The 140,681-nt window shown below is 36.2% G+C and overlaps 14 protein-coding genes, 1 long non-coding RNA gene and 1 pseudogene across 26 annotated transcripts in view; 8 read left to right on the top strand and 8 right to left on the bottom strand.

Moving 5' to 3' along the window:
• The window catches only part of LOC133858644 (ethylene-responsive transcription factor WRI1-like), a 2,256-nt gene extending 652 nt beyond the window's left edge, over positions 1 to 1,604 (top strand). Inside the window, exons 3-8 of the mRNA XM_062294116.1 lie at positions 45 to 53; positions 148 to 236; positions 339 to 412; positions 506 to 556; positions 648 to 724; positions 1,213 to 1,604. Of these exons, the coding sequence (XP_062150100.1) occupies positions 45 to 53; positions 148 to 236; positions 339 to 412; positions 506 to 556; positions 648 to 724; positions 1,213 to 1,604 (692 nt within the window). The remainder of the gene's footprint in view (positions 1 to 44; positions 54 to 147; positions 237 to 338; positions 413 to 505; positions 557 to 647; positions 725 to 1,212) is intronic.
• Positions 1,605 to 4,212: 2,608 nt separating this feature from the next.
• Positions 4,213 to 10,608, bottom strand: LOC133868095 (uncharacterized). The gene is made up of 13 exons (XM_062304921.1): positions 10,377 to 10,608; positions 10,222 to 10,283; positions 9,818 to 9,886; positions 9,620 to 9,701; positions 9,260 to 9,330; positions 8,992 to 9,093; positions 8,190 to 8,279; positions 7,848 to 7,922; positions 7,476 to 7,508; positions 6,528 to 6,605; positions 6,044 to 6,109; positions 5,379 to 5,491; positions 4,213 to 4,412 (listed from the first exon to the last, which is right to left on the bottom strand). Exons 1-13 carry the CDS (start codon positions 10,429 to 10,431, stop codon positions 4,391 to 4,393), a joined length of 918 nt encoding a protein of 305 aa, XP_062160905.1. The 5' UTR covers positions 10,432 to 10,608; the 3' UTR covers positions 4,213 to 4,390.
• Positions 10,609 to 12,310: 1,702 nt separating this feature from the next.
• Positions 12,311 to 17,833, bottom strand: LOC133868105 (uncharacterized). The gene is made up of 8 exons (XM_062304929.1): positions 17,467 to 17,833; positions 17,252 to 17,307; positions 16,743 to 16,905; positions 15,132 to 15,220; positions 14,062 to 14,194; positions 13,311 to 13,403; positions 12,982 to 13,084; positions 12,311 to 12,840 (listed from the first exon to the last, which is right to left on the bottom strand). The coding sequence occupies exons 1-8, from the start codon at positions 17,629 to 17,631 to the stop codon at positions 12,434 to 12,436; spliced, it is 1,209 nt and encodes a 402-aa protein (XP_062160913.1). The 5' UTR covers positions 17,632 to 17,833; the 3' UTR covers positions 12,311 to 12,433.
• Positions 17,834 to 19,304: 1,471 nt separating this feature from the next.
• On the top strand, positions 19,305 to 24,346 carry LOC133868114 (single-stranded DNA-binding protein WHY1, chloroplastic-like). The gene is made up of 7 exons (XM_062304939.1): positions 19,305 to 19,634; positions 19,997 to 20,097; positions 20,215 to 20,307; positions 22,070 to 22,164; positions 22,594 to 22,667; positions 23,322 to 23,410; positions 24,002 to 24,346. Exons 1-7 carry the CDS (start codon positions 19,391 to 19,393, stop codon positions 24,119 to 24,121), a joined length of 816 nt encoding a protein of 271 aa, XP_062160923.1. The 5' UTR covers positions 19,305 to 19,390; the 3' UTR covers positions 24,122 to 24,346.
• A 10,619-nt stretch (positions 24,347 to 34,965) lies between these two features.
• On the top strand, positions 34,966 to 39,432 carry LOC133868124 (WRKY transcription factor 72B-like). 3 transcript variants are annotated; one of them, XM_062304947.1, is made up of 5 exons: positions 34,966 to 35,227; positions 36,364 to 36,423; positions 36,559 to 37,104; positions 37,254 to 37,367; positions 38,290 to 39,432. In XM_062304947.1, exons 1-5 carry the CDS (start codon positions 35,183 to 35,185, stop codon positions 39,235 to 39,237), a joined length of 1,713 nt encoding a protein of 570 aa, XP_062160931.1. In that variant the 5' UTR covers positions 34,966 to 35,182; the 3' UTR covers positions 39,238 to 39,432. The 3 variants fall into 3 exon arrangements, with proteins under 3 accessions (XP_062160931.1, XP_062160941.1, XP_062160938.1); XM_062304954.1 differs by having other exon boundaries at positions 34,967 to 35,227; positions 36,367 to 36,423; XM_062304957.1 differs by lacking the exon at positions 36,364 to 36,423.
• A 2,208-nt stretch (positions 39,433 to 41,640) lies between these two features.
• Positions 41,641 to 45,274, top strand: LOC133868151 (SNF1-related protein kinase regulatory subunit gamma-1-like). 3 transcript variants are annotated; one of them, XM_062304982.1, is made up of 6 exons: positions 41,641 to 41,718; positions 42,325 to 42,501; positions 42,584 to 43,026; positions 43,435 to 43,701; positions 43,785 to 43,957; positions 44,877 to 45,274. In XM_062304982.1, the coding sequence occupies exons 2-6, from the start codon at positions 42,333 to 42,335 to the stop codon at positions 45,145 to 45,147; spliced, it is 1,323 nt and encodes a 440-aa protein (XP_062160966.1). In that variant the 5' UTR covers positions 41,641 to 41,718; positions 42,325 to 42,332; the 3' UTR covers positions 45,148 to 45,274. The 3 variants fall into 3 exon arrangements, with proteins under 3 accessions (XP_062160966.1, XP_062160972.1, XP_062160959.1); XM_062304988.1 differs by having other exon boundaries at positions 41,652 to 41,718; positions 42,331 to 42,501; XM_062304975.1 differs by lacking the exon at positions 41,641 to 41,718 and having other exon boundaries at positions 42,307 to 42,501.
• On the bottom strand, positions 45,261 to 47,162 carry LOC133868143 (pentatricopeptide repeat-containing protein At2g02750). Its single transcript, XM_062304965.1, has one exon. The coding sequence runs from the start codon at positions 47,112 to 47,114 to the stop codon at positions 45,261 to 45,263; it is 1,854 nt and encodes a 617-aa protein (XP_062160949.1). The 5' UTR covers positions 47,115 to 47,162.
• Positions 47,163 to 51,516: 4,354 nt separating this feature from the next.
• LOC133867146 (uncharacterized) lies at positions 51,517 to 52,635 on the top strand. The gene is made up of 5 exons (XR_009899999.1): positions 51,517 to 51,610; positions 51,698 to 51,766; positions 51,856 to 51,981; positions 52,063 to 52,361; positions 52,451 to 52,635. It is a non-coding gene; the product is annotated as an uncharacterized LOC133867146 (long non-coding RNA).
• A 956-nt stretch (positions 52,636 to 53,591) lies between these two features.
• LOC133858648 (uncharacterized protein At4g04775-like) lies at positions 53,592 to 54,123 on the bottom strand. Its single transcript, XM_062294121.1, has 2 exons — positions 53,995 to 54,123; positions 53,592 to 53,921 (listed from the first exon to the last, which is right to left on the bottom strand). Exons 1-2 carry the CDS (start codon positions 54,118 to 54,120, stop codon positions 53,592 to 53,594), a joined length of 456 nt encoding a protein of 151 aa, XP_062150105.1. The 5' UTR covers positions 54,121 to 54,123.
• A 9,552-nt stretch (positions 54,124 to 63,675) lies between these two features.
• On the top strand, positions 63,676 to 67,620 carry LOC133868233 (ubiquitin-conjugating enzyme E2 2). Its single transcript, XM_062305054.1, has 6 exons — positions 63,676 to 63,945; positions 64,541 to 64,674; positions 64,824 to 64,849; positions 65,731 to 65,820; positions 66,408 to 66,496; positions 67,360 to 67,620. Exons 2-6 carry the CDS (start codon positions 64,550 to 64,552, stop codon positions 67,486 to 67,488), a joined length of 459 nt encoding a protein of 152 aa, XP_062161038.1. The 5' UTR covers positions 63,676 to 63,945; positions 64,541 to 64,549; the 3' UTR covers positions 67,489 to 67,620.
• Positions 67,621 to 67,785: 165 nt separating this feature from the next.
• LOC133868171 (probable LRR receptor-like serine/threonine-protein kinase At1g14390) lies at positions 67,786 to 71,298 on the bottom strand. 2 transcript variants are annotated; one of them, XM_062305003.1, is made up of 7 exons: positions 69,695 to 71,298; positions 69,321 to 69,454; positions 68,960 to 69,203; positions 68,667 to 68,860; positions 68,543 to 68,589; positions 68,343 to 68,451; positions 67,786 to 68,240 (listed from the first exon to the last, which is right to left on the bottom strand). In XM_062305003.1, the coding sequence occupies exons 1-7, from the start codon at positions 71,010 to 71,012 to the stop codon at positions 68,007 to 68,009; spliced, it is 2,280 nt and encodes a 759-aa protein (XP_062160987.1). In that variant the 5' UTR covers positions 71,013 to 71,298; the 3' UTR covers positions 67,786 to 68,006. The 2 variants fall into 2 exon arrangements, with proteins under 2 accessions (XP_062160987.1, XP_062160981.1); XM_062304997.1 differs by having other exon boundaries at positions 68,343 to 68,454.
• A 2,654-nt stretch (positions 71,299 to 73,952) lies between these two features.
• On the bottom strand, positions 73,953 to 78,482 carry LOC133868188 (methyl-CpG-binding domain-containing protein 5-like). 7 transcript variants are annotated; one of them, XM_062305034.1, is made up of 5 exons: positions 77,941 to 78,481; positions 75,128 to 75,283; positions 74,738 to 75,031; positions 74,509 to 74,566; positions 73,953 to 74,426 (listed from the first exon to the last, which is right to left on the bottom strand). In XM_062305034.1, the coding sequence occupies exons 1-3, from the start codon at positions 78,319 to 78,321 to the stop codon at positions 74,801 to 74,803; spliced, it is 768 nt and encodes a 255-aa protein (XP_062161018.1). In that variant the 5' UTR covers positions 78,322 to 78,481; the 3' UTR covers positions 73,953 to 74,426; positions 74,509 to 74,566; positions 74,738 to 74,800. The 7 variants fall into 7 exon arrangements, with proteins under 7 accessions (XP_062161018.1, XP_062161004.1, XP_062161012.1 ...); XM_062305020.1 differs by lacking the exon at positions 74,509 to 74,566 and having other exon boundaries at positions 74,764 to 75,031; positions 77,941 to 78,482; XM_062305028.1 differs by lacking the exon at positions 74,509 to 74,566 and having other exon boundaries at positions 73,953 to 74,429; positions 74,764 to 75,031; positions 77,941 to 78,482.
• A 4,332-nt stretch (positions 78,483 to 82,814) lies between these two features.
• LOC133868243 (CAX-interacting protein 4-like) lies at positions 82,815 to 86,091 on the top strand (annotated as a pseudogene).
• Positions 86,092 to 89,064: 2,973 nt separating this feature from the next.
• On the top strand, positions 89,065 to 91,394 carry LOC133858423 (outer envelope pore protein 16, chloroplastic). The gene is made up of 6 exons (XM_062293893.1): positions 89,065 to 89,306; positions 89,437 to 89,488; positions 89,767 to 89,798; positions 90,077 to 90,110; positions 90,235 to 90,302; positions 91,052 to 91,394. Exons 1-6 carry the CDS (start codon positions 89,193 to 89,195, stop codon positions 91,190 to 91,192), a joined length of 441 nt encoding a protein of 146 aa, XP_062149877.1. The 5' UTR covers positions 89,065 to 89,192; the 3' UTR covers positions 91,193 to 91,394.
• A 577-nt stretch (positions 91,395 to 91,971) lies between these two features.
• LOC133858477 (pentatricopeptide repeat-containing protein At1g07590, mitochondrial) lies at positions 91,972 to 96,567 on the bottom strand. Its single transcript, XM_062293949.1, has 3 exons — positions 96,124 to 96,567; positions 94,250 to 95,580; positions 91,972 to 92,076 (listed from the first exon to the last, which is right to left on the bottom strand). Exons 1-2 carry the CDS (start codon positions 96,565 to 96,567, stop codon positions 94,330 to 94,332), a joined length of 1,695 nt encoding a protein of 564 aa, XP_062149933.1. The 3' UTR covers positions 91,972 to 92,076; positions 94,250 to 94,329.
• A 640-nt stretch (positions 96,568 to 97,207) lies between these two features.
• LOC133863228 (uncharacterized) lies at positions 97,208 to 100,037 on the bottom strand. Its single transcript, XM_062299193.1, has 4 exons — positions 99,932 to 100,037; positions 99,363 to 99,805; positions 98,041 to 98,644; positions 97,208 to 97,666 (listed from the first exon to the last, which is right to left on the bottom strand). The coding sequence occupies exons 1-4, from the start codon at positions 100,028 to 100,030 to the stop codon at positions 97,208 to 97,210; spliced, it is 1,605 nt and encodes a 534-aa protein (XP_062155177.1). The 5' UTR covers positions 100,031 to 100,037.
• Positions 100,038 to 140,681: the final 40,644 nt, after the last annotated feature.

The raw sequence follows: 140,681 nt of genomic DNA on the forward strand, positions 1-140,681 counted from the left end.
CTTTGCTCTGCTCTTTGCACATTGGAATTGCTGGCATGGAGCAGTGTACTTAGGTGAGTTCTTTTATTGCTAATTCAAAACGTACATCTTTGCTTTCTAGAGGGACTCGATTTAGAGGGCACTGACCTTCATGATATTGGTAATCAGGGGCTTATGATGAAGAAGAATCTGCTGCAAGAGCATATGATTTGGCTGCCCTCAAGTATTGGGGAACATCAACTTTTACAAATTTCCCGGTAACAATTATCATACATCAATTTGGATATCTCTCTTTCATTATGTCTTTCTTTTGTTTAGTCTTTTCTCAACACTGGTAGTCTGGTATGATGTTCTTGCAGGTGTCCGAGTATGAGAAAGAAATTGAGATAATGAAGACTGTAACAAGAGAAGAATACTTAGCCTCTTTAAGAAGGTACCCCATCCCCCTAAGAAGTAGTTTCTAAACAAGCTTTCCAATAATATATCATGAATGCAATAAGCAATTGGCTTTTTTGTTCGGTTTCAGGAGGAGCAGTGGTTTTTCAAGAGGTGTATCCAAGTATAGAGGAGTTGCTAGGTAAAATAACTTTCGACAATGATATATAATTATAGTATTTGCCAACAGGGAACTAATTCATACTTGGGTTGAACTTTTTGACCAACTGCAGGCACCATCACAATGGAAGATGGGAAGCAAGAATAGGGACGGTGTTTGGAAACAAATATCTCTACCTTGGAACTTACAGTAAGTTTCACCCCTCTCAAATCTTTTTTTTTTTTTTTTTTTTGGTAGTTAATTATAGGGTTGTGTTTGTGTTTCCCAAATCTCTAACCACATGTCTTGGACAACACACGATTAGACTAATTAGACTTAATGATTCTACAAACGTCAAATTAATTAATTGAAATGATATACAATAATTACCTGTCTGAATTGTTAGCAATTGAACAGATAATGTGAGAGGCCTCATATGGAACTCACATGTCCGGTCACCTACCTAGACATGTGGGTATTTTATGGGCATTACCTGCGCAATCCCAAATTAATGGCATCATAATTGTAGGACTTCGCAGTCTCATAGTGGTAGGGTGATTCTGTTTAAATGGCTACCAATTTGGACAGTAATTGTGAGAAAGCCTATATATGTGAGACTCAGCTGTCCAAATAGGCGGTTGTAGAGATTTCAATCCATTTTAACAATGAAGTGCGTTGCTCATTTGATGTGTTTGCAGGTACCCAAGAGGAGGCTGCTCATGCTTATGATATAGCAGCAATAGAGAATAGAGGCATTAATGCAGTAACCAACTTCAACTTGAGCACATACATTAGATGGCTAAGACCAGGTGCCAATTCTCTTGCTTCCCAAGAACAAAAACCAATTATAGAGTCTCAGCCTCCGGCAATGTCCTCTAACCCCATTTCAAGTACCGAGCAGTCCATCTTTCACTCCAATACCTTGACAGTGGACAGTACAACCCTTCGAAAACAGCAAGTTTTCCAAAGCGAGACCAGGTCACCATCACCATCATCATCCCCAACTGCACTTGGCCTTCTCCTAAGATCTTCGCTGTTTAGAGAGCTGACAGAGAGGGCTTTGAATGCCACTGACAAGCTAGGAGGCTGAAGAGAATGACACCAAATTCCTTGTGTGTACAGGCATTTTATCACTTCCTCTGGAGACTGGAATCGTACCTTAAGCGTCCCTCACTAGTCACTAACAACCGCAACATTTCTGTAAAAGCTTTTGCTAAATTTAAGCCCAAGTAACATGTCGTTTCTCTTTCAATTAGCATAAGAAAAAACCAAGGCAGAAAAGTGCCTTGTAGTTTTCGGTTGTCTACCGTAGATTGCACGCCTATGAAATAAAGCGTGTATATATTACCACATGAAATAAAGTGTAAATATTCTAGTGAAATAGAAAAGAGCCATTTTATGGTTCGATGAAATTGCACTAATTTATAATAATGTATATATATATATATTACAACTTATGCTCCGTTTGTTTTGGCGTAAAATGATTTCTGAAAAATGATTTCGGTATTTTTCGGTGTTTGGTAGGGGCGAAAATAATGGTCAACCAGAAAATAATTTCCGTTTGACCAAAAATGCTTAATAAATTTCGAAAAATTATTTACACTTTTAAAAAGCGTAAATTATTTTCCGTAGATGGTAGATGTAGTCGACTCTTTTTTAAACAACGCAGTCGACCTTTACATTCAAGCATTTGATACCGTGCCAGATTTCGGCCAGACTAGCCGGAATCTAGCCAGAGCGGCCGGGTCTCTGGCAATCTGGCCGGGATCCTGGACGGATCTGGCCAGAACGGCCGGACCCTTGACATCTGGTCGGATTTGGCCAGTCCGGCCGGGATCCTTCCAGAACGGCGGGATCCCGGCCAGGATGGCCGGTTTCCAGTCAACTTGCCGAGATCCGGCCATTTTCTGCCAGATTCCGATAACTTTGCCAGAATTTGTATCTGTCAAATATTAAAAAAATATTTTTATATTAATATTTTTTATTTTGTGAATAAAATTTATTTTTTTTAATTAATATGATTAAATTAAAATATAAAAAATATATGTAATTTTTCGTACGCCCCAAACACCGAAAAATGATTTCGACGGAAAATATTTTTCTGAAAAATGACTTCCCTAAAACTATTTTACGACGGAAACCATTTTACACCGAAACAAACGAAGCATTAGATGTAATTTAAACAAAATCTTGAATTATATTCTTTATACAAAAGATCAACCACCATGCACTATGCAGCATTAAGGGGTCAGTTGTAGCCCGATTAATCTAGAAACCCCACCCGGACCCGGCCGGTTCAGATAGTTTTACCAAATTTCAATTACTATAGTTTGTCTTTTTTTCATCGAGAATTGGGAAGGTTTTTCAATTTCCATCCACAAACCCCCTACTCTACGACTCCTTCGACTCACAAATTGTTCTATATTCAGTATATTGCCATGAATGCCATTCGCACAACCCTATTCATTTGAGCATCACAAGATGGCCAAAAAAAAAAAATCCGAACCATGATAAAAATATGTTAAAAACGAAAATACACATACCAGGGGTGGAGCCAGCATTTAAACTTTGGGGGATTAAATTGAAAAAAAAAAAAAAAAGATTTTGGGGGGCTAAAATGGAAGGGAAAACCTTTGACTTGGGGGGCAAGGGGTAGCTCCGCCCCTGCGGATGCCCCTCAAATTAATGTACAATTTGTAATGTCTCTCAAACTAAATATTGCATCAGTATACCCTCAAACTATTACCAAAAATTTGCAATGTTCCTTAAATGACAAAAATACACTTAATGAACAATAAAAAAATAAATACAATTTTTTGATTGACATTTTTTCAAAATTTTAAGCATATTTTTGTCTTATTGAAATTTTTAAAATGGATACATTTCAAATTTTTGATAGTTTGAGTGAGATATTGTCGTGAAAGAGAGATCTAGACATTGAAAATTGAGTGGTATTATATCGAGAAAAAAAAATAATAATAAACGCCAAATATCATGTAGATTTGTTGAAATTGAGTTGGCAATTTTATATAGAAACAAGCTTCACAACACTTACTAGCCTTACATAAGTATGGGCAGAATGTAACTGAAAATATTCAGAAAAGCTCTAGTATCGAAGATGATTTTCTTCACCTCTTCAGAAAATTAATAGAGAAAATAAATTAGGAAGAGTTGACGCTAGAATGATTTGACCCCAAATAAATACAGTAGTATATGGAGGTGATTTTATCCACCCATCCCAATTAGTAAGACACGCTAGAGAATCAATAGGAGGAGTTTCACAAAGTCAAGGGTCTAATATGTAGCACAAAGTTGTTTGTAGCTGACCCAACCGTAGCTAAGGCGTGGGTAACATGAAAAAGGCTGAAAAATTTTGTAAAGACCAAAAGCTTCACCGTGTTATGATCGAAAGAAATGCATTTGGAGATGACATTCTATGCGGAGGTAATGACCCTGCTAGAGCAGGTATGGGCAACCGATAGATGATGAAAAAAAACATGTTCAACAGTTTTCAGTCATTGTACGTTAAGCATGCAAATAGAGAGGCTAACAAAGCGGCTCACTGCTTACATAAGCAACAATTCGAAAAATATCCCATATTTATTTGAAATGTCGTACTTGCCAAGCAAGCCGTATCTTCTTGATTTTAATGAAAGTCCTACAATTTTTTTATCCCAAAAGAAAAAAAAGAATCGATCTGCCTGGTATTCGAAACTTATATATATGCATATAGAAATTAACAAAGAACATCCCATCAGTAACCACTGATGTTGTGTACATCAAACTTTGAACAATCAAACCAAATTAACTATGAGCTGAGTACATGGAGAAGAGCCATATAATGGATAGGTTACCATCTCGTTTAGAATATTGTACTCAACACTTGGTAGACAGCGCCCTGCAAAGTTCAAGTGGTATAAGCACAATTGAATAAAACCATATAGAGCAAATCTGTCAAATTTCTCCAAGGGGGAAAAGATAAGTAAAGAACAAGAATTGTAAGAGTACATGCATATTGGCAGATTTTATCGCATTCTCTCTAACACAAACAGAATAGCTAAACCTTATCTACCCCATTATACCATTGCCTTCCGGCCCAAAAAAAGTCACTAAAACCGAACCTAACCCTACCGACAGAATGCCTACTATATTCAGTAAGAAATTGGTCTTTGAAACTGGATCTATGGTTAAATAACCTTATCCCTCATTAAAATGGGAATGAGTTAGTTCACAAACCAGGCAGGCTGGAACCATAAAGCTCTGTGTACCTTTGGTCTCAGTGATGAATCCGTGTTTCAGGCATAAATCTAGTATGAATGGCAACCACCTTAGCTCAAGAAACAGCAACATACATATAAAATTTCATGTTTCACACATAAGATGCACTAAAACAGGAACCTCAAAAAATAAATGCGGAGACAGGTGTTGCTAATGAAGCACAAGACACGGCTTCAGACTTGCCATAACTAAATCAGAATATGTGCACTTAGTCAATTGGCACCACCTACTTACAATAAACTCTTCTCGAAAAGTGAAGAATTTTGTGGTGACCCATTGTAGGGAGGGAGTTGAAGTGAGACTGAAGCAAGAGCATGAAATCACTGCTCACTTGTTTTTGAAAAAAAAAAAAAAAAACTTATCTTCAAAGTAATCTGAGCAAAAGGAGTATCGATTTATTTATTTCAGTTTATAACAAGCTATACAGTGATTAGGATTCCTAAAACCCACTCATACAAGCAGGATACTAATAAATGTGGTTCTAAAATTAATAGAATTTGTATCAATCGCCTAGCACACAAGCACACATTCAAAAGCACATGTTCTGGTCCAGAAAATGCACTCTGATGAAACGATAAATTCAAACCTCAGCAGGGGTCTCGGCTGTTCTTCCAACCTATCAACACCATCTTGCACAATAGCATCTGATGCTGACCTATCCATACCTCCGGCCAAAGTGTCTGCAATGTCCTTAAGACCCTACAGGCAGATAAAATGGCATGAAGTTCAAAGAAAGAGGACACATCTTACCAAAAGATACAAATAATCAATTACTCAAGAGTAAGAATTCCATAGCTGATGTCAAAAAGCAGTAGGGTGGGAGGGAAGGAGGGAATTGACAGGCCTGCCCCCATTATAATGTAGGAACAGGATAAATCCTCTGGGAAAAAAAAATCCATATAAACTAAAAAGTGTCACCATATTAGAAGTGTCTTCACTTAAGAAACTTATAGATAGGAGGGAGGGAGGGAGGGACTTGACAGGCCTGCCCCCCATTATAATGTAGGAACAGGATAAATCCTCTGGGAAAAAAAAAATCCACATAAACTAAAAAGTGTCACCATATGAGAAGTGTCTTCACTTAAGAAACTTATAGATAGGCAGGTAATGTTATCAGTGAGGATTTGCAGACTAATACATGATAATCAATTGGATTAGGGGATTTGAATCACTGAATCCCTATCCCATGTTTCACATATTTCTATGTTGTTAATTCAGCAACCAGAAGAAAAAGGGTACATAGGAAAGAACCTTCAGACTTGGAGTTTCTGGATATGTGAGTAAACTACGAGATTTCCCAGTAATTTTAAGTTGCTCCTGCAAGATGTTAACCAAATAGTTAAATTAGCGATCAGCTCTGTAAGAAAGCCCACAGAGATGAGATTACAATTATGTAATAAGGAAATGTTAAAGACAGCATTATATACTCTTTATCACCATCAACATTAGTGATTGTTCCACGTAAATAACTAAAGAATAATCCATAACCACCAAGCAGATTATACGTTCTTTAAAACAATAGGGAGATATCATCGGATGCCATTACTGCCACCTTAAAGAGTGGCATGCAATGAACATGAGTGATAGGAACATTGTTACCTTTGGTTACAACATCATTTATTATCAAGTAGGATGGGTACATTTGAAAAGGTCAGCCATTTGGAGAGCTCAAAAAAAGAAGATACCGGCTCAAAAGTTAACTCCAAATTATATTTAAACAACTACGGAAGCCAACCTTCAGAACTTCAGGCATTATCCCCTTCTTTCCATCAACAAAGTTGCACAGGTACAGAACACCAAGATTAGCAATATCCTGTCACCACAAAATAATGTCAGCATCTCCTCAAGCTGATACATAAGCAAATACAACTGTAAGATTAACAGCCGCACCAGTGCAAGTCACATATCTGTGGTGATTTATCCTCACATTACTAAGTTCAAAATACCAGCCACCATACAAGTATCTCAAGCAAAAATGAAATACACCTCTCACTGAAACTTGTAAACCAAGACATCACTCAACTTACCTTTAAGTAACATAAATTTGCTTTGTTATATATGTGTGTGTGTGTGTGTGTGTGTTCATGTAGAATAGAACACATCTAGCTCATCCATGGGATATCATAATTTGTCAGTACTCAAATAAACCAAAACGCATCATCGCAACTTCCCTCTTTTTTTAAAAAAAAAAATGGTTATAATAAAAAATTTCTATTGCCACAACTGGGTTACCTGGTTTCTTCCCCACAAATACTACCCCCCCACCCCCTTTTTTTTTCCTCTCTCTCTTCTTACTAACCATGAATTTCAACTTTACGCAACAAATACTAACATTTTTACAAACAAAATTCGTCAGCCAACCAGATTGCCACTATAGGCATATCTTTCTTCCAACCAGAAATATACATCTCACTTTTACATACAGATTATAATTGCTTGTTATCCCTTTTTTCCTCTTACTGGTTAGGGATTTTAATTTTCCACGCTAGGAGAAGAATTGTAAACAGAAAATCTCAGCAACTGTTATAGTGTACAATAGAAATTCTTTATTTATTTGTAAAGATATGGCTTCTCATATAAAATGAGGATATGTATATGTAATAATGTGTGTGTGTGTATCTATATATATATATAGACACACACACACACACACACACACATATTATTAGATACAAAGTCTTACCTGTTTTCCTTCCAGCGTACCTATCTTCCCATCCTGAAACAAAAGAAAATTTACATTACAATCAATACATTTTTTTTTAAAATAACAATAATAAAAGCACATATATGAAATTATTACTACGATGTCCCCCCTCTTCTGGAGAGCATGAAAAAGGAAATTTATGAGAAAACCTTTTCTTTTTTTGTTCTTGGAAACATATGGCAAATGAAGAAATGTTGAATGGAAAATTTTGATTCCTTCACAAGAGAGAGAGAGAGAGAGCTTCGGGGCAAAGGGCGGGAAATAGAGATGACACACTACAAAAAGATCACTAGTGCAAATACCGCCACACAACTGACACCACCAAAACAAATTTCATGAAAAATAACTCACCAAACCTTCCACCAGCCTCTGTAAGTCATTCAAGTCATAGCCAATGTCACAAAGAGATTTTTGAACTTCAGCAACCTGTTGCACAGGTTTTAACCATATTAAAATGACAATGCAAATAAAAACATATTCGTGAACATATCATCAGAATCATGTTCAAATGAATAAAAGACAAAATATAACGATACTAGAAAGTACACATAACTAATCTCCATTCTCCGTGAACATATCATCAGAATCAGCTCTAGAGTCTAGACGAACCATAATTTTGGAAAACATTGTACTTTGCTGATTTTACTCTAGAAACTAAGGATAACAAACTCATAAAAACCTCAAAGCACTTACATCATTCTTAATTAACTTGGACATCTCATTCTGCTTTTCCATTTTATCATCCAAGTTTGCTATTCGCTGCGTCAAGTGCCTCTTTGTTGCCTGGCCAATAGAAGAATTGTTAAAAACAATGACAATTTATGGGAAACCATTAAAAATATAAAATAACATCACAAATTAAATTCATCTAAAAGAATATTGCCTCATTGAACTTAAATTATACAATAATAACTAGCTGATTTTTTATGTATGGCTGCCAAGATTGAAGGTAAAAGTTTTTTCCTCAAATTTTCATTCTTTTGAGGTTCCCAAAGTTGACACACATAAAAACACAAATGCACATGTGCACAGACACCCTGATATTTACTTTACAATACCTAAGAATGAACACTCATCAAAAGGAAAACAAGCAGCTAGACCAGACAATGAAAAAAATGCACCCACAGTATAAATGGTCAGAACAAATATCTTTTACACTATTGGTCACAGCTATGGATACGCTTGTCGCTCCAACAAGAATCTGAAATGGTAATAATAGAACAGTAAAAGAGGTTTATTAATAAACAAAATATAAAGCATGCTTTCAAAGCCTACGAAATGTCACAAACCACTGAAAAACTGTTCATCAAGAGCTCAAGACTTCGTACCTATCAAATTAATACCATTGAAACAAAACATGCACAATGGTGTCTTATCCACGCTTATTTTTTAAAATTACATATGTAACCAGGTCCCTTTCAAAAGGGAATTTATAATCATAAATTTGTGTTCAGATTATAGTAGTCTAAGAAAAATGCGTTAAACAGAAACTTACAGCAAGAGCCTCTGACACATTCTCCAGATGCTTTGTCAAGTTTGAAACAGCATTAGCCATATTACGCTTTGTCACATACATAAGATCTGAGAATGAAAAGCCCTAATCATAAAAGAAAAGGGGAGAAGAAAAAGAAAATCAAGAACCGAGAATCAATCCATCAAAACTGTACACTCACAAAATGTGAATACATGAAAATTTGGTCAAAATGCAAATATGTTTATCAGACATAAACTAAACGAAATAACTTATGAGCACATCTAGATACCTTCCACCACATGTAGCCATAGCCCAATGCCCCCAAGGTAGCAGCTGGAACTACAAGAGATGTTAAGTTACCTGGAAAAAGGCACAAAGAGGGGGTAAAATTAAACAACAAAGAACCAGCTAGAATACACTTCATATGCATCAGAAAATGCATAATTCAGTAATAATTAGCAGTTTTCCTGACTTATAACAAAAAGAAAAGGCATAATGCATCGAGAATCACTTTGTTATATCCAAAAAAAATTGGTTAATAACTGTATTCATCAGGGAAAAAAAGAAAAGGAAAAAAGAAGAAGAAGGGGAAATAGCCATAGACTGTAGACCATAAAATAGAATTGTTTATGTATATGATAGAGGATACCAATTTGGCCACTATTCCCATTCAGAACAGTAATATGCCGTGCAGAGGCCAATTGTCGAACCTCCATTGCCAATCGTCGCACCTACAAAATAGTCAAGTAGGATTCCAGCACACTGCATATCCCAGTTCTACATGCCCTTTAGCAAGTAAAAAAAAATGTTCACTCACTGTTTTATAAAATTCTCATCTTCACATTACCTGGGCCGCGATGGCATCAGAATCGCCATCTGGTTGATCCCCAGATTTTTCCACTCCCTTCACCAATGACTGCCAATGCAATAGTGTAATCCACGTTATATTTTTTAAAAAAAAAATTAAATATCATATACAACACGAAGGTTTTTCAATTGTGGAAAATTTTCCGCACATAAACAATGTACTTTTCATTAATTTCGCAAGAAAATCAAACAGACAACGTGATTCACTAAAATCTTTTCAATTTTACAGCTCAAAATTGAAATAGAAACAATAATAATGGAAACTGACAAAAAAAAAACACAAAATAAAACACCAGTTAATACCTAATAGACAAAAAAAACAAATATTCCGAGTACGAGTAGAAGCGAAGCTAGATTTGACGGAGCAGTAAAATCAGCACATACCTGAAGTTCGCCAAGCAAGTCCGAGAATTTACCGTTCTTGATCAGGATCGTGCTAGTGTATCCTATATAAATAAAAACAAACTCAGAGATCAAAATAGCTCATAACTGATAGAGAGATTTTTTATGTATGACCGGACTGGAAAAACAGACAGCACCTGCTCCGACTAAGATCAGGATCCGAGATAAACCCATGCCGGTTTGCAAAGCCATGGCTGAGCTTGGTGACTCCGAACCCTAAGAAGAGAGAGAAAGAGAGAGAGAGAGAGAGAGAGAGGATTTGGAGGACAACGCCGAGTGAGGTCAGGGTTTCCGGGAGATTGCGTACGCTGGTTGCCTGGTTGGTAGCAATGACTCTTACTAAGTTTGAAGTTTCTATAACTGATTCATAAAACGACGGCGTTTGTGCATAACCGACTTTGTTCTTTTTTTCTATTTATAGGAGACGTACAGGGTACAGCTGGCTTTGTTTTCTTTTATTAGATTTTTTATTTAATTAATATATTGTTGAGGGCTGATCCACATCCGATGAAAGAGTCCAACTAATATTGGGCTATGATTTGGGCCAGTTTCTTTTATTGAATAAGAGCTCTCGCAAGATTTTTAGAAACAGTCTTAGATTTGGTGACGGAGATAGTACGCAACAGAGTAATTGGCTAAACGTCAGCTTAATTTTGACTAGTCATAATGGCTCAAGTTCTTTTTGCCATTGATGCACCTCGGAGGGTCTAAATCAATTCAGTAAAATTAGATCTAAGTTTTAACCCAATAATAAGAGGGAGTGTCAAAATAACACTATTCTATAATTATTGAAGGTTTTAACAGTTTTATCGGCCTTAATGAGTTTGCTCTTCTAACCAATCAAAAGTCTTAACGTTGTCAGAGGTAGGAATATAAACGAGTTGAGCTACTTGTTAGCTTACTCGAGATTGACTCGAATAAATCTGACTCGTGCTCGAATTGATTATAAAATGAGCTACTCGCGAACACGGAATCAAACTCGATTATTAAACGATGCAAACTCGTATAAACTCGGCTCGACTCAATTAAAACTCGTGAACCCGCTCGTATAAGGAACGACTCGTATACATTTATATATATTAATGTGTTAAAATATAACTTATTTTTATAATATAGTATATTAATAAACAATATACTATATGTAAGCATAAATTAAATAACAAATAAAAATGGTTAGTAAATATTAATGGGTTATACTTGATTGGTTATATATATATATAAAATAATAAAAGTGAATAATCTCAATACTTAATTGTCAATCACTTAATCATATGATACAATGACAATTCAGATACTTAATCATATAATTCATATTATATTATTCATGTAATATAATAGGACTATATGATCATATAATAATATAACATTGTGGTATATGATATGTAATCACTGATTCACTATATTTAATATTATAATTTATAAGTATTATCATTCGATACTTATGAATCATTACATCACTGCTATCACGTGATCGAAGATTTAAAATCATATGAATTGTTAGACAGTATGAATCATATGATCATACATTCATACGATAATACTTATATCATATTATCTAAGTGTGGTTTAATTATTTTTTATTGCTAAAATAAATAATTTGAATTGTATGATACGGGCCGAGCTCAAGCCGAGTACTCGAGCTCGGTCAATAAATTTTCTTAAGCAACCCGAGCTTGCACACGAATTTTAGGCTTGTGTCGAGCTCGAGCTTCACTATTACATAAACGAGCAAAGCCCGAACAGTCAATACTCACTCAGGATTAGCTCGTTTACACTCCTAGTCAGAGGCTTAATTGAAATCTATAATAAGAGAATTAGAGGATATGAGACCTTCAAAACTCTAAAATTGCTAAACCGCTATGTAATAGCAACCAATTTTATTATTTTTTTTTTTTGCAAAACTTTTTTTTTATAAAAAAAAAAAAAAAAAAAAAAAAAAAAAAAAAAAAAATTGCACTAATGACTATCAATGATACTACCCAGGTAGAAAACTTACTAGCTTGGAGAATATAGTCTATTTATGATAATTAATTTCTTGAGGAGGCCGGCTTCAATCGATGCCACTTATAACTAGAACATGATAAAATAAGGCATGATTATTGATATGATCATAGATCACAAGCAGATACAGTATAAAATAGACTGCACAAAATTTAAGAATTTGATTGAAGCTGCACTGATTCAAAAAAACTGGTCACTCCTTTATTTCTTCAGATTGAGGATTAATCAACGACGGATTTATAATTCTTCGAGGGCATGTCCGAATATTGTGCCCTCTTTCTCGGCACAACTGGCAAGTGCATGTTCTGCTTCCAGTAGGAGAGCCTCTTGTGGCATGAGTGCCACTCAACTTTACCCCAATCACTTGAGGGCAAGTCCTGCGGTTGTGGCCGCTTTGATGACATAGTCTGCAACGATGATTCCTCTTAACTGTGTCTCCCTGATTGCTTGACCTTGACTTTCGGCAGGTTCTTCTGTTGTGACCCTCTTCTCCACATAACCGACACTTGAACCGTCTATCTATCAAACTATCCTTAAGTTCTAGACAATAGTGTCTCCTGTGTCCCTCACGTCCACAGTTTCTACAGTAAAATTTTACTCCTGCATCAGAACCAGGAAATTGGTCTGTGTCAATAAGTAGTAAAAATAATAATAATGAAACAGGTTACTCATCCGAAGCCTAGCTGTAATGAAAGGTATAGTTGAGCTGTCAGCAGTTAACTACGTTGTATAAAAACAGACCTTTCATGGCAATGCTCCTCTTGCGACGATTTTCTGGATCACTAAAGAAAGCTTTTAAAGCTTCGGAAGCACGCCTTCGTGCTGCAGTTGTTCCTTTGGCTTTCTATACAAATATAAAATTTGACATAATTCATAGCAGAGATTTTTCAATTTCAACTATGTTGGAAATTAAAGGTTCAATAAACTTCCCTTCCAGCTTACCAAAACAATATATTAGAAATATTTTAATTCAGAACAAAGCACTGCAACATTCATGCAAAACTATTATCTTATACATTTAATGAAACTCTGAAAATCCATAACAGTTATGAATCAAAACATTTGCATACCTTAATTGCAGCCACTCTTTGTGCATGAAGTTTAGGATCACTATGTATGATCTTCATTCTCTTGCTAAAAAGGCCTGTTTTGGCATTGAGACTCTGCAATCATCCAACTAAACCAAGTAGATTAAATTCTTGATCTTATCAAAATCTATAAATTTGTGGAATTTAATGAAACAATGCATGATGAGGAACATATGCAAACAATATTTGAATGTAGGACCTAGCATCATCACAAGAAATGGTAGCAAGCCTAGTTTATAGTAATCATGTTAGGTGTTACATCATCCGAAACTTCAATTGCAGAGCCTGTTAGAGTCTGATCCAGTCAGGAAGGGAGGCATTGTTCAATTTCTCTACAACTCTCACAAGTCTCAAACTTACAAAGAATTGTAAAGTCAAAGATCCTTCACTTGTCCCACAAATATTAATCACCCATTTAAATTGTTCAAAATTCCAGATTGGAGCTACAGCTTAAGCATACAGGACGTATTCAAAATCCCCAACCATATAAGAATGATAAGAAACAAAATGGACCACGGTGAAATTGTGATTTCAGTCGTACTTGGTCAAAGCATTTCAACATGGTTAAGGTACCAATGATTCTGCGTACTCACCCTTAGTGTCAGATATCATATCAATATGCAATATAAAACAAATACATGCCATGTTTATGTATATGGGTGTGTCAGATAACAATATGAATATGAAATATAAAACATATGCCCGTCAGGTAAGGTTGAAGCAGGCTACTAACTTTCAGTGAGCGGCTAATTTTTAATCCTACTTCAGGAGGCTGTGATTGGTAAACACGCTTTGATTTCTTCTTCATGCCCAGCTTTATATCTAAGTTGTCAACTTCATCATCTTCCTTTACTTTGAGTGGAGACCTGGGTGAAAAGCAAATGTTGAAAGAGTCAATATTTAAAACCTTTCTGTATTCATTAAAAAAACAGAAACATTTGACATATACAAGCGAAGACAAGACCGCTTCAAAACTACTTCGTATCATAAAAAAGGAGCTCATTGTGCAGTATATACCACGGTTAATAAGCAACTGTTCAACATTACTATTTCATAAAGTATAACACTTGTTTCTGAGGGATAATAGTAATACTTTAGTAGTAATCAAGAAAGCTTTTTATCAATACTATAACTAAGTAGCCATGATGTAAACTCTATGACACCAGAGCTGGATCAATCTCCTTTTCAAGGGCATAAATATGCTAGAACTCCTGAAACAAGTGACTTGTAGGAATACAACAGGCTTTGCTTTCAATGTGGCATTGGTTTATTATAGCGTGGAATGCACCATATGGTCCATTGTTTATAGTAGGAACTCAAGATAGCCAAGTAAGAAGCACTTCGACCTTGTCATTCAGTATTACAAGCCTTGCCTTTTTAGTGTAAATAGAACTTGTTCAATTCAATTATTAAAATGCAGACAACGTAAAAAGTTCTTCTTTCCCAAACGTCAAAGGTATCAGACTAGATTATAGTCCATTATTAGACCTACTAAATAAGAGCATAAAGCATGGGAGAAATGAAAGTGGCAATTAAAAAGCAAGAGTCTAGTGTCTATATATGTTTATTTTAGATTATTTGTATTTGTGCATACGTTACAAATAAGTATAGAAAATATTTGTAATGAGGAAAATCAAAACATATACAAGTATTTAGTTCTTCATTAACAACGGGTGACCAAATTAGAAAGATAACGGTGATAGATTAGAATATGCGCACTGCCAAGTGACAGCAAGACATAGGGATAATATGAATTTGATAAAACAAAGAGTGCGCAATAAAAAGAGGATATGAAAAAGTTACTTAGAGCGAGCTTTCTCCCATGGTCGTTCATCAATCGACTCTTCCCATATGACGCAATCACCCAAACATTGTCGGCAAGCCATTATGCCCTGTTGTTGATTGGACCAAAGAAATCAGTGGAAGGATAAAGAAGTATGTTGTTTTCCACAAAGACCAATTTCTCACTACTTCATAACCATAACAAATAATTGGCATAATCCCAACAAGAAGTGCATTGGCTAGTTTCTTGAGAATAACATACATAAATAAAACTTTTATTATTATTATTATTGGCAAGTTACGCACCCCGTGGTCTTGAATCCACAACCTCAACGTCCATCCTATACTTACAAGGGAAGAAGGTGCCATTTGAGCTAGATTTCTTTGGCCAAACTAAAAGTAATATAACAAGCACTGATTCATTGACCCCCTATAAGTTTCCTAATAAAGGTAAGGCAATGTTAGACATAACAATTTGGGTTGTCTCATGATACTCCATTAATAAAATTATTTTGATACCCCAATAAATAAGTTGAATTAACTTTATCAAGGTTAATTTAAGGTTCTTTGCTATTTGTTGCAGCTTTCTCCACCTATATTACTGCTTTGGAAGTATGATTGTCTCGGCAACTTAGTGTTCTGAAAAACACATTTATTGAGATCAATAAAGGACAAGGAAAGAAAATGAGAGAGTGTTCTGTACTGAGTGTATTGGTATTGAGATAGTAGAATACTTTCTGTACTTAGACAAAGAATTCAAAACCTAAAACAAGTTGAAAATACCCATGTAGGCTACTTCAAGGGTGTTCACACCTTAGAAGCTTTGTGCAGTGAAACAATCACTCAATGTCAAATTGCTTTGGGCCACGAGCCTCATTATGTCCAGGACATTGTGCAAAAGTTGCTGTGACTTTCGTAAGTTATGGATGCAACTTAAATCTCTCTGCCCATACATGTCGATTCACTTCAGGCCCTCCTAAGAGTATAGTGAACTCATGCATCCCCTTCTAAACACAATGTGTAGCAAAAAAACCTACAATGTCTTCAAAAGACCAACCAGCAGTCAGCCAGGCTGATTTTGTGGAAAATTGATATTGGTTTCTAAGTTTCGCTAAGTTTTGGTGAGAGCTGCAGCTAGTAAGACAGGTCTTTCGTAGGGTGAGCGAATTAGTATGGGGGGAAGATGCATTGATGTGTGCTTTTATGCTGCAACTTATACTTTCCAGGTTCAATTATTGAGTGCGACAACTTTCATGCATAGATGTTTAAGGTTAGAAACCACATCCAAATCTTCACTCCCAGGACCCTGCTTCAGCAAAACCAATACTAGGTATTGGCCTTTTAAAACCACTTTAGTTAAACTACTACATAGCTTCTTGTATAATAAACTCCTTAAAGAAATATCAAAGGCAAGAAATACTCAAATAGAAGGATTCACTTAATCTTGAATTAACAAACTCCCTATAAAATTGTACATGGAATGTGTACTAACATATTTCACTCCTAGAACAGAGTTAAAATCTCAAAAAGAGCCCTCTTTGCATGAGTATTAATAATGAGTTAGTGCAAGCCACTTCCCCATGTAAATATCCATCTGCAATTAACTAAAAATATGGCTCCAAGAGCATATACCTTCCCATTACATTGTGAACAGTCTAATCTGGTCCTCTCTATTCCACACTCTGTACAAGGAGTATAACCTCTACCCCGGCAACTTGGGCAGGGTAGCTCTCTGATGTACTGCCCGTTTGGACCAAACCAGGAACGTGGTGTGGGTGCACCAGAACTATCATTCCTGAAATTAAATTTAAAAATTACATAGATATAAGACTGAAACAAAAGGAAACACCATGGCTGATTGGACCAACTTCATATAAAACCGTTTTCAACCAAAAGAAACACCATCAATTAAACCTTTTCAGTTTAATGATACTGAGCCGAAATGCCTAAGATCCATATTTGCTCTTTTTTTTTTTTTTCTTTTTTTTTTTTTTTATTAGGTAACAAAAAACGTGAAAAAGTTTTGAGTCTCGGCCCCAAAGGGATTCCATAGCAATCTCCACTTCGTAAAATGAAATTGTCTATCAATGGAATATGATAAATGATAATTGTAAAAAGTATATAATGAAAGCGTTCTAAACCTCGGTTTCGGAGCGACATCGACCCCGAATAGCTCTTCCGAGGGATCATAACGCAACTGTGCCACAATCATGAAAAAAAAATTGGAAACTTGTGCCAAAACAGAAATAATAAAAAAATAATAATAATAATTCCAAATTAAGCTTTACAGGATAAACAGCTAAAGAAGTGCTGTGTGTGTGTGTGAGAGAGAGAGAGAGAGAGAGAGAGAGAGTACCTGGCTTTGTTTGGGAGTTGGAACAGAATCGTCGCTCGTGGAGGAGGAAGTGACGCTTGGGACGAAGCTAGTCTTTCTCTTGGAACGGAGGAAAATAAAGAAGCGCACGTTTTTGTGCCTCCATTGAGGTGCCAGAATTCGAAATGAGGAACAGAATGAAGACATTTCATACGTACAATTCAAAGAATATAACGAAAGGAAAGAAGAAAGGGAATCTGAAGCGAAGATTTCTTGCACAAGCTCAAGAGCATCATCAACGAAATGCAAACGGCTTCAGCGTGAAAGAGTCTTCTGAATCAGCAAGATCCAATATTTGAATGGAGGTACTTCGGCGTTTATAGTGCGTGTGGCTATAATAGAATCAGTAGAGGCCGCGCTTGCTCTTCGTTTCTGTCCACGCGTGTGCGTGCATGTTTGTGGCTTAGGATAACGCCACAACTCAACATCAGTGGTTTGGGCGACATCTATTGCAAGAAACTGAACGTAAAAAGTCATTTACAGAGATACTAATGCTTGTAATCATCTTTTTTATTCTTTGAAATTGCTTTTCTTAAATCAGTGATTTATTTTACCCAAACGTGTCAAAATTAGGTGAGTCTCACGGTGCGATTTGTATCCACAACAAAGATTAATGTTACGCATCTTTATTTTATCATTTTTAAAAACTAAATTAAAATAATTTTTCTCTTATGCTCCGTTTGTTTCGACGTAAAATGGTTTCCGTCGTAAAATATTTTCAACGAAATCAATTTCAAAAAAAAATATTTTTCAGCGTTTGGTTCGCACGAAAAAATTACGAAAAGTGAAAATGCAATTGTCGCCGGAATCCGGCAACGACCGGTCGCCGTCGCTGGAATCCGGCGAACATGTTGGGCCGGATCCGGCGGGACATCCGGGCCCGGTCAGATCCGGCCGGATCCGGTCATTTTGGCCGGATCTCGGCAGGATCAGTGGCCGGATCCGGTCAGATCAGGCTGGATTCCGGCCATTTTGGTCGGATCTGGCCGGATCAGTAGTCGGATCCGGTCATATCCGGTCGGATTCCGGCCATTTTGGCCAGATCCGGTCAGGTCAGTGTCCGGATTCGGTCAGATCTGGCCGGATCTCAGCCATTTTGGCCGGATCCGGTCAGATCAGGCCAGATTCCGACCAGATTCCGCCACCATTCGGCGCAGTTGCCGGATGTCGCCGGATTCCGGCGGCCGGCGGTATTCTGGCAGCCGGATTCCGGCAGCCAGCAGTATTCTGGTGGTCGGATTCTGACGCCGACATTATTCTAGTGACTTGATGATGCCGGATTTCAGTGCTGCCTATTTTCAAACGACCGACTATTGTCGAATTCGGACAGCCAGATATCAAACGTGCGTGTAAGGACGAAGAATATAATTTTGGAAAACGATTTACGGTTTTAAAATCCGTAAATCGTTTTCCAAAAATTAAAGAAGGTTTTACGGTCAATACGAAAATGATTTTCGTTGACCGTTATTTTCGTTCCTATCAAACACCGTAAAATACCGAAATCATTTTTCAGAAATCATTTTACGCCGAAACAAACGGAGCATAAATCAGTTCGGAATAAAATTATATCCCAATTACCTATCCTTTAGATATGCATTGGGTGTCCATAAGTTAAAATGAAATTGGTGTCTCTCTCTCTCTCAATTTTATACCTTAGGCTTCCTTTATTTAAAAAAAAAAAAAACTGCATGTATCGCCCATCAATTAAACGAATGTCGTCGTTTGACACATTCATGTCGTTTCCACCTTGCAGTACCTAGTGCAATTTGCAATTTGCACCGTCCGATTATACGTTTATAATCCCCAAGGGCCACGGATTTCCATTTCCAAACCCAGACCGACGCACCACACCATTTAAGCCAAAATCGAAAAAAGCAAGCAGAGCCGGGAAGAGAGAAGAAGAAGTATGCAGGGCTTACAGTCACTATCTTCCCCCCTCACTACCACCCAAAACCCCAGACTTCAGCTTGCCCCCTCGCTCTCCTTTCAATCTTCAACTAAACGCACCGCTTTCAACCCCAACATCTGGAGCAAGAAGCTCTCCGTGAAGTGCCAGCAGTACTTCCAACAACAGAGGCTCGCCATCGGGACCGCTCCGAGCAACTCCTTTTCTTCGCAACCTCCCGGAGGAGGTTCTACCACTGTTCCTGGTTCGTTTTTTCGTTTTATTTTTTGGTTTTTCACTCCCGGTTGAGGAGAAAAAGTAGAAAACAAAGAGAACGAGCTGGAACGCCGTTTGGTTGCCGAGAAAGAATGTAGGAAAAGCATAAATTTCTCAACATAGGGTCAGTTTAAAGTCTTGTTGATTATCTCAGCGACCCAATGGAGGGTTTATAGGGTTTATATGATTTCATAACTTAGTTGAGTTTAACTTGATATTTCGATTGTTTCCTTAAATTTGTTTCAGTTGTCAACCACCAATAGAGAATAGAATAAAGACGGACCAAAGAGAGGATTAAGTTAAAAACTTCTCTGTTTATAGTGGAATTATATTGGTTTGGTTTGTGTGTAGGTGGAACAATGCCGCCTAGGTTTTTTGTGGGTCACTCAATATACAAAGGAAAAGCAGCTCTTACGGTAGAGCCCAGAGCTCCGGAGTTCACGTCTTTGGACGTATGTTTCTTCGTTTTTTTTTTTTTTTTTTCCTTTTCTTTTTAGAGTCATTTGCGATAATTGGAATATTTAGGGGGTCTGGGTGCCTGTTTTTGTGATGGTTTGTGTTGCATTCAGTCAGGGGCATTCAAACTATCGAAGGAAGGTTTTGTGCTGCTTCAGTTCGCCCCTGCAGCGGGTGTTCGACAATATGATTGGAACAGAAAGCAGGTAATCTACATTTTGTTATTGCAGGTAATATAATGTGGAACTTATGTGTCGTTAGGTTTAAATTTTGAGTGTTGTGGATTTACTAGCCGGAACTCTGAAAGTGCTTTAAGGCAATGATTTAGAGGACAATAATGGTGGGAACCTCTTGAGTAAATGTTAGGGTGGCCGATGATAGGTTGCTTTAACTCAATTTTCGCCTGTTGAATGTTTAGGGTAGAGTGGGTTATGCCTAGATGGGTAGTGGATCTTTTGGCATGTTGGAATAGAAGGGTCGGCCAGAATGATATCATTCTAGCTTGGAATGCAATTCCTTCCTTTTTAATGTGGTGCATTTGGAGAGAAAGGAATGCTCAAAGATTTGATGATCAATAGAAAACGAGCTCGAATCTACGTACTTGTTTTCTGAAAGCCTTATTTGAGTGGATCCGTGCTACCACCTTTCGCCATATCTCTAGCTATGCAGATTTTTGTTCTCTTTTTTCTCGTTCTTTATATCTGCTAGGTGTTTTTCTTGTATACTTCTTAAGTATTTGAGTTTTGCCCCTTGCACTTTTAATGAATTTCCTTTACATATAAAAGAAAATGATTGATTCAAAGATTGGCTATATAATTCTGCATCAATGTTTTAATACTCTTTTTTCTTATAAAGTATCGATATTTTAATCTTCAGATTGTATGGTTTTATTGTTTAATACTTCATTGATTTCAATTAGACTCCCATTTGACAAAATCAAGTGGGTAAGTTCCAAATGCCTTCAGTCTGGACTAGATGGCGGCCCATGGGTGGTTGAACCATTGGATTCTCTATATGGTCTTTTTTTTTTGTTGGAAGTTTTTAGATCCCTAATAATATTGACAGTATGAGCCTATTAAATTTAAAAGAAAACAAAATTCGTGACTTGGTCAATACAAGAATTTTGTTACTTCTTTGAAGTAGTTTACTTTTTGGATTCTTTTTTAATTGGACAGGGGCTCTTAATATTTCTTCGATTTCTAACTTCTCTCTTTTTGTGGAGTTTTGTTATTCTTTTCACCTTTAGTGGGGCCTTCTCTTTGTATACATCCTATGTACTAGGGTCACGTCCCTCTGCGCTTTTCAATGAAATGAATTATTTATCAAAAAAAGTTTACTTTAATTCTTCTTCTTCTTCTTCTTTTTTTTAAAAAAAATTAAATTAAATTAAATTTTAAATTTTTATGACGAGAAACCTCCTAGGTAGAGCCATTTCGTGTACCCACCCATGTCAAGTAAATCTCGGACCTGTGTAAAGTGTCCCCTCCACACGGATTGAGTAATATTCTGGTTTCGCCGATGGGCTGGCCCCAAGGAATTGTTTGTACCCAAGGGGTTGAATACTTTCTTACACGTACACACTTATAATGTATGTATATCAAGGAAAACTCAATAGGCTGAATGCCCAAATTATTCAGCCTGTTACATGATTTCTGATTTCTCTGCTTGTTTGTCTCCTGTTGGTATGAGTCAATGAATTTTCAAGCATTTTCTTTTCAGAGGATCTACAAATTGACAATTCATTAAAAAGAAGAGGGCCTCCCTCCCTCCCTCCTATTTCTTTTATTACCTATCAAAAAAAAGTTATACGATGGTTGCCGGCGTAACTAAACTCTTTCAGTTGATGCTAGTTACAATATTTTAATGTTGTGTCTGCTATTAGTGAATAGAAGTGATAAAATGTAAGTTGTTTTGAGATGTTTTAAAGTTTCAAATGCAAGATGATGCTTTGATTTGTTTTGAATGTAGGTATTCTCTCTATCAGTGACCGAAATTGGAACTCTAGTTAGCCTTGAGAAAAAGGATTCATGTGAATTTTTTCATGATCCTTTTAAGGGAAAAAGGTACAGTATACTCTATACCTCCTCAAAGTCAACATGGTAAACATGGAGTCAGAGATATAGCTTTCGAGTGCAAACTGTTCCCATGTGTTATCCATTTCATTGATTTTTACGATTACATGTACTATTGATTTTGATCGTGTTACTTGTCTATATATTTCCAATGTTTACCTTACTTTACATGCATCTTCATCTTCTGTAATGATACAGATTTATGACAGCATTAAGCTTAGTATTCTTGTGTAACTTTTCCCCTAATGAATTCCTGTATTTTTGCAATTTGAGACACGAGGACTGGCCAAGTTATTTTCATGTTCATTGATACATGTTGCATTGCTTCTTGTCAGTAACAATGGGAAGAGTTTGTACTCATAAGCTTTATTTGTTATATTTATCATAATGAAATGTATTGAAAGTTGTTCTGTTTTGCAGTGAGGAGGGAAAGGTCAGGAAGGTGTTGAAGGTGGAGCCTCTTCCTGACGGTTCTGGCCGCTTCTTTAACCTCAGTAATCCTCTTTTTTCATCAAGTCTTGGTGGTGAAATTTTTGGGATATTGTTTGCTTTATGATGTTATAACATGTGAACGTGATGCAGTAATTGTCAACTTTTACTCACTTGAAGTTGTCGAATGCAATATTCTCAAGTCCAATAGCATACCATGGATACACCCTTGCCTGTTTCAAACTTTTTTCGCCTTTATTATCATAATGGAGATATAAATATCTAAGTTATAACTTAATGCAAGTATGTCGCGTCATCAAATGATGTGTATGTGATATATTGCTAGAAATCAGAGGTGCAATAATTTTGAAGGCAAGTTAGTTTGTCAGTGGATACTCACAATTCCCCAGTGTTGATCTTTTCCTCCACACTACTCTCTATACATCCATCCATATTTACTTTCTGATTGGAGCCAGAAGGTGATGCATTCACATGTGGTAATGGTATTTTACTTGGATAACAAGCTCAGATCAAATTTGTCATTTGTGACCCATTAAGAATAGGAATAAAGTTCTTTGTATACATTCTGTGTACTAGGGTTGTGCCCCTTTGCGCTTTTCAATGAAATAAATTATTTATAAAAAAAAACTATGAATAACGTTTATTTTATTTGTCTATAACTTGCTCCATATCTGATCTTGTTATGTCATTTTCTGAAGGTGTTCAGAACAAGCTTATAAATGTGGACGAAAGTATTTATATTCCTGTCACCAGAGCAGAGTACACTGTCCTCGTCTCAGCTTTCAATGTATGATATGCCTCTCTCTCTCTCTCTCTCTTTCTCTAGGTGTGGGTGCACGCATATGCATCAATGCATGAGCCTGTCTGTCTTTTTGTTGGGCGGGTTTTGGGTTTGCATGCATGTGTATTGGTTGTATGTATGAGTAATTGCAAGGAAGGATATGGTATGGCTTCATGCCTTTGATATCAAAACGCATCAGAAAATTGACGGATCTTAAAGGACACATTAGTGAGACTTTATAGGGTGATTGTAATAAGAAAAGAAGTATGGGTCTATGCAACCCACAGTTAAATTTTTCAAGAACACAGAAATTTTACTCCTACATGGCTAAGGCAAGGCTATGACAGGCTAGGTTAGTGCAATGTTTCGACCCAAACGTCCCTTACACTGTATTATTAGTAAGGATTGTGGTAGCATTCGAAGATGGAGTTACGGTTGGCATAAGTCAGTTCTTATTGGCCATGTAAATCTACTGTGCTTTAGCTTGTTTTAGGGCATTCACTTGTTTCTCCTCTTACAATGTGAATTGTCTCTCTATGCCTACTTGCTTCAAATTTGTTGCCGTTTGTGATACTTTTTTGACGTGTTCCTATGCAGTTTATCCTGCCGTACATTTTAGGTTGGCACGCTTTTGCAAATTCCATAAAGCCAGAGGATACCGTCCGTGTAAATAATGCTAATTCTAGGTACGGGGGAGACTTTGAATGGAGCAGATAGTGAACATTGCAGAGTCTCATAAGACATGGTGCAGAACTGTCTTTTAATGTCTGAACTGGCTTGTTTTGTTTTGTTTTTTGTTTTTTGTTGTAATCACTAATCATCCTCTAGGTAGTGAATCACTTTGTTCCATTGTTGGAAGGAGGATTGAAATGACTATGAATTAACATTTTAAATACAACTATATCATGCAAAATCAATAGGCACAAATTTTTGTATCATAAAGAGGTCACTAAATTCCACAAATTTTTGGGAATTGAGAATGAATTAAATTAAAAGGAAAAATTGTACCATTAGTCCTTGTGGTTGGCTCTAAATTATAAATTACTCTCTATGTTATAAAAAATAATTGTAAGAACCTTGTGGTAGGTAAAAATTACAATTTACTCGCTGAAGTTGTTTTTCATCTACAAATTCAATAAAACAATATTTTAATATATTAAAAAATTATTATTATTATTATTATTATTATTATTATTTTTAAAAAAAAACAAAAAACAAAAAACAAAAAAAAAGAGGATTTGGGGTGTCTTCCCATAGCCACCAACTTTGGAGAGGGGGTGGATTGAGGGTGGCCGAGCGCCACCTCTAGCCCCATCTGAAGTGGCTCGCAGGCTATCTCAAAGCAAACTAGATAAGAGGTGATCAAGGGATTTCCTCTTCATTACCATATAAAATGCACGTTACATTCAAAGAAAATTCATGATTGCAAAGGAAAACCTTCATGAGGAGGCAGCCTTAAGCTACAAACTAGAGGATAAAGGCTTGGCGAGTGATGGCCTTCCTATGCCAAACTTAGCAATGTCAAAACACCAAGAGACCCATAAGGGGAAAGATAGTCCTACGTTGATTTGATAGGCAAAACGCTAAAAAGAGTACTATTCATTGCCCATGTAAATCTATAAGGGGCCTAGCTAGGATTAAGGGTTGGAGTTACGAGGCACTTCCGCTTTGATCATAGTTAACCATTCAGGAGAATAGCAAAGTAGGCCACTCCCACTTTCATCTTGTAATAGTCTCTACCGGTACATATCGAGTGAAAATGAATGATGGATAGAATGCGTGCAACCATACTGAAAGATGTTAGAGAATGTATGAGCTATTCCTTAAGTGGGCTTTGTTGAGTGTATACTCTTGGTCAAATAAGTTAAAGAAGCCGGGATTAATCAGTAGGGTTTCACTCAAAGTAACTCTATGCCGGCCCTAGTGAAGTCAATGAGGTTCTTCAGAACTTATCAACCCTAGATCATTCGGAGGTAATATTACGAGAATGGCCAAAGAGGAAAGTTAGAAGAATAATTTTTAAAAGATGTTCAAAGTTTTTACCATACAAATGGAGAAAGACTATTTTTATGACACTTATGGCAAGATAATGTTATTATTATTTTTTTAAGAAAAAAAAAAAGGAAAAATATTTAGAGTTAAAAGAGGACTCAGTTCGCATACTACTTTTGAATTGATGTTTAATTACTTATTAAGCCGTGCAATCAACCTTCTACCTTTAAAGGCAAATTTTTAGAGAACCTAGTAATTACTACGTTTTTTTTTTTTTTTTTTGGATGAATTAGTACCTTTTATAACCAAACAAAACAAAAGAATACACTTCAGCAGAGCTGGATCCCTTTAGCTATATACAATAGCTACAAAAACAACAAATGAACAACAAACAGAATTACACAGAAAGTAATTGTTGTAAGTTCCATTTCTTGACTAACATCCGGCTATGAACAATCCTCTTAGCCAAGCATCTAGCAATCAATCTAGATCTAACCTCCCATTTTACTTGCTGAACAAGTAATTACTATGTTATAACTGACGAGATATATATTCCACTCTTTCAGGCAATTCAATGAAAATTGAAAGTTGTTCTTATCATGTTCTCCAATAGGCCTGATAAAGTCTCTCTCTCTCTCTCTCTCTCTCTCTCTCTCTCTCTCTCTATATATATATATATATATATGTGTGTGTGTGTGTGTGTATGTGTGTGTGTGTGTGTGTGTGAAAAAAAAAAAAAAAAAGAGGAAAGGCAGGAAAATAGGTATTCACCTTGCATGTCTCAAGCCCTCGGAGTTTCTTACAAATATCTTATTTAAATATTAATTTATTGCAAAAAATGGTAGATAAGGAATTATTCATAGAAAAACAGGTTGTGAAGGAATTGACTTTAGCTTCAAATTAAGATTCTAATCTGAGTAAAAAATAATAATAAATTAAGATTTAATCAATGCCTAATCATTTACTTCATTGGCTGTATTCCTAAGCACGATCTAATTATTCATTGACTTGTCATATTTTTCAAGTTTTATTCGTATATAATTAAGATTACTTAGGTGGAAAATTAAACCTATACGTTGATTAATATTCCTATTAATTACTTTAACATGGTATTATACGAAATACTGATTTAGTATCCCTAATTAAAAAGATAGAGTTATCATGACGATGTAAATTTTAGTCCACCCATGAAAGAAAAAAAAAAATACTAGGGAACTTTTTTTTAGATGCAATCACATTATTTTAGCATTCTTAGAATCAAGTGGGGGCGTAGATTAACATGTACAAATGATGCAATAATAATTGATTGCTTCAATCATGCCCAATCTGTGAAAATAAATCATTGAAATATATATAAAACAATGGTTTATGTAAGTGTTTATATGTTTAACATGTTTCTCATCATATAATAAGGACATGCGTAATACTACATATATATTACATACTAAACCAATATTATCTTATTGGATTGATGTGACAGTTTCCATCAACCTTTATTAAAAAAAAATATATAATTTAATAGCTGCAAAGAACTGTTATATCAACCCCTTGAGATTGGCATGAGGTGAGATGAGAGTGTAGTATTTAGCATTAGTATAAGAACAAAGTTTATATATGACAGTTTTTGTTCAAACTAAGTTGAAAAAATTTCTTCTAATTAACCTAGAATCATATGCATTTTGAACATACATGTCAATTTAATAGAAGTTTGGAGAAAAAAATTGTCCATATAAGTATGCAGCACATTGATATTTTCTGATAATCCCTCCCCCCTCGCATAATATATATGTTTTTATTTTGAACAAATGAGCACATAGATCTAGAGTGTAGACTCATTATAAAAATGAAACAATTTTTTTTTTCTCTAATTAAAAGGCGGGAATGAGTGACCAGTGTAATTACCCCCTTGGGCGTGACCATCAGAGTTCCCACTCGCTGTGGAATGTTCAATTTGAGCTAGCTATTGCCTTAGAAGGCGAGTCCATCACCACAGTCCCACTAAAGTGCAAGTTAGTAAAACCCTTTCTTAGTTGCATCTGGTTCACGGACTAGAACCCATGACCACTAGGAAAAAATGAGGGGGAGAGAAAATGAAACAATTTAATCATATTAAGGCCTCGTTTGGTTTGCGGAATATACCCCCTGAATGTGGAATAATCATTCTTATGTTTGGTAGGAATCTATTTATTGGAATACATATTCCCTTACGAAGAGGAATATCTATTTCTCTAAAAAATGAGAGGAATAGCTATTCCAATGAGGATATATTAGATTTCTAGAAAAAACTACTATTATTTTTCATTCTCTTTAAAAAAAAAAAAAATTTCAAAAAAAATAAAAAGAAAAAACGAATCCCCAACCCCCCCTCCTCCCTTAATAGTGGCTGGCTGACCACCCCAATGGGTGTTCGGCCAGCCACATATGGCTCTGGAGGTGGGTGCAACAACCACGGTGTGATTTGGGGGTGGTACAGGCCACCCCCGGCCCGATGGGCTTTAGGGGTGATTGTGGCCACCCCTGGCTATTTTGTTGGTGGTTGACCACCCATTGTGGTGGTCGGCTACCCTATAGTTTTCAATTTTTTTTTTTTTAATATATATATATATAATATGGGGTCTTTTTAGTAATTTTGATTGTATTCCAATTAATGTATATGTGTTGTTACCAAACTAAAGATTAAGAATAACTATTTCATTCCACCACCTTCTATTCCTAGGAATAGCTATTCATTTTCCTAATGGAATAGTCATTCCGCAAACTAATTAAATAAGGCCTTATAATTGGTAGAAAGCTAAAAGCTTATGTATTACTTGAGCCTTGAAGGGGAATATTGAATTACATGAAAATAGATGGGACTGGTTAATTTCATGATACTTTTTCTTTTTTTTAGCATAAAGTAGCTAGACTTATGGAAGGTTGCTATATATATATGTATACATGTATAAAGATTTAGCTAATTAAACCTTGCTAGTTAAGCGGGTGTACGTGGATGATAATGAAATATATCATCAACAATCCAATTATCACCTTCAGGCGCAAGTTGCATGCGTTAATTAAAATAGTAATTAATAATCGATGAGGTCAATTAAAAGAGCACGCAAGAATATATATTACAATTCCAATACTTAATCTTAATCGACATCCATTGACTGAAACTTGTATAATAACTACCACTTGGTTTTGTTTACTAACAATCGTAGAAGTTTTAAAGGGTTTGAGGTTATTGAATGAATGCCTTCCTAATCAACTGCAAGCTAGAGGACCATCATGCCTTCATTGCCTTGAGCTGTCGACAGCATATATATATATATATATATATATATATATATATATCCTAATATCCCACAGATTAAATAAAATACTACCAGTTGATGCCCTTGGATTTTTGAAAGCTGAAAATGTTATTTTGAATATTAAATTAAATAGGATTAATTAAGATATAGTAATTAAAATATATACGCATCATATCATTGACCTAATGGGGATGTTGAACCTAAATTAAGGATCTCTCCCTTTGTTTATATATCTCTTGGAACGCAAAATGATTGAATATTAATTAATTAAGTAGACGTCAACTTGTTTTTAATGCTTAATTTGTTTATTTTAGTTGAGGCCAGGCCGGGATCATGTGCATGCCAAGTCTAAAAGAAGTGATGAGATCCCTCACATCAACAGAAGAGTTATATATATATATATATATATACAAATAAAATTCTTAATTGTATGTGGCAATATTTAACAAGCAAACAAAACTGCTGAGAACCTTTCATCAATTTGCTCTTGATTCGCACTTTGTCCTTAACTGTGAAAGCTGCATGCAGTCATTTAATATTTATTAATTAGGGAAGAATAATAAATAAATAAATAAAAACATAATTTTCAAACCTGAGTGACAGTACTAAACCTACGGCCTTACCAAATATCAACAACATTAACCTAATATTTAATTTACGTAATGACAATACACTTCGGCCACTAAATTAATAACGTACACCGACCTCTCGATCAGCTCTTCAAAACCGCATTTGTTCTTGCAGTGGTACTACTGTTGGATTGCCGGCCACATTTTAATAAACCCCTTACACCAGAATTCGACTTCGATCTTTTGATGATCATCAACTGAATTGTACGTTTTTAAATATTTAATTCCTTTAATTTGCTGCGAAACACCATGATTTTTTATTTTTTATTTTTATGTTGGGCGGGGAGAAGATACTGAAATTAATGTGAATATGGGACGGATTGATCGAGGGAAGACTAAAAAATAAAAAATAAAAAAATAGACAGGTCAAGGTTGTTCTTTGTCTATTAATTACCGCTAGTACTATGCAATGATATATTACCGCGCGTTGTTACAATATTAATTAGTATATTACCATGCATGTTTGTACCGAAATATTTTCTTAATAATATGCTAATTATTCTTTATTCAGTATATATATATATATATATCATATTAATTGTAATTTGCATATATATGCAGGTGAAAGCTAGGGAGAGTACTTCTTTTGTCAGCTTCCATTACAATTTTACAAACATGCAATATCTAATTAAGCTTAAGTACGGAAAATGGCATGAGAAACTAAAAATATATATAGAAGACAAGACATCCAATAGATTAATATATGGAAAACAAATTCTTAAGTTGAACTTTGACGCACTGTTTGGGCTGGCATGCATGGCATCGTATCCGCGTAAGTGACAGAGAAGAGATTACTTAAAAGCTGAAATCTGCTTCTGATGCATGTTTCAAGAGTCAATAAATTAAACTCTCAGCTCTTAGTGCTTCTGATTATTGTCATTTATTTTCTATCGCTTTCTCTTTCACTAGTACCACACATATATAGAGAAAATGGGAAAAAGAAATGTCAAATTCTTTCCTTATATAATTTGTTAATTTTAGAATGTAATTTTTTTTAGACTTAATCGCTTTGATATAAGCCAATTAACTCTGGCTAGCTATATTATAATTAATCAAATAGCTAGTAATTAATTTATCTAAAACATGCAGACATGTAATATATATATATATATATAGCTAGGGTTAATTAGTGCAAGTTGAAGGTACTATAAAGACGTGGGTGCATCAATTGCAAATTTGCAAATATGGCTCTTTAAAGGTTGGAATCGCTGTTGTTGAAACAGGAATATTTAGGGTTCGTTTGAGTTTGCGATTTAAAAGTAGCGATTTTAAAATGTGCGATTTAAAAAAAGTGATTTTTAAAAACGCAGTTAAGTGTTTGGCAAAATCACAGTTTGGCATTTAAAATTGCAAGTTAACCTTTTAAAATACTGCGTTTTCAGAAAAGTACCTCATTGCCTGAGATTTGAATAAGTACTTTTCTGCGTTTTTTTTCAAAACGAAGTTTCCAAACGGTTCATTTTCTGTGATTTGATTTAAAATCGTACTATTTCTCTATGAAATCGCAATCCCAAACGCACCTTAAGGCTAATTAGGATGAGCTGCTTGACTAATAAATGGGATTAAATTTTAAGGTTTAAGACGACGTAGCATTTATTTATTTAATTATTTATTCTAATTTCAAACGGTGCCTCTAGAATATGACTTCTGTTGGATTTTGGTCTTTTAACAACAAAGAAGGAAACAACTAATCAAAAAAAAGAAAAAAGAAGAAGGAAACAAACCCTGGTGGCCATCAAAGTATTTATGGATAATTCAGCCCCTAGGGCAACGAATTGCCAATATATATATAAGTCAAAAATGGATTCCCATTTGATAGGAGAAGAATAGACTTGTCTGGAATAAGTTTCAAAGCTTATCAATTGAAATATCTTTTACCGGTTCTAAGATCATAAGATGAAATAAATAATTATAAAAAACAAAACAGAATACCAATATTTGATGCAAGTGCATGCCCTCTATTTGAACTATTTGGGAATCACTTGTTCAGGATACTATATACAGAGTATAAATTCAATGATTAACTTGATCTAATTAATTAATTACATATATGCCTAATTAGAGAGCCTTGATTTGGTTTCAGAACATTATTTTGGAACAAATTTCAAAGTGGGGCTCTTACATATTACAAACATCAAAGTGGACCTTGTAGATTAATCCAGCCATGCGATGTGGATTGGATCTATTTGACTAATCAATTCCTCTGTTTCTTTATTACTTATTTTTGGATTAATTGCAAAATAAACGATTTTCTTTTTCTCCTATATATATATATATATATATATATATATGGTTTCTGATGATGACCAAAGGCAGCAGGATTAGTCAAGTTGGCCAAAGCAGAATTTAACTTGAAGGGGCTGGATTGGTATTGTCTTTTACCAAATTTAAAGGCTAATTTTTTTATTTTTTATTTTTTATGTCTTTTGCCTTCTTTTTTTTCTTTTTTTCTTTTTTCCTGGACTTTGGGGAATATTTACAATTTTTTTGTAGTTTGGAAGAACATTATCTCAATTGAAAGTTTTGAGGATATTTGTCAATTGAGTAATATTTCTAAATGTCATTCTTGTATCCCTCTTATGTTACATCCCTTAAAAAATGATGTGGCTTTTAAAAAATCATCACTGAATCAAAATTTAAATTCAATGATAATTTTAAAAGTCACATTATTTTTTGAGACACAAAAATGACATGCAATATTACTCTTTCTCTCTCTCTCTCTATATATATATTTTATTTTATTTTTCTCTCCCCCTCTCTCTCTCTATAACGACTTTTGGTAACCCCTTCAAAACCAACCATGATTGACCAAATTAAGATGGCATCCAAACATCAAAGCCACTTCGTCATGACTATTACTAATACCGAATCTCCATGATCATCGATCAGCAAAAGATTATGTATGGAGGGGGGTCAACCTCAGCTTGACTAATTAGATATAGTATCCTATGGCATTTTTTACCTACCTTAATTATTTAAAAAATGAAAAAATAATGTACATATAAATTGGCTACGATCATTTTGTTGTTAGGTATACATGTTGTAACCATCAACTCCTAATGATATAATATTGTTCGTTTTTTACTCTTTCGAATCAAACTTTCCAAAAGGTCACCCATTTCGGTACTACTCTCGCAGAAGCACGCTTAACTGTAGAGTTCTGATAGGTTCATGGTCATCACGACTTTAAAACCTGTTATGTCAAGAATTGTACGAATATACATATAAGCATATCTCCATTCCCAGGCAATGTGAGACCTCACACAGGTTTATCGAAAATTGGGGTAGAATGATCACCTAATTAAGACAAGATGATACTGTTTGGTATCCTTTTGGTGAACAACAAGACGCTAAAAAACTTGATCTTTAATTTCTCCTAGAACACTAACAACAGCAGCTTCTTCCCTTCTTCTTCTTCTTTTTTTTTTTTTTTTTGCTTTTTCCATTTCTTAAATATAAGAAGAAAAAAAATATCCCAAAAAGTCATATGCAACAACTTCTTTAAACATTAAGAATGCTACAGTGCTATCCAATGTATTTGGTAGCACTTTAACTTCCCTATATATTATTTTAGAAAAATGCTAGAGCTTCTTCTAGCGTCATTTTGGATTACGTGGATTTAATTTTTTTGATTAAAAAATTGCATTTCGTAGGTCACATTTTGAGATAATTTTTTTTAATTAAATTCATGTCATCCAGAAAGACACCAAAAAAATCATATCATATTCGTTTAGAAGAAAAACAAAAATTGTGTTCTCATTATGGTCTTACATAACGACAATTACTAAAATATGTTCATATTGCCCCAAAAGCACAAGGGTCAATATATAGATCCATGACATAGTTAATAAACATAACCTAACTTTATATAATTAGAGTTTTCAAAGTAAAAAATGTAACTCAATTATACAAGTTATGCATATAATTCGTTGCGGGTTGATATGAATTTGATGACTGTTTTATATTAATTGTGTCTAACTGGAATATTGGCCTATACCCAAACTCTATTATATTAAATCTCTAGTTTGCGGTCGTATCAAACTGCTCTTAGTAGTGACCCCCCCTTATTTTTCTTCTTTTGGTTTTTTTATCCCTTTGGTTTGAAAAGATCATAAAGCTTTGACCAATGACAAACTGGCCCGCCATCAATATCCACAGAGCGTTTGGTCTAGCGGTGACAACAAAAACAACAATACTTTGATTAGAAAGCCGGTGGAGAACCGCGCGCGCGCGTGTATTAAGGAACATTTGGTCAAGTCATGATTAGATTAATACTGGGGAGTAGTTTACTTATAATTTTTTATTATTTGTCATTTTTATAAAAAGATATTTAAATTTTAAAAAGTGTTAATTTAGAATATTTATCTTTTAAATATTTTTTTTTTTCATTAAATTCTGAATAACACCTAAATCCTTATAAAAAAAAAAAAATTTCCCCTAAAAAGAAATGGGCATTTTGAAAATTTTAATAGGATTTAACATAAAATCCTAACAGATGATTAAGATTGAAACTTTCTGAAAAATAGATACACTAGATTGACACTTTTTAAAGTTTGAGTACTTTTTTTTGCAAAAATAATGAAAGATCAAGAATTATAAGTGAAGTTTTTCCTTAGTATTATTTAATATACTACTATTTATTACTGTTATACAATTATTAAGGGTTAATTTTCACTGTCATATTATTAAGTTGTATAGCAATCGTATAGGCATAACAATCTACTAAATATCAATACTCTTATAAGAAAGCGAATTTTTATTGTTTGTTTTAGTTTTTATGGGCTATACAAGAGAAAATGAAAGGTATCGCCGATACGTGGTCTTTCTCGCTCTTGATTCTAAAAAAGAAAATGAAGGGAAGTAGGAATGATTTCATAACAATGATAAAAAATGGCTCATTTGGCAATTATGTGTGCCTGAAGATTAATACTCTTAGAAACTTTGGTTACAGACCAAAAAAAGAAAGAGATAAAAAGAGAGATGATATATATATATATATATATATATATATATATATATGCAATAGCAGTCGCAAAAGACCCTTCAAGGTGGTTAAAAGCGGGGAATGCTATAGGTCGAAACTAAAGTACATTTGATTAATTGGTAGAGGACACTCGCATGGCCATTAATTCATTTACTAGTTGAAAGATCAATCATAGTAGCAGAGTCGTAATCTAAACGTGTATACGAGATAAAAGTGTATACGTAAGAAGAAAATAGTATTTCAATATTTTATATATATATATATATAATCCGATCCCCCGTCGCATGACGGAATAACGAGATAAAAAAGAGAGATGGAGTACTCGAGAATATATAATCTAAACGCCCACCATGTGACAATAGTCACCGGGGATATCAACGTTGATTACCGTGGCCGGCTGAACTTTGACCAGAATCCATTCCCATTCCCGTGTGGATCATATTTCACACGTACGAATCTTCAACCCGACTGCAGGTAGGCTAATTAGGTCTTTTAAGATTTAGAAGCCATTAATTTTTTTTTTTTTATAAGACGTTGAATTTGAATATTATTATTTTTTTTTTCTCTATTAAATATTAAATTTTGCTGAGAAGCCAACTAGTAAAATAAAAATAAACTTGTGTTGCTTGTTGGAGTGTATTTACACACTGTTTGACATTTCTTCCCGGGTAACATGCGAGGATGAGGATTGGGGTTTGAATTTCTTTATAAGAGAAAGTCAAATTTCTTCAGGTCTACCGTCTCCGTACCTCCTTATATATATGAGAAGCTCAACTCAGGATCCTAAGGATGAACTGGCAAAAGGCTAGAATTATTTCAAGAGCAGCGGAGAACAATCTTCGGAATTGTCGGAATACAGTTGCAGCTAGAAGACAGAAAAATGGAATCTAATGGAAACGAAGGGAGTGCTGTGGAGATCGACAAGGTGAATTTCTTTCACACGTACGATGGTTTTCAACATGAAATTAAACATGATTTTGTTTCTTTTCTCTGAGAATTTCTTAATTAGTACCATGCAATTCGAATTTCGATCTCTATGCTATATAGAACTTTTTTTCTTTTAAAAAAAAAAATATTTATGAACGAGTTTGGCCGATCAATAAATGATGTTAATTAATAATCGATCTCTACAACTGGATTGCTGAAATTTGATAATTTCTTACTTTCCACGCTTTGAACGTTGCCAAATCCATCCATGATATGCACAAATTAAGATGTTTGGAAGGACCAGTTATATACAAATTCTTGAAAGTTTTTCGAATTTTTATATATAGATGACTCAGATGATCAGTCTTCGGATGTTTGCCTGTTTGGCTCTTGCTGAATGATATTAATATTTATTCATTTGGGGTACCATATATATCAAGTTAAATTAATTGGCTTAAACTATATCCACCCAACATGCAGATCGATCGAGCTAGAGAGATGAAGTATTATGCTAAATTTTACATTATCGATGATAATTAAGAAGGGCACCTTTGCAAATTAAAGCAAGTATTAATTTACTGGGTCAGACCCATATATGAAAATGTCTCAACAGCTAGCTAGCTTGTTATACATGTGCGTATACTATTTGGTTTGTTCAACCGAAATCATGATTTTTCCTAACTTTATGGACCTTACTTTTGAAAATTATGCCTTCCAAAAGCTATATTGCCGCGACCAATGGTACTGTATCCATATGATTTAATCTCTATCACGTGGTAGATCTGACTTAGCGCAACCTATTAATTACCTAAGACCATGAATCTTGCAGACCGGCACTCCACAAAGTCAAGATAGACTCATTGTCAACTGCATGCATGTAATAATTGAATCTTTTCTATCATTTTTTGTCATCAATTATTTGGTTCCAATGATTTAATCTTCCTTCTAGCTTGTCCTTCTTCTTCCCTCTTTCCTCCTGCATCCCTTCGTTCATTGAACTTTAGAACCCAAAAATCTACTTTCTTTGTATCCTCAAAGCCTACATATGCTCTAAAATCTACTTTAATTTCTTCGTATTGAACTCTAGAACCCAAAAGCCCTAGTTTTATATATAATAAGTTTCTCCAACATTAGCAGGTGCCTTCAGCAATGGAAAAAAATACGATAGACTTGCTTTCCACGCGACAGAATCAGGTAATTATAAGACCTTCGATTTTCATCCATTGTTATGCATGCATAACGTACGTATACTTTTTTCTATAATAATTATGTCATGAGATTGTTCCGGCCTGATCGATTGGGCCACGCATGTGCATTTTCTTGCCACAGGAGGATCAGTTAAAATTAGCTGAAGCTGAAATGGATGAGGTTAAAGAAGAAAATGAAAGGTTAAAGATGTTATTAGCACGAATTGGAAAGGATTACCAGTCCCTCCAAATGCAATTCTATGACATTCTTCAACAAGAAGAAGCCAAAAGTAATACAGATACGACTTTCAACTATCAGGCAAAAGAAGAACCTGAACTTGTCTCCCTTAGCCTTGGGATGAAGTCAACTGATCAGGCTAAAAAGCATGAAAACAAGAATAGCAATATTTTTAGTAATGGCGGGCAAGATCAGGACGAAGAATTGAATGGACAACTTTCATTGCGGTTGGACTGCAGATTTGAGCCAAGCTCGAACGAAGATAGCAGGAATATTAATGCAAGCTCCAATAATAGCTTTGAAGAACTGAAGGAAGAGGAGCCCACTGAGATTTGGCCACCAAGTAAAATTTTAAAGACGGCGAGAAGTACTGGAGATGATGAAGTTTTACTACAGAATCCTTTAAAGAAAGCTAGGGTTTCTGTCAGAGCCAGATGCGATACCCCAACGGTTAGTATCAATTAAAAAACTTCAATTCAGCCAGATACATATCTGAGAATTGAACCATTTGATAACTTCGTTATAACTTCGTAATTAAGGTTATATATATATATATATATATAGTTTACATTTACTGAGAATTTTTCATGATTTTTTAGATGAACGATGGATGTCAATGGAGAAAATATGGACAGAAAATAGCAAAAGGAAATCCATGCCCTCGGGGGTACTACCGTTGCACAGTCTCATCATCTTGTCCTGTGAGGAAACAGGTAGATCTTTCTGCCTGCCTTGGTTGAAATATTGTATAGTTATATATATAGCCTAATTAATTCCTTGGAGCTCATGATCATAGAACTATGAACGTAATACTTGTCAAAAAATTTCAACTTGTGCGTGCCATCATCATCGAAAATGGCAGCTTAATTATCTTATTACAATATAAATTAAATAATTAAATTAATTACCATTTCTTATTAGCTTAAGATTTTGAAATAAATATAAATGACAATTCGTGTTCGCGTATTGAGTTCAGATTGCTTCGAAGCATGCATATGGGTACGTATAAGACTATATATGCGTAATGCTAGCTAGGTACCATTTTTCGGATGGAAATGTGGTACATATATAGCATTAGTCCAAGAATATACAGGTCAACCCTAACTCGACCCATATAATTAAACAAAACAAACTCGTAAACCATAACCCACAAATTTCGTATTAGCTAGGTTCATGTCGGGTTTGTCGTATCAAAAATTGACTATCCTTATGTCGTATGCATGTCAAGTTCGAATTGTGTTGAAGCATGGAAATAAAGACTATATTGATCAACTCTAACTAACCTATTGAATTAAAAGAGTCAAACCCCTTAACCTTAATTCGTTAATTCCGTGTTTGATTCATAGGTCATGTCAAAAATTGTCAACTCTAATGATAAGTGATAATTTAATTAAAATGGTACCAAAATAAGAGGTCATAAGTTTAAACCCTGACTCTACAATTTACCAAATTAATTTTAGTTAAATATTTTACGTGTTTGACTCTGCTTATTTATAATTGTGGTGCAATTTGAGTCCAATCTTTTAAGAACAAGTGCTTGTAGAGCCATATAAATCACTGTATATATAGTGTTCCGTTGTAGCGAAAATGAAGACTCATGATCAATATTTAATTAGTTTATTTCTCAAATTTCAGGTGCAAAGATGTGTTGATGACATGTCCATCTTAATCACCACCTATGAAGGAGCACACAACCACCCGCTTCCAATTTCAGCCACAGCCATGGCTTCCACCACCTCAGCTGCTGCTTCCATGCTTCAATGCCGCTCATCATCGAGCTCACAGGGAGGTCTCGGGACGTCAGCTACTGCCCCCATCTCCAGCTCCACCGCCACTAACCTCCACGGATTCAACTTCAGTGCCTCTCAAAATTCAAGACCACAACAATTCTATTTTCCTAATTCTTCATTCTCAACTTCAAATTCACACCCAACAGTTACTCTTGACCTCACCACCGCTCCATCCACCTCCTCTTCTTTTGGAAGGTTTTCTTCCTTCTCATCTACACCAAGATATTCCTCAACGCGTCTCAATTTTTCCTCTTCTTTAGAGCCTAACAGCCTCCAAAGTCATTGGAATGGCGATTATCCTGTCTACAACAATTATGAGAAACCGGCCTACAATAACACCCATATCGAGTATTCCAACAGTACTGGAAAGCAGCCATTTCAAGAACATTTGTACCAAGCTTACATGAACAACCAGAACGCTTTTCATCAGCAACCTGTCGAAGAAAACATAGTGGCTGCAACCAAGGCGATCACATCAAACCCAAAATTTCGATCAGTTTTAGCCGCAGCGCTCACATCATATGTTGGTGATGCCAGAGAAAATATTCAGGGTGCCGGTGATCAAAGCTCAAGCCTGAAGTTGAAGTGGGGTGACTCTCGTACGGTGAATCATATCTACCCGTCTAGCCTACAGAATGTAATAGGGTGCGGGTCAAGCTACTTGAACAAATCGCCGTCTTTAAACTCTCCACAACAAGGTGGCTTGGCATTGTTCCCACCTTCATTGCAACTTTCTGCATCTAAAGGTGCTTCTACGGCTCCCGCTGACAATAGGGACCATTTCCAGTTGTGAGGGTTTAAGGTTAGACTGGTTAATTAGTGGTTTAGCTTGTGAGAGACCAGCTAGGATCGATTGTATAATTTGTTAAGGTTTAATTTCTGTCTAAATGAAATCAGTGTACGGATTGTAACATTTTATATTTTGACTCATTTGTCAGTTTGTAACTACTTTTGTGATCCTCTTAATTGATTGTTGACATCATGATCTCGTCTGAGAGAATATTATATTATTCGGTTCAAAGCTTTATTCATATCAATTTTAACAGTTCCCCTTCATTTTTATTTTTTTTTTCTTCTAATGAATTCAAACGGTTCATAATTGGCCAAATTATAACGACTACTGTTGTTAGAATATTTGAGAGGTACTGATCACCTTATGGAGCTAATCTCAAAATCCTATTCTAACCGACCCCACTCTACTGTAAATAAGTCTGATCTCTGTGTAGTTATATATATATATAGTTGATCACTTTATTCATACATTTCTTTCTTTACTAGAGAAACCACGTACACTCATGACCATCAGATCTTATACCTTACTTGCAATATAATGTCATTCAAACTTTTAAAAGTTTCAATTAACTCTCTAAACTATTAATCCCTTTCACTTAGTCCCTCGTTGTTAGGATTTTTAGTTAAATCAAACGGATAGAAAATAGGTTACATGCATAGTGATACAAGATTTCTTTCAAACTAGGTTGGAAGAAGTTCCTTCAACCCAGTCTATAAAATAGTCATATGTCCCTTAAGCGCGTGAAAATATATGCTTTTTAATAGCATTAAAAGAGTTCAGAAATATTTTTATTTAAAAAGTATTTGCTTCTCCTATACGAAAGGAACATATGACAATTTTATAGCTGATGTCGAAAGAACCTCCAATCCAATTCGGAAGAAAACTATATCAAATGACAATAGTATCATTTGTGTTAAATTTGAAAAAAAAAAAAAAAAAGAACCCTCATCCATTGCCAAGAGACCCACGGCTGTGAGTTGATTACTACAGAGATTTTTTTTTTTAAGAAAATAAAAAATAAATAAATTTAAGAGCGTATTGATATTTTCACACATTTCACAGAGGTATATGGACATTTTATACGTTTGCCGTCCAAGTTAATTAAAAACAAATTTAAACGGTGAGGGGCTGAGGGCTATGTGGAAAAGGCTAATAATTTGAAGAGTAAATTGCAACTTTTTAAAATTTGGGAAACGTTACAATTGAGTTGTAAGTTCAAGAGGTAATTGCGGTTTGACTGGCTTCCCCTTCTTAATTTCTTTCTACAATTGTCAAAGATAATCTTGTCATGAACTAGAAAATGTTATTTGCACGTATTATAGTTGGTATTCAGTTAAAGTTAATTAATACTTAACCATATAGATAAAAAGTCTACATAGAAGATGTATAAACAATACTATCCCCATGTTCAAAACACAATTTAAAAGGGAGAAAATAAAGATGTCCTCCATAACCAGCTTGAGCAGAGTTTCAGGACATACTACTTTTTGAATTAGAGCAGGGGAGGCCTCATTCAATTTCTTTAACATATAATTAGCCAGAATTTAGGAAGAGAGGAATATATCCCAACACTAACAGTGCAGGCCGAGTGCCACTGCTACTTGGACTTAGTGCTTTAAGAGGAGGCCCAGCCACATTTGTGAAATTGATCCACATAATTCACAAGGACTTATTTTAGGACACAGTTTTTTTCAAACTGGATGGAAAGAATTTCTAACTCTGTTTATAAAAATGTTATGTATCTTTTTGTAAAATTATATTTTAACTTTGTCCTTATAATTAAAAAAACATGATTTTTATAGACCGAATTGAAAAGAGTTTTTTTTTTTTTTTTTTTTGATGAATTAGAAACCATTTTACAACAACAAAAACTATACCTCTTTACAATTTCTGCAGAAACAGCAGAAATATGACCAAGAAACAAGCTTCAAAGACCCTCAACATACTAATCTAAAACAAACAAAACCTTTAAACCTATACCAGTATCTTGCGATCAATATATACCCCAATTACAGCAAATTTTTTCATTAGAAAATCTCTTACAAATTGACGTAAGAATTCGAATAATAAACAACTGGCTTGTGAACCATACATTTTTAATTATATTATTAATTATGAATTATGAACCTACAGTAATTATCTGCCTGAGTCAAAAATGAGAACAAATTTGTTTCCAAAAAAAAAATAAAAATGAAAACAAATTTAAGAAGAGAACTCATCAACTTGTAATTCGTGCCAGCCTGCCAGGAATCAGGATAGGATTGTCGTAGGAAAAGCTTCCGCCGAGTCCTTTACCAACAACCAGGTGGTCCCATACTGATCTGCCACGTCTCCAACCCGTCCGTGCACTTGGCAAAGCTAGAGCCCATGCATATTATATTATATTATATAGAGCCAACAAAACTGGTTTTCAGGAAATGAACGGAGAGCTTTCCCTTTGCAGAACTCAGTCTAATCTCTGAACACAAACCCTTTTAACAGGTATATATATATGCATGCTGAATCAATCCTTTAACATTTTCATTATAGGTCTCAATTTGATGTTAAATTAGTTATTTTCTTTTTGAATTACGAGTTTATTTCCTCAAAAACAAAGTTCATGCAACGCCACTTCATGATATGATAGATAATGATGATTTTAAACCATGTATAGTGCCCCGCTGTGCTCTCCAATTAAAGGAAATATTTATGTGCATTAACTTTTGAAAATAATAGAGCATCCTAATTGGGTTTTACCCAGTGTTGTTCCTTCAAATGGGTGAACTATACTGTTAGTGTTTTTTGTTTTTGTTTGAAAAATGTGTTTCTTCAAATGGGTGATTATATTGTTAATGTGTTCTTTGTTTTTGTTTGAAAAAAGTGTTTTAATGCGACTGAAAACTGTTTTCTGTGCTTTCAAGACTTGTATTTGAGTTGTTTGTTAATGTTTTTGTTTTGAGAATGGAAAATAAAAGACAAAAATTAATTAATTGCATATTGGACGATGAAAATGATTAAATATTTTTCATTAAGCTAAATCATATAATGTTGTTACTAAAAGGAAGACATGGGAATATTGGCAAACTCTAGTCAGTGTCTTTGCTGTAGCTGTAGGTATGGCGGAAGAACAATTTGTCAAAGAAAGTTCTCAACTCTCAACCTATGATGCTTATTTTGAGAAGATCCAGTCAAGAAAGAAATTACCTCAATCGTTGCAAGAGACTTTAACGACTGCATTTGCAAACATTCCGGTTTCATCGTTCCCACGAGTTCCCGGCGGCAAAGGTGATATTGCTTCCATAGTTTTGGCTGTACCTACTTCGCGAAGCATATCTGTAAACTAAAGATGCAACATCACTTCTTGCAGTGATTGAAATTTTAGCAGACAGTTCCATTGCTGATGCTGTAAAGATTTTATCTGAATGCAACATTTTGTCCGCTCCGGTGAGAAACCCAGATGCAGGAAATAGTTCAGATTGGAGAGATCGGTACCTTGGAATTATAGATTACTCAGCTATTGTTCTGTGGGTGCTGGAGAGTGCAGAACTTGCTGCGGTTGCTCTATCAGCTAGTACAGCAACAGCCGCCGGAGTTGGGGCAGGAGCAGTTGGCGCTCTTGGAGCACTGGCACTGGGTGCGACAGGTCCTGCTGCAGTGGCAGGCCTAACAGCTGCGGCCGTTGGTGCTGCTGTGGCTGGTGGTGTGGCTGCAGAGAAAGGGATGGGAAAAGATGCTCCCACAGCTGCTGATGAACTAGGCGAGGATTTTTACAAAGTTATACTGCAAGAAGAACCCTTCAAGTCAACCACAGTAAGCTATACTCTGCCAAGAGGATTATTTGTAGAGGCCAAGTTGCCTTTGGTACCTTATATATGGGAGGGAGTAGTTCTAGAAGTCTCTAAATGGTTTTTAAAATCAGCATTTGATCAAAATTTACTAGTAATTAATCACAAACCCAATAGTAATTTTAAAAGCCACATCATTATTAAAATGATACAAGAGGATCTTCTAGTATTACTCTATATACAGTTATGCCTTGTCATCTTTAATCTTGGTTCTCCTTTTTCTCAACAAATTGATAAAGCATATTTCTGTGTATTTAATAGCGGAGTGCTCGGGAAACAAGTGAGATGTATAATGGAAATCAATGTTAGTCCTTGTCCATTTCCTAGCATCTGAAAATTAGAAACGATGTTTCATATCAATTTTTTGTTTCAGGTAAGGTCAATACTCAAGTCCTCCCGCTGGGCTCCTTTCCTTCCAGTTTCAATAGATAGTACTATGTTGAGTGTGATGCTGCTACTCTCAAAATATAGGCTGCGGAGTGTACCTGTAATTGAACCAGGCAGGCCCGACATTAAGAACTTCATTACTCAATCTGCAGTTGTTCAGGGTCTTGAAGGTTGTAGAGGAAGGGACTGGTTTGACTGTATTGCCTCCCAGCCTATTTCTGATTTGGGACTTCCTTTCATGACCTCTGCTGAGGTAAGGTTTGTGTTATTACTTGAATATTCTTCTAGCTGACTGCTGAATTTGGAACTACAAAATGTTCTTGTCTTCTTGGTCAGGTTGTCAGCATCCAGGGCAATGAGTTGATTCTAGAGGCTTTCAAGCGAATGAGAGAGAACCAAATCGGCGGTCTTCCAGTTGTAGGGGGCCCATCGAAGAAGATAGTCGGGAACGTAAGCATAAGAGACATCAGATACTTGCTCCTGGAACCTGAGCTTTTCTCCAATTTTAGGTAGGGAAAAAAGCAAAACTTTGACTCTGCTAGTGCACCAGGTCTCCTCTGCACTTTGATATTGAACAAATTTATTGTTTTGACTTGAGAAGTTCTAGAAGCATAATTAAATACGGCAATGGTCACCAAAGAACAATGCTCAAATTGATCACCCACCAGAGGCCACCTCCCTCTATATTCAGTGGCAGTGCCAATAAAAGAGAGGGGGGGTGCGTTGAACAGTAGTGATGGTGTTCAAGGATGAAAATAATTTGGTTAGATTGTTACCGTTCAAACATAAACAATGAAATTTCAATGTTATTGCCAAAAAATCTTTAAAATGGAACACAAATACGTACGAGGTACAAAATAATGGTGAAACCTACATGAGTTGACGCTTCTAACAATTTAGTTAGATTTGAAGAGAAAAAAAAAAAAAAAAAAAACCCTGCAAGTTTGCAGCAAAGTTTATACAAATAACTAAGTTGTAATAAGCTTTATACAGCAGTTTGGGCCATATTTTAGCTTAAGTTATCCTTGGTTTTAATTTTTTTTTTTTTTTTTAAATAAGCTAGTTTTTACTTTTGGCTACATTGGTTACTTCCTATCTTTAATTACATAAAGTTTTCAACCTTAAATATCCAAACTGTTATTTCCAAATGAAGTTTCTTAAAATATTATATGAAATGGTAAGAGGGTAATGATGTGAATAAACTGAATTGGAAACTATGAGATAATGGTTAAGATTTTATAACTTTAGGAAGAGTGCAAGGGTTGTGATGTGGATAAATTGCCCCGACAACTTATGAGTTGGACTTACCATCTTTATGAAGTTGGCAAATTCGCCCTTGTTCTTCATGTGCCTCCAGCACTGTCTATGTTAACACGTTTCTTGTTAGTCTTGATTGTCAACTTACTTCTATTTATTTACCTTTCTCAGGAAGCTGACTGTGATGGATTTCTTGCACACCATTGCCACCCAAGAAATCGGAAAGGCCATCCCACCAATTATATGCAACCTCGATTCAACTCTTGGTAGTGTGATCCAGAGTCTTTCTTCCAAGTCAGTTCACAGGATTTATGCGGTGGCTGGAGATGATGAAGTTGTTGGCGTCATTACACTCAGAGATGTGATTTCTTGCTTCATTTATGAACCCCCTAGTCATTTTGATAACCACCTTGGGTTTTCAGTGAAGGAAATGTTGAAATAGTGATGCTTGGTGTAGAAATCCTTTTTAAGTGTATGAAGTAGAGAAATTTAACAGAATCTGGTTTGGAACAAAGAACAATTTACAGTTGTTCTGTCGGTACTATATCGTATTTTTCATTTTACTCCTATTAAGCTAAAGCCAGGGAGCTTTCTCAACCCTTTATCATTCATTATCCCCCTAATCCTTTCCACATCCCTCCACTTTCCAAATGCAGCATATATATTCGACAGGATCACAAAAGGAGTTGGATTTTCAGGCTCTAATTCTGAGAGCTTCATAGCCATTTCTTCCCCCACTTCATAATCTAAATGATGCCTACAAGCACCAAGCAAAGAAGCAAAAACAGATGCAGAAGGCTGTGGTAAATCTTGTATTAATTCTCGAGCTCCATCCAACCGACCAGATCGACCCAAGAGGTCAACCATGCAGCCAATGTGCTCTGGTTTTGGTTTCAAGCCATAATCTCTATTCATCATTCTAAAAAGTTGCCATCCTTTGTCGACCTGACCGGTATGACCGCAAACAGATAACACACTAATAAATGTTGCAGTATTTGGTTGTACCCTCTCTTCTCGCATCTGGTCAAATATCTTAAGCGCGGATTCGTATTCTCCATTTCTTCCGCAACCAGATATCATCGCATTCCAAAATGCAGGGTCATCAGGTTTCCGATCAAACTGATCAAAAATTCTTCGTGCCAACAGATAATGCCCACATTTCATGTACATGTCAACAAGTGCAGTGGCGATGAACTCGTCGGCACTGATATTGGCTCTCATTGCATGCCCATGGATTTCTTTTCCATACTGCAGGGCAGACAAATCTGAACAAGCTGGTAGAAGACTTGTGATAGATTTTAAACTTGGGACTATGCCAGCAGATATCATTCTCTTGAAGTACTTAATTGCTTCAATCGCCTTCCCTAGTTGTGAAAACCCACTTATCATTGAATTCCACGTTGCTGAATCAGGTGCCAGTCCTTCAGATTCTAACTGTTCAAATAGCTCAACAGCATTCTCACTCTGAGCATTTAACATCATGCCGGCAATCATGGAATTCCATGTTATCAAGTTTCTGCTTCCATCAAGCTCTTTGAAAGCATCAAATGCAACCTGCCAACAGCCACACTTGGAATACAAGTCTACCAATGCAGTTGCCAGCATAGCATCAAATTCTATGTTAGTTTTCATTATGAGTCCATGAACCTGCCTACCAAATCGGAGATACAGAAGACTAGCACACGCAGAGAGGACCAAAACAAACGTAACCGAATTCGGTTCTTCAACTGAACATTCCCTCATGTCCTTAAACACGTCCAAAACCGTCCGTGTAACCCCATTCTGCATAAGCCCCGACAAAAAAGCATTATAGCTTACTACACTCTTATTAGGTGTCCCGTAAAACACCTTTGAAGCTGAAACGAAGTCTTCATAATTTGAATACGTAGTGACAGTCGAAGTTGCAACATAAACATCTGTCTCAACACCCAACTTTATCGCCCAGCAATGCAGTTCCATGCCGTGTTCTATGCTTTCACATGCCGACAACAAACTAGCTATAGTCCCCGAATTCGGCCTGAACGTTCCAAACCCCACCTGTTTGAAAACCCAGAATGCTTCTCTACGACACCCATTTTTTGAAAACCCCGACACTACGGTATTCAATGAAGCCAAATTTTTTTCAGGCATTTCATCGAACACCTTGAGTGCATCGTGCAAGAGATGCAGCTTCATGTACATACCGGTGAGAGAAGTGGCAGAGTAAACGTCCGAGCTAAAACCGGTTTTGATGAGATGGGCATGGATCATTTGCCCTTGTGGAACCGATTTTTGCTTGGCACAGGCTTTGAGGAGAGGAGGGAAGGTGAACATGTGAGGAGGGAGTGAGACTGAGTGGTGTTGAGAATACAAAGAAAGGGCTTCTTTGTAGAACCCATCCGAGACCAGCCTTGCAATTTCGCGTTTCATGGGACGGTTCTGAAAACGGGTGGCAATACCACTCGCTGGTTAAACTAATATGTTCCGGCGCTTGGTTTGGGCTTAAGTCGGGTTGAGCATTGTCCAAACATTGGGCCTAAATCTCGGCCCAATTGCAGATGGTCCATATGCACATAGAATCAAAAAGCTTGCTAAAGGTTAAAGAAAGGAGAAATGATCTATACACAAAGGTTTCACAACTCTCGCACAACATGCTGACATGGCATGAATATTTTATTGTTTTTTTCTTTTTTGGTTCATGCGGCTAGAAGAAAACATGCGAGAGAGGAAAAATCAAAATTTCGTTCAACAGAGCCACTGCCCAGTCCCTCTCTCTCTCAAATTTCTCTCCGTACAGATCGCCCGTCGCCGGCTTCTCTCTTGGCGGTCGCCCGTCGTCCGTCGTTCGGCGCTTCCCGCTCCGGCAGATCCTCTCCAGCTCTCTCTCTCCGGCATTTTTCCTCTGTCCGGCGCCCGCTCCCCCAGATTCGGTCTTCCGTCGTCCGGCATTCCCGCTCCGGCAGATCCTCTCCAGCTCTCTCTCTCTCCGGCGCCCGCTCCCCCATATTCGGTCTTCCGTCGTCCGGCGTTCCTGCTCCGGCAAATCCAACTCTCTCTCTCTCCGGCGCCCGCTCCCCCAGATTCGGTCTTCCGTCGTCCGGCGTTCCCGCTCCGGCAGATCCTCTCCAGTTCTCTCTCTCTCCGGCGCTTCCCGCTCCGCCAGATTCGGTCGTCCGTCGTCCGGCGCTTCCCGCTCCGGCAGATTCTCTCCAGCTCTCTCTCTCCGGCGGTTTTCCTCTCTCCGGCGCTTCCCACTTCGCTAGATTCGGTCGCCCTTCTCTTCGCCGTTCTCTCTCGGCGGCCGGCCTCCTCTGTCGTCCGGCAGATCTCGTCTCACTCCAGCTCTGTCTCCGGCAGATCTTCTCTCCGGCAGGTACTTTCTTTTTTTTTTTTCTTTTTTTTTTTTTTTGTAAGTGCTTTCTTTGTTTTTGAATTACATGTGATGTTTGAAATTTTGAATGTCTCTAATTTATCTCAACTGGTGAAGTGAGATAGGATGTGAACTTGATTTGGGGTTTTTTTGTTTTGGCTGCTACATTCTGTTTCAGATCAGTGAACTATGGTTTTGCAGTTTGATTTATGAGTTTGAATTTTGGAGCTGGTATATGTGTAACTTGATAAACAAAAACAAATATATTCTAGGGTGTGTAACTTGATAAACAAAAACAAACAGAATTAGGATAATCTTCCATTTCAATTGATTTTTCAACAGAAATTATCTGCCTATCACAACTCAAAAAGTAAACAAAAATTTTAACTACTTTCATGATATGATATTTACAAAAGTTTTTTTTTTCTAAAAAAAAATAAATAAATAACATTTATAAATTATTGTATGTGATTTTGACACACATTTATAAATTATTGTATTAATTACATTTCAGATTATAATATAATGGAAAACTGAAATCCAAAATGTTCAAAATTGTAGTTATTAATTAGCAAGTACTTAAAGTAGTAAAAAACCAATTAGTGGTGCATGACCTAACTATTGGTTGGGAATGCAAATAAGAACTTATGCTAAATATATATTTGGTTGTCTTTCCTACAATTTCTCATTTCGAAATCAGGTTCTTTATGTTGAATTGAGAGTGTGTTGGGTGTTCATGAGTTTTTTATTTTACTTGGTTGGTTGTTTTGCATTTTGCTTTATCCAGACATTTCACTCTTTTTCCATTGCACACAAGGTGCTTGATAAAATGCTCCACTAACCATTTTTTACTTCTCTTGGCAAGTTTTGTCCAGACTTGAATTGGTTTTACTCTCTACTTGTCTTGGACCATTTTGTTGAGTCCGTATCCAATCTATTCATGCTTGTTTTCATTTAGGTCTCATTCGACTTGTCTTTTGACATTCTCTAATGTGTAATAGAATTTTATTATTATTAACAAATTCTTACATTTTTCCATTCAATTAATTTGTAGTGCTTTTTAATATAGCATTTTTCAAAATGGACTCTTCAAGTTCACAATTGGATAACGAGGGTGAAAAAGTTGAAGAACCGAAGAATTTAACGACGTTTATTTCAGATGAAGAGTTGAGTGATAAGGAAGAAAATGTGTTAAAGGATGGTGAGAAAGTTGAAGAACCAAATGATTTAATGACTTTTAGTTCAGATGAAGAGTTGAGTGATAAGGAAGAAAATGTGGTCCTACCTGTGGTGTTAAAGGATGATGAGAAAATTGAAGAACCGAAGTCATCAATGACTTTTAGTTCAATAGAAGAAGTTTGCTCTTATTATAGGAGGTATGCTAAGCAAGCTGGGTTTGGTATAGCGCATAGAAGTTCGAGAAAAACGAAGGGTATAAAAAGTTACGTACTGCTTATATGTACTCGTGGAGGTGACGAGCGAGCTACAACAAGTGGTGTTGCGAAGCCAATTCCAACAACTAATAGAACAGGGTGTGGTGCCAGGATTTGTGCGAGATTATGTGGTGATGGAACGTGGTTTTTGAGTAAAGTTGAGCTGACGCATAATCATTCGTTAAGCCCGGGTAAAGCGAGATTTTTTAGAAGCAACAGGAAAATTAATGATGCTGCAAAAAGAAGACTTGAGCTAAATGATAGAGCAGGAATACGTCTGAGTAAGAATTTCAATTCATTAGTTGTTGAAAGTGGGGGGTTTGAGAGTCTTGCTTTTGGAGAGAGAGATTGTCGGAATTTATTAACAAGGCAAAAGAACTCCGTCTTGGTAAAGGGGGTGCCCAAGCACTTTGTGATTACTTCAGAAGAATGCAAAAGCAAAATAGTGGTTTCTACTTTATGATAGATATGGATGATGATTGTAGGTTACGAAATGTTTTTTGGGCGGATGCACGGAGTAGGGCAGCGTATGATTTCTTTGGAGATGTTATTACGTTTGACACAACGTATTTGACCAATAGCTATGACATGCCATTTGCTCCTTTTGTAGGAGTGAATCATCATGGTCAATCTATACTTTTGGGGGCAGGACTAATTTCAAGCGAGGATACAGACACATTTGTGTGGTTGTTTAAATGTTGGTTGGAGTGCATGAATGGCCAAGCCCCTAAAGCAATTATAACAGACTAGGATAGAGCTATGAAAAATGCAATTGCTATTGTTTTTCCTGAAAGTCGACATAGATATTGTATGTGGCGCATTATGAAAAAATTTCCTGAAAAGTTTGGATCACATGCTAATTTTGATGGCATTAAGAGTGCCATAAATAAATGTTTGTATGACTCTCAAACATGTGAAGAATATGAGGAAAATTGGAAAGATCTACTGGAGAAGTATAACCTTCATGATAATGCATGGTTGAATGGGTTATATAGGGATAAGACATTTTGGGTGCCGGCATACATGAAAGATACGTTTTGGGCGGGAATGAACACTACACAACGAAGTGAAAGTATGAACGCATTTTTTGATGGTTACGTGCACTCACGAACCACATTGAAAGAATTTGTTGATGAATATGATAATGCTTTAAGGAGAATGGTCGAGAGTGAGACACGTGCTGATTTTGATTCTTTCAATTGTACAATCCCATGTATAAGCGCCTTGCAGTTAGAGAAACAGTTTCAAGTTGTCTACACAAATGCGAAGTTCAAAGAAGTACATGATCAATTTGTGAAAATGATGTCCTGTAATAACTCTCATCTCAAAAGTGAAGATGCAATTTCCACGTTTGAAGTTATTGAATATGTTGCCGTTGGAGACCACTTAATAGAAAAGACATTTCTTGTTTACTTCAATGAAGATGAGTTGGAAGTGAAGTGCACATGTGCATTGTTTGAAGTAAGAGGCATCTTATGTAGGCATTCACTTTCGGTGTTACGGACAAAGAAAGTGACAACTTTGCCACAAAGATATGTTCTTGACAGATGGAGGAAGGATATTAAGCGAGAGTACTCGAAGGTTAAGAGTAGTTATGATGCCATTGGTGATAATCCACATGCCCAAATATATGACAAGGTGAGAAACAATTTTGAGGAATTACTGTCGCTCGCATCAGAAAATACGGAGGAACGTTGTATGGAACTAATGAAAAGAATTGATCAAATAAAGGAGTTGTGGCATTGCGAAAATCAAGCTTCTGGCATTCCAGTTACTAGTTGTCAAAAGGTGCTTAGTCCTCATAAGGTTACTTGTAAAGGGAGGCCACGAACAAAGAGAAAGGTGGCTGTTATAGAAACAGTGGTAAAGAAATCCAATGTATCAAGCAAGCCACCAAGAGACAACAATGCTAAAACGAAGAGACAAAAAAATCAAGTTAGTGATTTCTTTATTTTTTTTATTATTTATGTCCACATTTTACTTGCTTAAAAACATGTTTGCTTTCCCACATTGCATAAACCATTCTTTAATTGTAGGCCTCGAAATCAACGGAAAATCAAGGCAACACTAGTCAATCTCCGTTGCCTTCTGTACCTTCTGCAACTCACGATCATAGTACTCAGGTGATTAGCCAATATCTCTTTATTTATTGGTTGATTTTTGATAATTATTTGATATTTCACGAGGATATTTAATGTTTGTTTTTGCAGGATTCCGTCGCTTCGTCATCGACAGTTGCTCACACCTTCAGTGGTCACCATCATTCTATTCTTTCTCAGGTATAATTTGTGTTTTTTAAAGTCATTGTTTCTCGATTGGAATTTATATGCGTACAATAAGAGAAACGAATCATGCGTGCATTCATTAGGTGAATTTGTCGATTGACCCCATAAATCCGTTGTCCACAATGATAAGCCAACACAAATACCAAGAGGCTTTCACTACAGCCTTACAAATGCGTGATGTGTCAATTGTGAATTGGATTTGCTCCCAGGTAAATCACTTGATAGTATTGTGTTATTAAAATGCATCCATTTTAGATTTTAGATGTCTGAATATTAAAGCTGATTTTCAGGTCTTGACTATGGATCCTCTCCCTTTGAGTCAAGAAGTATTGCTTCAATTGTTGTGGTTTTTACCATATTGTATCAATACCAACCCAGCCGTAATAATTGCTTGGATGACACACGTTTTTAATTCCATAATCCCAACTGATCCGGCAATTGAAATGCATGTGCGGCCCATTTTCAATCAAGTTTATGCCGCACTCAACCATATAAGTGTCCTGCCCACAATTACTGATGCTGTGCGGTCAACTATACGTCTTCTGATGAATGGTTTACTTCCACCTTGAGACCAAAATGATAGTTAATGGTATTTGATTTATTATTTTGGTTATCGTTATGTTTTCTTCAGAACAATATAATGGTCTTGTTTTATAATATGTATGTGTTTTCTTGCAGAGCTGAAATGAATATTTTGTGTGGGAGTTGTAATGGAGCTAGCTTTCAGATGGACTCCTGGATGTAATGGAGTTGTAATGAAGATTGACTCCATTATTTTATTTTATTTTACTTTTTTTTGTTGTTCTTATATGATGTTCATATATGTTGTGTACTAGCTTAAAGAGGTTGAAGTGAATTTTGGATGGTGTATGTTATTCTATAAATATATGTATATGTAGTTTTATGTATATTATATGTTCATAGATGAATCGGATTTAATAATTAGTCAGTTATTAATTGATTGATTTTGTGGATTTGGGTATTTGATAATGGTAGTTGCTGATGTGCTGATTTGGAAGAATTGGTATGGAGTGTTTGGAGCTTGTCTTGTAAGGTGGCTTGATGACATTCAAGGTTCTGTTTGAGTGCAGCTAAGGAATGGTGACCCATTTGAAGCCACTGATCAATCAAGTGGCGAAGAGTGTGATTAGGAACAATGGATGGATCATGGAGCTTCAGCATTGTGACAGGACATGTGAGATTGCCTGCCGCCAGCCATGTTTGGAGCTTGATCTGTCATACGTTTGGCCTGTGCACAAAGTGACCGGATCTTTGAACAAGTCTAGACTAATTGGGCATCTGAACAGATGGGGAATGGCCATGTGATCAGCTTCTTTCATGGAAGAATATATATAACACTACTGATGATCCAAGAACAAAAACGATATCTATATATAATATATGCTGAAAGGTGTGGGATAAATTTAGAGGAAGAACCTTCGAAAGCACTTGTGACTAAAAAATGAGGGAGTTATGGTGGTGAAAGTGGGTTGTTGTTTCATTTCGATAGAAGAAATGGAAGGAGAGAAATTAAGGGGAGGAGTACTTACAGTCCACAGTCAAATGTTATTGCAACTAGCATGACAAATTAATTATAGCTAGAAGTTGGAACCGTACAAGCAAGACTTGAAATCTCAATAAATTCAAGACAAGGAAGAATAGAAAGGAGAAATTACAAGACTTTTTCTTCTAACTAATCAAGTACTAATTTTACAGATCAACTTCCATCATAACTAAAATTCAGAATTTCTATTGTTCAACTGGATAGAACGTAAAATATTTGACAAGGATCATTTTCAACCTTCTTGTTTCCAACAATTCATTCTAACATCAAGTAGCTAACTTTAGAACCACTATAACCACTGAGATAAATTACAAGGCCCAAAATGATTACGACTACTGCTACCCAAAACATCTTTCTATTACTTTGACGCAGACCCAACTCCAGTCGAAGTCTAGCATATTGTTCATTGTGTTTTGTTTCAATCAGCTTCTCAAGTCTGTCAATATTGGTCATTGTCATCTTCTCAACTTTTTCAATATCGGCCCGTCTCCCTTCCTCCATGTCTCTCATATGTTCCTCCAATCTCTTCTCATAAGAAGTCATGTGGTTATCAGCCCACTTAAAAAAATCACAATCCCCAGCTTCCTGTGTGAAAACGAATAAATGTCATAAACCACTAACAAAAAAATAAGTCACAATTAATTAATTTTAAAATCACCTTATACTTTATACAGCCATACCACTTTCTTCCGGGGTTGTCACTAGTCCATGAGTACCTTAAACGTGCACGCACTCCACAATAACATAACGGAGGGGGTCTTGACGCATCACTATTTACCGACATTTTTTCGGGCCTACCCCAAAAAAGAAAAAAAAAATTATATACATATAAATATGTTAAATAGATCAAACCATTCAATTTGGACATGAGAATTTTATGTATGGTGAATGTAAGCCTCTAAGGCATGTTCAAGTTCATGTTCAATACTCTGCACCAACCATTTTAAAGAGGCAACATATACAAGAAATATAATAATTCCCCTACAACAAACTATAGATCCAAAAAAAACCCATCAACCAATTCAGGCATGCATTAAATCCAAATATCCAGTACACCTCATCCTACGCGGTTTTATTTTTTCATTTTTTTTTGGGTAACATTTTTTTACATCACATTAGCGTATATCAACTCTATATCAAAACACATAGGGTGTGAGTAGGAGTGAGCAAATCCCCGCGAAACCCGCCCCGCCCCGCAGAAACCGCCCCAACCCTCCCCGCAGAGCCCAAAACCCGCACCCATGGTGCGGGTTTTGGGGTGTTTTTGGCCCCCCCCGCGCGGGGCGGGGCGGGTTGCGGGGGGACCCTTTAATTTTTCTCGGGTCCCCGCCCTGCAGATTAAAAAAAAAAAAAAAAGAAAAAAAAAGGAAGAAAGTGGCAGAAAAAGGAAGAAAGCGGCAGAAAAAACAAAACCTAACCCTAACTTCTAACCTCTCTTCTCTTCTCTAACTCTCACTTGCGCCGCAGCCCCCCCAAGCCCCAGACTGCCCACTGCCCAGTAAGCCCACTGCCCACATCACGCCCTCACCTCCCCGCACAGCCGCACCAGTCACCCGCCCTCACCTCCCCGCACAGCCGCACGCACGGTCCGGCACAGACACACCCGCAGCCGCAGGCCACAGCAGAGGAAGGGGAAATCGGGACTGAGAAAGTAACAACTTCCATCTTTTTGTTCAGGTAAACAAGAACAATCTTTTTGTTTAATGATGCAAATTAATTTTTGTTTATTATGATTTTTTTGTTTAATGATGCAAATGATTTTTAAAATGAAATTTGCTTCATTCTCTCCACCAATGTCCCCATCAAAACCTACGTTGAGGCCTTAAAATCTCTGTATATGACTTTCTTTTCTGAAGTGTGCAAGAAAGCCAGATTAATCTCGTCTGTATAAGATATAATAAGTTACAGGTGAAACGGTCCAGACTGAGTATTGAACCAGAGTCTTCCTGAGGTCAAACTAAGGAAACTTGGTAGAGCAAACTGTGAAGTCTCAGATTATTATAGAATGTAATTGGTAATGAGTTTTCGATAAATGCCATGAGTGTCTCTAGCTTTTTTTATTCACATAGTTTGTGCCTAGAACTGACTGATTGGTAGAATTCATTTGAGTTCAGAGATGGGCAATAGTGGTTTCTTTTTGACGTATGTGAGATTGTTGAGGTTGGGAACATAGTTGTTAGAAATCCTAATGCCCTGAATTCCTGGCCATAAGGTTTACTAAATGCTTTTTCCTAAACTGCGGTAGTCCTGCCTGAAAAGCAATGCAATGGCATCACACTGGAGTTCATTAAGAAATACGTGATTGGAAGATTGCAAACATTTGATATATGAAATTGTCTTCAGGACATTTACTGTCTTGTCTCTGTGAAAGAGTGATTAATGTTGACCTAATTTTTTTTTAAGATTCCTCCTTGATTTATATATACTAGTAACCAGAAAATATCTTGCTATAGATGTCTTCTGAGCCCACTACTCAGTCCTTTAATTTTTTTCCTCTAAAAAATTGATAATTTTGCTTACTAAATTTTTTGTTTGTCCATGGTATTTGCAGCCTTCAATACTTCCAATCCAGATCCTCAGAATAGGACAGTTGGTCATTCTCAGTGTTCCTGGAGGTAGTAGATTGCCTTGTTTATTCTTCCATTCTTTTATTGCAAGGTTAATTATACCAGCATTAAGAGATTCATGTTTCATTTTCTTAACCAATTCTTAAACTTGATTAGAATGAGAAACTGATAATTATGCTTTCACTTCCCATAAAGAAAATTATGAAGCACCAGATTTATGTTTTCCTTGGCAATCAATTCTTACGGTTGCTTCTAGACACTACACATTGTTTTAATCTGTTTTTCTAACATCTTACTAATACATACAGGTTTATTTGGTTGTTGTATATAAACCTGAAGTAATTTATATTTTGTGTTAGCATGTTGATTAGGCCTAAGAAATAGTCAAATCTGAGTTTGGATTAAAAAAAAAAAATGATGCTTCCTAAGATATATATATATATTTTAGTCTGTCTGGTTAATTTGTTGCAGTATCTGATTCTTGATAATTTATTTAGTAGAAGAAGACGTACGACGACCCTATTCGCATTTATTTTAAGATTATGCTGATCTACCGCATCATTTTCTCATGCATTCTTCTATATGACACAATGATTTAATAAGAGATTTAATTTTTATGTTTTTTTTTTTCCACTTAAATTGTAGAATCAAGTCATGGACGATTCAACTAGTGCTACTGTTGGACCTATTGGTTCTAGTTCTGCTTCATCTAGGCCAAGTCTTTTGGATACCAATATGGGTTCTAGTTCTTCAACTATGGGCCCTCAAAATCCTAGTGCAGCTCTCCCACCAAAACCTAAAAAAAATGAGCAAACATCATCGGTTTGGGAACATTTTACCAAGTTAGAGTCGACTGACCCCGATGATCATAAATCACAGTGCATTTATTGTAAGAGAGAGTTTAATTGTCACCCTAGAACCCATGGTACTTCATCTATGCTACAACATATAAGGAAAAGCTGTAAAAAATTTCCTGATAGGTTTGATAAGACACAATCGAAGTTGAGCTTTGAGGCTAAGAGGGAAGGACATGCGGCAATGGGTGAAGGATCTAGTGGTAACCTTGTGCTTGCTAAGTTTAATGCTTCAAAAATAAGGGCAGCACTTTCTAGGATGATCATAGTGGATGAGTTGCCATTTAGATTTGTGGAAGGTGAAGGGTTTAAGGACTTTATGAGAACAGTTGAACCTAGGTTTTCAATTCCTTCCCGTTTTACTATGATGAGGGATTGTTTTAAGTTCTTTATGTCTGAGAAAGAAAAGTTGAGGGGAATGTTCTTGACATCTGGTGTTCGGGTTTGTCTTACCACTGATTGTTGGACTTCAATACAGAACCTTAATTACATGTGTATTACTGGTCATTTTATTGATAATGAATGGAACTTACACAAAAGAATTTTAAACTTTTGTTTAATTCCTAATCACAAAGGTGAGACCATTGGGGGAAAGATTGAGTCGTGTATGCATGAATGGGGCATTGGTAGCATTTTCACTATCACGGTTGATAATGCTTCTTCCAATGATGCTGCTTTGGAGTACTTGAGAAAGAGAAGTGCTCATAAGCCTAGTGCCGTATTAGAAAATCGGTTTATGCATGTGAGATGTTGTGCACACATCTTAAATCTTATTGTGACTGAGGGGTTGAAAGAGGTTGATGAATCCATTATGAGGGTTAGAAGTGCGGTTAAATATGTGAAGTCTTCTCCTGCAAGATTTGAGAGTTTTAAGATTTGTTTGGAAAGAGAAAACATTAATTTCAAGGGGTTGTTGTGTTTGGATGTTCCAACTAGATGGAACTCTACATTTAAGATGTTGGAAGGTGCAGAAAAATGTCAAAGTGCTTTTGAACTTATGGAAGAGTTGGATGGATATTATTGTCCTACGTTGTTGGATAGCAAAAACGGTTTAGGACCTCCTAATTGTGATGATTGGGCTCGTATTAGGGTTTTTCTCAAGTTCCTTGAAATTTTTTATGAAGCCACAATGCGACTTTCGGGGTCTTTGTATGTGACATGTAATATGTACATTGAAGAAGTTTCTGCCATTCAACTGCATTTACAAGAATATTGTGACAGTGATGATTATATATTGAGTTCTATGGCGGAGAAAATGATGTTGAAGTATAAAAAGTATTGGGGGGATCTTGATAAAGTTAATGTGTTGTTGTTTGTTGCTATTATTCTCGATCCACGGACCAAGTTGGGATCATTACAATGTTGGTTCAATGATATTCTTGGTGCTGAGCAAGGCAATGATATGATATTAAAATTGAAGAACTACCTTAAGAAATTGTTTGATCACTTCAACACTGGAGAAAACTCTCAAGGTGAACATAGTGGTGCACTTCCTCAAGGTTCCTCGGGAGAAACTAGGAAACGTGCCTATACATTGATGAATAGGTACAAAAACCTCATGACTCCTAATAGTGATGTTCAATATAAATCGGAGTTAGATCGGTATTTAATGGAGGAGAATGAAAAACCGAATGAGAACTTCGATATTTTAATTTGGTGGAAGGTGAATTCAACCAAATTCCCAGTACTATCCCACATAGCACGTATTGTGTTGGCCATTCCTATTACTACAGTTGCTTCAGAGTCGGCATTTAGCACTGGAGGGCGTGTATTGGATCCTTTTCGAAGTTCATTGGCCCCAATAACGGTTGAAGCATTGGTGTGTACACAAAACTGGTTGAGAGCAAAACCCATCAATGGTTATGACACAGAGATGGTTGAAGATCCTGAAAGTTATAAGCTCGAGTCAGGTAATCTTTCAGGCCTTTAGCTTTCTATTATTCACTTCTTAATTTATTTTGCTATTTAAATATTCTAAATTTCTAATTATCGGTTCCAATCTTTGTAGAAATCAATTTGAAGAACATCAATATTTTGCTTGAGGAGGTTTAGTGAAGTGAAGAATGAAGATTCAATCCGATTGGAAGATGCTTGATGCTTTGGAACATTTAATATTTGGAACATTGAATTTCTATTCGTAATTAGCAGTTATGTGTAATATTTGTAATATTATGTTTTTGCTTTGTAACATTTAATATTTTGCTTGATGCTTGATGCTTGATGCTTTTTTCATTTTGTCTTTTTTTTTTTTTTTTTTTTTTTTTTTTTTTTTTTTTTTTTTTTGCACTAAAAACTGATGACTCTTTCTTTTTATAATGGTCAAAATCATCTTCTTTTTTTTTTTTTTTTGCTTTGTAATGTTGGTTGATTGTTTTGTGCAGGATAAACATAATTTATAGTGTTATCTCAACAGTATAGACTGTATAGTGCCTGGTGTAAGTAATAAAAACCCCTATTCAAAAAAAATAATAATAATAATAAAAACCCGCGGGGATCCCCGCCCCGCACCCCCGCCCCAAACACACCCGCCCCATGCGGGTGCAATGTATTTTCTGCGGGGTGCGGGTTCACTTTGGGGAACCCGCACCTCTGCGGGGCGGGGTCAAAAAATCCCCATCCCCGCCCCCCCCCCCCGCCCCATGCTCAGCCCTAGGTGTGAGACCCATACATGTGAGACCGACATGCATAGAAGAGGTGTAGACTTGGTGTAAACCAAAGTGATGTAGAAATAACACATTCAATTTTTTTTAATCAACCAACTTTAGTGACAGATTAAAATGACATAATGACGCCATGTAGGATGATGTGGGAGAGAGGTGTATGAAAAATGTAGGAGAATCATTGCTCTAGAAATTTTTTTTTTCTTTCTTTTGGGAGTGGTTATGCTAGTGCTTAGCCAACTGAATATCTTATCTCTAGTCCATTAGAGATATTATTCTATAATTATTAGGCCTAAATAAATGGTGCTGCTGATATTTTATGTATCTGCGAGTGCTCATATATATATATGTACTTATATAACCACTTGGTTATGAAATATGAGCACTTGATTTGGGAACTTTTTAATTATGAATTTCTAGAAACTTCTCTTTTCCATAATTGGACATGAAAGGATTTCTTTGTATCTTCCGGCTTCTTTACTCTTTAACAGGTAGTTTAAACTTTTTATTGTTTTAATTTGTCCAAGTTGCTTAGAAAAAAAAAGTACAAGTTAATCTAAGTACTGATCAAGTCTTTTGTTGTTGTCCTGAAGACTTGGGATTAAATCTCGTTCACACCAAAGATGCATGATAGATTTAAGAGAAGAGAAAACTAAATCCATTGTGTAAAAAGACAAAAGAAAAAAGGTAGTGCAATTTTTTTTTTTCTAGAAATGGGTATCTTTTAATTTTATGCTTAATAATTTTATTCCTAATAGTAGGCATGCATAAAATTTTTGTTTACTTTTTGAGTTGTGATAGGCAGATAATTTCTGTTGAAAAATCAATTGAAATGAAAGATTATCCTAATTATGTTTGTTTTTGTTTATCAAGTTACACACCCTAGAATATATTTGTTTTTGTTTATCAAGTTACACATATACCAGCTCCAAAATTCAAACTCATAAATCAAACTGCAAAACCATAGTTCACTGATCTGAAACAGAATGTAGCAGCCAAAACAAAAAAACCCCAAATCAAGTTCACATCCTATCTCACTTCACCAGTTGAGATAAATTAGAGACATTCAAAATTTCAAACATCACATGTAATTCAAAAACAAAGAAAGCACTTACAAAAAAAAAAAAGAAAAAAAAAAAGAAAAAAAGAAAGTACCTGCCGGAGAGAAGATCTGCCGGAGACAGAGGTGGAGTGAGACGAGATCTGCCGGACGACAGAGGAGGCCGGCCGTCGAGAGAGAACAGCGAAGAGAAGGGCGACCGAATCTGGCGAAGTGGGAAGCGCCGGAGAGAGGAAAACCGCCGGAGAGAGAGAGCTGGAGAGAATCTGTCGGAGCAGGAAGCACCGGACGACGGACGACCGAATCTGGCTGAGCGGGAAGCGCCGGAGAGAGAGAGAGCTGGAGAGGATCTGCCGGAGCGGGAACGCCGGACGACGGAAGACCGAATCTGGGGGAGCGGGCGCCGGAGAGAGAGAGAGCTGGAGAGGATCTGCCGGAGCGGGAACGCCGGACGACGGAAGACCGAATCTGGGGGAGCGGGCGCCGGAGAGAGAGAGAGCTGGAGAGGATCTGCCGGAGCGGGAACGCCGGATGACGGAAGACCGAATCTGGGGGAGCGGGCGCCGGAGAGAGGAAAAATGCCGGAGAGAGAGAGCTGGAGAGGATCTGCCGGAGCGGGAAGCGCCGGACGACGGGCGACCGCCAAGAGAGAAGCCGGCGACGGGCGATCTGTACGGAGAGAAATTTGAGAGAGAGAGGGACTGGGCAGTGGCTCTGTTGAACGAAATTTTGATTTTCCCTCTCTCGCATGTTTTCTTCTAGCCGCATGAACCAAAAAAGAAAAAAACAATAAAATATTCATGCCATGTCAGCATGTTGTGCGAGAGTTGTGAAACCTTTGTGTATAGATCATTTCTCTAAAGAAAGAACTGAAAGGGACCCCAGATGGCAGATTCTCATTATCAACGGCATACCCACTTTCTCTAGTCACCTTATCATGAAGATATATTTATATAAGGTAATGATATGCTTAACTCAATTCTTGGTTGCGTGCACTCATCATGACTAATAATTTACAGCCACAATTATAGTGTAATCTTGAGATTAGTTGTCTGTAAAAAGTTTTGACTTATTATATATATATATATATATATATATATATATATATATATATAGAATGCTAAATACTATATTTTTCTCTTATAATTAACTAATAATATTGATGTGGCAATAATAACTTTTAAATTAATCTCTAATGGACATGTGAACATTAATAGGTGACTAGAGAATATCTAATTGACCTACATGTCCAAATATTTAATGGACACGTGGGTTCATTATGAGCTTTCTTACAATTGTTACCTATCAATTTAGATAGCAAATTGTTGAAGATCTCAAATCAAATTTCATAGAATACTAAACCAAAAGCGTGCAACTTTTGGAATTAGGAGTCAAACCCTACAAGACATTGTAGTTTTAATTAGATTTTTATAAGAAAATATGTAAAAGGCATATAATAGGTGAAGAAGGTCAGAAAATATCACCCAATTTTTTTTTTTTAAAAAAATAAATATATATTTTACTTTCAGGCAGTAACAATGGAAAGCCCTTTCTAGTGCAGTAAGTTAGTAGTAGATTCAAATTGTGGCCATCCTGTTCTCTTAAGAATGTGATATTTGTGCCTAGAATCTTTTTCCATTCACAAAGTGATCCACTATTTTCTTTTCTTCACATGCATCCTTTATGCTTAAAGCATTTTTGTTTGCTACCAATAAGATTGGCCAAAAGGCACATAAGTCCTGCGAGGAATTTATATTAAAAATATTTTAAAATGATCTCTAATGAGGATAAATTGAGCATGCTTATGAGATTGAATAAAACTGTAATATCTCTTCCAAAATCAACAAATATATTGGTCTATTGGTGTATAGGTTAATCTTGTTTTAAAATTTTCAACCAGAAAATATGGTCCCATGGCGCATGATCTCCCTAGAATAAGAACAAACAGAAAGGTGATTGCGGAATCATTTTGGGTCAGAATTTCACACATATCTCAGAAGTTTCCTATATATTCATTTCCCATGCAGTTTTCAAATCAAAGAAGGAATCATTTTTTGAAATTTCTAGAAAACTCGATCACCGATTTGGTTCTCTTTTTAATCAACTTCTTTTGTTTTAAAATTCACGAAAAACATAAAACAATAAAAGATTGCCTAGTAAACAGTTTTTCAAACTTATTTTTTCAGAAGATTATGGATGAAATAATCTCCTTATAAAGAGCATCAAAGTGATATTTATTGGAACAGTATAAAATAACATTTTTTTTTCTCCCTTTCTATCTCTGAACTGTTTATGAAAACAATCGGAGAATAAAAATATTTTGATGTGACATAAATGTAAGGAGAATCTTCACTTACACTTTCGAAATATAAGTAATTTTGCAATTATAAACTCGAAGTTTAAAAATTTATAATATTGATATCACATGTTTCAGCTCCTTTTAATTTTATAAATTATTTTAAATGCACCCCCCTTTTTTTTTTAAAAAAAAAAAAAGTGAAAATTTTGGAAACCCACATTCAGTCTTTGCTTCTGGAGTGACCCACAGCCTGGAATAAGATTCTCTATATTTCAAATGAAATTGATATTATTCATTTTTTATGGTCAAGATTTAAAGTCTATGCATTTAATAGTATACATGATTTTACATTATTTAAAATTTTAAAATATGTGTCAACATTAACTTCATATATAACGTTAGATGCATCAACTTTAAATTTTGACATTTTCATGTGAAATGAAGATGATCATATTCCCCCACAACCACCCCTTGGGTCACCATGATTTTTAATTTTTAATTTTTTTTAAAAAAAGGAGCATTTTAACAAAAATATTTGTGAAATTAAAAAGGACTAAAACATGGTATACCAATATTGCAAATTTTTAAATTTTGAGATTATGATTATAAAACGGATTATATTTCATAGGGTTTAGTGAGTTTTTCCAAAATGTAAAAACTATTTTTATGTTTTAAGAAATATTTTTGTGGTTTGAGTTATTTATTAATGTATTTCCATTGAAAACAGAAAATAAAATACAAAAAGAAATTTGATCTTCTTGTGTCACGACAGAAAAACTTTACATAAAAGATAAATTAAAAAAAAAAAAAAAAAAAACGAAAATGACAATAAATAAATAAAACAAGTAAATAAAGACAACACATACAGTGCATGAAGTAGCTAGCCAGTAGCAACTTCGCAAGAAGGCACAAACCCGAAGAAGTTCCAGTAGCAACACGGAGAGAGAGAGAGAGAGAGAGAGAGAGGGGGACCCCTGTTTGACCCCAGCCCCTGCTAATAGCATCTTTCTCTCTCTATATATAAGAGCGACAACAATCTTAACCTAAAACCTATCAGCCCCGCTGATCAGGCGGATTCCATCATCTCTATCTGTTTGTTTTCCGAGAAAGCTTCGGAGGACGCAAGATTCTTCTGAAGGACCTCAGCTGCTCGCCGCCTTTACTAACAAGTGAGCAATCTCTTACAAGTTACAACTACGTGTCTACTTGTTTGATTTCCTTTGATTAGAAATGACCCTTGTTTTCATTGCTTAATTGCTTTCGAACTTGAAGCTGCTTGGAGAATCTGCCTGTTAAATTGAGCAACAATTCCGTTTATCGATCTAGGGTTTTATGTGCCTCTGCGTGTGTGTGATGAGAATTGGCGTTTTGAGCTGGGTTAACTAATTATGGGCTTTGTGTTTGATGTTGGTGGTATTGTCAAATTGCTGGATAATTATTCGTTTGTCCCTCAATTTTTCGTGATTTGGGGTTTGTTTTGCCGGTTGAACATAATTGACATGTTCTTAGCTAAGTTTCAGAAGCAAATCTTCACACGAGGTTTGAAGAAATTAATTTTCCAAGATGGGATTAATATGTTGGATGTTATCAACCTGTTGCTTTGTTGAAGCATTACTTTATTGTAACATGCCTGATAAATACTCCAACGCACTGTTATTGTTACAATTTTGTTAAATGGTTGCTCTTTCACTCTAGCTGCGTGTCTTTGTGTACTGAGATGGTTATGACGATTACTGAGTAGTATTCTGGGGTTGAATCTTATAGGCGGCAAGGATGTCAACTCCTTCAAGGAAGAGGCTGATGAGGGATTTTAAGAGGTTGCAGCAAGATCCTCCTGCAGGCATCAGCGGTGCTCCTCAAGACAACAACATTATGCTTTGGAATGCCGTTATCTTTGGGTATGTTGCAAATGAAAACATAATTGTGTTTGCCTTGTTTCACCATATTTTCTTTTGCTTGGTGAAGTATGTACTTTTTGTTTTGAACGTTCTGGATAGGTATGGATCTGATACAGTTGTACTTATGCCCTCCTTTTGTTGAATTGCAGGCCTGATGATACCCCATGGGATGGAGGTAAAGTTAATTTGATTTTAATAGGACTTTATATCATGCTTTGACAGGGATAGGAAAAACCCTCTCTCTTTTTTTCTATAACTCTTCAGCTACATGGAGTGTGTTCAATGATTCTATTGTTTGTTTTTAGTGAACCATCATATTTTGAGATCCTTGTCTAGTTGTTTGGTTGGATGAGATTTTCTTCCTTTGCATGTAATTTGATTTCCCATCGTTTTCAGGATTGATTTTGATAGTCCACTAGGTTCTGGTTTTAGCTATTTTTGTGACGATTTTTATTGTAATTTTATGATTAAAGAATGTCGATGATTGGTCTCTTGTAGATGATATGATGATACATGTTAGTTATGTTTGGCTTACTACACTACTTTATGTTAATAGTTCTGTGGAAAGTGGTAAACCACATCAAGCTTAAGTCATGCCAGAGTGAATTTTTTACTCTCTACCTCTTATTGTATTAATTCTATCCATCACCTTTCACATTCTACTTTGTGGTGGGCTTTGGGAGGTAATGAATGCTCATTTACAGTAGTATAATTATATCTCAACAAACCCTCTGATTCTAAGTTGAAATTTCAATTAATCCTGATAGATGAATGTCCTTTGGTGTTTCTCATGCAACACATAGCTCTGTGTGTGTGTGTGTTTCTTAAATAGTGTCGTAGATATTTGTTTTTGACCTTTTCAATACTACAAATATGAACATTAACAACAATAAACGGCAAAAATGGTATTTGTATTATGCTTATTGTTTTTAGGCGTTGGAAAATTTTATCATTCATATGACTGCAGTTACCAATATAAAAGGTTGCTTTGGTTGCTTTATTTCTAGAATTCTTTACACTACTCTATGTTCATAATGATATCTTTAAGTCCTTCAGGTACGTTTAAATTGACGCTTCAGTTTACAGAGGATTATCCAAACAAGCCACCAACAGTACGCTTTGTCTCTCGAATGTTCCATCCAAATAGTGAGTTGACTGACTGGTTAAAATCAACAATTTCATATTCCTGATATTACTGTTGTACACTCTGAATGTATAAAATCCATAAAATGTTTCCAATGATTACAATTTTCTCATTATATCTCCAGGGCTTGGCTTATTCTTTCTATTGTGTCAGTTTTTTGGTCCATGGATAGATATAGATGGGTTCTATGGGTTCATATTCAACAATTCCTGTGTGGTGATGTGCTTTCATTAAAAATTGAATATATTTTTGCTTCAGCTTTCTGTAAGGCTCTGTGATGCAAATAGCTATTGAGACTGAGTGGGAAACAAGGTCTTTGTTGGTTATGAAGCATATTTTCTTATCTTACTTTCGATTGTTAATTTATTGGATAGTCAAGCTCCTAAATTTATGTGAACTTAGTACCATTCTCATTCACTTGTCCAGTGTTGCATTCAGCCCTTTGCTTTCTTCACTTTTGGTTTGCTTGATCACTCTTATATTCTCTTTCATGCATAACTTTGAAATGTTCACTGAGAGTTTTTGTTTGTGCACATTAATTTCACCATTTAGTTTCTAAGTTACTCTTTTGCCTTGCCCTTTTTTTCAGTTTATGCGGATGGAAGCATATGTTTGGACATTCTACAAAATCAATGGAGCCCTATTTACGACGTAGCAGCTATACTTACCTCTATCCAGGTATTAAATCATCTTTAATTGTTTTTAGTCACTTCGGATTGTGAACTTTGAAAATGTTTTCATTGTACATCAAGTTGGTCTTAAGTTGTGCTTGTACAAAATTAAGATGCCAGGCAAGAACAACTTAACATTTTCAGGTTTGAAAATTGTCATGATCATCTTTGATTTAGTGATGCTTATTGTCGAGTAAAACCCCCTCCCTATTCTTCCCCTTAATCTTGCTGATGCATTTAACTGCACTTCCGGACCCAAATTTTCTCTTCTATGCGTGTCTTGCCCCACTGACTTTAATGTTGGTCCTTCTTCATTGCATACCTTAAAATTTTAGCCGTGTTTGCCCAGCAAATGTCCATCCCTGCGGGCCAGACACTGTTTGCTCATGAATTACATGGTTATTTCTCCATGCTCCATAGCATACTTTTGGCTCATGATCAGCATCAGTAGTCTGAAATGTGATATTTTTGCATTGAAGGATGGTTCCTTCATTCTTCAGACATCCATACCACTTCCTAGATATCCTTCTTTCGATCATCTATAAATTTGCAAAGCAAAAAGAACTTGAGAAGCATTAACTTTTCTATTACTCAAGAATTTCTGATTTCACTAGTTCCTGATCCCTATATGGTGACTGCTGCATGGTCTGTAGTTGGTGATCCACCTCGCCATCCCCTAGTATAATAAAATTTGATTGTGCTCTTTAGTATATTTCTTTATCTCATGGCATACATGCTTGCATATTCGTGTATGTTTATTGATAGAATGTGCAATGACATGTCTGTACCTTATAAAAAGAATCGACATATGTGAATATAGATATTACTCTGCTTCTTATTTTAAAGCGATTGTCATGTTTCTGGTTGCAGTCATTGCTCTGTGACCCAAACCCAAATTCTCCTGCTAATTCAGAAGCTGCACGGATGTTTAGTGAGAACAAACGTGAATACAATAGAAGAGTACGCGAGATTGTTGAGCAGAGTTGGACTGCTGATTAGTTGCTGTGGTCAGGTCCCACGGAACTTCAAAGAGATGTCCATGGCCTACGGCCCTGTTTAAATAACAATTGGACCCAACCATTGTGTTGTGAACTCCTTGACTGCGATTACTTGATATGTCTGCTTTGCTTATGTGTTCGCCTCTTTTCTCTGAACGTTTCTTAGATCTGATGCATGGCATTTTTCGTGGACTTCACACATGAAATTCCTGCTCTCTTTCTCTCATTTCTTAAACTTGGGGAAACAAAACTATCACAGATGATAGATGAGCTGGAAATAAATAAAAGAAAAGAAGGGTTGGCTGTAAAAGAACGACTCTTTGAAAAATAGTTATTGACAAATGGTTCCTGCAATGTTACTGAACCATAATATATAGCGCTCTGACAGGGTAGGTGAAATGCAAATACAAGCATCCTGATACCCATAATTATATTCCAAAACCCTATGTACATCTATTTTTCACAACAACTGAATTGAAGCAGAAAGAACAGCAGTATTAAGAACGTTTTACTGAAGCACTACATCTGTGTACTTAGGTTTCCACTACTGGTCCATCCTTCTTGAACTTGAATCGAGTACTGCAAATTCCAAAGAACGTCTTCTATCGAAGGGCGCTTGCTTGGATCTTTGCAGAGGCAGTTGAGGGTAATTCCTACTGTGGTCTTTAATGATTGATATGCAAAAGTTCCCTGAAAGGAAGGATCGGTTGCAGCCCGTAATTGTGATGCTGATTCTGCCAACCCAAACTCTAGCTGTGAAGAGAACCACCAATATGGAAGCCAATGAATTCCAGGTTCCTTTTCAATTTGAAAGTACATGACAAAAACAAAATACGTAAATAGTTGTATGAATACCTGAAGCTTTAGGTCATTCACTTCACTGGCTGATGTTGTGAGTTGACCAGTTATAAACTCAAGTAGGATAACACCCAGCTGGTAAATATCTTCCTTTTCTGCAATTTCGCTGCTGCATGAATGGAGCCCTTGTAAGATTACGTGGGCGCTGTAGCAGAACAGTGAAACAAGAAGAGGAAGCAGAGAAGAGGGAATAATACCTGCCAAGATGATTATCTTGTCCTCTCAGAGGGTTCTCTGAACCTACCTGGAAAATTAAATTAGCAAAAATTAACAGAAACTCAAATATCATGTGCAAAAATGTTTATCCAGTAAAGTTTTAACCTTGAATGGCAAGGGAATATTATAGCTACTAATTTTCGCACTAAGGCTGTCATCCAACAAAACGTTATCCATCTTCAGATTATTTCCAAAAATGCCGGGTGCAATCCCTGTGTGCAAGAACTGGACACCCCTTGCGACACCGATGGTGATTGCCATTCTCTGTGGCCATTTCAACATCTCCTTTTTTCTCGAATCTGCCATACCAATTCAAAAAAAAAAAAAAGGCAGTTCATTGAGAATTGACTGTTTGTTAAAGAGAAAAAGGTGGGTGGGGGGTTTGCCGTTGTCTTTACCCTTAAGATAATCTCTTAGCGATCCGTTTGGAACGTGTTCAAGAACAACAAAGACAGTGCTAGCTGTATTGGGGTGGTCCTGATAAGTGACAGTACAGTGTCCAAGGATGCTGACCAAATGCCGATGCCTCAGCTTCGATAAGACGTCCATGTGTTGCATCAAGCTTTGAGGCAAAAGCTTTTGCTTTAATTTCAGGCACTTCACCAGGACCAATGAGCCGTCTCTTAGCCAACCTTTATAGAGCTGTAAGTCACGGACAAAGTGCTTCAGATTGAAGAGAATAATTGAACTTTGGTGGGTTCCATCACATTAGGATATCATGCAAATCCCACAAACAGTTTGAAGAATCAAACGCCTTACCTGCCCTTGAGATCCTTCCCCAATCAAATTTGATTGGTCAAAGTTATCCGTGGCATCTTCTATCTCATCCAATGCGAAAACACGATATGGTGGGAGTCCTAGTGTTGCTACCCTCGTTGTATGGGTTACACGCCCTATGAAAAAATCAAATTTATTCATTACCTTATCGATATATTACACAATATCCAAAAAATCTAAAAAAGTTTTTTTTTTTTTTTAGCAAGTGCTGATTGAGTAACTGATTTTGAACGGCAGTTGTATAATACTAATAATAGTATGCTAAATAGCATTTATCTTTTAAGTAATTACAGTTGTTCAAAAGCACTTAAGATAAGCCATTAAAAAAGAAAAAGAAGCTAGAAAGAGTGTCTTACTTGCATCAATGTTTGATCTTGGGGAGCTACGAACTGGCACTATATCAGCAAAATGTCTGTCAAATTTGTTGTTTTCACCTCTCCTCCCTTCTGTCCGTCTGATAATGACCACAATCAGCAGCCCAAGAACCCCAGCAATGGCCACGACACCTCCAATGATACAGAGTATCAGGCCTAGGTTCATGCTGGACGACTCCTTGCTTTTGATTGGAGGCTTAACGGCCAATGCTTCTTTGTGGCAAAAAGTATATGGATGCTGATAATTTGGGTTCTCGCCGGACAAACAGTTCCATGAGAAGAATACCGTCCGGTTTGAAGACTTCGACGCCAGGCACGATGACAGTTTTCCTATCAAGAGGTTGTGCGACACATCTACAAGCTTAAGCTCATCATTGCATGATATATTCATAGGAAGAGCCCCGCTTAGTTGATTGTCGGCCAACCTAAGATACTGAATTGAAGGCAGAGAGAAGAGGAATGATGGGATCGGTCCAAGAAATTTGTTTGAGGAGATGTCAAACTGCTGGAGCTTCGCAAAGTTGTTGAGTTTTGAAGGAATCTCAGATCTCAAAGAATTGTTGCTCAATTGAATGCTTACAAGACTGTTGCTTAGTGAGGGAAACTCAGGTCCAAGATGGTTGTCACCCAAATCCAGCTCTTGAAGAAGTACTAGACTTTTAAGATCTGGAACACTCCCATTGAACAAATTACCAGTCAAAACCAGACTTGTCAGATTGCTCAGTGAAGCAATTGATGAAGGAATCTCTCCATAAATAAAATTTGAGCTAATATTTAGCACTTCAAGTGACCCTAACCGATTGATCTTGGCTGGTAAAGGACCCCACAATCCCAAGGAAACAAGTGACAAAACTTTCAAGTTTGAAAGCTTTGTTAGAACAGTAAAGAAAGAATCAATGGAGAAACTTTCAGATAGAGTTTGCTGAGAAACAGAGAATTTCCCAGAAGCTGGTTTTGCGCTGTTAGAAGGGGAGCTTTTGTTTCCGGCAATAGTTAACTCGGTCACACGATTGTTTGAGCAAACAATCTTGAGAGAAGGTGAGGGAGGGAGGTAACAGAAGCTGGTCCAATTTGTCCATCCCTGAAGAGCTTCAGGGTATTCAAGGAGCTTTTGAACTCGGAAAAGAAGTCGGGTTTCGCTTGGAGGCAGTTGCGCAATAGAAATTGGAGCATGCATAGCAAGAATGAGTGCTGGAAATAAGAAACAGAAAGAAACCCAGAAATTCTCCATTCTTTGGGAAGCTAAAGACTCAAATTCCAAGTCTATAGAAAGGGAAAAAAAAATTATTGGGTTAATCATGCAAATGATATAATCTTCCCATGAAGAACCATAGCTGCAAGCACTATAACTGCAACCATTTTTCGTGGATAAAAATGGGCTTGATCTCAAAAGCTCATTAAGCAGAACAGTACAGGTGAATCTTTAATAAATTTCAGATGCATTCAAGAAATGATTATAAAAAGTAGCAATCAAAAAAGCTCATACTTAGTTTGCACATACACTCAAGGAAAAGGTTTTCTTGGGAAAGTATGGGGTCAAGATTTGATAAAGTGAGAAACTTTAAAACAAATAATTTACAAAAAGGGAGAGAAATCAGAGATCTGAAAGTGAGATTTCGAAGTAAAGAAATGAAGCCACCATGAAAACGCACTGCTGGAGTGCATGTGCACAGAAAATAGAGTGCATGGAAAGACACGTGAGCTAGATTGCTATCGGGTTTTCGATCAACACCGTACATCTCTCTTGATTCTAGTACCACAAAGTCAAAAGTCAACTCGGCTATGAAATTTTCAAAGTGAAATATGCCAACACCTCGATGCTGACCACGTTAATTATGGAAGACCCGCGAGTATCTCGAAGTCACGCGCCCCAGGCACGTGACTTGTGTGAAGGACAGCCTCTTCTTTTTTTTTGTGTGTTCATGAAACTGTCTACGAGGGTACTCAAAATACAATATATGACCAGAATGCCCTATGTCGATGTCAACTTTAAGCGCAACGGTCCCAGAGTTGTTTTCTGAAATTCCATAAACGGCCTTGTGTTTGTGACAGAGTGAGGTTGTGTCGGTGAGAGGTGTGATGATGAGAGCCGAGCCGAGAGGCAAAGCTGTTTACACACATACTTTAGTGACGTGTAACGTGTTAGTTGTACCTAATCCTTTCTCTTTCATATTTTACTTTGGCAGCTGCTCTTTCCAGCCCAGATGTTTGGTTTTTTCTTAATTGTAATCACCCATTTTGATCTCTGTACAGGAGACACGAGGCAGATTGTAAATATGATTTGAAAGGGCACTATAGTCTAATGAAGTGATTGAAGTGCATGGATTGCTGGTGCGACTCCACCCCAATCGAGATTATTTTAATGTGACTCTGCATAATTGGTTAAGAGATGTATATAATTATATATTATTCTTTGGTTTTTTATTTTTTTATTTTTTTTATGATGTGACATTGTCAATCTACATTTTGCTATATACCATACTACTATGCTAACATGACATTATTAATTTAACCTTAGATTAGACTTTGTTAAAAAAAAAAAAAACTATGATGAATTGACAATAACACGGCAACATAGTAGAATAATAGTGTGGTATATAGTATTATTCTTAAATAATTAAGAATATATGGTTAATAACTCTAACTATTAATTAATTAAATTGATAAATTAGACATTTTACTTAACCATTTCACAAATTATAGACTGTCACATTAGTTTGTAAAAAGACTTGTAGTAAATACTAAATAATACGGCTAAAAGCCATACTTTTATCTCACAAATATCATAATCGGTTAATATGACAGTTTCAATCGGTACTTATTAAAAAAATAAATAAAAAATCAAGAGTTGATTAGTACTGTCACGTCAGTATAATAGTATTGTGGTGAGATAAAATCATAAAAATGTGATTTTTAGCATTGCTCTATAGTAAAAATTGTCCTACCTCTAGTAGTACTCTTATTTTGATTCTTTGGATTATTCCTATTCGTAGTTGTATTGGTGTCTACCTAATCTCTCTATCATGTGCATATGATTTGATATCGAAATACTTGGTATGGTTACAACAAGGGGCAGAAGACACTAAGACAGGCTTAACAGGCGATTTTTGTTTTGTTCTTATAAATATATTAAGGATTCTAAGATGATAGGCAATGACATTTTATAGTAAAAAGTAAATATGCACATGGCATGCCTTGAAGTACCAAGTAGTCAGCTTGAAATGGGATTCATATCTTCTCGGTGTATAGATTTAATATTTTTTTTAGAACAAATAGGAACTTCATTCAATAACACTGACAAGAACAAAAATGATCCCACCAAATTGAAAATCTAGGGATAATGTTGTTCCCTAAAAAAAAATATCACTAACACGTATAGGGGTTTATTCCAACCAACAAAGATTTAAAAATTTTTGAGAGGCCTCTTAGCTAGAGTATCAGTTGCATTATTATAGCCACGTGGAATATAAGAAAATTTTACCGTCATGAGGCTTCACATTTCACTCTAATACATTCTAATAAATGGCCTATTCGAGAAAAAGAAGTTGCTCGGATTGGATTTTCTTCATTACTTGAGCTGCATCACCTTCGAACATAACATAAATTTAATATTGTGTAACTATTCAGCACCGTATTTCACACCAGTGTAATCAAAGGACATTGGCCCCGTCTAATTTTCTAACCAGTGATGAGATGCCAAACAGAAATGGGTTCAGGGTATAATGATAATTTCATTCAACCTAGAGCTCAATAAATGTTGTGTGGTTAGCAGGACCTTTCAATGGATCACAGACCGATCTAAATTCTGAAGCCTATTCAATTTGGATTTTGAGTACAAACATATGGTCAGTGTCTGTTATTGAATATCCATTTACTGCTGGACCAATCAGTCCCGCATCAAAGTCTCATTTTTTTTCTTCTTTTTCACCTCTTCTTTTAGACCCTAAAGTCCTTTTTTTTTTTCTTTTTTTTACCATATCATCTCTCATAAATCTTGAAACTAGATATGGACTTTACAATCCATTTTAAACGGCCCTTCTTGGGCAGCGCTCAAGAGCTAAAAACTATTTACTTGAATTTTACAGCTGCAAATTAAGCTTGGGTGAAATATACCTAAAATGATATTACAGGAAGAAGAAGGAAGTATATAGTAGAGACCATATCACATTGATACCTTAGGAGATCTTGCAGACGAAAAAAAATAAAAATAAATAAAGAATAAAAAATAGAGAAATGACACTGGTGAAATCTCATTTACTCAAATTCGCTTCTCATCCTCTGCTGGCCACCTTTGTCTAATGATGCCGCCAATGTATTATTCAAATTTTTTAGTAGGGTAATTAGCAAAATATACCTTTATCTAATAAATTGATAGATAGCAGTTACATCCAAGTTTCTCTCACCCTAATTATAAAAAAAAAAAAAGAAAAAAAAAAAAAGAAAAAAGAAAAAAGAAAAAAGATGAATACTAGCTGAAGAAAGAAGTCAACCAACCCCCACCCAACCAATTCAATTTAGTTCCTTAGTCAGCAGAAACCAATCAGCCACAGATGCAAGAAAACACACAACCTCAGATCGAAGCGTAAAGAATAATAATATACGCAAAACTTGAATCCATTCTTTAGTAGGGCTCTTGACTTCTTTGAAAAAGCATGACTTACACTTCAACCGTTCGCAAAATTGCCAAGCACAACTCCATGGTTGAAACACGTACCTGCTACATGCAAGCCCGAGACAATTAGCAACATGGATTATGATTCATATTCAAATAAAGAACTTGCTCCTAAACATTCAACCTTGAGTTCCAGCAACAATGAAACTGATCTAAACAAGAATCCATCCCAGAGCTGCATACTAATTAAAAGGAGAAAGAGAACAAAACAAAACCCAAATATTTAAAAGATCATATGACCTAGAACAAGAAATGCCGAATGGCAATTCAATTGAGCTTAGCTGTAAAATGAAAAAGCCGCCAGAACCAACTTAAAAAGCTAAGAGAAAGGAAAAGAGAAGAAAAAAGAAGACCTGCATTGGTCAGTATGGGATCATACTCTTAATGATACAATGGAGAGTTTGGAAAAATGCCCGTCAAAACATCTTCTGAGAATCTTGTCTGGAGGTGAGGACTGTGAACGCAGTAGCCCATTCTTGCTTGATAGATTCAGACACCTTTTTGTCACCAATAAAAGGAGCCCAGGACCCCTGGGAGGAATCTGTGAAAACCCAGTTGACCTTCTCAGGCACATTGAGAAAATCAAATTTCAAAACAGAACTCTTTGCCTTCGTTGCGGACTTCTTTTGTTTCTGGCCTCCAGAGCCCTTCATACATGACAAAAATAAAAAAAAATAAAAACATTAAGTGCATGTTAATGAGAAGGGGATATTAGAAGAGTGAAAGGGAATAATTTCCAACACCTTCAACAAAACAACCTTTTGCTTTTGGCTCACCATTGTATCAGCATCAGAGTTCTCCATTAGTTTCTTCTTTTTACGTTTGGTTCCTGTTTCTAAAAAGTAAAGAACCTCTGTCTTTGACCGGAATCGAATGCCTGAAACTGGATCAAAATAATACTGCACAATACAGAGACAATTTAGGCCTTGCTGGGAGTCCACCATAAAAAGGAACGCTTTTGTTATCTTCTATAGAAATTTGATAGCCATTTTATAAGATGGAACCACTGCACTCATTTGCAGAATTTGGAGTTGTCATGACAATTAAAACTTGAGATAGAAATGTTAATTTATCACAACTAGGAGTAGACCCTAAACTGTGCAGCAAATGATTCATTCCAGATGAAATGCAAAACAAAAGAAACTCACTTCAGCTGCCTTGAAGAACAATCCCAAAAACATAACTGAAAGCATTTAAAATGGATATCAGAATCTAGACTTTACTTATGAAAAAGAAAAGGATATCAGAATCTTTTCTCTCACCAATCTAACAACCAGTTATTCTCACTAACCACATGAACGCCCTTCGAAGCAAAGCTCAAAGGACAGATGTATCTATAATTGATCCAATAACTGAAGCTACCAAAATCCTGAAAATTTGTAAGAAAGTAGCTGTGCCAAGCAAAATAGGATAAACTTACCAAGTTCCAAGCACATGCAACAACATATTCATTACCTCTGAGAGATTACTAAATTATCCCCTTCAATGGAGTGATATTGAAGCAAGATCTAATCATTAAATGATACCTAGAGTTTCTGCAATTTCCTAGTATATTCCTGGGGAACCCCCATACCCTCACCTAAAAAACAAAAACAAAAAAAAAAGAGAGAGAGAAGAAGAGATAAAGATAAATAAATAAAGTTGGGGAGAGTTGCGGTGAACTTCAAGTTTGGCAATTTGTGGGGCGGGTGGTGCTCCCTTGAGCCTGTAGGTTCCTTTGGAGTGGGGTTGTGGAAGAACATCATAAAAGAGTAGTAGACTTTCTCTGGTTTTGCTAGAATTGAGGTGGGCGATGAAGTTATGACAAAATTTTGGCACGATCTGTGGTGTGGGGATACGGTTCTGAATGAAGTTTTTCCTGATCTCTTTGGTATTGCTCGGGTGAAGGATACCTCAGTTGCAGATAATATGGAGGTTTTGGGCGGTGCTACTCAGTGGAATGTGAGCTTTGTTAGAAAGGCGCATGATTGAGAAGTAGGTGTCTTTGCTTCCTTCTTCCAGGTATTGCACTCAACCATGGTGAGTAGAGATCATGCAGATAGGCTCTAGTGGGTCTCTTCCAAGAAAGGATTGTTCAAGGTTAAATCCTTCTTCAGCTCCTTAACTTGCTCTAAAGGTAGACGCTTCCCTTTGAACAATGTATGGCGGACTCAGGCTCCTTCGATGGTGGCTTTTTTTGCGTGGTTGGCAGCCCTAGGCAAGGTCCTTACTATGGACAGTCTCAAGAAGAAACATATCATCATCGTGGACAGATGTTGCTTGTGCAAAAGATATGGGGAATCTGTGGACCACCTTCTTCTTCATTGTGATGTGGCTTTCGCTTTGTGGAATAAGATTTTTACTCGTTTTAGTATGTCTTGGGTTATTCTTAGAAGAGTTGTCGACTTATTTGCCAATTGGTGGAAGTCTAGAAGGTCGAGGAGTGCAGTGATTTGGAAGATGGTGCCAATTTGCATTTTTTGGTTTGTTTGAAATGAAAGAAATCTTAGGTGTTTCGAGGATTTGGAAAGTTCCATGGAGGATTTTTTAGCTTCGTATTTTCATACGCTGTATCTTTGGACGGTGACCTTTTTGTCCCCACCGCCGATTAGCTTTGCTGATTTTCTTGTTCGTTTTTCTATTCCTAGTTCCTAGTTAGGTGTTTCTTTGTGTATACTTTTAATGTACTTAACATGGACACTTTCCATAAACAGTAAATCTGAAATCACAAAAGTTATCTTTTAACTTGCTTATTTGTCATTATCAAAACATCATGATGATTTTTTTGGGCAAAAAGTGTCTACATTCATAACAGCGACTTAGTTCATGGTACCTCCACTGTACCGTACTCTAAGTGGTGTACCAAATTCCTGCTTGATAACCCATGTCACAGGTAAGAGTATTCAAACCAATTTATCTAGTTTCTTCAACTCCATTCCTTTTATCCCCAATACAGGCCTTACCACATTAACATGACTCGTCCCTAGGATATAATTGTCCATCTACAAGCTTCATTATATTGCACTAAAGCGTGTGTAACTTACCAATCAAAAAGACTTCCGATCTCAAGTCTCACTTTTTTTCTTTTTTTTTTTGACGTGTCCACACGAGAGGGGGAGGAATGATTTAAACTAATGACCTCCGCTTCATGAGGCGTGGTCCTAGTCGATTGAGATACCCCTTGAAGACAAGTCCCACTTAAATATTGAGGAAATCTTCTCAATAGTTGTGTCTAATGTCTCGTGTCTTATCTTTAGCACATCCAAACCTCATGCTAAATGGTTTAACAGAGGATAATATATGCAATAAAATAGGTGGAATTTTAAGCTTTAGCACTTGAGCCGAGTTGAGAAATACAGATAATAATTAATTCGTAACACATTTCCAGTTCAAGAAAAACTTCCATATATCGGATATCAAAAATAAAAATCAACATTTCTTTCAATAATTCATTTTCTTGCTCAGTTTTCTCAGCAACCCAACAAGCATTAGCAGACACTGCACAATAATGTGAGAATTATTGAATTCTATGATTCTAGAATATCAATGATAAGTTGAGAAATGAAATTTAATTTACCCTGTCTACCGTTCCAGCTGTGGCACCGGAGCTCCGAACTCGGTCTTCGATAGACCAACCGGAAGGCAACCAATCCGGAGACGCCGCCGGCGCCCGACGTGGCTGAGCTCCGGCCGGAGACGCCGCGTTCTGCTCCGCGCCGTTCGAGTTCTCCGAGGCCAAGAAAGCCGACGCGCTGCTGGAAGATCGGTGCATGCGTAGCTTCTCAGGCGTCCGGTGACCTCCGGTGGCGGTGGCGGTGGCGTCGATGAAGGAATCGAAATCGAGAAGCGGATCGGATGGTAGGTCGGCGGCTAGGGTTTCGTCGGGTCTGTTAGGGCCTCGTTTGGGCGAGTTGAAGTTCGGGTTTAGATCCTGACCCGACGTCTCGGCAGTCGACATGAGAGTGTGAAACCGAAACGGGTAGTGCGTTTGAGCGGAAAGTGAAATTAGGAAGGCGTTTGAAACTTGACTTTGTATTGATTGATGTTGGCTTTGTATAGTTTCCACTTTCCAGTTAAACGAACAGACAATTCCTGCTGATTTGGGAAGATCTTGGCGGTTGGATTTGGCTATCGCCTATCCGATAATTACCAATTTACCTAGTACGTGTAAAAAACCCATCATAAATGAATTCTATCTAAGCATATTTACTATCCTTGTCCCCGAACAATCCATTAATTCCAGCTACTCTTTGAAAGTTCACAAATTGCATAACATATACATTAGAAATCATTTCTTTCCCACCATCGCATTTCCCCATTTTCTTTATTTTCCTAAATACAAACTAGGGGTGTTGCGAAATCAAAGGTACTTTAAGTTTCACAAGCTATACCATGACACCAAGAATTATGGCAATTTCAACTCTTTGCAACTGTAGCTTTAATTAGGCTAATAATTTAAGCCACAAAACAGCCTCTTCATGTATTTGTCTTTACCTTTCTTGTGTCCTTCATTATCCCACGTCTGAAAATGAGAGTGCCCGAGAACTTGAATCATGTATCGTTAATTTTGGCTTTGGAAATCCATTTTAGAGCGAAATTGATGGTTTTAAAGCTGAATCTATCATAGCTTTAAATGGAAGGAGACTCAATCTTGTTACTCTTTTTTAATGTAAGACTCTTATACTCATTTGTAAATTCAATAATCTCACACTCACTTGTGAGTCCATCGCCACATACATTGCTATACTCCCCATCGAACGAAAGCTTTTTATTAATTTTATGGGTCATCTTCAAGATCGCTTATTGGCTATGTATGATTACTTGTAGGCTATTGTTTGTGTCTGTGCCATGAACCTTTGTCCCTTATTCTAATGACACTCGTTCATGCTCACACTTTGCACATTTGTCTTTACTATGTGAACTCGATCTTGTACAAACTCATATTGTGAACATTTGCCTCTTACTCAAAAGGTTCTAGCTAGTTCATATTCGCACATTGCATCTTTGTCTGTGTTATATTAGTTACTTAAACTTGTTACTCTTTTCTAATATGAGCATACATGTAAACTCGCATTTATTAAGACATTATAAGTATAAACATGTGGAACCAAAATCAGCCTTTCTCCTTTGGAAAAATATATATGAATTACCTTCCCCATGACATCCGATCGAACAAAGGCATCAATTACAATTGCACATGTATCTATCTGGAAGGATAAATTCCTCTCTCCTCCATCTCCCTTACCAAACCAACAACTCGCACAGAATTTCCAGCTTCACAAAAACCCGCAATTAGCAGAACATTATCTCTAGAGTTTGGAGATTGACCATTTGACTTCAACTGATCAAATAAGTCTAAAAAGCTTTGTCCAACTTTCCAACATTACAATTAATACTCATCTATCTGTGTGTTATACGTGGGAGTTACACCAACCCTCTTCAATATTTGATCCACCAACATTATTACAAACAACGCCTCTTTCGCGCATTTCGTCAAACAGTTCAAAAGCGCTACTTGTTCTCCCATCATTACAATGCTTATTAATCATACAGGTATAAGTATATTTATTAGGAATAACCCCATTGTGCTTCATTTTTTTCATAGAGCTCAAACCATATATCATTCTCTGGACCTTTCTTGAAAAATCCATTTATCAACACCGTGTAAGTGCATGTATTTGATTAGCGACCAAGCCATGCACTCCCATTTCAATGAACAACTTCTTGGCCCCCTCTCAATAACAACATTCTTACTACACCCATCAATCAAAGTAGTGTACATAACAACATTTGAAGATCAACCCATCTCCTCCAGGCTCCAACTGAACCAAAAGCTCAAACCGTTTTTCTTCAATTCGATCCCCAACCTCACACCAACCCTTAATCATTATTTCAATACTATAAATTGAAAGAAAAGATAATCAAATAGAAAAATAAAGACAATAGCAAATATACATATAAATTTAAAAATTTGTACGTAATTCGTTCTATGGCATACGTCAATAGATTATAACCATGATACTACATTTTGCTCTTATTCACTTAAGTAGTCTACAATACAAAAAGGCTCTATTTATGTTTATGGTTTTTCCTTCTTGTTTACTTACTTTCTGTTTATGGTTTTGTTTTCGGCTGAGCATTGAGCTGTGGGCTGTTAGATTTTTTCTCTCTAGGTGGCTCTCTGCAAAACCAAGAGATGAAGGTGTTTTCCTCTAATTCTTTTGAGAATTTGGAGTTGGTGGATGTCGCTCTACGGTTGGGATGTTCAAAGATAGGAGTAAAGATCGGTTTTCTGTTTTTGGCGAGGCTCGGACTGGTGCAGGGAGCGTGGAGGATGAAGATGGGTTTTCTCTCTTGGATCTGCACTTTTTGTGTTGTTTCAGAGGTCGTCGGCAACGTTTGAAGAAGAAGGAATGATGATGGGTTGCACAACCTGAGGTATTTCTTTTCCAGGGCGTCGACAACGTTTTGATGAAAAATAATATTGATGTTTGGGTGCACAGTTGGGTTACTTCTATTCCAGCATGGGAATAGACTTATTCTTGAGCGGATTTTGGTGGGGTTTTATTCCGGTACATGCGGATAAGCTTATTCTAGAGCAATTTTTTTTTTCTCTGTTTAGAATAAGCCTTATACAGATCTATCGGCAACTCCCTACGCTCTATGCCGGCCAATGTTATTTAGTTTATGTTTTTGGCTTCTTTAGATTGTGTTATGTTGTTTAATCTCAGCAGCTTGCCATGGTAGAATTTAAATATAGTTTTTAGATCAGGTCTTGTTCTCTTATTTTCTCATATTGGAGCTTATTGTAAAGGATATGTGTTTTTTTATGTCACTCTGCTAAGTCAGCTGTCCTCCAAGTTAGGATTTAGCCATGTATTTTGTTTTTAAGAGTCTTTGTACCCCTAATTACAGTTTTTGGCCATTTGGGTCTCAGATTATAATGAATGTTATTTTCTTGTTTAAAAAGGAAGGCTATATTTATAGATTATATGATTTGAATCCAATATAATCCTAATCAAATCCCTAAATTTAATGTGATTTAATCTAACAAAATCATCATCAAATCCCTAAATTTAGGGTAATCTAATATTAATCCAAGGTAATATTATCGTCTTCAAATCCAAACTTGAGGGTAATTCAAATATACTCTAACATCCTAAAGAAGTTAGTAAGTGGACCAAAGGATGATGTAATTGAGTAGGACAAGAAAAAGTGAGGGTAGTTTCGAAAGATTTTGGTAAAATTTGGTTTTTCCCATCAATTTTAACGGTTAACCCTGACGAAATGGTATTTTTGACACAAAATGGTAATTTAATGTATTTAAGTGTCACACTTGTCAATTTATGAGATTTTTTTGAAATTTGTTGATAGTTCAACGAGCTTAAGTGTATCTAACTCTCTTTAAATTTTTAGTATTTTTTATTGGATTAATTGATAGAGTTTGACAAGACCTATAAGTTAATAGACTGACATTCAATTGTAGCTTAAAAAAGGATGAGGTTCATTGTAGCAATTAAATCCAAAAAAATAAAATTAACTTAACTAACTTAAGAATGAATCTATCAAAATAAAGTATTCCTACACTTTATCCTCTTACAAAATGCATACATACATACATACATACATATATATTACAAAACAAATTATTTTATTGAATTATTAGTTATTTGTAAGGATAAGTAATGCTATTATTTCCAACATAGTATTTGAAAGCATTCTCAATATTTATCTATTATCTCTTTCATTAGAATCAACAGTAAAAAAGACCTTGTGTAACTTTTTCCTGTTACCTTGTATTTGCTAAAAAAAAGAAGGGATAATTATACTTAACCCCCTCTGATTTATCCACGGTGTGGCGATTTACCCCCCAATGTACAAAAATTGGTACATGACCCCCCGAACTTGCCAACGTGTGGCAAAATCAACCTTCCGTTCAATCGACCGTTCGTTTGGACAGAAAATCGGTCACGTGTAAGTCACGTGACTTGGGGAGGGTCTCTGTCTTAAACGGTCACGTGACTTGCACGTGACCGATTTTCCGTCCAAACGAACGGTCGATTGGACGGAAGGTTGATTTTGCCACACGTTGGCAAGTTCAGGGGGGTCATGTACCAATTTTTGTATATTGGAGGGTAAATCGCCACATCGTGGATAAATCAGAGGAGTTAAGCGTAATTATCCAAAAAAAAAAAAAAAAAAAAAATTACTATGGGATGGGCCAGGCTGGCAATGCTTAATTCTAAGGCATGCCAGACCCAGTTTGGCCTTAAAAGCATTTTTTCATGATGGCAAAAGCCACATCCATCACTTCGGTCCGGAAAACATAAGTCAATCCATCCGTTCGATTTCCACAAAGAGACAACAAATGGATATATTCGAGCCGTCCGATCTTCCAGTCCCAGGCTATATTGCGTGCGTTTCGTATAGAGAGGGAAAAGCAGAGAAGGGAAGAGGGAAGCGAAGAGAGGGAGGGAGAGAGAGAGAAAAAACGCGGTAAGTGGTAAGTAGGAACTAGGAAGGTTGCCTTTTGTATTCCGTTCGTAGGTAGTAATCAATTTTGGATTTGCAGATAGTTAGGGTTTTCAAACTTTTTGACTTTCAAGGTTCGAGTTACGCCACCTGAGGTTCCGATTATTTCAGAAAGAATTTCGAGGTATATTTCAATATCCACTTATCTGTTCGAAATTTTTGAAAGATTTGATTTGGGTTTGTTTGTAAGGCTATGAGGGTTAGTTTTTCTATATTATTAATGGGGTTAATGGGTTTATGAGGTCTGATCGGCATGATCTGCCTATGATTGCGGTGATTGAATTTTTTTTTCCTTATTCCCTATTAATTGTTGCTACTCTATTGCTGAATTTTTTTTTCCTTATTCCCTATTAATTGTTGCTACTCTATTGCTTGGGTTTCAATTCAAGGTATATTTAAATTTCCCGCTTCCTTGAATTTTTTGAAAGATTTGATTTGGGTTTGTTTGTAAGGCTAATTGTTTTTTCTATATTGTTTTTAATTTTTGTAAATGGGTTGTAAGAAGTTGCTTTGGGATACTTGAAGGTGAATAGGTTAGATGACGAAGTGTTATGGTAAGGCGAGATTGAGGTGTATAACAATGGGGTAACCATGGAGGAGAAGATACCACAGGCGAACCTTGTGGGGCTGCTGCCTTTGTTGTCTTTTTTCTCTCCCAAAACAGCACAGACAGGAAACCCTCTTGATGGTACTCAATCTCCAAAATAAGAGCTTTCACACCTTTGAAAGCGAACTAGCAGAAGATATTAGAGCCAATCGCTTATTCTTTGTGTTCCTTTTGCTGCCTTTATCAGCAACCAGACGTTGGGTTTAGGGTTTTAGACATATATTAGTTCTCATAATTCTAAAGCCCTAAGCCTTAGTGTTATGGGAAGTAGGAATCCTTATTTGATTTGTTTTAGGAGCTAATTGTTTTCTGTGAACTCTGTGTTGCCTAGCTTTAGCATATTTAGTTGAGGGTCAAGGGTTATTAACGCGATGCTATCATGCTCATGTTTTGATGTTATTGCAATATATACTTGTTTGTCTGTAATGGGTATTCATCATAAAGTTTTTGGTCTTTTATTGGATTGTGATGTTCCATTTTCAATTTAATTTGCTGTTAAGCTCTGATCTGATGAGCTCCATATTACTGTGCCATAGTGTTTTCTGTATTTAGCTGATAATTTCAAAGCCTGCTAGTGCACAAACTAAGCAGTTTTTTTAATCATCTCTGTTTTACTTTATGGCTATAAACAAAAAAGATGCCTGAAATACCATAGGCAATTGGTTTTTAGAAATTTCTTTTGCTAATGGTTTCTGTAAAATGAATAGGCGTCTATTAATATCTAATAAATTTCAGTTTTACTTTTTTCTAAAATCACGGTGTGGATTTTTTTTTTTTGTATGGTACGAATAACATATTTGGAGAAGTGCAATGCTGTGATGGAGGTGAACAGATGACATAGATACTAGTTTGCTATAATTTGCATTCAAGTAAAAACTGTATTTGTTCTGAAATGCAAAAATGTTGAAGGCCGGTGGTGATTGTGATGGACAAAATGAGATTATGCATTGTAGAGGTTTTATAGCATGGCATGGTGAATATTTGATAAAATTCCTTGAGTAGATGTGCTTGCTTTTAGTTGTTTCTAATTGTTTGTTAAGTGCATTACTTATAAAAAAAAAATTGTTTGTCAAGTGCATTTACATCATGTGACTGCTCTTAGAATGAAAATGTTTTTCTCACTAGTACCATCATATGGGTATTCTTTTAGGGTGTCTAGCGTGAAGAGAATGTGAAGGAATAACTAGTCTGAATTCAAGGCTTTATGAATATATTGCTCTCCTTTTGTTTCTTTGTTGTAGTTTTGGGCCGCCCAAAACTGTGATAATTTTTGGGATATAAACAAAATTGGATTTTACTCAATTTTGGGGTTTAAAACTTTAAAGAGTTTGGAATGATGTTAATTTTGGTGTTACTTTGAATTGCATGCATAGTACCCTGGGCTTTCTTCTAGTGAAATTTCTACGTGAATGTTATAATTGCTGCTCTGAAAAGTGCTAATATAAGTTTGTTTCTTGCAGAGTTTGACATCTGAACTTCAAGATGCCGGCTACAGCGGGTAGGGTTCGCATGCCTGCAAAGAATCGGGTGCACAGTAGTGCAGCCCTCCAAACCCACGGTATATGGCAGAGTGCAATTGGGTATGACCCCTATGCACCCAATAAGGATGATGTCAAGAACTCTTCAATGCCCAATGCATCTACGCTGAACCAGATGCTGAGAATGCCTATGCAAGCTTCCAAGGCCTCCTTGCACTTGCCCGGATAACTGGGTCAAATGCCAATGAGGTTCGCGGGTCGTGCAAGAAGTGTGCCGTGTTGGACACCTCACATTTCAGTGCAGGAACTTTCTGAGTGTTAAGGATGATAGTAAGGATAAAGTCCCAGAAGTGATTGAGGCTGCTGCCATGGCTGAGTTGGAGAAGTTGAAGGGGAATGTGGGTAAGGAGAAAGGAAAAGGCGTGGTTGAGAGTTCAGATGAGAGTGATGAAGAGGATGAGAGCGAGTGTTCGGATTCAGAAGTCGATTCAGAGATTGAGAGGATTATTGCAGAGAGAAATGAGAAAAAGCTCAGTAGTAAGGAAAGGTCAATGAAAAAGGAGTTGGATGAAGATGAGTCAAATGGGGCTTCTAGGGAGAGGAAGAGGAGAGAGAGATCTAAGAAGAGGAGTGGGAAGAGAGGAAGCGGTGATTCAGATGATTCGGATAGAGGTAGGAAGAGGAGAACGAAGGATAGGCGGAAAAATAGGGATGAGTCCTCGGATGAGGATTATGAGCGTCGGCGGTGGCACAGGAAGAGTAGGAAGGAGAAGAGGAGGAGGAGAAGCCGCTGAGATTCGGATTCTGATTCAGATGAATCTGAAGGTTCTGCTGGAGAGCGTAAGCGCAAGAGCAGGAGGGCAGCTTCATCATCTGATTCTGATGCTTCAGATGAATCAAGGGTCAGAAGGAGCAACAAGAGATATGAGTAGAAGAACTGGAAACACAGACATGATGAGGATGTTTAGAATTCATTTAGTGAAAGGTATACTTAGTACTCTGTTGAGTTTCTTATAAAGTTTACAGTATGTGATGATATGGTTATATGGGGGATGTGTAACTTTTACTATACTTCTGCCAATTTGCTTATTGAAAGTTACGTTTGAATCCAGTCTTTTGCATTACAAGATGAAGAAATTATTACTTGTTCGCCAATTGAGAGCTTTAGTTGGCGACTCGGTGTTACTAGTTTCTTTTTTCTTTCTTTTGTTGTTCTTTTCTTTTCTGCCAAAATTTATTGTTGCACTGACTCTTAGCAAGTCATATTAGTCATGACTTGCATACTTCTCATGTGCTGACTGCCTAATGAATTAATTTATACATGAAAATTATGCTAGGATTTATGTGATTCAAGGTTTTGTATCTAGAAACGTAGAGCTTGGTTAGGAATCATGCTTTCATTATATTTTGAAAATAAAACAAAAGAAGAAATTGATAAAAGAAGGAATGAAATAAAACCATTTCCACCCACATAAAAGGAAAAGAGAAGGAAAATTGATGAAGTGCAGATATAGGTCTGACAGTTGCGGCCAGCATTTTATCTCTGCAATGACCGCCAGTGTCTGCCTGATATCACTATGCCACCGCTTCACTGCTCTGTTCACATCAAAGCGGGCACACCCTTAGTGTGGCAAAATTATTGTATTTGTGTTGCTTCATCAGTTGATGGAAACTATTGTTCCCCATTTCCATTTAATGCTTTATGTACTGCCATCATCTAAAAGGCAATGGATACATGCTTACACGGCTGCTTTGTCGAAAGAATAGTTGTATGTTTAGCTATAAGTGAGTTAAGAGTGGTCCCATGGATCCCGAGGTTAAGTGAGCTTCTTTTGAATTTAGAGTTATCAGTAATGAGCAATCAACACTAAGAAAGCATTTACTTTTTGATAGTGGAAATCTAGAAGCATTTTCACATGGTCTGCTCCTTTAATATGATCTGGTGAAGTTTTCTTGTGGTTTACTATGCATCATGATGACTGTTGGCCGGTAGCTTTATTGTTGTTTATTTGGGGTTTGAGAGCAATTTTTTCCTATTTTCTAGTTGATGTTGTCAGATATGATCATATAATGCCATAGCCTATAGGTGGCTTTCTGTTTAATATTTTTGTATAATGATATGGATTAGTTGCTTATACCAAAAATTGTTGAGTTTTGCAGAAATGCAGGATAATGTATATGGTGATCTCCCATAAAGTTTCCAAACCAGTGATGGAACCCAAATGGTGGATAAACCAAATTTGCACCTGCTTTTGTACTTGGCTTATTTGGAGGTTCCACGTGTTTAATTTGTGTAATTTTTTTTTTCCTGGGCGTTTAATTTGTATACTGCATTGTGTCTTGAGGTGCCTCAACATGTTCACAGACTGTTTGACTGTATAGTCTGTATTGTAGTTGTGATTCGATCTAATTATTATTATTATTATTTTTTAATCAAAATTGAGTTGCAAGTAATTTGGGGTGTAATAACATTTGATGTTTCAGAGAAAGGGAATTAAGAGTAGGTCAGCTTAAAAGTACAAATTAGTATAAATTTTAGACATTTGTGTCACACTTTTCCCTTGCTTTTAGTGTTTTTTCTTGATGGTTTAACAAGAAGTCTCAATAAGACTAAATTTAATTATAAAAAAAGTTTAACAAGATTGCATAACATACGTGGCGCAGGGTAAAAGGCCCCATCAAAAAGGAAAAGGAAAAGAAAATACTGCAAGGTTGGAGGTGGTTGTTTCGCATGGACACACAGGTAAAAAGTAGATTTTGGGGGAAAAAAAACGATCATTTTTGACTGACTCGACTGGAAACTAATCATCATTGATAGGTTTCCAACGAATGATGAGCCTGTGTCGATGAATGACTAAATCTTGGACTACTCTATTGGGGTTACAAAATAGAGTAATGTTTTTTTTGGATACTTTGTGTACACATGTCCAGCAGATTATGCAGATCTATATATTTTAAAGAAATGAAAACTAACACACTTTGTATGCAAAGCGTGCAACAAAATATGAGAGGTGCTTTCTAACGATAACCTATCCAATTAATTGCGTGCACCCCACGAGTCGTTGTAGCTCTCGTGAGTGACACACGTGGACATTTTTGTTGGCCTTTTACCGATCATTTTACGGCAGATCCTAAACTCCTTTACTTATTGTTTGATTGTTTTTCTAGGTCTTCTTTTGTGGAGTCTTTTTGACATATAGAGAATTTTAGATTCAGATCTTCGGCCACAGTACTGTTTTTTATGTTATTTACCTTACAGTTCTTGAAGGAGATTTTAATATTGAATGTTCTGGCTTCTCTTGGTCTCACTAGCTCATTTAAAAGCTGATTAGAAACTAAGATATTCATGAATGCTATCAACACTCACATTTCACCATGGGCAGTTTTTTCACAACCAGTTCCGCTGGCTGTTTTTCCACTCGCTTGCTCCATCACGAGGATTCCCTCCAAAATTGTGGAAATGACCTGCCTTGCATTGCTATTAAGAACAATCTTATTATTTTTGGTATATTTTGTATTAGGTTTTTGTATTGCTTCTTATCATTTGACTTATGTAGTTTCTATCGTTCTTGTTCTTTTTCTCTAGTTAAAAAAAGACGAGGCTTAAGTGATGTGGGATAACATAAGTGCTCCCTCAAGCAAGTCGAGCTATGGAGTAATGATAGACAGGGGACAGCTACCCGTTCCCTGTCCAACACTTTCCTTGAAAAAAGTGTATTTTTTCATTTTTTTTTTTTTTTAATAAAATACACTTTTCACAAAGAAAGTGCCAAATAGGAGAAGGCTATCCGTCTCCTGTCTATCATTATTCCGAGCAATGACATAATTAACTGAGAGCACTGCAAATTGTGAACTGGACTTGTCAAATTTACCATCTACAATACGGACTCAATCCAACAAGAAGAAGGCCCAAACATGAAGAAATTGGTCACTCAAAGTCAATGTTTGTCACACACACTTGCACTTGACCCAGGCCCCAACCCCAACCCCAACCCCCGGCGCATGAAAAGACCTTGATCAACTTTTCTGGCATTTTTATTTCACTTCCAAATCAATCAAACAAAAGGAAAACTATTTAAAAAGGGAAAAATAAATCAGATATTAGCCAGCACAAGAATCAAGATCAACAAGTCAATACGACCCAGAGTTAGAGATAGAGAGAGAGCTCCAGTGACGCACTGACGCAGAGTGTTGTGTGAGAGTGAAGAAACTATGCCTCGGAGCAGGTTTTCGGGTTCTGTGACCACTCCAAAGGTGGACGTGGCGATCGACATGGGCAACCCCTTCCTCAACCTCACCGTCGATGGGTTCTTGAAGATCGGCACCGTAATATTCTTCATTCCCTCTTTTTTCTCTTTTATCTTTCTCTCTTCTTTGTCTTCTTCTCTTTCTGGGTAATGTATTTGAGACCGCAACATCGAGAATTAGACCGCTTTATTCTTGATTTTTTGCTCAGGTCGCAGCTACCAGAGCAGCTGCAGAGGATGCATATCACGCCGTGAAAAAAGGTATGAATTTGGCCGCTGAGAAAGATGGAAAAGATATACTTTCAATCTTTTGTTTGACATTGCCATTGTTTTGGTTTCGAATTATTTCGATTACGCTAAACTGTTTTTGCAAATCCAGAGTGGGTGTGTCCCATGCAATAATAATAATAATAATAATAAATCTAAGATTCAATTCGTTCTTGTTGTTTTAGAATTTTTACTCTGCTACAGTTTCTCAGCCCGAAAATAAGATGATATTATCAAGTTCTTTTCTAATGTACGCGCTGTGCTGTTTGCAGGGAGTATTTCAAGTCACAATTTTGAGCACACGGTGAGTATCTATGAAACTATATTTATAACATGCTGTGCTGCGATGTCATGGTGGTTTCCTTCAGTAGCTACATTTTTACTTCAGACATTGACAGGAACATACAGATTGGTACAATATTACTTGTTTGATCAATAGGTTCTGTGTTGCCTGGGGATGTTTACTAATCTTTCGGAGTAGACTCCTAGTAATTGTGTTGCTAATACTGTCAAAGTTGTTAAGCAACAGATGAATGTGACATGCCAATCTTGCCCTGCTAATGAAAAGTAATGTTATTGCAGCTGAAGAAGATGTGTAAAGAAGGCGCGTATTGGGGTAAGTACGAGTCATATTTAATGTTTGTTATCAATGAGATAATGCAATTTTGTTTGGTAAATGCTTCTGTTGATTGTATTTTGCAAAATGAGGAGCCATACTAAGAAATCCCTTTTATTTACAGGAACCGTGGCTGGAGTTTACGTGGGAATTGAGTATGGAGTAGAGAGGGTTCGTGGCACCACAGACTGGGTATGTTTGCTGTAAAGTGCTAATTGAATTTCTTCTTGTCCACACGAGTAATTTTTCTTTCTCTCAGGGTTCAGAACATGGCCACTTATTAGTTTCCTAATGATTTTTCGGTATATTTAACCTGTTTATGAAGCTTCTGAAATTAGATCAGGGAAATAAAACCAGATAACCCCCACTAGTAATTTGTTGGCCGCACAATAAATTGATTGGCCTGTTTGGTAAGTAATTGAGTTGGGGAATATTTATGTATTGTATAGTAAAAAGTGATTGGTGTGATATAAAATTTGAGAATGTTTTATAGAAAAGTGAAAAAATTTTGTTTTGTAATGGATTTTTTTATTTGAATAATAATAAAAAATTATTGATGTGATATAAAAAGTGTAAAAAAGTTAGAATGTTTTTGATTTGATATTTTTGAAATAAGTGAAAAGAAATAGAGGAATAATGAAAATAGTTTGCCAAACTAGCCTGATATCTTTTTACTGACAAGATGTGTTTCTTGCTAGAGGAGCCTTGATTGAATCAGTTTAGTTCCTTTTCTTCGTGTCCTACATATTCTTTTACTTAGTCATGATGTTAGAACCTGTTAAAAAGAGGAGTTCCTTTTTCTTTTTCTTTTTTTGAAACTGTCAAAACACGAAACATATTCTTATTTCCCTACTCAATCAAGAGATCCATCCACTTGCAGTTTTGATTTTCAACTGAGAATTTTTCCTTAACATATTTTCTTTTCTTTGGATGTATTGCAGAAGAATGCCATGATTGGCGGTGCGGTGACAGGTGCTCTGGTATCTGCAGCCAGCAACAATAACAAAGACAAAATTGTGGTGGATGCCATTACGGGTGGTGCAATCGCAACGGCTGCGGAGTTCCTCAACTATCTCACCTGAACTGATGTTTCTAAAATTCTCCTCGTCTCTCTGCTCCTTCTGAGGAGGAAGAATTGTTTGGTTCTGTTTCTCTTGTTATTTTTCTTGTGAATTTGTAAGTTTGTAATAGAAACGAACTGAATGCTAGTAGTCAATCGAGGTGTTTTTTTCATTCCTTTCCTAGCCAAATAAATAAAACTGTGTTCTTTTTACCCTTATATAATGAGTCTTCTCTACTATACATCCATGTGTGAAACATGGGAACGTTATTCTTTTCCAGGTGGTACAGTTTCAACCAAGTTGTTCAAAAGTGACAAAGTGCATTGAAACTTCAAAGTCTGCGAATTCTAGTTCTGTCAAAGAATCTTGTTTTGAGCCTCGAGGATTCGTTCAAGAGGCCTTTTTCAAAAGAAAAGAAAAGGGAATAATCGATTTTGTGCCTTACCATGTTTGCAAACAAATGCTGGAACATAAAGCATTGCTAGAAAAGTCATAAGCTTCTACCAAAGGGTAGCTAAAATGAAGACAAAAATAGAGTGACGCCTGAAAATGAAGCTAGATGCAAACGCAACGCACCTCCCTTTCTCTCTATGGAATTAGGTGTCGCGTATGAAGAAAACCTTATTTGTCCAACTGTATTCGAAGGACGAGTAGTGGATGGCAAACCGTGTGCTGCTAAAAGCAGTTACAGTTAACCCGAAAATAGACAATAAAAGAACAGAAAACAGAAAAATATGTAGTAGTTACAGTGGTGTACAAGGCTTGTTCTCTCATAATTCGATCAATTTAACCAAGTCGTACGTGGGGGCAGAAACACAATTAAATCTGCATATTATTATTTAAGCATCTATACTATAATCCCAGCTGTAATCCAGAATAACTGTATGATCCTCCCAAATCTCCTACTTTTTCATACAATGCTATCATCCAGCCCTATAATTGAGGACTTCCTTTTTGGTTGACTTGTAAGATCATATTTACTTAAAAAATACCTATGAAACTTATTTTCCATCTTCTGTACATAATTTTTTATTAGTTTCAGTTGATTAATGACGTTAGTCTTACACACAAGGGCCTTTATCTTCTTTTCAGCCTTGAAACAGTGTGGCTGCTCTGCCATTTACTTTGTGTATTTTTTGTTTGGTGGGAACAAGTCTGCTTTTAAAGTTGATTGAAAGAAGAGAAAGGCCCCGTTTGTTAATGCTTTTTAGATGATGCTTTTTATTTTTTGTTTGAGAAAGTGTTTTGATGTGACATAAAAGTGAAAATAGTTTTGAGTGTTTTATGTCTTGGGTTGTTTGTTGATGTTTTGGTTTTGAAAAGATAAAACAAAAGGGAGAAGGAAAAAGTGTTATCAAACAAGCCAAAATCACTTTGGTTGGTCACTTTTTCATTGCTTTAATTGATTTGTGAATCCTTGGTTTGTCATTACATGATCAAGATCGCATCGTATTTGAATAAGCTATGTGATGGTTTGACCTCGTTTTTCTTTCTTTCATTCTTTTTTATTGTTTCTTATTTTTGTTTTGCTAAGTTAAGTCCCGACTGTGGCAATTGAGTGGAATTCCCATGTTGTGGGATGTGTTATTTGCTGAATCGTAAACCAGTTCAGTGTGTCAACTGAGATTCCTGTGCAGAAATTCCAATTTTAATTGGCATATATAAATTTTCTTTAAAAAAATATGTTTAGATTTGTACAATAATATACGTATGTGAATGTGTGTAGTTGTGTAGTTTACTCTGTCTTATGAAAGAAGAGATTTACTAAAAGACGCTCATAAAGAATGGTGAAGCTATCTCTTAATTGAGCAAAAGGGACTTGAAGTCTTCAAAGACTCCATTTGTTAATTGACTTTCATTTAAAAATGTCAAGGTAAGAGCTCCAGTGCTTCATTTTTCAGGAGATGGCCATCACTGACTTGTGATTTTGACTACATATAAAAACTTTTTTTTCGATAGGTAAAAACGAAATAGCATTAAACTTAACAATACCTGGAGTCATGCCTAGTTCTAGCATCCGGGATAGTATCAGTTTCTGTAGAGCTAATTGTTGATCCAACCAATTTTGAGATAAAGGCCCACCCCATCTGTGATTGAATAAATGTCAGGTTCTACAATTTAAAAGCATGTAAATTTCCCAATATCACCTTTACCTACCCATGTAAATTTCCCATGCGAGCCCAAGCAAGGAAAGCAGGTCCACCAAAGAAATCATTCAAATCTTCCTTGCTAATATTAAAATCCTATGTCCAAAAATACTAGTCAAATGATACAAATCAGAAGTTCAAGTTGATTTGAATATATTTGGAACCAATAGATTCCAATCAGTATAGCAACTCATGATATTTGACAGTGGTCTAGACTCACTAATCCATCATTTACAGATAGAGACACAAGGTTTATATATTGAAAGGACAAAGAGAAGACAAGACCAGATGTACATGGCTAAGGTGCTTATATAATAAGAAAGATAAAGAGTTGTATACTTGTATTCATAACATAAAAATCTTAACAGAATATGCAATTGATTCTTAGTTCGTTGACATACTCAAAGCTTATCCACAATATTAGAAATAGAACATGAGTAATGCTTATCCACATCATAAAACCAAAGGATCATATTTATCAAAGCTATATAGTTGAGTAAAGCGTTCTTTCATAAACAAATCTCTGTGCACGCTATACGCTGGAATATCAGACTCATAGTTTCATAACAAAGATCTTATTTTGGATAAACAGACTTTTACTTAATTTTTTTGGCAGCCTTCTTAATAAAATGCTTCTAAGGGTTCATTCTAAGAACTTTCATCCTACAGATGCAACATGCACAATTTTCCAGTAGATAAAGTTAAATAGGTATAATTTAAAACCTTTGATGTTGATAATGTTTTTATTGGTTGGTGAGCTCTAATCACTAGTGTAGGATAACCACGGTATATACTAGCCACTTTTTACATTACATCATAAATGCATAAGTTCTACTCTTAATAATCAAGCTGTGCCACATATATAAGTTTTCTCTACAAGTTGCAACACATGAGAGACTTATGATGTGGCACACAACATATTGGTGAACACATTCTTTTCTACACACAAATTTGATAAGCCACCTCTTTGCACTAAAAATCAAGAAAAATGAGTATTATAGCAGATTACAATCAACTCCGAAATTGCTCAGCAAGTTTCATCAAGCTATAGGTCTCAGCATCTGGCCTAGACCCTCCTAGAATCATCCTTCTCAAAAAATTTGGATCATATTTCTTGGCCTTCACATATGCCTTGAGCAAAGTATTGTATACAAATGTATACCTGGTATACCTAGCTTTTGTAAGTTCTTGAAACAACTTCTCAACATTCACTAAATCGCCCTTCTCTGCAAAAATCTCAACTATTGAAAGAGTGGTCTCCAACCATGGGGTTGAATTCCTGACCCTCTTGGTCGTTATTAGATCCATCCCCAAATCTAGAGTCTTCAAGGCTTCCTCCACCAATTCTGCTTTCAAGCAACCCAAAGCAAGATGTCGGTAAGTTATGGCATTTGGTTCGCTCCCATTGATCTCCATTTCCATGAAAAGACCAGATGCTTTATCAATCAACCCATGTTTGCAATATACAGATATTATACAGTTGAACTGCTCACTTGTTTTTAACCCTTTTACCGACTTCATTTCTAACCAAATCTCTTCAGCTTGACTCAGCTGTCCAATTCTACCAAATGCTTCAATTGCCAGTATGTAACTTTTAGACCTAACATGGGGGAGTTCTTGCACAATGCCCCAAATTCTCTCCAGTTCCTTCCTTTTCTCTAAATACCCATACAATATAAGTAGTACATCTAGTGTTGACCAGTTATTCCCTGTAACAGACTTCTCCACAGCTTCAACGTAAGCTTCGGCCACTGTGTACAACCTTGCCACTGCATGTGCAGTAGCTATTATGCAGTAAGATATTTCATTTGGCTCAACTTTTGCTCGTTTCATGTCACTGTATACCTTCATCAGCCCTTCAATATTGTGTTCGTTAGCTTCCATTTTCATAAGAATGTTGTAGGTTGAGACATGTGGAACCACCTTATCAGCCTTCATCTGAGTGAGGATTTTGGGGATGATTTTCTTACGGCTCGGGGAGGAATGGAGGATTATGAGGCGGTTGAAGACCAAGTGTGAGATGGGATGACCCAATTCCCTCATTTTCTTCATGTACGCAAGTGAAAGCCTTATCGAACCTTTATCCAAGCATGATATCACGAGGTTGTTATAGAGCAGATCATTCTGGAACTCGGAAGGGACACAACAAAAGAGCCTTTCACCCTGTGATATCCCATGAAATTTAGTTGTAAATTCCAATAGATAAGAGTAGTCTAGTTCCTTAGGCTTATAGGGCCTTTCCCTGATCACCCATTCCATTACCTGCAAAACAAACAAATAGCTCAGTGTCTGGTGAATTTGTTTCATATTTGCTTTCTGAACAATCCTCAATAGTAATGTGTTTTTTTACTTGATTTATATTGCATTAGCATTTGAATTTCCATCTGTAAATTTACATGCTTATCATTTTAGATTTATAAGAAGGAAAATATGAGAAAACAGTAGAAATCAAAATCAATATTCCAATAATTCACGCCAGTTGAAAGCTAAGGAAACAAAACCTCCTCTAACTAAACTTTCTGGCCATGTTGAGGTGTCCCTTTCATTTATTTAGGAAACACAACAACATAAATCATAAAAGTCATTATTTTATTTTTGCCCCTTCCCCAAAGTTTTCTCAGCAACCAAACAAGAATTATACAAATTCAAAAATTCGCAGAGCTTTTGATGGGGAAAGTGCCTCCAAATTCGCCTACATACGCAATTAGAACAAACACTCTAAACATTTAAACAAGCATATACGTCGCTTTTCAAAATTTACACACATTTCACCCACACACAACCCAGAGAGAGAGAGAGAGAGACCTCAAGAGCTCGTTTGTTCATCTTGAGCTTCCTGAGACGGTTAATGGCGTGGAAAATCTCTCCTCTGTGAATAGGAAACCCACGACCCATCCAGCTCTGAAAGGCAGACCCAACAGACTCACCCTTTGCCAGCTTCTCAATCATATAAGATAAGCAACTGGGTTTTTCTTCTTCTTTTGACTCTAACATTTTCTTGGGAAATTTCCAGCTCTGAACGGAAGACCCAGCAGACTCACCCTTTGGCAGCTTCTCAATCCTATAAGATAAGCAACTGGGTTTTTCTTCTTTCGAGTCTAAAATTTTATCGGGAAAACTTTCAGGTGTTTTGGTGCAAAGAAAGTAGAAACTGGAAAGGATTTGATTGACAGGTGAGGAGGGAATCGAAAGTGTTCGACGTATTGCCTGAGTGAGCCTGCGTTGTATGAGAATGGTTACCGTTAGCATGCTTCGTTTAATAAACAACAATTGAAGAGCGAAGGTACCTTAGTAGTAGTACCCAGGCCCGTGAACCCAGCCCATGTCTTGATCCTAAACTAATAATCGTAATTGGGCCATTGGAGAATTTCCTTTATAGAAATTGGGTTAGAGTGGCACCTGGCCCGTATATATGGCCCCCTCAAAAGTCCATTCTAGGTGATATAAAAAAGTTAAAAACCCAGGAAAAAATCATAAAAATAAATAAAAATGATCAAAGTTATTTTACAACCCAATGGTTCTATCGAGTTTATGCGTTGCGTAAAAAGTTGCTAGTTCTTACATCGTGTGTTAGGTTTGAGTCGTGTATAAGACTATATAGATAAATCATAATCCAATCTATTTAATTATACGGGTGGATCAAACCGCCCTTAAACTTTAATCCGTTAATTTCGTTTAAAGTTTATGTTGGATTTATCGTGTAAAAAATTAATGGCCTTAATTCACGCATAGTTCCAAATTTTATTTTATTGTATTATTTATTTATTTATTTTTTCAGAAACTTTGTGGAGGATAAACTGCTGCTGTAATTTTATTTTAAGTTCACAGGTCCATGTATGTATATATCTCAACATCATGAAATGTTATTTGTTGACAGTGAGGATGAGTCTTATTTGATGCAGAAGGCATAGAGTGAAGTTCCGGGAGTCCAGGTAGGGTGGAACTTTGCGAGGCCAACTGTATATCCATTCCCTATGTAAATGCATCCATAACTCACTGATGCACCTCCGTACACAGTAGCGCCAGTATTATATGACCAGAGGATCTCCCCAGTGTTGGCATCCATGGCATATATTGGACCATTAGAAGCTACAGACCCTGCAAAAACCACACCATTGGCTACCGTGACGGGTCCCTGGGAAGTATCATTACTGGGGTTCGCCGTGGACCAAGCAATTTCCCCAGAATTCGCATCAAGAGCCACCCATGCACCGGCCGTTGTATTCAGGCTTGATGGTTTCAGTGTGAAGCTCTCTCGGTTGCCGTTGCCAATGTTTGTGTACACCCTTCTTCCATCTGAGGCTGCACCCCATATCCCTCCTCCCTCTTCGCCACCCGGTCCTGCCAACTACAAAACTCTTCAATTTTAATATCATATATGGGCCATACTGATTTTATTTTGTAAAAACACTTCATATAATTGAATGTTTCACGAGTAGCTATTTAGTAAATTGCTAAACAAATTGGTGATGTAATAGTAAAACTCAATTCTTAAATCAACATTTGTAAAAAATAAAATTAATGGCTAATTTTTATAGTCATTTAATTTTAATGGTATGACAGTTGTATATATAGCAATCTACTAAATAGTATATTCTTTTTCTTTTTTTTCACGTGCTAATCTAATTAAGACTGATTTTCATTGTCAACTCATGATCTAATTTTATATCAGTCGTATAGTAGTCAGTCTACTAATTAAATCCACTTGAATGAAAAGCTTACTTTAAACCAAACTATGCTGCCATTATCACGGTCTAAAGCCCATGCAAAGCCACTTTTTTGCACGGCCACCACGACATCGCGTTTGGTTCCATTGGCAAAAATGGTAACGAGCATGGGAGCCTCACCAAAGTCCGCATCCAGGTTAGGCCCTGTCGGACAATCAGGGTTATTAGGTGTTAAACATGCAAAATAGAATACGTCATAGCCGCCCAATTGCCTTGACCATTTGATCCTCCCAGAATCCATATCCAAAGCCAAAATCGAATTGAAATTGATATCTGGCCCAATGCACTGGTCGGGATGACTAGGTTTTGATGTCTCGTTGTTCTGCTTTTCTTGACACTGTTGCACCTCAGACGGGGCTGTGTAGAGGTTCCCAGTTGCCACATAAACATGTCTCCTGTTCATGTCAATGGAAGGGCTGCTTCCCCATATAGCAGCACCAGAGTAACCTCCTAATTTTCCACCATTATCAGGAAGCATATAGGTCCGCCAAAGGATTCTTCCTGTTAGAACATCAAGCTTTGCCAAGCTGCCTCGGAATGTGCAACATTGGGCAGCCGGTAATGCTTCTTCTAGTGATGATACTCCGACATAGAATGCCCTAGACAAAGGTATAAATTACGTACGTTATTGCTTCTAGCTAGCTCCCTTTTAATTGAAGAAGAATCAAATCAGGAACACACGTAAACTATTTAGTCAGTCCAAGACACCGGCCTAATATGAGTAAAAACTATACACGGAAACTTCAGTACTTATCGATTCCCTCGAATTTTTAAGGGTTTTGCAATCGTAATTTCAAATTATCAAAACACTCAATATCGAGCTTTCAATTATCAATCTCTTTTAATGTTAGGTTTTGTATTAAATTAAACGGCTAATAGATTAAATGTCTCTTATAACTCTAGTTGTAAAATTTACAAAAGTACCCCTTAAGAAAAAGAAAAAATGGGTGGTAAGTCTGGAGAGACATGGCTAGCTGGCTGGTTGTGTGGGTTATTCAATGTTCAGTTATTACTTTTTAGTTTTTTTTTTTTACTATTTTTTTTTTTTGAAGAAATTTAAAAGTTGGGATATTTTAAGAATTTTGATGCTCTCCTTTAAGATTTAATAGAAAATTTTAACAGAATAATAACATTAAAAGGGACTCACACTTGAGAATAATCCAACATTAAAAATTTAATAATTCAAAATTACGATTGCAAAACCAGTTCATGCAAGAGCTTAAATGAAGTACTTTTGCAACTATTTGTATCCGAGACTAGCTAGCTATATATTAAAGCGTATAAATATAAAGGTAGATATTCGAATGCTTGACTAACCCCATGCATGCTGTTCCAGACATGGTGATCAAAACTCGAGGACGCGGGTCAAGTTGAGTTGACCAAAGGAGCCTCCCATTTGATCGATCCACGGCAATCACAACAGCAGGCCCATAAATTCCAACAAGCAAGAGTTTTCCGTACACTGTTGGGGTCGATCTCGACACGGTTACGTTCACAACGATCCCAGTGCCATTTAGTCCGGTTAAGTCACCAAGGTTCTGCCTCCATATTAATGTACCATTGAAAGCATTCACGGCATACAAATATCCATTCCATGATGGGAAATAAACCACTCCATCGGCTACTGCGGGCGTCGCAGTTATATCTTTTCCAGCAAAGAATTTCCATCTCAGCCGCATGTTTGACACTGTCATTGGGCTGATTACCACTTCGGCAGACCCGTACCTTCGGTTACTAAAATCTCTCCCGTGATTGAGCCACTGAAACCATAAATATCAAAATAGGAAGCTTCATAATTAGTGTTCATCAGAAAATGTGAAAGAAAGAAATAAAAAAATATTTTTTTCTTTTTGGTTGGAAATTAAGAGTAACGGATGCTTAATTACAACTGCAACTGTGTTATTCACTACTGTAAATAAACAAAGTGCCATGACAAGGCTGCCGATGGTGCCATGAGAGTTATGTGCCTGCAGGTTCCAAGCCATGGCAAGTGAAATGGTTAATCAAGGATGACAAATAATGGGAGCGAGTCACTAGCTAATTTATAGTTCAGCAAACTCTTGAGATATGCTCAAATTTTCTGCGGCAAAAATTAGCCAGCCTAGCCAATGATTCTGAAGATTGCTATTATTCCGACCTTTCTTGCGTAGCCTTCTACATGTTAGCGTCACACTAAATCCGCCGGCTATTTTGGCACTATTTCTTAAAAGCGCTTGTAGCCGACCCACGCTAACACAAGTGTTTGTAGGCTTTCGTATCCAACTGCATTAAACGCGCTGACCGCGGACTTTTCTTGTGTGGGGAGCATGCGGTCCGTTACGCCTTCTTCCAGGACCAATCATTTTTATTCCCTTTCGGGTGGGAAAAGCCAACGGATTATTGCGAGCAATTATATATTAAGATTTTTGGGAAATTGTATTTACTGTCTTCTAACTACTTCCTCTTTAATGTTTTAATTTTTAGGGTTAAACACTTTTTTTAGTCCTTGAGTTTTCACAACTTTATTTTTTAGTCATTGAGTTTTAAATTGCATTACAGATGGTACCTCAATTTTAGGAAAAGACCGAATTGGTACCTCAATCGGTTAAGCTTTCCGTCTAAAAACTAACGGTCCGCTACGTGTCAACCTTTGAGGTTGACACGTGGCACTATATAAAAAAATTAAAAATCTTTAAAAATTAATTAAAAAATAAAAAAATTGATTATTATTATTATTTTTTTAAAAAAAGAGGGTGGCTGGCAAACCTGGGGTGGCCGAATCACCCATCGGCCACCCCCTGGACAAAAAAAAAAAAAAAATAATAAAATGGCAAGATCAGTTTTGCCCTTGGGGGTGGTTCGGCCACTCTTTGGAAAAATAAAATAAAATGGTAAGATCGGTTTTGCCCTTGGGGGCTACGGGGGTGGTTCGTCCACCCCAAGGACAAAACGGAAAAAACAAAATTTGGAGGGTTTGGCCCTTAGGGGTGGTTCGACCACTCCCAAACCGGAACCACCCCCAAGAACAAAACCGATCTTGCCATTTTTTTTTTTTTTTTTTTTTTTTGTCCAGGGGGTGGCCGACCACCCCGACTGGCCAGCCACCCCCTTGGCCAAAATGGGGTGGCCGGCCACCCCCATGGTGGCCAAGGTGGTTTTTTTAAATTTTTAATATTTTTTTTTAAATTTTAATATTTTTTAATTAATTTTTAAAGATTTTTAAATTTTAATTTTTTTATATAGTGCCATATGTCAACCTCTGAGGTTGACACGTGGTGAGCCGTTAGTTTTTGGACAGAAAACTTAACCAAGGTACCAATTCGATCTTTTCCTAAAATTAAGGTACCATCTGTGATGCAAATTGAAGCTCAGGGACTAAAAAATAAAGTTATGAAAACTCAGGGGTTATAGAAGTACTTAATCCTAATTTTTATATATAATGTTTCCCAATCTACCAATGAAATGGCAACTCAAAACGATAAAAATATCTTTTAAGAGATAAAAAATTTCAAAAACATTCCTTTTTTTTTTTATTTTTTTTTATTTTTTTATTTTTAAATTTTTTTTTTTATATATATCTTAAGGAGAGTAATTTTATTATTTGGGTAGCAGAAATGGGACATTTCAACTTAATGGTTGATTAGGAGGACATTGCCAAAGTTGAAATATTGGGAGACATTGCAAAAAGAATGGTAGTTAGAATGAGACTTTGCACAGTTTCACCTGATAGTAAATAAGCAATGTGAGACTTAACACCATGAACATCTCTTATAAACCAAACAGTACTCTTTATTTGGCTACTCATATTTTCAATATGGGATCGAAATAATACATGAAGAGTAACAAAATTTTCATTATAAAAGTGGAGAGGCCTTTCCTGAATATATTGTTGAAGGTTCCTTTCCTGATCAGAGTATGGCATGCATGACCATGTGTGCCCTTAAGGGTTTTGTTTTGGAGAAAACATATTTGGTTTGTGTTGTCAGGCTTCACGAAATTCAAGCCATATTATTGTGAACGTTACTTTAATTCCTTGCGCATTAATTAACCTGGTGCAGCCTTTTACATGTTATAGTAGTGCATTGAGTGTACCAGTTATTTTGGCACTGATTTTAGAAGCAATAATATTGAATGCATAGCCATGGTTGTAGAATTAACGACAAAGAGATTCTCTTCTGTATGCCTTTCGTATGAATAAGAGAGTGTAAATTTGGGTCTCAGTGTTTGCGAATTTCTCACCACTTTTATTTTTTGGATGAATGAAATTAGTAAATTAATTAAACAAAAAGAAAAGAATACAAAGCTGGTATTAGTTGCTCAACACAACGAAGACCTTAACCCAACAACACAATACAGTAACACCAAAACAACACATACAATAACACGTACACTCAACACATGCAATTGAACAAACACACAATGTCCCCAAGGAATAAGTCCAAATTACATCCTCTGAAAAGCTCCAAGGGCCAAGACCCCACTAACCACCTATTAGACGTCGAAGGTTGAAAGCCCAACAAAGGATTAATTTTCATTCATCTGACCATAAACAAAATATTGAGCAAATTTAACAATATTTTTGGATCTTCTCTTCTTGTTTACCATTCAAAATTTCAATTAGTCATAGTAAATTTTTTTTTTTTTGTTTATTTCTTTCTGATATTTTCCCTCTTTTAGCTTGGTAGCTATATTTGAAAATTTGGGTTGTTACAACAAATTAAATGTAGCATGTGATGTTTGCAAAGTGAACTTTATCAGCTTTAGAGCGGGAATTATTGAAATGAAAGTAACTGAGCTTCGATCCCATTCTGCTTGTTATCAGTAAGAGCAGTTACATGCATATAATTGAGAAATTTGATCAGAAGTCTTTCATGGGATCGTCATTCAATGATGATGTGGAATTTCGCTTGTCTGCTCCAAACTATATCCTCTGTAGTACGTGCATATGGTCTAGATCGAGTACTTCTTCAATTCATGCATGAGTACTTCATCGTCACTATTTGCTTTCCTAAAAACCGTCGAAGATGGGCTGACCCGACACATAAATACAGGGAAAAATAAACTTTTAGAATGAAAAACATTTAGGGGTTTTTTCTTCTTCTTATTTTTCAGCTTTAAGAATTGATATTAATTTGTTGTGTAGTTAAATTTTAAGCAAAATATTTATGCTTATGTAACTATGGGGAATGGGGTATAGAGTTTGGGTTTTCAAGAGTGTATATATATATAGGACTTTTTATGATAGTTTGTTTGTAGGTATAAAATATATATCACGAAGATTAATTTTATGCTCATAGGCATATATACAGGAACTAGAAAAATAAAATAAAATCAGAATATAATCTTTTAATGAAGGGTTTATTGATTTGTTAATTCAACCTTCTGTTTTGGGAATGGGAATTTGGGACTTCAATTTTTTGGTTAATTTAGGGGACTTTTAATTTACACGCCTTTATTTTAGGTGAACTGATAGAATTAGCTAGGATCAACTTTGTAGTCATAGCTAGTCATAATATATAATTAGACTTAATAAAGGACAAAAGAACACCTAAAAACTTTAAAAGAACTATTTTTCTAATTAAACATTCACTTAATTAGTTCCTATACATATATATATATATATATATATATACCAAAGAAAAATCGTCACATGTAGGCTATTAACATTTTAACGAATTTCAATAGTGCATGTGATATAACTTCCAGCCTTCGGAATGAATTGTACATGAGACATGAAATGCAGAGAAAAATCGAACCTTATATACCTCAAAAATTCATTACTAGCTATATATACGTAAACAACGCGCAACCCTAGCTCTTCTGGCGAATTAATCAACGTCAGGTGACAACCAGAGTTCCCCCAAATACTTCAGTGGTGTAGAATTAGAATTGCCCTTACTTAATTGAGGGTTATTTAAAGTTCCAGTGAAGTGGTCGAGGGAGCTCTAGGGGACAGCTGACCTTCTGTTTCTGTTGTTATGGTTTAATTCTTGCATGCCTTCTTGGCAAGCCAATGTACAGAAAACCTACTCTATATAGAAAAGGTTCCCTAGCTAGCTATCTATCTTTCTTCATTCACATGTTCAGTAATGGATGCAATTGGGTAGGAGGACCACTTGAGAAAAATCCACGCATATGAAGCTGATGGTAAATCTGAACCTGTTCAGAATAATGGGTTAGATGAAGGGTAGAGAATAACATTGTGGCGATGAGTGGCCAAAAGCTTACGGCTTACCGAAACTTGTGCTTCTGTACGTACGTCATTTTTCAACAATATTTGGGTACGTACAAAAGCTTTACAAGCGGGAAGCACTTATTAATACCGTAATATATACGTACATTAGCATTACGTACATATATTGAACCACGCAAGGTTTCGCCTAGGCATGATCATGTATATGGATATGGTCAGGAAATATATGTATGGGGGCCTACGTCTACCTTATCGTTTTAGTGCTCAACTTGGAAAACCTTTTCTGATTTACAGATCTAAAGCTAGCCTCTTTCTGATCAAAGTTGGGTGAATATATATACCGGAATCCAGTTAGCAGTCGCTTTAATTGTATCAATGAAAAAAGCAGGAAAGGAATGGCTACAGAGAGGATAGAGAGTCAAAAGGTAGGATGACATAGGGCCACAGATATTATTCTCTACCTTCAATCTAGCCAGCTAGCCCACTATGTCGTCTAGGTTCAGTATTACGGCTTTATCCCTTTAGATTTCTCAACTTTCTAGCTAGCTCAAGTATATATAAAAATGTGGTAGAAAATCAAGATGGGCCTTACTATAAATACTAAAGTTAGCAATAAATTAACACCCTACCCAGCATCCTATGAAGTGCCAGAGCATCCCAGTGACGCCCCCTAGCTAGAGTTCCCTGCGATATCTTTGAAATAAAGGGTCATCCTGCTCTATTTTTATATTTTATTTTTAGAAAAAATTAAATTTACTTTTTAGGTGTTCATACCATTTCAATTAAATATTTAAATTTTTTATTTTGATAATTAAGTCCTTAAATTTTCTATTGGTTTCAAATAGGTCACATTGTCAGCTTATTGTTTAATTAATTAACAATATGCCACATCAAACAAATAAATTAATGACACGTGACTCTCGTTTGACCCAATAAATACCAATTGCATTTGCCATGTAGTACAATTACTTTAAATTATAAATGTCCCTAAATATAAAACAAAAAGTCAACATTTTTTTTTTTTGAAAAAAATAAGCTGGCCAGCCACTCCTAGTTAGGGTTGGTCGGCCACAACTAACAGGTTGGGTGGAAGTCCCTCTCCTATGAGGGGTGGCCGCATCTCTTTATGAGGGGCGACCTCTGCTCAAAGAGGGGTTGTCACCCCTATTTATGAGAGGCAACCTTCTCTTATCGAGAGCTGTCAATCTCTCTATGTGAGAGGCGATCCCTATCCTATGAGGGGCAATAACACATTTCCTCTGGCATTTACATTCTCATAAATGTGGTGCATAAGATTCTAGATTCTTGTGGATGCATGTGAATAAACCCACTTTTGAAAGTGGTTAGAAATCTTATATGATTCTTGAGAATGTGGGATTTTAATGTTAGGTTTACTACTAGGCATCCTGTAGAAATTATTTATACTTCCAAAATATCCTTATGTTTCTCTCTTTAAGTGCATATATAAGATTATTTGATAAAAAAAATTAAAAATTAAACAAAAAGTGACGGGGAAGAAAAACTATATATAGACCATGATTTATCTTTTATTTCTCAATATATAAACTCTTTCTATAACCAAATTCTTGTTCATTTTTTTTTTTTTGTTGGGAATAAAATAGTTCATCACTTTTATGTACAAATTTTATGTTCACAATCAAACCCAAATAAGTATAATTAAGAAAATAACCACAATAAATTCTCACATGGTCTAATTTTTCTTGTATAACCATAACAATGTCAAAAAAAAAAAATCCAAATAGTAGTATAAAAATTAGGGTTAAACATATTTTTAGTCCCTGAGTTTTGATAACTTTATTTTTTAGTCCTTGAGTTTCAATTCGCATCACAGATGATACATCAATTTTGGGAAATGACCAAATTAGTACCTCGGTTAACTTCTCTGTCCAAAAATTAACGGTTCGCCACGTGTCAACCTCAAAAGTTGACACGTGACACTATATAAAAAAATTAAAAATCTTTAAAAATTAATTAAAAAATTAAAAAAAAATTGAAAAAACTAAAAAAAAAAAGGGGGTGGCTTGGCCACTATGGGGGTGGCCGGCCACCCCCATTTTGGCTAGGTAGGTGGCCGGCCGGTCTGGGGTGGCCAAACCACCCCCATGTGGTGGTTCGGCCACCCCCAGGACAGAAAAAAAAAAAAATTCGGGTTTAGGGTTTTGCCCTTGGGGGTGGCTGAACCACCCCCAAGGGGCACAGGGGTGGTTCGGCCACCCCAAGGGCAAAACGGGAAAAATAAACCCTAAAAAAAATTTTCCTGTTTAGTTTTTTCAATTTTTTTTTTTAATTTTTTAATTAATTTTTAAAGATTTTTTATTTTTTTATATAGTGCCACGTGTCAACTTCTGAGGTTGACACGTGGAGGACCGTTAATTTTTGGATGGAGAAATTAACCGAGGTACTAATTTGGTCATTTTCCAAAATTGATGTATCATCTGTGATGCGAATTGAAACTCAGAGACTAAAAAATAAAGTTGTCAAAACTCAGGGACCTTAGAGGTATTTAACCCTAAAAATTAAAAGGTTTTTGTAAGGTTTGAGGATTGAGAAAACAAGAATGTTTAGCGTGCCCACCATGAGGTGTTTAACACGCCTTATTAATATATAATAAATATATGTATTTTTGCCTTTAAAAATCTGAATTTCCACTTATTTACAGTACCATCTCCAACAGGTTTGGTAAAACCCACCCTTCTCCTAAATATAGCTAATATTGGCGAAAAAAACATCTCCTACATATTCTCTTACCATTCTTCAAATCCAACATTCCCCTACAATAATTGCTCACATCTAGACAATTACTTAAAGGCTGAAAAAGCAGACAGTTAATAATTGCCCGCAAATTACTTTTGTAGCCGGTTGGGAAAAACCTCTAACCGCTTAGGGCGGTGTGGTTAGTAGTTTTAAGGGTAGGCGGTTAGTGGTTATTATATATACACACACATAAAACGACATCATTTGAGATAGGATTTCAAATAGTGTAGCTTATTGGGCCAAAAAAGCCTTGTTGTAGGTTAAATAACTGCTAATTGCCTAAGGCGGTTGTGGTGGCAATTATTTAATTTTACCAACCGTAAACTGTAACCGCTTTTTTATCCCTAAATTACTGTTGCTTGTGTTTTGATCATTAGTTTATTCATCTCTCACTTTGTTCCTCTTTTCTGTTCACTCGTCCTCTCTCTTTTGCCTCTCAAGAAACACCCAGTGAGAAACTTGGTGGCCTTGGATGGAGCCTCACAACTCTTGCAAATCAGCCTAGTTAACCTTTTTCTTCGTCTTGTGAAAGCTCTCAACTTTCGAAGTTTTCATGTTCTTGGGATGTATTGCTTGCTTTTCTTGCTCTTTGATAAGTGAATGTGGCGTGGATTTTGTGGTTGGTAATGCCCATTGCTAGATCGAGGAAAAGCTTGAGTCACAAAATTCCACGTTCAATTACTGTATGTAATTACGTTTTAATCAAAAACTCGAAGCCCATGTCAAAGTAACTGCAGTCTTAAGGTTTAAAAAGGTTTCTATCTAAAATCTAGTTACCCAGTGCTGTTGAATTGCATAAAATGAAACCATTTGGTTTTTATGATATTGAACGCGTGTTTTTAGCTCTTTTCTTTGAGTTTCTCATTCTTCTTTTTGGAGATGTCCAATCTTGTTCAGAAAGTGCTGCTCTTTAAAGTTGATGTAGCGGAAATTTGGTAACAACTAAAAGCGTCTCCATCTCCTAATTAAAAGATAAAACAAGCTCAAAGGCTTAAAGAACAATAAATTTTGCAGAGTATTTGAGAGAATTTTCTGATTTGATAAATAATTCAACTGTGCATTTATTACATTGCAAACTCACCTGTAGAGAAAGTGAACCTATTGCTAGTAGTGAAAGTAAACCTAATCTTAGTAAGGAAATGAAATAAGTAAATCCTAATAAAAAAATAATAATTAAATCCTAGTAAACCTTTCGTTCTTTCCATTTTTTTTAAAAAATAATTTAAAGTTTTTAATAAGAAGGATATATAGCCTTTAATTTAATATTATTTTTGTTATTCTATTTAAGAAAAAAATGGCTAGAAATTTTAGATTCAAAATCGGTTTAAACTCTGGTATTAAATTGATTAAATTGAAAACTCGTATCCAAAATGCTAAAATTTGAAACAGCTAAAAGATTCTAAAATATTTTAATTCTTTCTTTATATATATATATACACACGTCTATATTGTTGTTACCGTGCACAATAATGATGAATAATATAGACTCGAAAAGAGAGAGAGCAAGAAAAAACCAAGACATAAATTTACGTGGTTTGACAATGTGAAAATTCAATACGCTTCGACAACTTGCTTTTATACTAGCATCTCGTATTACTTTTTATATATGAGAGAATACGATTTACTTATTCCGATACATAAAATTAGGCTCATCTAGTACTTTTACTATTCAAAGACAATTTTGCTTGTGCTTAAACACAGCATATTGCAGCATAAAGTTGTTTGTTAATGCTTACTAAATACAAAAAGAAGATCTTATTTATTATTCGTGGTCATCATCAAGGGTAGTCAGGACAAAAGGCGTTCAATACTTACGAAATTTTGATACAACATGATATATTTGCAGCATTTGCAAAAATAGATGCATGTATAGTTGTGTTTTTCCATTACCGAGAGTACGTTTATTGATCAAGCTGTTTAGCATTTAGGTCTTGGGAATCGGTTAGAGTTTGTGTTTAATCACTAATGTAAAATCATTATTATATACAAAACTCCTATCTCCTTCTTATGCTTCAATTCAAATGTACGTAATATGACTTTTAAAATTATCATTGAATTTGAGATAAAACATTATTAGATAATTTTGATCTAATGATGATTTTAAAAGTCATGTTGCTTATAAGAGATAAGAAGATGATAAAAGTTTTGCATATAACATTATTCATTAATTAATATTCTACCATAGTGCACAGCATCCTTCCAACTTTTTTGGACCCAGGAAAATTTACATTCGTCATAAAGAAGATGCCATATTTCCTCACAGAAAGGATTAGATCATAATTAAGAGAAAAATATATAGATGACCAAGGTTGTCCTCTGCATTGCAAAGGTCATAACATCTAACTTCATGGGTAATCTCATGAGCCGCAAATTTCTCTTGGCCGGGTACTCGGCCTTCCTGGGAACTGTACATGGTTTAAACCAACACTTTGGATAATTAGACATATTTCTAGAGTAAAACTTAAGATAAGTTGTCAAGTTCCCTTTTCAAAAGGCCAACATAGTAATGACAATAAAAATTAAGAAGCATAATTGCATGGGTCTCATAAACTCATTTCGATAAGTAGCTTACCCAGTCTGTGGGGGCTGAAGCGGCGCGTGTTTGTGTGTTATGTGAATGCGTAACGTATCTAATAACACACCTCTCAACAGGAAAAAAGCAATCCTGCTTCTTATTCTTTCCTATGGTTGCTAATTTAGAAAAACTAGCGGTAGAAAATTAGAGATTCCTAGGTCCCAGTCTCTCATGCATATCAAACATAAAGTTTTAGGTTAAAATTTGCATACTTTATTACTTTCACCAATTCTCTTTAAATAGAAAATTACAAATGTAAAGATAACTTCTCATAACTTAAAGATAACTTCTCCTAGTGTAGAGATAATCTCTCGATTAGCCTTCTACAACATAGAGATAACAACTAACAACTCAACTTGAAAATTAAATAAAAGACAGAGATAACCGCTGACAATATGAAGATAAAAGATAGATCCTACTCAAACTTAAACAGTTGAAAGCATGCTAATCTAGTCGCACCCCTATCATTTCTCCCCTCTTGCAATAAACCTTGTCCTCAAGGTCTAAGAAATCTTGAAAGAACTTGAATCCGTGAAGGTCGGTGAGCCCAACATGTCGGTCCCTTCTTTCTCCTTGTTCGACTGTCGTCCTTTGTTGGTAGCCAAGGCTATAGTTCTTGAAAACCCTCCTTATCCTCTTCCTAGGCGGTCGTTCACCATATGGGATCGCTTGTTTGACATCGAGCATCTAGATCTGCACCGATCGTTGGTCTTCGGTGGTTCTGTGTGGGTTGGAGATGGTAATTGTTTTTTTGATTGCGGGATAAAGGTTCTATAACGGGTGAGTTTGAGGAATTTGTTGGGTTATGATTGGTGGTTTGTGGTTTTGGTCAAGAGTTTGCTGGTTCTATGATTGGAGCGATTGGATTTTTGGTGTTTGTGGTGTTGATAGGTTGATCTTTGGTGGTGGAGCTTCTGGTGATGTGATGGGATTGGGTTTGGGTTTGGGTGATGGTTGTGTTATTGAGTTTTCCGAACTAACGGGTTTTGTGGTTGTTGAATTTTCTCTGGTTCCACTAGCTCCTTGCATGTTGGCTAAGTTTGTCCTCCACTCTTTTAAACCTCTATGAAAAAGGCTTGATGAAGTCGTCAAACGTTTTTTGGAGAGTCTTCTGTCAATCATTCCTCGAGTCAGCCATTGGAAAACCAGACTCTGATACCAAAATATTATGTGAATGCGTAACGAATCTAGTAACACGTCTTTCAATAGGAAAAGAAGCAGAATCTTGTTTCTTATTCTTGCTTATATATGGTTGCTAATTTAGAAAAATTAGCGGTATGAAATTAGAGATTCCTAGGTCTCATATCAAACATAAAGTTTGAGGTTAAAATTTGCATGCTTTATTACTTCACCAGTACTCTTTAAATTGAAAATTACAAACGTAAAGATAACTTCTCCTAGTGTAGAGATAATCTCTCGATTGGCCTTCTACAACATAGAGATAACCACTAACAACTCAACTTGAAAATAAAAGATAGAGTTAATCACTAACAATATAAAGATAAAAGATGGACCCTACTCAAACTTAAACACTTGAAAGCATGCTTATCTAGTCGTATATACCCGCATCATTGTGCGTGAAAGCAAGTGAAGGTTTTGTATGGGGATCCAAAAGGAGAAGCAGAATATGTGAGAAAAGAACCCTGTTAACACAAGTACCAATAAGTTCTTACTTATCCAAAAACACAAGTACCAATAAGATAACCCACCCGCCGAACTTTGTTTTGCTAATATATGTCATATGGCACCCAGAGTTCCCCCAAACACTTCAGTAGGATAGTATTGGCCATTTGGACTCTTTTATAACGGCTCCAACAAGAGCCCTAGTGAAGTGTTCAAGGGAACTCTAGGAGACAGCTGACGCTTCCTTTTTCGTGATTGCTTTCTTGGTAAGGGAATGCATCGCAACTTTCCAATTTATAGAGATTTTTGCGGAGATACTTGAAGGTGGCTATTGCCTATTGGTTGGAGACTTGTTAGAGATGAGAAAAATCCAACGAACCAAGTTGCTGAAACTGAACTTGGCAGGAATTTTGAGTAAGATGAAGAGGGCAGAGAATAATGTTGAGGTGAGTAGACAATAGGGCTTTGCCAGCTTCTGTTCTCCACTTTAAAAGGCCTATCATCAATCTTTGTCACGGAAACAAAAGCTTCAAATGTATGGGAGGACGTGTCTATGCCTAACTTCATCAGAATATCGCACACCGCCAAGCAAGTATAGATCTCGATGATATACAGAAGCAGTCTTCTAATTTCATTGGTTATCGACTTGAACTAATTTTCTTGACTAGTCGCAAAAGAACACGTTTTAGATTCCGAAAAGGACTTGGTTTTGTGTGTACTAGCTAGAAAAGCTGAAAGGGATTGGCTGGACAGAGGATACTGAAAAACACAGAATTGCATGTGGCCTCTCGAAGTCCACAGTCTAGAAAGTATTCTATCTCTACCATGTCCATCTAGCCCATAGTTGTGTCTAAGTTCACTGGCTACGGCTCGTTCCTTTGAACATATTATACATATGCAGCTCAATGCAAAGAAAGGAACTCACTATAAATAGAAGGGTTAAGTAGCCACTTTGTCTCAAGGAACTAAAACAAAGTATAGATTAACCTTGCATCGGGTGCCCCCTGGTGTTCCCCGAAACACTTCATTGGGGATCGAATCTGTTTAATTAAACAAAAAGATCGTCCTCCCTACTGAAGCGTTTGGGGGAACCCCGGGTGTCACTTGATATTGCTATGAATGATTTTAGGCTGATGGCAATCTTATCAGCATCTTTGATGACATCTTTCCTTTTAATCGTATCGGTAGCATTAATTAGTAGGCTTTTACATTCAATTTACAAATGCAATGCTCTTATTGAGTCTATGACTTTCTTTTTCTTTTGTTATATTGATAGGGTAAAAATATAATGGGAGGTGATATTTCTATCTCTCACACAATTTCTTCTTCTTTTTTAGAAAAAAATAAATTATTATATATATATATATAGACACACACACATATATATGATAATTAAGGGTATCTGGAGTTGTTAACCTTTGTGAGAGAAAATGTACTTATATATTCATTCACTGTGAGTGTAAATTTTCTTTTGAATGTCATATTTCCCATGTTTCTTTTTCCTTTCTTTTCGATTTTTTTGGACAACCGAGCAGAGAATGAAAGTTCAGATAGAGAGAGAGAATAGTATTAATAGGTCAAGGGTGGGAATAGAACGATCTAGACACATTGGGTTTCTTCCTTCTGGTGGCTGGGTTAGTAACAGAGGCCTAGGGTTTGTTTCGTTTTTGGGGCAAGAGATCCTACTTACAATCTAGGGTTATTTCGTAAACTATGTAGGTTTGATAGAGATTTTTAGCAAATTTGCTGTTCGAATTGCTAGTAATTTGAGTAGTAAGAGAATTAACAACGTACAGCTTTTTCAAAACCCATTCTATATATTCCCCTAAATACAGGAAAACTCTTAAAAAAACCCATTGAAACAAATTATCTTAATCATGTTACTTAAACCAAGGAAACCAAGAGCGCTACCATAAATTTAGGGTAACACTTTTGCTAATGAATTGCCATAAATTCAGATGTGTGGAGTCGAGATGAAGTCTACATTGAAATTTTCCTTCATATTCTTCAATCCATCTTATTACACGCTCATCATCCAAGTCATCGTCTTCCAACAATTTATAGGTAACATTGATTTTCATGCATGATAACAGGGAAAGGAGCAGGGCCTTAATTACACGTACGAGACTGTGGAATTCATAGTGGGACATATTGTTCAACTCGATCCCTTTTCATTTATTGATCAAGATGATATTGCAGCCTACTCAAAGATTTCAGACATGTTACCTCCATTACATATCGATCCTCGTGTTCAGGAAAAGATAATAAAGGAGAGACAATCTTTGAGGCTTTTGACGATGTTTCGAACATGGATTTTCCGAAGGTTAACAACTTGTCGGGAGTTACGATATATTGTGAAAATCAATGTCACCTATAAATTGTTGGAAGATGACAGATGACTTGGATGATGAGCGTGTAATAAGATGGATTGAAGAATATGAAGGAAGTAGTACTATTCTTAGCTTATGATGCCCCCCACCCCCACCCTTTTTTTTTTCTTGGTGGCATTTAATTTTTTTTTTTTCTCGGATAGTTGTAATACATGTGTTCTATATATAATACCTTATTACATTCATGTGATCTTTGATAAGCAAGAAGCGGGGAAGCCTTATTTAATCAACTACAATTATAAGAAGATCGAAGGAGAAGCCTAAAGAAATTTAGAAATATTCGATCCCAAGACTATCGATCAGCTGTTTTCTAACGAAGGTTGGGATCCATCATGGAGTTTAATTATTCTAGCCCTAACCCAAAACATAATGCATACCGGCATGTGCGAGTCATGTGCACAACTTTTTGTACTGAAAAATGTAACGAATTAAGAGTGCAAATTGAAATAAAAATGATAGTTTTTAGAAGTATCCCCAATAATAATTTAGAAGTACATGTTTTTTGAAAATGGGTATCAGTTTTTTGGGGGAATTGAAGGGGATTCTGTATAATTTTCCATATATATATATATATATTCGATCCCAAGAGTACTATCGATCAGCTGTTTTCTAACGAAGGTTGGGATCCATCATGGAGTTTAATTATTCTAGCCCTAACCCAAAACATAATGCATACCGGCATGTGCGAGTCATGTGCACAACTTTTTGTACTGAAAAATGTAACGAATTAAGAGTGCAAATTGAAATAAAAATGATAGTTTTTAGAAGTATCCCCAATAATAATTTAGAAGTACATGTTTTTTGAAAATGGGTATCAGTTTTTTGGGGGAATTGAAGGGGATTCTGTATAATTTTCCATATATATATATATATATATATATTTTCGTTCTCAGATAATTCCTGTGATCATGGGTTGGCACAAGATTAATTGTTTAGTATAACGGAATGATTCCTAGCCATACTATGATTTTTTGGTTAACTATTCAAGGAAGGCCGAGTACCCAGAGAAATTTTTGGCTCATGACCCATGAAATTAGATGTGATCTTTGTAATGCAGAGGGGGAAATTAAACCTTGATTATCTATTTTTCTCTTATCCTTTCTTTGACAAAATACGGCATCTTCTTTATGGCGAATGTAAATTTTCATCGATCTAAAAAAGTTGGAAGGCCAGGATACAGCGCAATAGATGACTAGTTGCTTAAAAAATAGATTCACTACAAATATTCCCTGCTAATTGGCGGTACTTTCAATACAAATATTACCGAAATATTTTATTTTTTTAAAAAGTTTAAAACAAAAATAGTTGGCCAACATACATTGGCCGGCCACTACTAACTGGTGAAGGGGATTGTGCCTCCGGATGAGGGGTGGCAGTTCCTCTCTTACGAGATCTTGAAACACCCCATCATAAAAGGGTGGCAGCTTCTCTTTATGAGGGGTACGGTGGCCTCTTCTCACAAAAAGGGATTTTTACCTTCTGTGAGTGGCAATCTCCCTCACCGATGAGTGTTCGGCCTTCGGCAAAAAGTGGGACTTTAAGATACTGGGTTCTTTGTCAATGAGAGGTGGTTCGACCGCTCCCTATTTGGCAGATAATTCAACTACCTCAAACTAGTTATTGGGGTAGCCGATGACTTACACGTCACTCTCATAGCTTGTAGGTAACTTTTCTTTCTCTCGATCTTCTTCTTATGTTATCATGTTTTGGGTCATTTATTTTAAAATGAACTGTATAGATCAGAGCTAGCTATTGCACTCAATGCATCCAAATCCCCATTGTCGTTGAACATTCTGGATATTTTTTTCCTGCCATGCATATGAAGTATATGGTTAATGCTGGCTGTATTTATATGTTTCAAGAAGCGTTATTAATTTGTACACACATTGTACACATATTCATAATGGGTGTGCTATTCATGTATATGGAACTCATCTCATTGTCTTTACATGCATAGATTGGTTTGGTTGGTGTGGCACTATACTGTTAATTAATTAAACGATAAGTTGATGGATAGATTTATTTAAAATTTAAAGACTTAATTATCAAAATTAAAAACATAAATATTAAATTGAAATTGCCTGATTCACTTCGTACTAAAAATAAGGTTTTTTTTTTTTTTTTCTAGGGGACGTCACTGGATGTCCTGGCAGTACTTCATAGTTTGCTGGCCGGTAGGGTGTTTATTGCTAACTCTAGTATTTATAGTAAGGCCTATCTTGGTCTTCTACCATGCACGTAGATCGAGTACTTCTATACTTGAGCTAGAAAGGAGAGAAATCTAAAGGGATAAAGCCGTATTACTGAACCTAGACGACATATATAGTGCGCTAGCTATCAAGGTGCGTGGCCCTATGCCATCCAACCTTTTTACTCTCTATCCTCACTCTACCCATTCCTTTCCTGCTTTTTTCATTGATACAAAGCGACTACTTAACGACAAGGTAGAGGCCCATACCTATTTGCTGACCATATCCGTATATATATATATATATATAAATGCCTATTGCGCGGTTGAAGACATGTAATGCTATTAATACGTGCTTCCGCATCTACGCTTTTATAAAGTCATAGAGAAGCGCAAGTTTGGGTAAGCCGTAGGCTTTTGGCCACTCATCGATCACCACAATGTTATTCTCCATCCACCCTTCATCTAACCCATTATTCTGACCAGGTTCAGATTTACCATCAGCTTCATATGCGTAGATTTTTCTCAAGTGGTCCCCCTACCCAAAGGCGCCGCCCATCCATTACTGAACATTTGAATGAAGAATTAAGAAAGATAGATAGCGACCTCGGGAATCTTTTCTATATATAGTAGGTTTTCTGTACATTGGCTTGCCATTCTTGGCGAGCAAGAAATAATTATAACAGAAACGGAAGGTCAGCTGTCCACTAGAGTTCTCTCGACCACTTCATTGGAACTCCAAATAACCCTTAATTAAGTGAGGGTAATTCTAGTTCTACCCCACTGAAGTGTTTGGGGGAACTGTGGTTGTCACCTGACGTTGATTAATTGGCCAAAAGAGCTAGGGTTGCGCGCTGTTTACGCATATATAACTAGTAATGAAGGTATGTACGTAATGTTTGATTTTTTACTGCATTTCATGTCTTATGTACAATTCCTTCCGTAGGCTTGGAAGTTATATCACATGTAATATTGAAACTCGTTAAAATGTCAAATAGCCTACATGTGACGATTTTTCTTTGTTACATATTTAGGAACTAATTAAGGTAGTGCATGTTTAATTAGAAAAATAGTTCTTTTAAAGATTTTTAGGTGTTCTTTTGTCCTCTACTAAGTCTAATTATATATTATGACTAGCTATGACTACAAAGTTTATCCTAATTCTATCGGTTAACCAAAGTCTGCTAAATTAACCAGGAAAAGCCCCAAAATCCCATTCCCAAAACAAAAGGTTAAATTAACAAATCAATAACCCTCAATTAAAAGATTATAGTACTCTGATTTTTTTTATTTTTTATTTTTTTTATGTATATATATAGTTCCTGTATGCCTATGAGCATAAAGTTAATCTTGGTGATGTGTGTGTGTCTACACACACACACACACACACATATATATATATAAATTAAAACAAACTGTCTTAAAGAGTCCTATATATACTCTTGAAACCCCAACTCTATACCCCATCCCCCATAGTTACATAATCATAAATATTTTGCTTAAAATTTAACTACACAACAAATATCATTTCTTAAAGCTGAAAAATAATAAGATCGAAGAAAATACCCCTACTGTTTTTCATTCTAAAAGTTTATTTTTCCCTGTATTTATGTGTCGGGTCAGCCCATCTTCGACGGTTTTTAGGAAAGCAAATAGAGACGATGAACTCATGCATGAACTGAAGAAGTACTCTAGACCATATGCACGTACTACAGAGGATAGTTTGGAGCAGACAAGTGAAATTCCACATCATCATTGAATGACGATCCCATGAAAGACTTCTGATCAAATTTCTCAATTATCATGATAACAAGCAGAATGGGAAGCTCAGTTACTTTCAGTTCAATAATTCCCGCTCTAAAGCTGATAAAGTTCACTTTGCAAACATCACTTGCTACATTTGCTGTAACAACCCAAATTTCCAAATATAGCTATCAAGCTAAAAGAGGGAAAATATCAGAAAGAAATAAACAAAAAAAAAAAAGGTTTACTATGATCACTAATTGAAATTTTGAACGGTAAACAAGAAGAGAAGATCCAAAAATATTGTTAAATTTGCTCAATATTTTGTTTATGGTCAGATTAACGAAAATTAATCCTTTGTTGGGCTTTCAACCTTCGACGTCTAATAGGTGGTTAGTGGGGTCTTGGCCCTTGGGGCTTTTCAGAGGGTGTAATTTAACTTGGACTTATTCCTTGGGGTACGTTGCATGTGTGTGTTTATTCAATTGTGTTGAGTGCACGTACGTGTTATTGCATGTGTGGTTTTGGTGTTACTGTATTGTACTGTTGGGTTAAGGTCTTGAGGGTGTTTGTTAGAGGATAAATCTCAGCTCACAACAACTCCTCCTTTTACGCCTGACAGCATCCTCTTCTCCAAGTTTCCCTGATTTCCTACTCTACGTTTCATGCTTGCTCCAGATTTCACTCCATGATTTATGGGGTGTGCTCCCCTTTATTAGTCTATATATTGTTCTATCTTGTAACCAAAATATGTAATGAAAACTAGCTGGACAAAATGTAGTCCTTTAGTTTATCTTCGTGTTCTCTTCTTCTTCCTTTATAAATATCCATCTCCTTGTCTTTATTTTACAGTGCTGAGCAACTAATACCTTTTTGTATCCTTTTCTTTTTGTTTAATTTATTTTTATTCATCCAAAAATTAAATAGGGTGGGAGATCATCAAACCCTGAGCCCCAAATATACCCAAATTTCTGATCAGAGCCGCCTGACAATCGATTTGATGCTTCAACCCATCCAATGAGGTTATATATGGCTATCCTCACCCCCATTGATGGGAGGAGCAACCACTAGTGTACTGTTTAAGCATTATTCCATATTTACTGTCAGGCATTATATTTGCAAACGAAATTGATATGCTTTTTAGCATGTCAGTTTCGCGTAAGAAGTGTGTATCGAGTGTTTTTGTATCACTTCTCTTGCTATCAGGCATAACATTTGCAAACGTAACTGATAGGCATTGAGCCTGTCAATTTTTAAGACTTGTTTTTTGCAAAGTGCTTTTAAAAGCACGTTGAGGGGCAAACCCATTGTGCACGCCCCTCCATTTACCAGTAAGAAAGCAAAAATTATTCTTTTATTCTATTTATTCGTACACAAATACCAATTAAAGAGGAAATCAAAATAAAATTGAGTTGATTTGTTGCTAAAGTTGGAAAATTGTCAAAATTGGTCTGCATCTGATGGATCCGCTCAAGCCCTTCATTGACTGTAGCTCTTGCAAAGGATTCTATACCTCTCCTTGTGGACCACCACTCGAGCGGTCCTCTCTAAGGGACCACTCGAGCGCTTCTTCAAGTGCTCATCGAGCGGAGTGCTCAACTTGTCATAGATTTATAATCTCCTCCAATTTAAATACTTATGAGGGAATATATTGTTAGAGACATTGTGAAGGTTGGCCATCGGATCAAGATAACACCTGCTCTGATATCATTTGATGTAGTGGAAGCGATAGAAAAGAAAAGAAGAACCAAGAACCGTGTCCGCAATTCTAAAACTTAACAAGCTATGAAATTACCTTTGTAAAAGTAAAGAATCTCAAAATTTTACTAATCTTCGACAACTCATTCTTCAACAACTTGCCTCTTCAATACAATTAGGACCCTTTTTATAAAAGTAAACACAAGGCTTCGAAAGGAAAGAAACTAATGCTAGAATCAATCTAAAGATAGACATTTTCTGAAATATGGAAAGCCTAACTAACACTTGCTAGCAATAATCTAAAGATGAGAAATATATGTGAAATATGGAAAGTCAATCCAAAAATATAAACTAAAATCAAAGAAGGAATAAAAAAAGAAAAAAAAGAAAAGAGAAGAAGTTGATTTGTCGCCTAAGAAAATTGTCAAAATTGGTCTGTAGTTGATGGAGCTCAAGCCCTGCATTGAGCATGGCTCAAGCGAAGGATTATGTGTCTCTCCTAGTGAACCACTACTCGAGCGTCGCTCGATCCCATCCGACCACTACTTGAGTGGTCCTCTCGAGTAGGGGACCTCTCGAATGCTTCTTCAAGTGCTCGTCGAGCGGAGTGCCCAACTTGTCCTACATCATTCACTCACAGCCGAGAAGACATATAGGTCTCGTTTGGTTTGTAGAATAAGCAGTCCATTTGGAAAGGAAGTAGTTATTACTGAGAATGAAAGATAGTAGAATAGAATAGTTATTGATGCTTTTTAGTTTTGTGACAACACATATACTTTAATTATAATCAAATCAAAATTACAAAAGAAGAAGAAGAAGAAGAAGACGTGAAACTGGTTGGGTGGTTGGCCACCCACGACGACTCTTGGGGGTGGCTACGGCCACCCCCGAAGGACTCCAGGGGTGGTCGCACCACCCCCGACTCCATCTATGGCTGGCCGACCACCCATTGGGGTGGTCGGCTAAACACAATATCACGTATGTTTCTATTTTCTTTTTAAAGTTGAGACAAAATAGAAAATAATACGAGTGATTTTTTTTCTAAAAAATGTAGTTTATTTCTTTAGGAATAGTTATTATTCTCATTCGTAAGGAAACAATTATTCCAATTGGAATAACTATCCTGAAGCCAACCCCCCTTATAATTAGATTGGGGCTGGGTTTAGCAGATGGCCCCCCAACTAGCATCTATTAGTTAAGGGATTGGTTGAGCTCTGGTGAGTTGTCGGACTTATCCACCAAGGGATTCGCAGAATTTCTGTGGATTGCGTCCATTATCCATAGTCTTGACTTAGCTTTAGAGGAAAGAATATGGCCGGGGATAGGGGTGAAAAGGAAACGAGACCTTTTTTTGCACCCTGTTTTGGCCTTGCAGCTATTAGTACTATTAATAATATATAATAATAAATAATATTCTTTATTCTATAATATTAAGAATAATATCTTCTTCTTCTTTTTTTTTTTTTTTTTTTTTTTTTTTTTTTTTTTTTTTAATCTATTTCAAAGAATAGACCTCTACCAAATAAAAGAATGAAGGAGATTTATTCCATGAACCATACGAGGCCATAATCTTCAGTTATATGATATGCATCAAGATCAAAAGAAGCTGGGACTAGAAGGATGATGATCATGCAGCCCATGCCACAGAAAAATAAGTTAATTTTGTTTCCAAAAGAAGCTGATTTTTGTTTTAAAAAAAAAAAATATTTTGAGAGAAAATTCATAATACTGTATCCGTCACAAAAATCATAGAGCTCATTGAGGTTAATAATATTTTGAGAGAGAGAGAGGGAGGGAGCTAGGGAGAGAGAGAGAGAGAGAGAGAGAGAGAGAGAGAGAGAGAGAGAGCGAGCGAGCGAGGGAGGGAGGGAGAGAGGGAGAGAGAGAGAGAGAGAGAGAGAGAGAGAGAGAGAGAGAGAGAGATTCTCCTGTTTGTCCAATTCTTGATATTCTTAGGAATCAACAATATGTCAATACCTTCAATACTTGTATTAATTCTTGAGCGAATCATTAGGATTGAAAAATTAAGGCTTTCTTCGAGTATTCATGTTGGAAAAATGTAAATGCGTCTGATCAGATTAAACAAGAGATAAAAGGTTCGACCTTAATAAAAGATTAAACTAGAGAATAATTAGATAGCTGAGGAGGCATCTTTTCAGTAGTACCCTGTTCTAAACTATAATATTTACGAACACCTTAATAAAGGCTTAAAAAATAAATAAGAGACAATAGTAAAAAATAGATCGAGGTTAAGCATATATAAACTCAGAAATGGAGAAAAATAAAATTAATTAAGAAACACTTAGTGAAATATGGTCAGATATTGTTAGAGAGACAAAGAGAGAGAGACATGCACCGTTCAAAAGATATGTGCAAGAAGCATGTAGGATAATTGAAAACCCTACTATTTGAACGAGAAAGACAGACCATTCGAATAGTATGTGCAAGAAGCCACGTAAGATAAATTGAAAACACTATCGTTCAAACGGCTCGAAGTTTGTTCTCATGTGAATGGATAAATCCAAACATGGCAGAAGTGGGCATGCAGAGCTCTATTTAAGCCCCCATGGTAAACCCTAACACCCTACTCACTCGTCCAAAGCCACTGGAGAGAGAGAAAGTGAGGGAAAAAGAGAGAGAGTGGGAGAAAGAGAGGTTCTTAAAGGTTTGAGCTTTAAATCTTTCAAGGAAGCAAACCCCTAGCCTTTTTTTCTTTGGTATATTTCGTTTATAATGCATGCTTAAGTTGTAACTTATGGTGGTGTTTACTGTATGTGTTTGTGTGTGAGTTCTGGTGTGATGAGAATAAACAAAGGTTTTTCAAGGGCGTTTGCAGCTACGGTGAAAGCTGGTTTCCCATGAAGACATCATGGAAAGAAAAGAATAAGGTAAAATGGACATGTCGCTTTCAATTCGATACTGAAATGTATAAAATCCTTAATAACACGTGTTTATTGTTCCACATTTTTTAAATATAATATAGATTAGGGGTGTACAAGCAAAACAGTTATTAACCTTTAATGATCGTTAACCGTATAATTGCAAATAACCGTAACCGGGACAACTGCATAACCACTACAAAAAAAGGGCATTTATGGACTGTTTTTTTTCTAGACGGTTTTAGAAATCGTCTAGAAAACAAAATTTGCAGACTTTTTTTCGAAACCATCTGTAAAAAATTTATTATGGACAGTTTGATTAAACCGTCCATAAAATTCCAGACGGCTTTAACTAAATTGTCTGGAAATTTACATTTTCCAAACGGTTTTTTTTTGAAACAGTCTGTAAATGTTATTCCCAGAGAATTTTATGGACGGTTTTTATAAAATCGTCCATAAAGTTTCAGTTCCAAACGGTTTCTTTTGAAACCGTATGGAAATATTTTTTCCCACGCCATGTCATCAATCCGCATGATAGCCTCAGATTTCACCACATCCATCCGATTTTTTTCCAACCAAAATCACAACCGTCCGTTTCTTTTGAAAGCCTAAAAATTTTCTAGCCAAAATCACACCCCCAATATTCAGCGCATTGTAAACAAACGAATACAAAACCCTAACCCTCCAACCCTGAATCGAGTCGATCTGATTCTCAAACAAACACATATTGCCCGGAGGAAGTCGACAGGGGAAAGACTTCTTCTTCACCAGCTTCTTCTTCATCAATCTTCTCCCACTACGACGTACAGCACCTTCCAGCTCCTTTACTCCGATTCCCAAGTCGGTCTCATGTTCATCCCAACTGAAAAGATCGACCCCAGTCAGACCCAGTCCTTCTCCTTGATAGCCCAGAAAACTGTTGGAGTCATGGGGCCCCAGCTTGCCAGAGGTGGGTTCCGCGTGAACCTGTGGGGCTTCTTCCGCGTGAACCTTGCCTTTGGTTTTGATTGGATTTGAGTGGCTGAATTTGATTTGGGTGTAGATCTGGTTGTTGATTTGGGTGTTTCCGGCTAGATTTGGCCGTCTTCTCCGTCGTCGACCGACTTGGTGGCATTTTTTTCGGCTAGATTTGGCCGGCCGTCTTCTCCCGTCGACGAAAATTAATATAATGAAAATAATATCATTTATAATTAATTATATTAATATATATAAAAAAGAAATAAATCCCAATAGAAAAAAAAAAAAAGAAAAAGAAAAAGAAATAAGAAATAAATCCATACAAAAAAAAAAAATTACAAAATCTAGACAGTTTAGTCTCAAACCGTCTAGAAATAATTCTGGACGGTTTTTTCAAACCATCCAAAATTAGTGACAGTAGGGCTTTGCCAGTAGCAACACAAAGAAAATAATTTTTTTTTCTTGGAAGAATATCCATAACACAAAAGTATAACAAAGTGAAACAATTCATGAGGGGTGCCATACTAGTAGTGGGACAGTGGCACTGTTGCATGCCCCCCCTTGTATAGCTGTATGGAATGGTGACCATCGAAATTAGCAAAAGTTCTACTTTTTCTTTAATTCTTGGTTGTGAGTTCCATTTGATGGTTCCAGACCCTGGCCTCCAAATCTGTCCTTTTGTACTCCACTACTAAGAGCACTCACATTGGATCATGTAAAAGCCCCTCTAAATCTATAATAGATAATAAACTCACAAAAATAGCCCTCCATTGGATTATCTATCCTAAATCTAAAATAGAGTTTTGGTAGATTTGTGAATAGTACAACTCTACATGTGGAGTTGCACTATTCACCAATCTATCCATTATTTTATTGTTTTCTAATTACAAAAAGTGAAAAAAGTAAAATGACAAAAAGTAGAAAAGAGATAAAAAGAATAAAATAAGAGTAAAAAAATAGTATAGAGTTAAGAATAGATAATCGGATGGAGTGTACCTTTTAAAATTCATTAGCTAAACTAGATAAAGTGAGTTTTGATTAGCTATTTTAGATTGAAATATACACGATCCAATGTGAGTGCTCTAATATAGTTGTTCTCATGGCCTTTTTGAACAATAAACAAAAGAATTTGAATCTCGTCACTTCTCTTTATCATGATGTTACTGCGCTTTAAATAAATCTCTGAGGAAGATATTTCTAATCAGTTAGAGCTATATATAGCCTTAAGAATAGTTGTTTTGGTTGTGCTTTTCTGCAGCTATCATTATAGAAACCCTTATCTTCTTATTTTGAAGAACAATTTCAGATTCTTACACTTAAAATATGTTATAAACATCTATGAGTGGGAAAAATATCTTGCTCACCAGCTAAGGAGCTTTGTTTTATATACAATTAAAACAATCAATTAATGGTCCTTGATTAATATATATAAAGATCACACACCGGCCACTTGCATTTATTTTAGTTACCCATTTGTCAAAGTATTTATTTATTTATTCGTTTCCAACAATAATATTTTGAGTGTTTATTGTAATTTGAAATTTCATGATCAATAAGGTTAACATGCACGATTTATATTAAGTTAGTACTTGTTAAATTATTTTCTGCTAGGTGTTATATCATTGTTATTCAATTTGATCTTAGGCAGTTTGGTTTAACCCAGTGTTGTAGTTTTGTTTTATAAAATTGCTTGTGCATGAACAATTTGAACCTTCCACGAGATCTTTGATTAACTGATCGATGTGGTTAATTGGGTTATGCAGATTGTCTAAGAATTTAGTTTTTGTTTCTTAGTAAGATCTAGACTTTTTCGTGTAAAAAGTGCTAGCTTTACTTAAAGTCTTAGTAAACGCAATGAGATCCTTTGTTAATAAAATAAACTAAAAAAAATAAAAAATTGGCCTTATTCTTGGACAGTTATGTGCGGAAATGCAAAAGAGAAAAGATTCCCGACTCGGAGCATGTTTTTGACTCAACCATAAATCTGTTGAATGAAGGTAGCTTGCTTACTCTCAGCCACTAGCTAGTTAGAAGCAAATCCATTGACTTCGTTTATGCCCTTATGCAGTAAAGAAACCAAGTGAGACAGGCTAAGACTCCATTCGAAGTAATGTAAGAGGATTCGATGTTGCACTATCTTCAACTCTTCTCGGGATCCGAAGTTTTTCGAGAAAAGGTGTCATCCTTCAAAATCATGATCGGGTCGACCATGTTAGATCATGAGTGAATAGAAAATCTAAAACGTACATAGCTGTTACAACTGAAATACTTGGAATAATTCTACCACTTTGATGCTGGGATCCTAGTCAGACGATGTTGAGCTGTTAGATTGCACGTTGATGGAGTTGAATTACCTGGAGCGGGCAGATCAGGGCAAGATTGGCAAGAAATCGTGATCTGGTCTAATTTGGGCAATTTCCGAGTGCGTGACAGTATTTTGGCCATAACTTTGGCTACGAGTGTCTGATTCGGGCATATGACCCTAACTTGGAAAGCTCTCTTCGGCGCGCACGTCATGGCCACTAGCTGCGCTTGTTGCGTCTCGTTTCGACCCTAAAATCTGCTGTTTTCCCTTTAAAAAACCTAATTTTAAATATATATATATATATATATATATATATATATATATATATATATATATATATATATATATATATATTTCCATTTATGATAACTTTTCATTTATTGTTTAGGAGGTGATTCTGAGCCAGATTTGGGCCAGATTTTTGGCACTCTACTTATTTTATTTTGTATTTCATTTTATAAGAGTTATTAGGATTTTGCTATTTTTGGTAAAACCCTACTAAAGGTCGAATTTTCAGCTATATTAGCCTGGCTTGTGAGCGTTTTTCGGCACCACTGATTATTGATATTTTCATTGAAGTTCAGAGATTATCTTTGTGTTTTGGGATAATATTTTTTTGTTTTCTTCCTTACAAACTGTCTATTGAATAGCATGCAGAATAATCACTATTATGTTCGGCTTCACATTTCTACTTGGAGTAGCCTATTTAGTGCTAGTTGAATGTAAAGTAATGTCTTTTGTGCAACGTCGAAAGGGTCCTAATGTTGTGGGATCATTTGGATTGTTACAACCTCTAACAGATGGTTGGACCTCGATCTGACATCTCTATATTTCACACGGTGCACTACTTAAAAGTGTCCCGGCCTTTTTCATCTTAAAGAACATAGAAAGGACAAGAAGCTTCAATTTTTTATTTGCTTATTACAATAATTGTGACCGAGAAAATGATAAAGAAGTAGGGTTATTCGTTCAAATTGTTAATTAGGAAGCCTCTTTTCATTTTTTTTTTTTTTTACATCCCGGCCGTTTGGCAATCTCCATTCCTTAAGTATGTATGGAAATTTTATTTTTGAAAGGTTGTAAAAAGTAATTGATGTGATATGAATTAAAAAAAATTTATATAAGAAAGTGAAAAAAAATTTGTATTGTAATAATTTTTTTATTTAAATAATAAAAAAAAATTGTTGATATGATATAAAAAATAAAAAAGAAAATTAAAAATATTTTAAAGTTGATATTTTTTTGAGAAGCGAAAAGAAGGGAAAGAAGAAGGAGCTGCCGAACAGCCCTATTTCAGTATCAAGTTGTCTCTAGAAAGATTAGTCATCTTTTCAAGTGAAATAGACTCTTCTTTTAAAAACGATCATGGGAAAATCCTCTATAATTATTGAGGTCATGTCATATTTGTGCTGATAAGATTAGCTGGGATTTGGCTCATGCATTCTCAAAAAGTTATTTGGATTTTCAATTAATTACACCGAAGGGAATGGTTAAAGAGTAAAGTGGAGAGCAGAAGCTGGCAAAGCCCTATTGTCTACTCACCTCAACATTATTCTCTGCAGTACTCTTCATCTTACTCAAAATTCGTGCCAGGTTCAGTTTCAGCAACTTGGTTCGTTGGATTTTTCTCATCTCTAACAAGTCTCCATCCAATAGGCAATATTAGCCACCTTTAAGTATCTCCGCAAAAATCTCTATAAATTGGAAAGTTGTGGTGTATTTTCTTACCAAGAAAGCAATTACGAATAAGGAAGCGTCAGCTGTCTCCTAGAGTTCCCTTGAACACTTCACTAAGTCTCTTGTTGGAGCCGTTATAAAAAAGTCCAAATGGCCAATACTATCCTACTGAAGTGTTTGGGGGAACTCTGGGTGCCATCTGACATATTTTAGCAAAACAAAGTTCGGCGGGTGGGTTATCTTATTGGTACTTTGTGTTTTTGGATAAGTAAGAACTTATTGGTACTTGTCTTAACAGGGTTTTTTTCTCACATATTATGCTTCTCCTTTTGGATCCATACCAATTTAATTACCAAACCATTACTTGTTTTCACGCACAAACTCGCGCTGCTTCAGCCCCCACACACAATCTATTAGGTAAGCAACTCATTTCAGAGAATTCCTAGTAGTTACCTAACAATTTTTTTTTTAAAAAAAAAATTGTGGGAGCAAAACTATTTTTTTTTCTTCTTTCTTATCAAATACACCTCACAATAGATTTTCTTTATATTTTCATATAACATTAAAATATTATTCTTTTACTTTTACTTTTTTTTTTAAATGTTATTCTCTCTCAGGTTGTCTTCCTCAACCAAGCCCCTCCTCCCTTCCGTTTCTCCTTCTGAACATCATGATAGCCATATTCCGTTTCGGTCCTTCACCACTCACCAGGCATGATCGATAGAGAGAGATAAGAGGCGAGAGCGTCAGAGAGGGATTGAGCTAAGAGAGAAGACTGGCAAAAAAGAGAGGGGCTTGGGGTTGGGTGCTGTGCAAATCTGCCATCAAAGCTCAAAAGCCTCATCAATGGCAATTACAACCGAAGAGCAAGACCAGCCTCAATCTCCAATACCTTATCACAACTACTCGCACCCATCGAAACCCTTCGATCCGTGAAAACCCTAATCAATTCAAAGGGCTAGGGCTTCTACCTGTCGTTATCGACGACGTGGACCACCCGATAAGCAGGCCTGGGGTTTTCTTTGCCACAAGATAATGATCTCTGCAAACCAACGGTGGGGTTTTTGCTAGAGATCTAGATCAAGGTTAGGGTTTTGGAGGGCATGGCAGCAACTCTTGCATCGGCGGTTCTTTTCTCACATATTCTGCCTCTCTTTTTGGATCTCATCCCACATGCATGAATTACACACCCATTGTGTGTATGTACAAGGCGTGCTTGTGCAAATAACACAACTCAATCCTCTTAGCCTTAGGCACGGCTTAGTGATTGTTTCAATTAATTATTTATTTCTTTTCCTACAATTTCTCAGTAACCAAATGGAGAATTAGCATTTTTTATTTCTTTTATGTGTGTGTGTGTAACAAAAGAGTGACTTCCGCATTAATTCCCAAGCACTAGCAGCATACTTCTTAAATTTCATTTATTTCCTTTAAATGTTATAAAAAAAAAAATCTAAACAACTACTTACAGTAAACTCTTTTGGTGTTCCCTAAACCAAGGGAAAGCCAAGGGAAGCTAAAGTTCTAGTGTGCTACCCAAGATCTTGGGCAGCACTTTAGCTTCCTTTATCCTTATTTTATTTAAAAAAAAAAAGCTTGATATTCTCTCTTTTTCTCCTAGCATTAATTTGAAATAGTATTTAAATGGTATAGAAAAATGATATGAGAAGATATTGTGGAGTTTATATGAAAATGAAAGCAAAAAGTAGATGGATTCTCTAAATATATATAAGGAAAATCTAAGTTACATATAGTTCTCTTGTTTTTCAGTATTTTTAGATGAGATTCTATTCTTTGTGGCCTCGACATGCTATCTAATGTGTTTTTGGTTATATTTTTGGTTGATTACAATTTTCTCTTTCATCCCAAAGAAAAAAAAAAGATCGAGGGGGAAATAACATTATTTATTGTTGCTTCTTTATAAAATTCTAATTTATCCTAAAAAATAAAAAATAGAAATGGTTGCTTCTTTTTATTGAGTCTATGACTTTCTTTTTCTTTTGTTAGGTAAAAATATAATGGGAGGTGATATTTCTAACTCTCACACGATCTCCTTTTTTTAAAAAAAAAAAAAAATTATTTATTATATATATATACACACACGTATATGATAATTAAGGGTAGCTGGAGTTGTTAACCTTTGCGAGAGAAAATGTATTTATATATTCATTCACTTTGAGTGTAAATTTTATTTTGAATGATATATTTCCCACGTTTCTTTTTCGATCTTTCTAGACAACCGAGCTGAGAATGGAAGTTCAGATAGAGAGAGAGAGAGAGAGAGAGAGAGAGAATAGTATTAATAGGTCAAGGGTGGGGATAGAACGATCTTGACACATTGGGTTTCTTCCTTCTGGCGGCCAGCTTAGTAATAGAGGCCAAGGGTTTGTTTCGTTTTGGGAGCAAGAGATCACACCTACAATCTAGGGTTATTCGTACAACTCTGTAGGTTGGATGAAATCTTCAGTAATTTTACTGTTCGGATTGCTAGTAATTTGGGTAGTAAGAGCATTAGCAGCAGCTTTTTCAAAACCCCTTCTATTCTCCTAAATATAGGGAAACTCTTAAAAAAACCCACAAAAACAAATTATCTTGATCATGTTCCTTAAACCAAGGGAATCAAAAGCGCTACCATATATAGGGTAGCTAGCACTTTTGCTGATGATCGAATCGCCATAAATTCAGATGTGTGGAGTCGGGATGAAGTACTCTACATTGATATTTTCCTTCATATTCTTCCGTCCATCTTATTACACACTCATCATCCAAGTCATCGTCTTCCAACAATTTATAGGTGACATTGATTTTCATGATAACAGGGAAAGGAGCAGTACCTTAATTACACGTACGAGACTGTGGTATTCATAGTGGGACATATTGTTCAACTCGATCCCTTTTCATTTATTGATCAAGATGATATTGCAGCCTACTCAAAGATTTCAGACATGTTACCTCCATTACATATCGATCCTCGTGTTCGGGAAAAGATAATAAAGGAGCTAGAGATAATCTTTGAGGCTTTTGACGATGTTTCGAACATGGATTTTCCAAAGGTTAACAACTTAATTGTCGGGAGTCATGATTGTGAAAATCAATGTCACCTATAAATTGTTGGAAGAGGATAGATGACTTAATTGGATGATGAGCGTGTAATAAGATGGATTGAAAGAATATGAAGGAAGTAGTACTATTCTTAGCTTATGATGCCCCCACCCCCACCCTTTTTTTTTTCTTGGTGGCATTTAATTTTTTTTTTTTTCTCGGATAGTTGTAATACATGTGTTCTATATATAATACCTTATTACATTCATGTGATCTTTGATAAGCAAGAAGCGGGGAAGCCTTATTTAATCAACTACAATTATAAGAAGAATGACGAGCCTAAAGAAATTTAGAAATATTCGATCGATCCCAAGACTATCGATCAGCTATTTTCTAATAACGAAGGTTGGGATCCATCATGGAGATTAATTATTCTAGCCCTAACCCAAAACATAATGCATATATACCGGCATGTGCGAGTCATGTGCATGCACAACTTTTTGTACTGAAAAATGTAATGAATTAAGAGTGCAAATTGCAATAAAAATGATGGTTTGAAAAGGTTGGTGTCCCCAATAATAATTTAGAAGTACATGCTTTTTGAAAACGGGTATCAGTTTTTTGGGGCAAGGGGATTATGTGTGTATGTGTATATATATATATATATATATATATATCAATACCTATATATTAATTGCGCGGTTGAAGAAATGTAATGCTAATGTATTACGGTATATATTAATGCGTGCTTCCGCATCTACGCTTTTATAAAGTCATAGAGAAGCACAAGTTTGGGCAAGCCGTAAGCTTTTGGCCACTCATCGATCACCACAATGTTATTCTCTATCCACCCTTCATCTAACCCATTATTCTGACCAGGTTCAGATTTACCATCAGCTTCATATGCGTAGATTTTTCTCAAGTGGTCCTCCTACCCAAAGGCGATCCATTACTGAACATGTGAATGAAGAAAGATATATATATAGCGCGCTCGGGAACCTTTTCTGTATAGTAGGTTTTCTGTACATTGGCTTGTGAAGAAGGCATGCAAGAAACCATAACGACAGAAACGGAAGGTCAGCTGTCCCCTAGAGCTCCTTCGACCATTTCACTGGAACTCTAAATAACCTTCAATTAAGCGAGGGCAATATTTCTAGTTCTACCCCACTGAAGTGTTTGGGGGAACTCTGATTGTCACCTGACGTTGATTAATTGGCCAGAAGGGCTAGGGTTGCGCGCTGTTTACGTGTATATAGCTAATAGTAATGAATCTTTGAGGTATGTAAGGTTCAATTTTTCTCTGCATTTCAAGTCTTATGTACAATTCCTTCCGTAGGCTTGGAAGTTATATCACATGCAATATTGAAACTCGTTAAAATGTTAAATAGTATGCTACATGTAGCGATTTTTTTTTTTTGTTATTTAGGAACTAATTAAGTGCATGTTTAATTAGAAAAATAGTTCTTTTAAAGATTTTTAGGTTTTCTTTTGTCCTTTATTAAGTCTAATTCTATATTATGACTAGCTATGACTTCAAAGTTGATCCTAATTCTATCATAGCATCTCCAGCAGGGGAGCTAAATTCCTCAAAATAGTTAAATTTAACTTCTTCTTTTTTTTTTCTTCTTTTTTTTTTTTTTTTTTTTTTTTTTTCTTTTGGTTTGTTATCTTGCTTAGAAAAATTGAACCAATGCCATCCCACAACAATACCTATCAAAACCCAACATCCAATAACCCACTTGATTTCTCTCTGAAACCTCGTGTCCTTCACTTTTTTATGAGCTCGATTGAGGGAGAGTGAGAAGAGAGAGTCTGAGATGGAGAGGGAGAGAACCCGGAGGACCCGAGAGATAGAAGGAGAGATCCAGAGGCTGAAGAGGAAGATCGGACCGATCTTCCATGGATCGACGATGGGCGACGTCCGGTGGATGGGTCGACGCCAGTGAAGCTGGAGGTAGATTCCGGCGGGCCAAAAGCCGGATTTCCAGTGGTCATCACCGATCAGAGCAGGAGGTTCGACCATGATGTTGGCCTCGTTGGCGGATGGGTTTTTCTCCTTCAATTCCTTTCTATTGTTCCTTGCCTTCTTTGTTCGGTGCGCCAATAGGTTGGCGGAGAGAGAGGGAGAGAGAGAGGGGGTTGCGTTTTGTTTGTGGGATGTGAATCTGTGAATCTATTGATATGCTCCTGTCTGATTGAGGGTGTGAAGAAAAATCAATGGAGGGGTATGCGTGGTGAGGGGGAGACCGGAGAGTGATAGAGAAGTGAAAAAATAATTAAAGAAAAAGATTAATTTTTTTTTAAAGAAAATATAGAGTGAATTGCTGGAGTGAATTTAGAAAAATGAGTAGTTAAAGTAGGTATTTGTACTTTTTCAGTAACTATGAGATGCTGTACGTCAATTCACCTAAAATAAAGGCGTGTAAATTAAAAGTCAGCTAAATTAACCAAAAAAGGTCCCAAAATCGCATTCCCAAAACAAAAGGTCGAATTAACAAATCAATATATAACCCTTCATTAAAATATACTCTTTTGAAACCCTAACTCTATACCCCATTCCCCATAATTACATAAGCATAAATATTTTGCTTAAAATTTAACTACACAGCAAATATCAATTCTTAAAGCTGAAAAATTAAGAACAAGAAAAAACCCCTAATGTTTTTCATTCTAAAAGTTTATTTTTCCCTGTATTTATGTGTCGGATCAGCCCATCTTCGATGGTTTTTAGGAGAGCAAATAGAGACGATGAACTCATGCATGAACTGAAGAAGTACTCTAGACCATATGCACTACAGGGGATAGTTTGGAGCAGACAAGTGAAATTCCACATCATCATTGACTGACGATCCCGGCCATGAAAGACTTACTGATCAAATTTCTCAATTACATGCATGTAACTGCTCGTACTGATAACAAGTAGAATGGGAAGCTCAGTTACTTTCAGTTCAATAATTCCCGCTCTAAAGCTGATAAAGTTCACTTTAATTTGCAAACATCACTTGCTACATTAGCTGTAACAACCCAAATTTCCAAATATAGCTACCAAGCTAAAAGAGGGAAAATATCAGAAAGAAATAAACAAAAAAAAAGAAAGAAACAGTTTACTGTGATCACTAATTGAAATTTTGGATGGTTAACAAGAAGAGAAGATCCAAAAATATAGTTAAATTTGCTCAATATTTTGTTTATGGTCAGATTAACGAAAATTAATCCTTTGTCGGGCTTTCAACCTTCGACGTCTAATATAGGTGGTTAGTGTGTTTGTTCAACTGTGTTGAGTGTACGTACGTGTTATTGCATATATGTGTGGTTTTGGTGTTACTGTATTTTACTGTTGGGGTTGTGCTTGTTAGAGAATAAACCTCAGCTCACAACAACTCCTCCTCGCACGCCTGACAGCATCCTCTTCACCAAGTTTTCCTGATTTCCTCCTCTGTGTTTCATGCTTGCTCCAGATTTCACTCCATGATTTATGGGATGTGCTCTCCTTTATTAGTCTATATATTATTCTATCTTGTAACCAAAATATGTAATGAAAACTAGTCTATATGGTTATATTGTCTAGTTTGTAAAGGAAGAAGATGAATGTTTATAAAGGAAGAAGAAGAGAACACGAAGGTAAATCAAAATACCAATTAAAGAGGAAATCAAAATACAATTGAGTTGATTTGTTGCTAAAGTTGGAAAATTGTCAAAATTGGTCTGCATCTGCTCAAGCCCTACATTGAGTACTGCAGCTCTTGCAAAGGATTCTATACCTCTCCTTGTGGACCATTGCTCGAGTGGTCCTCTCTACGGGACTACTCAAGCACTTCTTCAAGTGCTCATCGAGTGGAGTGCTCAACTTGTCATAGATAACACCTACTCTGATACCATTTGATGTAGTAGAAACGATAGAAAAGAAAAGAAGAGCCAAGAACCGTGTCCCCAATTCTAAAACTTAACAAGCTATGAAATTAGCTTGTTAAGAGACAATAGTAGTAAAAAATAGAGGTTAAGCATAAGCTCAGAAATGGAGAAAAATAAACTTAATTAAGAAACATTTGATGAAATATGGTCAGATATTGTTAGAGAGAGAGAGAGAGAGAGAGAGAGAGAGAGAGAGAGAGAGAGAGAGAGAGAGACATGCACCATTCGAAAGATATGTGCAGGAAGCATGTAGGATAATTGAAAACCCTACTGTTTGAACGAGAAAGATAGACCATTCGAATAGTATGTGCAGGAAGCCACGTAAGATAAATTGAAAACACTGTCGTTCAAACGGCTCAAGGTTTGTTCTCATGTGAATGGATAAGTCCAAACATGGTAGAAGTGGGCATGCAGAGCTCTATTTAAGCCCCCATGGTAAACCCTAACACCCTACTCACTCGTCCAAAGCCACTGGAGAGAGAGAAAGTGAGGGAAAAAGAGAGAGAGTGGGAGAAAGAGAGGTTCTTAAAGGTTTGAGCTTTAAATCTTTCAAGGAGGCAAACTCCTCGCCTTTTTTTCTTTGGTATATTTTGTTTATAATGCATGCTTAAGTTGTAACTTATGGTAAGGTTTACTGTATGTGTTTGTGTGTGAGTTGTGGTGTGATGAGAAAAAACAAAGGTTTTTCAAGGGCGTTTGCAGCTATGGTGAAAGCTGGTTTCCGATGAAGACATCATGGAAAGAAAAGAATAAGGTAAAATGGACATGCCGCTTTCAATCCGATACTGAACTGTATAAAATCTTTACTAACACGTGTTTATTGTTCCACATTTTTTAAAGACAATATAGATTAAGAGTGTACAAGCGAAACGGTTATTAACCATTAACGATCGTTAACCATATAATCACAAATAACTGCAATCGGGATAATTGCATAACCGTCTAAGCCAGTTGCAATTATCGGTTATAAGGATTTAAGAACCAGGTTAATAACCAAGTAACCGGCCGGTTTATTATATTACAATTCTGAATTATGTCCATTCAGCCCCACTATCAAATATTGAGAGATTCTCTTGCGTCCAAAAACTAATACTGTACCCTTGCTTTGTCAAAAATTGAGAAAGTCATTCAGCAAATTAAGCAAGTTGTTGCTACTACAAAAATCGAATTGGCATTGGCGCGCAGTAAGCCAGCAAGCAAGGCAAGTTAATTACTAAAACATCTGCTAAAAAAAAAAAAAAAAAGATAAACTAAAACATGAATATCTATTGCTACTTCATTATAAGATTAATTTAATTTATCAGAAGATTGCGCTTCATAGTATTATCTGGTAATTAAATTAATTTATCAGTTTCATCTATTGATACGGAAAGTTATTCATCTAAACAAATCTCGATTCAAAAAGGGTACAGAGGCCAAATATACAAATAATGTATTATATATATTAGGGTAGCATTATTTTTGTACGACTCATTTTGGTTTTTCCCTATACCAATATGTGACGGTACGTAAAGGGTGTGGGATTTATTGGGGCCTCATCATATGAGATATGACGGCGTAGAAGAAACCAAAATAGATATAGAAATATCATTTAATTAGGTTATAATATATATTTCATTAATTTGCCCAGTAATCCCTTTTAAATTACTCCTAAAATTGGTGCATGTGACCCAGTAACCCGGTGCATGTGTGAAATATTACAGATTGAGTAATGCTAAATATAACATCCATGCATCATGTATGCATGTCACTCTTATATCCTTTAAAATTGATGTGAATTTTAAAATTACTATTAAATTTATGATAGATCACTATTAAATTTTGATCTAATAATATTTTAAAAGTCATATTAATTTTAAGAGCACATAAACAAGCTAGACATAAAAGTGACGTCAAGTATTACTCTTAAAAAAAAAAAAAAATAGAGCGATCATCAAGGCAGATATAGAAATATCGCGTCACATTATGGTTTTGCCCCAATATATATAACAAAAGGAAAAGAAAAAGAAAATATAGCCTCATTAAGAACATTGCATTTGTAAAATGAATGTAAAAGCCTACTAATATAATTAAGGCTACCCAATACGATCGGAAGGAAAGATGTCATCAAAGAGGACGATTAGATTTTCATCAACCTAAAATCAATATCAAGCGACACCTGGTGTTCCCCCAAACACTTCAGTAGGGAGGACGATCTTTTTGTTTAAACAGATTCCCCAATGAAGTGTTTCGAGGAACACCTGGGGGCACTCGATGCACAGTGAATCTACTTAATTTGCTTTAGTTGCTTGACACAAAGTGGCTACTAAACCCTTCTATTTATAGTGAGTTCCTTTCTTTGCATTGAGCTGCATATGTATATATGTTCAAAATGAGAGAGCCCTAGCCAGTGAACCTAGACGCATATATGGGCTAGATGGACATGGTTGAGAAAGAATATTTGCTAGACTGTGGACTTCGAGAGGCCACATGCTATTCTGTGTTTTTTCAGTATCCTCTGTCCAGCCAATCCCTCTCAGCTTTTCTAGTACACACAAAACCAAGTCCTTTTCGGAATCTAAAACGTGTTCTTTTGGGACGCAGATACTAGCTATTAGAGTCAAGAAAGTTAATTTGTTCAAGTTGAGAACCAATGCAATTAGAAGACTGCTTCTGTATATCATCAAGGTCTATACTTGATTGGCGGTGTGCGATATGCTGATGGAGTTAGGCATAGACACGTCCTCCCATACATTTTAAGCTTTCGTTTTCGTGACAAAGATTGAGGATAGGCCTTGTAAAGTGGAGAACAGAAGCTGGCAAAGCCCTATTGTCTACCCAACTCAACATTATTCTCTGCAATCTTCATCTTACTCAAAATTCCTGCCAGGTTCAGTTTCAGCAACTTGGTTCGTTGGATTTTTCTCATCTCTAACAAGTCTCCAACCAATAGGCAATAGCCACCTTCAAGTATCTCCGCAAAAATCTCTATAAATTGGAAAGTTGCGGTGCATTCCCTTACCAAGAAAACAATCACGAAAAAGGAAGCGTCAACTGTCTCATAAAGTTCCCTTGAACACTTCACTAAGGGCTCTTGTTGGAGCCGTTATAAAAGAGGCCAAATGGCCAATACTATCCTACTGAAGTGTTTGGGGGAACTCTGGGTGCCATTTGACATATATTAGCAAAACAAAGTTCGGTGGGTGGATGGGTTTCTTATTGGTACTTGTATTTTTGGATAAGTAAGAACTTATTGGTACTTGTGTTAACAGGGTTCTTTTCTCACATATCCTGCTTCTCCTTTTTCCATACCAATTTAATACCTTCACTTGCTTTCACACACAAACTCGCGCTGCTTCAGCCCCAATACAATCTATTGGGTAAGGTACTCATCCAAATGAGTTTACGAGAGCATTTCTGGTTGTTACCTAACAATTTTTTTAAAAAAAATATAGGGAGCAAAACTTCTTCTTCTTCGTTCTTTTTTTTTTTTTTTTTTTTTTTTTTTTTTCCTATCAAATACACCTCGTAATAGATTTTCTTTATATTTCCATATAACATTAAAATATTATTTTTTTACTTTTACTTTAGTTTTTTTTTTCTTTAATTTTATTCTCTCTCTCGCGATGTCTTTGTCAAGCAAGCCCCTCCTCCCTTCCGTTTCTCCTTCTGAACATCATGATAGTCAAATTCCGTTTCAGTCCTTCACCACTCACCAGGCATGATCGATATAGAGAGATGAGAGGCGAGAGCGTTAGAGAGGGGGATTGAGCTAAAAGAGAGGACTGGCAAAAAAGAGAGGGGCTTGGGGCTAGGTGTTGTGCAAATCTGCCATCAAAGCTCAACAACCTCATCAATGGCGATCACAACCGAAGAGCAAGACCAGCCTTAATCTCCAATACCTTATCACAACCACTTGCACCCATCGAAACCCATCGATTCGTGAAACCCTTAATCAATTCAAAAGGCTAGGGCTCCTACCTCTCTGTGCCGACGATGTGGACCACCCAATAAGCAGGCTTGGGGTTCTCTTTGCCACAAGATGATCTCTGCAAACCAACGGTTGGGTTTTTGCTAGAGATCTAGATCGAGGTTAGGGTTTTGGAGGGCATGGCAGCAACTGATGTGTGTTTTAAATAGTACTCGCAAGCGCACTAATCGTTTGCAATATAGTGTGTCCAAGTGCGAGGTCGAATCCACAGGGAAATGGTCAAACATTGGTGTCTTGTTTAATCAACCTCATTTTAACCTAGTTTCAAAGGTTTGAGAATTGATTCAAGAACAAAAGACTAAATAAAAGAGATGGAATGAAATATGCAAATTAAAAGGAACTAAGGTTAAGGAATCCACCAAACCAAATCCTACAACTCACACTCTTGGTTTCCACTTGAACACCCAAAGAACATTAAGCTTAGGGTGTCATTCAAGTTTCTTAACCATAAACCCGAGAACCATTAAATGAATCCAACACATAGACAAATCACAAAGAGTACCAATTGAAATCAAAACATCCAATGTATCATTCAATCACAATGGATATCATCATTCAAACCGATAAAACAATGTATTCGTCGGTTGAAACACACAAAATGTCCTATTTCCACCACTAACCACATTCATTACAAAAGATAAAGCTTTAAATGAATGGAACTTGAACAACTAATATGATATATCATTAAATGTGCAAGTGGTACAGCAAGATTGTGAGTGTCATCAATGGAAAGGTTTCATCCTCAACCCTAGTTGAGGTTACTAGCCTTTCATGACTAAGAACACCACAAGAAAATGATGAACAACCATGGAAATGAAAGAAAAGCTCTACAAAGAGAAAGTATCTGAAAATAAAACTACTGAAATACACTACAAGATGCACGAAATTAAACCTATCTACAGATTTTCTGCTCTATTCTACTCTATTCTCTCCTTTTCTACTCCTCTCTACAAGGAGGCATGGCTATGGCTTTTATAGAAGAGAGCTAGGGCTAGAAATGACTCCTCTACCCTCCTCTAGGGTTCTTCTGCTGCTAGAGACAACCACTAACACGAAACTAGCGTGTTCTGCTGCGAAAATCAGAGGGAGGACTGCTTTTTGGCTTCTGATTTGGCGTTTTGGCGCGCTCTGCAAAAGCAGTTTCTGGGAAATTTCGATCGATCGACTTCGGGCAAAGTTTCGATCAATCGAATTTTAAGTTCGATCGATCGACTTTTCAGAACCTCCGAATTTCCAGTCATTTTCTATTGAAGTTTGCCATTCCTCTCTTATTGTCCTACAGAAACAGAAAACACAAAAACTAACCAAAACATTAGAAAATAACAAGGCTAAAGGTCTAACTAGTGCAAATCAAGGGGTCCAAATATACAATATTTGGCACTCATCAGCAACTCTTGCATTGGCAGTTCTTTTCTCACATATTCTGCCTCTCCTTTTGGATCTCATCCTACATGTATAAGTCTCACACTCCTAAGGTGTGTGTGTGTGTGTGTGTGTACAAATAACACAACTCAATCCTCTTAGCCTTAGGCACGGTTGAGTGATTGTTTCAATTAATTAATTATTTCTTTTCTTACAATTTCTCAGTAACCAAATGGAGATCGAATTAGCATTTTTTTCTTCTTTTTTGTGTAACAAAAGAGTGACTTCCGCATTAATTCCCAATCACTAGCAGCATACTTCTTAAATTTTATTTATTTCCTTTAAATGTTATTTAAAAAAAAAAACTCCGAAAAACTACTTACATTAAACTCTTTTGGTGTTCCCTAAACCAAAGGAAAGCCAAGGGAAGCTAAAGTGCTAGTGTGGTACCCAAGATCTTGGGCATCACTTTACCTTCCTTTATCCTTATTTTATTAAAAAAAAAAAAAAAAAAAAAACAACCTTGATATTCTCTCTTTTTCTCCTAGCATTAATTTGAAATAGTTTTTAAATGGTATAGAAAAATAATATGAGAAGATATTGTGGAGTTTATATGAATAGGAAAGCAAAAAGTAGATAGATTATCTAAATATATATAAGGAGAATCTAAGTTACATATAGTTCTTGAAAAATGAAATTGACTTCTAAAAATTAAAAGGCAAGTGTGTGCTTAAAGTGTTAACAAAAATAACAATGCGGAAAAAAAACAACACATGAATTTTTCCTCAAACTGCTTACGGCGGTGTAGTTATTAGCTTTAGGGGTAGGCGGTTAGCGGTTATTATATATACACACACATAAAATGACATCATTTGCTATAGGGTTTCAAATAGTGCAGCTTATTGGGCCAAAAAAGCCTTGTTTTTTTTTTTTTTTTTAAAAAAAAAAAAAAAAAACCATTTTAAGTGAGCCTGAAATAGGCCCAAAAGGCCCAACCTAATAAAAGCAGTTAGCGGTGCAGTTGTAGATTAAATAACTGCTAACCGGCGGTTATTAAATAACTACTAACTGGCGGTTATTAAATAATGATAACCGCCTAAGGCGGTTGCGGAGGCAGTGATTAAATTTCACCAACTGCCTTAGACGGTTACAGTTAGCATTTTTAGCCAATAATCGATAATTGTAACCACTTTTTCATCCCCGAATTACTGTCGCTTGCATTGTGATTAGTTTATTGATCATTTCTCACTCTGTTCTACTTCTCTGTTCTCTCATCCTCTCTCTTTTGCCCCTCAAGAAACGCCCAGTGAGGAACTTGGTGGCCTTGGATGGAGCCTCTCAACTCTTGCAAATCAGCCTAGCCATTTC

This window comes from Alnus glutinosa, chromosome 1 (genome assembly GCF_958979055.1).
Source record: "Alnus glutinosa chromosome 1, dhAlnGlut1.1, whole genome shotgun sequence".
Taxonomy (NCBI): domain Eukaryota; kingdom Viridiplantae; phylum Streptophyta; class Magnoliopsida; order Fagales; family Betulaceae; genus Alnus; species Alnus glutinosa.

Excerpts from the sequence above, each read along its gene's own strand:
- LOC133868095 (XM_062304921.1), bottom strand. The coding sequence starts at position 10,431 with ATGGCTTTGCAAACCGGCATGGGTTTATCTCGGATCCTGATCTTAGTC. Across the intron at positions 10,284-10,376 it reads CCTGATCTTAGTCGGAGCAG|GATACACTAGCACGATCCTG; the intron begins GTGCTGTCTGTT and ends TTATTTATATAG. Across the intron at positions 5,492-6,043 it reads CAGAAACTCCAAGTCTGAAG|GGTCTTAAGGACATTGCAGA; the intron begins GTTCTTTCCTAT and ends ATCTGCCTGTAG.
- LOC133868105 (XM_062304929.1), bottom strand. The coding sequence starts at position 17,631 with ATGTCTTCATTCTGTTCCTCATTTCGAATTCTGGCACCTCAATGGAGG. Across the intron at positions 14,195-15,131 it reads TGGGAGAAAGCTCGCTCTAA|GTCTCCACTCAAAGTAAAGG; the intron begins GTAACTTTTTCA and ends CTTTTCACCCAG. Across the intron at positions 13,404-14,061 it reads AAATTAGCCGCTCACTGAAA|AGTCTCAATGCCAAAACAGG; the intron begins GTTAGTAGCCTG and ends GGATGATTGCAG.
- LOC133868114 (XM_062304939.1), top strand. The coding sequence starts at position 19,391 with ATGCAGGGCTTACAGTCACTATCTTCCCCCCTCACTACCACCCAAAAC. Across the intron at positions 20,308-22,069 it reads ATGATTGGAACAGAAAGCAG|GTATTCTCTCTATCAGTGAC; the intron begins GTAATCTACATT and ends TTTTGAATGTAG. Across the intron at positions 22,165-22,593 it reads GATCCTTTTAAGGGAAAAAG|TGAGGAGGGAAAGGTCAGGA; the intron begins GTACAGTATACT and ends TCTGTTTTGCAG.
- LOC133868124 (XM_062304947.1), top strand. The coding sequence starts at position 35,183 with ATGGAATCTAATGGAAACGAAGGGAGTGCTGTGGAGATCGACAAG. Across the intron at positions 35,228-36,363 it reads GTGCTGTGGAGATCGACAAG|CAGGTGCCTTCAGCAATGGA; the intron begins GTGAATTTCTTT and ends CTCCAACATTAG. Across the intron at positions 37,368-38,289 it reads CTTGTCCTGTGAGGAAACAG|GTGCAAAGATGTGTTGATGA; the intron begins GTAGATCTTTCT and ends CTCAAATTTCAG.
- LOC133868151 (XM_062304982.1), top strand. The coding sequence starts at position 42,333 with ATGGCGGAAGAACAATTTGTCAAAGAAAGTTCTCAACTCTCAACCTAT. Across the intron at positions 43,027-43,434 it reads AACCCTTCAAGTCAACCACA|GTAAGGTCAATACTCAAGTC; the intron begins GTAAGCTATACT and ends TTTTTGTTTCAG. Across the intron at positions 43,702-43,784 it reads CTTTCATGACCTCTGCTGAG|GTTGTCAGCATCCAGGGCAA; the intron begins GTAAGGTTTGTG and ends CTTCTTGGTCAG.
- LOC133868143 (XM_062304965.1), bottom strand. The coding sequence starts at position 47,114 with ATGAAACGCGAAATTGCAAGGCTGGTCTCGGATGGGTTCTACAAAGAA.
- LOC133858648 (XM_062294121.1), bottom strand. The coding sequence starts at position 54,120 with ATGTCGGTAAATAGTGATGCGTCAAGACCCCCTCCGTTATGTTATTGT. Across the intron at positions 53,922-53,994 it reads ATGGCTGTATAAAGTATAAG|GAAGCTGGGGATTGTGATTT; the intron begins GTGATTTTAAAA and ends GTTTTCACACAG.
- LOC133868233 (XM_062305054.1), top strand. The coding sequence starts at position 64,550 with ATGTCAACTCCTTCAAGGAAGAGGCTGATGAGGGATTTTAAGAGGTTG. Across the intron at positions 64,850-65,730 it reads TGATACCCCATGGGATGGAG|GTACGTTTAAATTGACGCTT; the intron begins GTAAAGTTAATT and ends TAAGTCCTTCAG. Across the intron at positions 66,497-67,359 it reads CTATACTTACCTCTATCCAG|TCATTGCTCTGTGACCCAAA; the intron begins GTATTAAATCAT and ends TTCTGGTTGCAG.
- LOC133868171 (XM_062304997.1), bottom strand. The coding sequence starts at position 71,012 with ATGATTAACCCAATAATTTTTTTTTCCCTTTCTATAGACTTGGAATTT. Across the intron at positions 69,455-69,694 it reads AAGATCAAACATTGATGCAA|GGCGTGTAACCCATACAACG; the intron begins GTAAGACACTCT and ends ATTTTTTCATAG. Across the intron at positions 68,861-68,959 it reads GCTAAGAGATTATCTTAAGG|ATTCGAGAAAAAAGGAGATG; the intron begins GTAAAGACAACG and ends TTGGTATGGCAG.
- LOC133868188 (XM_062305020.1), bottom strand. The coding sequence starts at position 78,321 with ATGTCGACTGCCGAGACGTCGGGTCAGGATCTAAACCCGAACTTCAAC. Across the intron at positions 75,284-77,940 it reads CAGCTGGAACGGTAGACAGG|TATTATTTTGATCCAGTTTC; the intron begins GTAAATTAAATT and ends TGTATTGTGCAG. Across the intron at positions 75,032-75,127 it reads AAAAGGTTGTTTTGTTGAAG|GGCTCTGGAGGCCAGAAACA; the intron begins GTGTTGGAAATT and ends TCATGTATGAAG.
- LOC133858423 (XM_062293893.1), top strand. The coding sequence starts at position 89,193 with ATGCCTCGGAGCAGGTTTTCGGGTTCTGTGACCACTCCAAAGGTGGAC. Across the intron at positions 89,307-89,436 it reads GGTTCTTGAAGATCGGCACC|GTCGCAGCTACCAGAGCAGC; the intron begins GTAATATTCTTC and ends TTTTTTGCTCAG. Across the intron at positions 90,303-91,051 it reads TTCGTGGCACCACAGACTGG|AAGAATGCCATGATTGGCGG; the intron begins GTATGTTTGCTG and ends GATGTATTGCAG.
- LOC133858477 (XM_062293949.1), bottom strand. The coding sequence starts at position 96,567 with ATGCTAACGGTAACCATTCTCATACAACGCAGGCTCACTCAGGCAATA. Across the intron at positions 95,581-96,123 it reads TGAACAAACGAGCTCTTGAG|GTAATGGAATGGGTGATCAG; the intron begins GTCTCTCTCTCT and ends TTTGTTTTGCAG.
- LOC133863228 (XM_062299193.1), bottom strand. The coding sequence starts at position 100,030 with ATGGCTTGGAACCTGCAGGCACATAACTCTCATGGCACCATCGGCAGC. Across the intron at positions 98,645-99,362 it reads TCTGGAACAGCATGCATGGG|GGCATTCTATGTCGGAGTAT; the intron begins GTTAGTCAAGCA and ends ACCTTTGTCTAG. Across the intron at positions 97,667-98,040 it reads GCAGCATAGTTTGGTTTAAA|TTGGCAGGACCGGGTGGCGA; the intron begins GTAAGCTTTTCA and ends AGAGTTTTGTAG.